The 144,179-nt window shown below is 44.0% G+C and overlaps 3 protein-coding genes and 1 pseudogene across 9 annotated transcripts; all 4 read left to right on the top strand.

The window, feature by feature from the left end:
* Positions 1 to 4,162: 4,162 nt before the first annotated feature.
* Positions 4,163 to 28,516, top strand: ikbke (inhibitor of nuclear factor kappa B kinase subunit epsilon). Of its 2 annotated transcripts, none has more exons than XM_014133126.2 (21): positions 4,163 to 4,385; positions 5,594 to 5,723; positions 10,661 to 10,798; positions 10,960 to 11,089; positions 11,197 to 11,378; positions 11,666 to 11,826; positions 12,027 to 12,137; positions 12,753 to 12,932; positions 13,052 to 13,248; positions 22,514 to 22,572; positions 22,739 to 22,830; positions 22,917 to 23,018; positions 23,361 to 23,418; positions 23,547 to 23,659; positions 23,797 to 23,873; positions 24,025 to 24,064; positions 24,140 to 24,241; positions 24,683 to 24,779; positions 25,047 to 25,141; positions 25,261 to 25,332; positions 28,235 to 28,516. In XM_014133126.2, exons 2-21 carry the CDS (start codon positions 5,622 to 5,624, stop codon positions 28,296 to 28,298), a joined length of 2,172 nt encoding a protein of 723 aa, XP_013988601.1. In that variant the 5' UTR covers positions 4,163 to 4,385; positions 5,594 to 5,621; the 3' UTR covers positions 28,299 to 28,516. The 2 variants fall into 2 exon arrangements, with proteins under 2 accessions (XP_013988601.1, XP_045547806.1); XM_045691850.1 differs by having other exon boundaries at positions 4,215 to 4,385; positions 5,597 to 5,723.
* Positions 28,517 to 32,225: 3,709 nt separating this feature from the next.
* On the top strand, positions 32,226 to 77,905 carry LOC106565716 (ras association domain-containing protein 5). Of its 6 annotated transcripts, none has more exons than XM_014133128.2 (6): positions 32,226 to 33,384; positions 56,114 to 56,238; positions 74,184 to 74,294; positions 74,413 to 74,752; positions 74,875 to 74,990; positions 75,144 to 77,905. In XM_014133128.2, exons 1-6 carry the CDS (start codon positions 32,424 to 32,426, stop codon positions 75,285 to 75,287), a joined length of 1,797 nt encoding a protein of 598 aa, XP_013988603.2. In that variant the 5' UTR covers positions 32,226 to 32,423; the 3' UTR covers positions 75,288 to 77,905. The 6 variants fall into 6 exon arrangements, with proteins under 6 accessions (XP_013988603.2, XP_013988602.2, XP_045547804.1 ...); XM_014133127.2 differs by having other exon boundaries at positions 32,227 to 33,384; positions 74,181 to 74,294; XM_045691848.1 differs by lacking the exon at positions 32,226 to 33,384 and adding an exon at positions 42,945 to 44,132.
* Positions 77,906 to 79,512: 1,607 nt separating this feature from the next.
* Positions 79,513 to 86,061, top strand: LOC106565717 (serine/arginine-rich splicing factor 6-like; annotated as a pseudogene).
* Positions 86,062 to 96,199: 10,138 nt separating this feature from the next.
* On the top strand, positions 96,200 to 110,541 carry LOC106565719 (nucleoside diphosphate kinase B). Its single transcript, XM_014133132.2, has 5 exons — positions 96,200 to 96,523; positions 108,104 to 108,234; positions 108,458 to 108,559; positions 109,647 to 109,759; positions 110,021 to 110,541. Exons 1-5 carry the CDS (start codon positions 96,373 to 96,375, stop codon positions 110,139 to 110,141), a joined length of 618 nt encoding a protein of 205 aa, XP_013988607.1. The 5' UTR covers positions 96,200 to 96,372; the 3' UTR covers positions 110,142 to 110,541.
* Positions 110,542 to 144,179: the final 33,638 nt, after the last annotated feature.

Raw genomic sequence — 144,179 nt, 5'->3', positions numbered from 1 at the left:
TGCCTGTGTGAGCATGCCTGTGTGTGTGAGCGTGCCTGTGTGAGGTGAGTGTGTCTGTGTGCCTGTGTGAGGTGTGTGTGTGCGTGTCTGTGTGAGGTGTGTGTGTGCGTGTCTGTGTGAGGTGTGTGTGAGAGTGTCTATGTGAGGTGTGTGTGAGAGTGTGCCTGTGTCAGCGTGTCTGTGTGAGGTGCGTGTGTGTGTGTGGTGTGTGTGTGTGTGTGTGTGTGTGTGTGTGTGTGTGTGTGTGTGTGTGTGTGTGTGTGTGTGTGTGTGTGTGTGTGTGTGTGTGTGTGAGGTGTGTGTGTGTGAGCGTGCCTGTGTGTGTGAGCGTGCCTGTGTGAGCATGCCTGTGTGTGTGAGCGTGCCTGTGTGAGGTGAGTGTGTCTGTGTGCCTGTGTGAGGTGTGTGTGTGCGTGTCTGTGTGAGGTGTGTGTGAGAGTGTGCCTGTGTCAGCGTGTCTGTGTGAGGTGCGTGTGTGTGTGAGGTGTGTGTGTGTGAGCGTGCCTGTGTGAGGTGTGTGTGTGTGTGTGTGTGTGTGTGTGTGTGTGTGTGTGTGTGTGTGTGTGTGTGTGTGTGTGTGTGTGTGTGTGTGTGTGTGTGTGTGTGTGTGAGCGCCTGTGTGTGTGTGTGTGTGTGTGTGTGAGCATGCCTGTGTAAGAAATGTGTGTGTGGGAGCATGCCTGTGTAAGATGTGTGTGTGTGTGTGAGCATGCCTGTGTGAGATGTGTGTGTGTGTGAGCATGCCTGTGTGAGATGTGTGTGTGTGTGAGCATGCCTGTGTGAGATGTGTGTGTGTGTGAGCATGCCTGTGTGAGATGTGTGCCACATACCTTATACTTGAGAGCACTGTTTGATTTTGAATAGATGGAACATTTAAGGACATTTCCCAGGCAGTCTCTCCTTTTATCCCCAATGAACCCTGAGAAGACAGGAGTTGACAGGAGGACTGGTTCACCTGGATGGCTGTGTGAGTGTGTGACTCCTGGATCCACACTCTCCGAGAACACACAGACAGACTGTGGAACACAGAACACTATATAACTCAGAAGAAACTCAGTATCCACTTTCTCTGGCTACATGTTCCCTCGCTGCTTCAACACTGGAGCAACACTGGATCAGCCAACCTGGACAGAAAGTGACAGAGATGGACAGAGATGGATGGATGGATGGATGGATGGATGGATGGATGGATGGATGGATGGAGAGAGCAGTGGATTGCCTCTTTCTACGTGAAGAGAAGAGGGCTAGGCTATGTCTCTGATCCTCCTGTGTGTAGGCAAGCTGAGTGTTGTGGTGACTCGTTCTAACAACAATGCTCACCAGTAAAGCTGCTATACACCACGCTCTTTTCTACTGTATTCTACTAGACTCTACTATACTCTTCATCAGGGCTATTCAATTAGCACCCCTCAGGGGCCAAAGGAATGCTGGTTTACTTTTCTAAGTGGAAGTTGTAATGTAATTGATTGGCCAGAGAGCCTAATCACCAATGTCCCAGGTGTGTATTGATGGGGCCTTGCAGGACAATAGTTAAAAGTCCTTTTCTACATTCTGTATTTACCCACATAATGCAACGCTTGTCTAGCTTTCCAACAGCACCTCCTGCTGGTGTTTAAGTGCACGACATGGCTGTTCTCAATAACCAACCTTTCTTTAGCAATAAGAGTCTGACAGACTCATCAGCTTAGCAGCATGCCAGGCCTGCTGCTTCTCTCTCCCTTAGATTCCCAGCATTAATATACGCTCTGTTACAGAAGTGGAATAGACACACCCATACACATGTGTGTGTGTGTTCTGTGGCAGCTAAATGCCTTTCAGGTTCTCCTCGCATGCTGGGGCCACAACAGTCGCAGTGCTGACTGACTGCATCTATTTTCAATACTACCAAACGCGCCTCTTACACCAGCTTCCCACAAATGATTACTCCAGACCAAATCAGCAAAAAGGGTATTTTTACATGTATAGTTTATTAACCATGGTGATAACTGGACATGTGCAGATGAGGAATCTCAGTGAGGTGGAAGAGTTTGTTTAGATACAAGCACAAACAAACCTCGCCAAGCGCATTCATAAACATTACTTTATGCTTATTTTCCTCCACTTGTTAGTTTATCCTCAGAATATGTAATAGTAAACTGTGTAGTCGTCTACGTGTGTGTTGGGTGTGTGTGTGTGGAGTGTGTGTGTGTGTGTGCACGTCAGTGACCCTTCACAGCTCTCAGAAGTCAGCGTTAACCACTCATCATTAAGGGAACCGACTAATGCCTGCTCTTTAGAGACATGGGGACCAACAGGATGGAACACAAAGACAGCAGAACCTGTGTCGCCAGAACCACTGCTACCAGTATCACTGATCACTAGGCTTAATGTTCGTGTGACTGACTAGTTCTCAGTCCCAGCCGCTAAAGACAGAAGACAACAGGAAGTGTCACACTGTCTCCTCTGTCGCTCCTCTACCAATAGCATTGATGTGTGTCATGGCGGACCCGCATCCAATAATTGATTGGATTTATATAATCCAATGAAATGAGTTACAGGAACAGCCCCGAGGTCTGATCTTTGTGCTCGTCTTTAAGAGAACCTCTGCTGTGACTCCCTAACTGTCGCATCATGTGATCAGTCTCAAACCGGTCCTGTCCTGTCTTTCACTGTGGTAGCATTTTCTGAAGTCTGAACTGTGATTGGTCAAGGGGAGGAGACAGAATGTTTTGATTGGTCAAGGTTAGTGGGAGGCGGTAGGATGCTTTAGTTATTGACAGCTTTAACATTGTCTGAGACGAGGATATTTCATGTCAGGGCTTAGAGATCCCTGAGGCTAGAAACGCAGCAGACATCTCTCCCTATCACCCTGCTCTCTCTGTACCTTTCTCCTCCTAGCATTCTGCCTCTTCCCTCTGTCTGGGTCCTTCCTTATTCCAGGTATTTACTTGTATTATTGCATTCCCAAATGATCTGTAACAGGTGATTTCATTCTAATTGTAATGTTTTATCTCTGTGTGTGTATTTTAAGATGTATTTTACATTGTGTTGCTCCCCTTGACTCATCTTGGCAACTGGAGGGATTGTGTGTGTGCGTGTGCGTGTGTGTGTGTGTGTCTGGGGTGGGGTGAATAGGCATTAACACACACGTCATACAAACATACACTCATGGGAGATGCTTTGTGGTTGGTGTCTGTGTTATCCTGGCTTCGTTGTATAGGAGCTAGGATCCTCAGTATCCTCACCATACTTAGAATGACATGGTGTGCTCCAGGACTGACTGAGTGAGGAGGATTTTATTATGATTAACTATTGTTAAATATGCATTTCTTGTCCATTTGAAAACACAAGATCTAAAAAACGACTGTAATGTCAAATATATGTATAGTTGCCTCTGTATTACTGGAGAATCCTGTGTTAAGATGTACTTTGTATATACAATGTTGTACATTACAGAGGTACACTGTTTTTCTGGTACAATATTGTACAGTAATAGCAATAGTAGTTTAATCAAATAGAAGTTATATAATTCTATGTCTAGTTCTTGTAGGAGACTTGTTAATAAACATTGCTTGCTATAAAGGTGTCTGCGTTGTTATGGAGATTATGATGACAGTGATGATGATGGATGGGATGAAGATGATGGTAATGATGGTAACAGGGAACTTGATGATAGGGTTGATGATGATAGTGATAATGGTGATGATGGCAGTGATGATGATGATGATGAGGATGATGGATTGCATGCATCTGGTTCACTGACTCACTCACTCACTCTCTCTCTCTCTCTCTCACACACACACACACACACACATGGATGAGACTCTTGTCCATTGACCACACTTGTGTCTTCAGAAGATCTGCTTCCACAGGGCTTTACTGACAGAGGCTTCTTTCTTGTCTCCTCCTCGATTCTTCTACAACAATCAGGATGTGGTTAGAGACGTCCTACTGGAGACAAGGTTTGTTCTATTTGCCTAGAATTGAATAGGAAACCTCGAGGAACACCCCTCACAGTTATGTTTAATAGTCCAGCCCTGGAATTCATCAACAATGTGAATATTATGATCTGTGCTTCTCCAACCAAGATGATCAAACTGGAAGTATCCAATACATGAAATTACATTGAGCGCTATGGGTGTAGTACACAATATAAGCCACTAGATATCACCAGAGCTTATCTGTAAAGTAAACTGGTGTACAACTCGGAAGTTACAGCACTGAACCGAAACTTGCATAGAATGCACAGACTAGTTGCATTTCCGCCGAAATCTTCCAAGATTACCCGGTTTAGTGACGGAGGATAGGTGAGGTTGCCATCTGTTTTGTCTGGAAACTTCAGCGAAATGTCGCAGATTGTGGATGCAAAGAGTTCAAATTTGTCCCTGTGACGAAAAACGAGACAGGTAGGCTACCTTTTATTCAAGACATCGAACCTTGAACTTCAGTTTTGGCAAGTTTGTCAATGTCCCCCTATCCGTTTTTAAACACACACATTGTCTTTAGTATTGTGTAGAAAATCGTATTTTTTTTTATGACTAAGCCCTGTCACAACGCCCAGGGAGTGTACCTCAACACCTAACTGGTCTCAGCTGTTCAGGACATTACGGTGTATAGCTTCGTTTTCAACAGATGTGTATCAACATTGACTACCGGATGATTAGGGACAGTGGAATGTATCTACAGGTAGTCTGTAATCTATTCACTTCACATTTTGGGAACTTGAACTTCTTTTTTCTCTCATGTTTTTAATGGGTGGATCAGCTTTAGTATTGCAGATAGATTATTGCTTCCTTCAATGTAATTGTCTGCATTTCCAATCCCCCATATATTTTTGGGTTAAATCTATCTATCTATATACATACCGATATATATATATATATATCTATCTATCTCTTGGATTAGCTAACACAACGTGCCATTGGAACACAGGACTGATGGTTGCTGATAATGGGCCTATGTAGATGTGTGTGTGTGTGTGTGTGTGTGTGTATATATATATATATATACACTTTTATTTATATATATATATATATATATATATACACTTTTATATATATACACTTTTATATATATATATATATATATATACACTTTTTTATATATATATATATATGTAAACTTCCGACTTCAACTGTATACACATACACACTTTTTTTAGAATATACCTTCCTTTATTATTCCCCGCAAACCCTACCACCCCTCCCCTAATTTGACTAAACTAATAAACAATAACACTTATGCGTCTGCTTCCAGCTTATACATACTGTACACATTTTACAGACACAAGCTATTTTACAATAGTTGTATTTTGTTTGTTTTTAAGTCCTGGCCTTCCTCGATTTCTGATGTCCATCCAGTTTGATTTCTATTTGCCATGTATTTGTATCTGTGCTATTTCACAAAAGTTCTGAATCTATATTTGAGCTATAACTTGAACTTCTTCCCCCTTGTTGTTTACCTTTCTAACCAGAGAGAAGTCCACATTACCTCTGACTTTATATGAACCCCACCCCTTGACTCTCCATTCCACACCAACATCCTGTGAATAGTTTTCATTCTGAATAGGTGTGTTTCAGTTCTTGACTCATAGCCTTCTGTATATTCCCTACAGCAGCCAATCAGACTTCTCCAGGCTGTAGATGACAGAGAAGATGACTGCGAGCACAGCCAACTACCTGTGGTCTTTGGGAGATGTGCTTGGTCAGGGGGCGACAGCCAGCGTCTACAAGGCCCGCAACAAGGTAGGACTCTAAACTCACCTTTACAACAAAAAGATTGTCGTGTGCTCGGTGCAGTGGCAACGCTTCATTCAGGACAGTTGGGGCCAAGCTGTTTAGCATTCAATAATCATAATTGGGTTAATAAAGCCGCATACAATACATTTTTTGCTTTCTTGAGTAAGGCGACTCCAAAATGCAGGTGTTTCAGCGTAGCTCAGTGTTTTCTGTGGTGGTGGGGCAGCCAGTGGAAAATACGACGTGTAGGGGTTGGTAATGTTCACTAGTTGTGCCATGATTGGCTCAGTGTTCTGTCACTCATGGGAACACTACGTCACCGGAAAATATATGGGTAGAGCTTGAAAATTCAAGCCCCATGGGTGCTGCCATAGACTTACATTAAAAGTGCCCATCCAGGGCCTCCCGAGAGGCTCAGTGGTCTAAGGCACTGCATCACAGTGTTACCGTAATTTCCGGACTATTAAGCGCACCTGAATATAAGCCGCACCCACTGAATTTAAAAAAAATAATTGTATTTTGAACATAAATAAGCCGCACATGTCTATAAGCCGCAGGTGCCTACCGGTACATTGAAACACATGAACTTTACACAGGCTTTAACGAAACACGGCTTGTAACAAAAATAAATAGGCTTTAACGAAACACGGCTTGTAACAAAAATAAATAGGCTTTAACGAAACACGGCTTGTAACAAAAATAAATAGGCTTTAACGAAACACGGCTTGTAACAAAAATAAATAGGCTTTAACGAAACACGGCTTGTAACAAAAAATAAATAATTAGCAGTAAGCTTTAGTTGTCTTTTTGCACTGAGTCAATTCCTCACGCTGCTGTTTCCAACGTCTTATCATCGACTCATTAAGACCAAGCTCCCGTGCAGCAGCTCTATTTCCTTTTCCAACAGCCAGATCAATCGCCTTCAACTTGAAAGCTGCATCATATGCATTTCTCCATGTCTTTGCCATGATGAGGGTGACAAAATGACTACCGTAATCAGAATGATGGGAAGTTTGAGAGCGCTCGATTTAATCTAAACAGTAAACAAAAAAGTTGTTTGACCTTAACCCGTTCGGCAATTTCATTGGTCTAATGAAAGCTTCATGCCACCAAAAAACTGAGCACGTCACAGAATGTGTTTTTGTGGGAAAAAAAATTGAAAGTGGGAAAAATCCATATATTAGCCGCGTCATTGTTTAAGCCGCGAGGTTCAAAGCCTGGGAAAAAAGTTGTGGCTTATAGTCCGGAATTTACGGTAAATCACATTTTATTTGTCACATACACATGGTTAGCAGATGTTAATGCGAGTGTAGCGAAATGCTTGTGCTTCTAGTTCCGACCATGCAGTAAAATCTAACAAGTAATCTAACAATTTCACAACAACAACACACACACACTACTTATACACACAAATGTAAAGGGATGAATAAGAATACGTACATAAATTTTAATGAATGAGCGATGGCCGAACGGCATAGGCAAGATGCAGTAGATGGTATAGAGTACAGTATATACATATGAGATGAGTAATGTAAACATTATATAAAGTGGCATTGTTTAAAGTGGCTAGTGATACATATATTACATCAATTTTTCATTATTAAAGTGGCTAGAGATGAGTAAGTTTGTTGGCAGCAGCCACTCAAAGTTAGTGATGGCTGTTTAACAATCTGATGGCCTTGAGATAGAAGCTGTTTTTCAGTCCCTCCGTCCCAGCTTTGATGCACTCTAGTAGCTGTGCGACTAGAGATTCTGGGTTCGAGTCCAGGCTCTGTCGCAGCCGACCGCGACCGGGAGATCCATGGGGCGGTGCACAATTGACCCAGCGTCGTCTGGGTTAGGGGAGGATTTGGCCGGCAGGGATGTCCTTGTTCCATCACACACTAGCGACTCCTGTGGCGGGCCGGGCGCTGTGCACGCTGACACGCCAGGTGTACGCTGTTTCCTCCGACACATTGGTGCGGCTGGCTTCCGGGTTATGTGGGCATTGTGTCAAGGAGCAGTGCGGCTTGGTTGGGTTGTGTTTCGGAGGACGCACGGCTCTCAACCTTCGCCTCTCCCGAGTTCGTACGGGAGTTGCAGCGATGAGAGAAGACTGTAACTACCAATTGAATACCTCAAAATTGGGGAGAAAAAGGGGTAAATCAATAAAAGAAGTGCCCATCCAAGAAGGCTCAAGATCATTGGCTACAGATAAAATGATGTTATATATACGGTAGCTTTGACTGGACTGATCATGTCAACACCATACTTTCACAATCTTAGCTAGCAGTCATCAGGAATTAAGTCGGCAATCTACTGGTAAATCCTTTTCAATCCTTGTCATATGAAGAGAAATTATAGATAAAACGTATCTGTGCTCATCGGCCATTGGACATAAACATTACATAAGTTGGAAATCGCAAATTCAACAATGAGGCGCCGCTGCAGGCCCGGGTTCGATCCCAGGCTGTGTCACAGCCGGCAGTGGCCAGGAGAACCATAAGGTGGTGCACAATTGTCCCAGCGTCGTCCAGGTTAGGGGAGGGTTTGGCCGGAATGTCCTTGTTTCATCATGCTCTTGCGACTCCTTGTGGCGCCTGCAAGCTGACTTTGGTCATTAGTTCGATAGTGTTTCTTCCGAGACATTAGTGTGGCTGGCTTCTGGGTTAAGCGAGCAGTGTGTCAAGAAGCAGTGTGGCTTGGCTCTCAACCTTCGCCGAGTCCGTAGCGGAATTGCAGCGATGAGACAAGATTGTAACTACCAATTGGATATCATGAAAAAGGGGGTAATGCAATAGGCCAGAACATTTTTAATACATTGGCCATGCTGTTAATCCGCATTCAAAACAAATGGAAACTCGGAACTGGGATATCTCAGACTTCGGTGAGTTCAAGACTACTGGGAACTCGGATAAAACTAGCTCCGACTGGGAAAATACGGAAAATAATTTTGAAAGGTCATCCAACTTGGAATTCTTTCTAGAGCCCACAAGAAGGACCGCCACACCACCTTCCTGTTCAAGTGAGCACAGCACAAAAAAGTGAGTCAAAAAATGTATTGTATGCTGCTGCATAAATTATGTAATATGCCAGGGAGATATGTATACTGTAGCCAAGAAAGTGTATGTTGTGTAGTAAGCTGTTAGTAGCCCATGTGCCTCAACCTAAAAATGTGGTCACTTTCCTCCCTCGTAATTAGCCTATTGTTCTGACTTGATGGTGCACATATAGCCTGTTTTAGAGAAATGTCATTGAATATTGTAAGAGCTTTCATTGTCTACGTATATGCCCCTTTATTTATCCTACAGTTCTGACTTAGTGTACAGGGATAATACTGTAAGAACGGCCCATGTTCTGAATTCTGTCGCTGTACATTTCAGAAGTGCTGAACAAATAGTTATATTGACTAAGTCCGTCCTAACTCGCTCATTCATGTCTTAATCTAAATTATGGATTGCCTCTTATCCGCTCGTCGTCCCCTTATGCCATAGTTTGTAAATCTCAATTGTCAGTAGAAACCACATTTGTTTAAGCAAGTCAGCCATATCAGCTATGTTTTTAAACCTGAATGAGCCTGAATGAACTGTTTCTCTGACAGACAAGGCTCTGCTGATAGCCAGGTGTAGCAGTGGTAAAGATTCACTCCATGTTGCTGAAAGTAAAGCTCTGCTGTCAGGACAGCTTTATGTAGGCCATCACAGTTTGTCGCAATTATAGTGCAATTCATGTATTGTTTAGTGTTGTGTTGTGTAGTGGCTTTGCTGGCATGCATATAAAACCTCCCCCCCCCCACCAAGACTTACATGCTAAAATCGCCACTGGCTAAGTGCCGAAGTGATGCTCAGAGCCACATCGGGCACAGACAGTTGGTTCCCAGGGTCAACATTGAGAATCACTGAACCTGATATACGCTGTTGGGGTTCGTTCCTTGTCAATCATTGGCTCATTGGTGAAATTAGCATTCAGACAATATCTTTAAGTAAATCAATCATTCATTTATTAATGCAATTGCAGACAGAAGTTGACAACAGGAACATAGCACGCATGTTTCCGAGTAAATTCTGCAAAATATGAAAGGATCCCAGTTGTTTTATTATGCTTGCAGTCAATCTATAGTGATGCCAATGTCATTACCTTCTACTCATGAGACCAAGCCCATGCCTGCACAGCTATACAAACAAGAGTTTCAGTGTTATCTAAAGGCTCAGCAGTAAATGTCCACTCCCCTAATTGATTTATAGTGGAATGCCTGACTAGTCTTTTATCTCTTTCACTCCCCTGCAGAGTTCTGTGTCTCTGCATCTCTTTTATCTTTGACACATCTCCTAGACCGTTTTTATAAGAAGCAGAGACTAGAAAAGTACTGTGGAACAATATTAAACTTTATAATATATATATATATATATATAGTTAACCTGTAGTCTAGGACCCTATAAATGTAAGGGGGGAGTGGTCTTATAACCCTTCCCCTTCTATTAATACAACATAAGCATAATCAATTATTCTAATACATCAAACATTCGGTACAGCCCCTATCATGACCCCAGGGGTGAACCCAACAACACCATATACCATTATACGCGTCAGCACCTCCCCACAGACTACATTGTTACGTACATCAGCATACGCCCACACACACCATTTCAGTACATCAAAGAAAAATCTAACTGAGATGTCATCCGCATCTAAACTTTGAAGTGTAGGCTACTTCTTACACCCACTGAGGGACGGAACATATCTTCACTGTGATAACCTAGCATGTCTATCATGGAGCCCAATGGTAACACTGTACACTTATGACAACTACATAACAATGTCATATGACAAAAAATATGATAACTATAACTTTTTATAACTGACTGTGTGTGTGTGTGTGTGTGTGTGTGTGTGTGTGTGCGTGTGTGCGTGTGTGTGTGTGTGTGTGTGTGTGTGTGTGTGTGTGCGTGCGTGCGTGCGTGCAGAGGACAGGGCAGCAGGTTGCGGTGAAGGTGTTTAACCATTTGAGCTACAGCCGTCCCAAAGAGGTTCAGATGAGAGAGTTTGAAATGCTCAGGAGACTCAACCACAACAACATCATCACACTCTTCTCTGTGGAGGAGGTGAGGAGGGGACGAGTTAAGGACGGGAGAGGGGAGAGTTGGGACGGGAAGGGGGGGAGATAATGAGTGAGGAGAGGACTTATATTAGTCTGTATTAGTCTGCCGTTTCAACTCTCCCTGATATTTATATATTAACTCTCTCTGTCTCTCTTTCTCTCTAGCTGAGCAATAAACAAAAGGTGTTGGTGATGGAGTATTGTTCAGGAGGCAGTTTGCTCAGTCTGCTGGAAGAGCCAGAGAACGCCTTCGGTCTGCCTGAGACAGAGTTTCTCATAGTACTACAGTGTGTGGGTGTGTGAGGAGGGGTAGAGAGGTTAGGGGCCTGGGGATGAGGGGAGAAGTTAGTCATTGTCCCCCCCCAATTAATGGAATGAACACATTCCTCCTATTTTTTCTAGCGCACGGGATGAACCATCTGCGTGAGAATGGGGTGGTGCACCGAGACATTAAGCCTGGGAACATCATGCGTCAGGTGGGAGAGGACGGGAGGTCCGTCTATAAGCTAACAGACTTCGGAGCGGCCAGAGAACTAGAGGATGATGAGAAGTTTGTCTCCATCTACGGAACAGAGGAATACCTGGTGAGAGAGAGGAGAGGAGTAGAGAGGAAAGGTAGTGGAGGAGAGAAGACAAGGAGGGTATGGAGAGAAGAGGGGAGGGGAGATTGAATGTTTTCTGGGATGTATGAGCCTGCAGTTTTCATGTGCCTCAGCAGATAACATAAGTTAGGGCAGGCTATGGTGCGTGTTATTGAGCTTGTGTGTGTGTGTGTGTGTGTGTGTGTGTGTGTGTGTGTGTGTGTGTGTGTGTGTGTGTGTGTGTGTGTGTGTGTGTGTGTGTGTGTGTGTGTGTGTGTGTGTGTGTGTAGCACCCAGACATGTATGAGCGTGCAGTACTGCGTAAGCCCCAGCACAAGACCTATGGTGTGAGTGTTGACCTGTGGAGTATTGGAGTGACGTTTTACCACGCTGCCACTGGTTCTTTACCCTTCACACCCTACGGAGGACCCCGCAAGAACAAACCCACCATGTAAGTCTCTGTGTGGTGTGTTTCATAGATTCAACAGTGAGTGTGCATGTAATTACTATGTTGAAATTGCCTAATAATTGCTATTTTATTTCTTTGGGATTAGTCTAAACAAAGACAACAACAGCTGAAATAGGAGTGTAAAATAAAGAGCTAGCGTCTCCTCTCTCTGCTCCCCATCTTCCCCTGTCTGTGACGTGCAGGTATAAGATCACCAAAGAGAAGCCAGTAGGGGCCATTTCTGGAGGTCAGAAGGTCAACGACGGACCTATAGAGTGGAGCTACCACCTACCAAACAGCTGCCTGCTCTCAAAGTCAGTACCTTTGATTGATAATGTCCAAAGCCGCACTAAAGTCTAACAAAACAGCCCCCATCAATTTCTCTCAGCCAATCATCAGTCATTTGTGTAAGTGCTGTGCTTGTTAAATGTCCTTCCCTTTAAGTGTGCTGAAAGTCTGTTGTCAGTTTGTTTACTGTAAAATAGCATGTGCATCTATCAGTTACACATACATGTCAGACCTACCTACACACAACAAGTAGGTCACATGGGGGAGAGGCGTTGTGCTGTGAGGTGTTGCTTTATTTGTTTTTTGAAACCAGGTTTGCTGTTCACTTGCACTATATAAAATGGAAGGGAGTTCCATGTACTCATGACTCTGTATAATACTGTACGTTTCCTTGAACTTGTCCTGGACCTGGGGACTGTCAATAGACCCCTGGTGGCATGTCTGGTGGGGTAAGTGTGTATGTCAGTACTGTGTGTAAGTTGACTATGCAAACAATTTGGAATTTCCAACACATTGTTTCTTATAAAACAAGAAGTCAGTCTTTCCTCAACTCTCAGCCAAGAGAGACTTGTCATAGTGCCTTTAATGAGTGTATCTGAAGTTGCAGTTTAACTCTCTCTCTTTCACTCTCTTTTGTTTAGGGGTCTGAGGGGTCAGCTAGTCCCAGTGTTAGCTGGGATACTGGAGCCAGACCAGGAGAAGTGTTGGACATTTGACCAGTTATTTTCTGCCACTACAGAGATACTACAGAGAGTCTCAGTCTATCTGTTCTCCCTGCAACAGGCCACAGCTCACCGCTTATACATTCACCACTACAACACGTGAGTCAAACACACACATACACACACAAACTTGCCAGTCTATACTCACACACACACACCTGTGTTGACCTACATCCACCCTGCCCCCTCCCCCCCACCTCTCCCGTCTCGCTCACCAGGGCGGCCATCTTCTGTGAGGAAGTGGCGTCTCAGACGGGGGTGGGGCTGGAGCAACAGCACTTCCTGTTCCTGGGTCATGACCTTTCCCTGGAGGGCTCTATGAAGGTGGTCAACTTCCCCTCCACCTCGCCCTCCCAGCCGCTACTTCTGCTTAGCCGCACTCCAGAGACACACGCTGGCCTCCCCTTCAAAGAACGTAAGACACACACACACATAAACAATAAGAACACCTGCTCTTTCCATGACATAGACTGACCAGGTGAATCCAGGTGAAAGCTATGATCCCTCATTGATGCCACTTGTTAAATCCACTTCAATCAGTGTAGATGAAGAGGAGCAGACAGGTAAAAAAATTATTTTTAAGCCTTGAGACAATTGAGACATGGATTGTGTGTGTGTGCCATTCAGAGAGTGAATGGTCAAGACAAAATATTTAAGTACCTTTGAAATCAAATCAAATTGTATTTGTCACATACACATGTTTAGCAGATGTTATTGCGAGTGTAGTGAAATGCTTGTGTTGGTAGTTCCGACAGTGCAGTAATATCTAACAAGTAATATCTAACGATTGCACAACAAATACCTAATACACACACATGTAAAGTAAAGGTATGGAATTAATAATATAGAAATATTTGGGCGAGCAATGTCAGAGCGGCACAGACTAAGATACAGTAGAATAGAATACAGTATATACATATGAGATGAGTAACGCAAAATATGTAAACATTATTAAAGTGACTAGTGTTCCATTTATTAAAGTGGCCAATGATTTCAAGTCAATATGTAGACAGCAGCCTCGCTGTGCTAGTGATGGATGTTTAACAGTCTGATGGCCTTGAGATAGAAGCTGTTTTTCAGTCTCTCGGTCCCAGCTTTGATGCACCTGTACTGACCTCGCCTTCTGGATGATAGTGAGGTGAACAGGCAGTGGCTCGGGTGGTTGTTGTCCTTGATTATCTTTTTATCTACAGGAGGGGGCTGAGCACGCACCCTTGTGGGGCCTCAGTGTTGAGGATCAGCGAAGTGGAGGTGTTGTTTCCTACCTTCACCACCTGGGGGACGGCCCGTCAGGAAGTTCAGGACTCAATTGCACAGGGTGGGGTTCAGACCCAGGGTCTCAAGCTTAATGATGAGCTTGGAGGGTACTATGGTGTTGAATGCGGAGCTATAGTCAATGAACAACATTCGTACATAGGTATTCCTCTTGTCCAGATGGGATAGAGCAGTGTGCAGTGTGATGGTGGTTGCATCGTCTGTGGACCTATTGGGGCGGTAAGCAAACTGCAGTGGGTCTAGGGTATCAGGTAGGGTGGAGGTGATATGATCCTTGACTAGTCTCTCAAAGCACTTCATGATGACAGAAGTGGTGGCTACGGGGCGATAGTCGTTTATTTCAGTTATCTTAGCTTTCTTTTTTCAATTTAAAGTTTTATTAAGTTTTCTTGTTTTTCAATCAACCAACAAAACACATTCCACACTCACAGATGTGACAGACTTAAAAAACGAATAATAATTTTAAAAATCTAAAATAAACTAATAATAAAAAAATATATATATAAAGCAGTATGTATAGATTGCCAAAATCTGGAAATCTCTCTACAGCTCCAAAATACATGCATATAGGTTCCACTTTCAGAGGTACATCTTTTACAGTTATTCTTACATTTTTACATTAGTTGAGGAGCAGTATACCCTGTCGCAAACCTCCGCCCATAACTCATCACTGGTAGTCAGACCAAGGTCCTTTTCCCAGATTATTTTCAAAGGAGTAAAGGAGGAGCCTCCTTTCTCAGAAGGAGTCTATAGATATAAGATATTTTGCTTTAATGGATTGTGCTGTGACAAGAAGGGTTTAAACTTCATTCAACTGAGCTCTAAACCTCCTCTTGGAAGTAAATGAGTGTATGACATGTCTAATTGGAAGGTATAAAAAAAGGGGATCTTTGCACATTGAATTCACTGCAGAGCTCTTGAAAGGATTTCAGTGTAGTGGTTTTCTGATGAAATAGGTCTGAAAAGGTCCTGATTCCTAGAGTATGCCAAAGATTAAAGTTGGCATCCCTCAGGGCTTTTGGCAAGTCTGGGTTGCCTACTATAGGCGAGTGAGAACATATTTGGGAGGAAATGCCCAGGTATTTCTTACAGTCCCTCCACGCTAGTAGGGTGCTGTAAATCACAAAGGTTTTAGCTATGTTGCCCACTTCACTAAAGTTATTAATGAATATAATTGAGCTTAGGGGCAATGAACTTTAGGATTGGGTTTCTATCTGAATCCACGTTGACTCTTGTCTGTTTGTGATCCATGTTAGCATGTTGCGGATTTGGGCAGACCAGTAGTACAATTGAAGGGAGGGAAGGGCAAGACCACCTTTAGATTCAGGTTTCGATAGAGCGGAGAACTTGATCCTAGGTTTTTTATTGCCCCATATAAATTTGGTGAAGCTTTGGTTAGTTGTTTTGAAAAAGGAAACTGGGAGATAGCATGGGAGCATCTGAAATAAATAGTTCAGTCTAGGGAGGATGTTCATACGGATGACATTAATTCTTCCTACTAAGCTAATTGGGAGGGAGATCCAGGTTTGGAGATCGTTCTTGATTCGATCCAGGAGTGGAAGATAATTTTCCTTGAAAAGGCTATTCAGATCTGGTGTTATGAAGATCCCAAGGTATTGAAACCCCTGTGTCTTCCATTGAAATGGACATAGTGTCTTCATAGAGCTGGTGAGTGTAAGATTGAGAGGGCAGACAGTGGATTTGTTCAAATGTATCTTATATCCTGAAAACTTGCCATACTGAGCAATTGTGTCTAAAATGGGAGGGAGGGATTTCTCAGGGTTGAATATGTAGAGCAAGACATCATCCGTGTAAAGCGAAATCCTGTGCTGCAGGCCGCCTGCAGAATCACCCATAATACTTGGATTGCTCCTTATCAACTCTACCAGAGGCTCCGCCCACAACAAGTAGAGCAGGGGGGACAGCGAGCACCCTTGTCTTGTGCCACGTCCCAAAGGGAATCTGTCAGAGTTCAGTCCGTTAGTAGTCACCATGGCATTTGGATGAGATTATAGGGACTTAATCCATTTAATAAAGTTTGGGCCCATATTGAACTTTTCTAAGACTGAGAACAGAAAGCTCCACTCCATCCTGTCTAACACCTTCTCAGCATCCAGTGAAGCCAGCAGGACAGGGGTCTTCTGTGCGTTTACTTGATCAATAATATAAAAAAGATGGCGAATGTTATCAGAAGAGTATCTGTCTCTAATAAATCCAGTTTGGTCCCCTTTTATTATTTTGGGAAGAAGAGTGTTTAGTCTTTTGGCGAGCAATTTGGTAATTATTTTGTAGTCTTAATCCAACAAGCTTATGGGCCGGAAGGACGAGCAGGATAGAGGGTCCTTGTCTTTTTTGAGCAACACTGTAATGCGAGCTGTGTGCATTGAGTCTGGGAGAACTCCGTTTTTTGCAAAAATCATCCAGCATTGGCATGAAAATAGGGCTAAGCTGGGGCCAAAAAGCTTTGTAGAACTCTCTGGGGAACCCATCTGGGCCTGGGGACTTATTAGGTGGCATGGAGGTAATTTCCTCCAGGATCTCCTCAGGAGTGAAGGGGGAGATGAGATCTTCTCGGTCGGTCTCTGATAGTTTAGGTAGCGAGAGTCCCTCTAGGAAGGAGTGGAGTTCTGCCTCCGTATGTTTTCTCTCAGAGGTATATAGTTTGCAGTAAAAATCATGAAAAGTTAAATGTATCTTTTTTGGGTCATATGTGACCTCGTCCTCTGCTGTTTGGATAGCCATGATTGTACACTCTGACTGCTCTTTTTTTAATTGGTAAGCAAGCGATCTACTCGGCCTATTGCTATACTCATGGTATTTCTGTTTAGTAAAGAAAACTTTGTTTTTTTTATCTCCCGAGTATAGTCCAAATTCAGTTTGGCTTTGGCTGCTTTAAGTTGACTCCAGTAGGTGCTGTCTGGGGATTGTTTATGTACTTTTTCACAGCGTTCCAGCTCCCTCTCAAGATCTAGCCTGTGTGCTTCCATTGCTTTTTTCTTAGAGGAAGCATATGCAATTAGATGACCTCTTAGTGTGGCTTTAGCAGCGTCCCACATTGTGGCCGGAGAAACAGGAGAATCTTTCTTGTCTTGTGTGTAGTTGTCTGTCCATGTAGTTACCAATGTATGGAACGCTTCGTTTGATAACATGGAGGTGTTGAATTTCCAGCTATTTGACCTCGGAATATTTTTGCAGAGGTCAAAGCGGAGGTGGACAAAGGCGTGATCTGAAAGTGCTATGGGTCCGATTGTACATGTGGCTGAATTTATGAAACTCTTTGGGATAAAAATGTAATCTATACGGGAGTAGGTGTTATGGACATTAGAGTAGTATGTATAGTCCATAGATGAGCTATTAGTCTCTCTCCAGATATCTATCAGTCCCATCTCTTTAGTAAGAGAGTTCAACATCTTTGCAGATCTAGGGTTTGTGGTGGGGACTTGAGATGATTTGTCTAGGGTTGGTTTAAGGGTACAATTAAGATCTCCGGCCAGCCCTCCAAAGGAAACTCAATGCTCATTGAATAGGGTTATCATTTTGACATGAAAGCAGGAGTATCTGTGTTAGGGGCGTATATGTTTAAGATAGTAATTGGTTGCCCATACAGTGATCATTTATCAAAATAAATCTCCCCTCCGGATCAGATATGTTTTTGTCAATTATGAATGGAACATGCTTATGGCTAAGTATGGCTGTACCTCTACTGTTTGATTTGAAAGATGAAAAATACACCTGTCCCAGCCAAGCTCTGCGGAGTTTAGCATGTTGGGCATCACAGAGGTGTGTCTCTTGTAATAGCGCAATGTCTGCTTTTTCCTTTTTTAGAGCACATAGTATCTTTTTCCGTTTTATTGCATGACCTAGACCATGGCAGTTCCATGTCAGTAGATTTAAGGTACTAGTCATCGTCATCGAACAGTAATCGAACTTTAGTGCAAGTCATCTCTGGGTAAAGGTGGATAATAGTTACAGCTGCGTTCACATAAAAGGAAAATAAATGGTGTACATAAAAGAACAATCTCTGAACACCCCAGCCTGGTTCCCAAACAACTGGACATATCCCGTTGGATCTATTACACCCCCGCTCAGTCTCAATTCTGTGTTCCGAAAAAAACTGTTAGCAATGCACAACGTCTCCCCCTCCCCACCAAAGAAATGCCTCATCCTCTCCTCTCCGCCCCGCATTGAGTAAATGACAACGTAGCCCCCGTCCAGACCACATTAAAAGAGGGAGAAAATAAAATCAATAGCTCAGCCTACATATACCTCCCCCAAGGACATGGGGAACCACAAGTAATAATATCACAAAAGAGGGAAAAAGAAGTAGGCTGAAACGTTAGTAGGTCTAGGTTAGGCTATAGAACCTATACTTCTCAGCTAAAGGAAAATAAATCTAGATTAGACGGCTATAATGACATTTAGCGGGGCGGGTGAGTCTTTGGATGTCGGCTATACAGTGAGGGGAAAAAAGTATTTGATCCCATGCTGATTTTGTACGTTTGCCCACTTACAAAGAAATGATCAGTCTATAATTGTAATAGTAGGTTTATTTGAACAGTGAGACACAAAAAAATCTAGAAAAACGCATGTCAAAAATGTTATAAAATGATTTGCATTTTAATGAGGGAAATAAGTATTTGACCCCTCTGCAAAACATGACTTAGTACTTGGTGGCAAAACCCTTGTTGGCAATCACAGAGGTCAGACGTTTCTTGTAGTTGGCCACCAGGTTTCCGCACATCTCAGGAGGGATTTTGTCCCACTCCTCTTTGCAGATCTTCTCCACGTCATTAAGGTTTCGAGGCTGATGTTTGGCAACTCGAACCTTCAGCTCCCTCCACAGATTTTCTATGGGATTAAGGTCTGGAGACTGGCTAGGCCACTCCAGGACCTTAATGTGCTTCTTCTTGAGCCACTCCTTTGTTGCCTTGGCCGTGTGTTTTGGGTCATTGTCATGCTGGAATACACATCCATGACCCATTTTCAATGCCCTGGCTGAGAGAAGGAGGTTCTCACCCAAGATTTGACGGTACATGGCCCCGTCCATCGTCCCTTTGATGCGGTGAAGTTGTCCTGTCCCCTTAGCAGAAAAACACCCCCAAAGCATAATGTTTCCCCCTCCATGTTTGACGGTGGAGATGGTGTTCTTGGGGTCATAGGCAGCATTCCTCCTCCTCCAAACACGGCGAGTTGAGTTGATGTCAAAGAGCTCCATTTTGGTCTCATCTGACAACAACACTTTCACCAGTTGTCCTCTGAATCATTCAGATGTTCATTGGCAAACTTCAGACGGGCATGTATATGTATTCTTGAGCAGGGGGATCTTGCGGGCGCTGCAGGATTTCTGTCCTTCACGGCGTAGTGTGTTACCAATTGTTTTCTTGGTGACTATGGTCCCAGCTGCCTTGAGATCATTGACAAGATCCTCCCATGTAGTTCTGGGTTGATTCCTCACCGTTCTCATGATCATTGCAACTCCACGAGGTGAGATCTTGCATGGAGCCCCAGGCCGAGGGATATTGACAGTTCTTTTGTGTTTCTTCCATTTGCGAATAATCGCACCAACTGTTGTCACCTTCTCACCAAGCTGCTTGGCGATGGTCTTGTAGCCCATTCCAGCCTTGTGTAGGTCTACAATCTTGTCCCTGACATCCTTGGAGAGCTCTTTGGTCTTGGCCATGGTGGAGAGTTTGGAATCTGATTGATTGCTTCTGTGGACAGGTGTCTTTTTTACAGGTAACAAGCTGCGGTTAGGAGCACTCCCTTTAAGAGTGTGCTCCTAATCTCAGCTCGTTACCTGTATAAAAGACACCTGGGAGCCAGAAATCTTTCTGATTGAGAGGGGGTCAAATACTTATTTCCCTCATTAAAATGCAAATCAATTTATAACATTTCTGACATGCGTTTTTCTGGATATTTTTGTTGTTATTCTGTCTCTCACTGTTGAAATAAACTTACCATTAAAATTATAGACTGATCCTTTCTTTGTCAGTGGGCAAACGTACAAAATCAGCAGGGGAACAAATACTTTTTTCCCCCACTGTATGTTGTCTTACCTCCTTTAGTAATAACAGTAATCGCATTTAGTCATTGGTCCATTTCTCATTGACCCGGATTGTCTTTCAAAAAACGTTTTGCCTCTTCGGGAGTTTTGAAGTGTCGCAGGGCTTCTTGGTGAAGAATCCTGAGCTCGTTTGGGTATTTGAATCCCCAAAAGATGCCTCGGTCAATGGAGTATTTCTTCACCTCGTCAAACTCTCGGCGCTTTCGGCGTATTCCAGCTGACAGGTCCATGTGTAAAGTGAGTTTGGCGTTTCCCATTGTAATGGTGTTGATTTTCACCGCCTGTAGGACTCGTTCCTTGTTGGTGAATCTCAGGAAGCGTATGGTGATTGGACACGGTGGTTGTCTGGCTGCTGGTGGGGGCCTCAGTGCTCGGTGAGCTCTCTCGAGTTCTATGGGCCTGTCGGTGGACAGGTGGAGCCACTCGGGAAGTTTGTCTTGCAGGTAGCGGATCAGTGGCATGTTTCCCTCTTCTTTTTCTCCCAGATTTAATAGAACACAATTATTCCTTCGCCCCTGTTTTCCAGGTCCTCTGTTTTCTCTTCCAGATGCTCTATTTTCTTTTTAGCATATGCTATTGTTTCCATAGCGTCTGTCAGTAAGTTTTCCATGGATAGGATTCGCCCCTCTGCCTCATCCAGGCGCCCAGCGTTGATGGTTATCTTGTTGTTGATGTCAGGCAAAGCATTTTCCAGGGTTGTCACCTTGCCCCCTATCACACTGAGCTGAGAGTTAATGGCATCTAATTTAATGTTGAGTTCTGTACGTGGGGATCTCGGCTCAGAAAGGATGTCTTCGACTGAGTGTGAGGTTGGCATTTCTTGGGCCTCGGGGGGGGGGAGGAACGGGTCCTCTTGCTCCTGGCTAATGGCGCTAGCTTTTTCTGAAGCTAGTGGTCAAGTCCGGGTAAAAATGTCACCTGTAATGTCGCCTTTTGTAGCCGCCATGACTTTTGGACTAAAGCTAGAGGAGTTTAAACTTGAAGTGGAGGTAAGATTAGGAATTGGAAACTACTTGTGTGGAGCTCTTAGTTCATGCGGCCATCTCGTTCCAGGGTCACGTGATCCCTGGTGGCCATATTTAAGCATGTGGGGACAGCAGACTGGGATAGGGAGAGATTGAATATGTCCGTAAACACACCATGTGAGGGTTAACACGTTTAAATGTCTTACTCACATCGGCCACGGAGAAGGAGAGCCCACAGTCCTTGGTAGCGGGCCGCGTCGGTGGCACTGTGTTATTCTCAAAGCGGGCAAAGAACGTGTTAAGCTTGTCTGGGAGCAAGGTGTCGGTGTCCGCGACGTGTCTGGTTTTCCTTTTGTAGTCCATGGTTGTCTGTAGACCCTGCCACATACCACTCGTGTCTGAGCCGTTGAATTGCGACTCCACTTTGTCTCTATACTGACGTTTTGCCTGTTTATTGCCTTACGGAGAGAATGACCGCTCTGTTTGTATTCTGCCATATTCCCAGTCACCTTGCCATGGTTAAATGCGGTGGTTCGCACTTTCAGTTTAGCGCGAATGCTGCTATCTAGCCATGGTTTCTGGTAGGGTTAGGTTTTAATAGTCACAGTGGGTACAACATCTCCTATACACTTCCTGATAAACTCAGTCACCGTCTCGTTGTACACGTCAATATTGTTCTCCGAAGCTACCCGAACATATCCCAGTCCGTGTGATCAAAACAATCTTGAAGCGTGGATTCCGATTGGTCAGACCAGCGTTGAATAGTCCTTAGCACGGGTACTTCCTGTTTGAGTTTCTGCCTATAGGAAGGGGGGAAAATTGGAGTTGTTGTCAGATTTGCAGAAAGGAGGACGGGAGAGGGCCTTGTATGCATCCCGGAAGTTGGAGTAGTAATGGTCGAGTGTTTTTCTTGCGGGAGTGCTACAGTCGCTATGCTGATAGGATTTAGGAAGCCTTTTCCTCAAATTTGTTTTGTTGAAATTCCCAGCTACAAAAAATGTGGCCTCAGGATATGTGTTTTCCAGTTTGCATAAAGTCCAGTGAAGTTCCTTGAGGGCTGTCGTGGTATTGGCTTGAGGGGGGACATACATGGCTGTGACAATAACCAAAGATAATTATCTTGGGGGATAATACAGTCGGCATTTGATTGTGAGGTATTCTAGTTCGGGTGAACAAAAGAACTTCAGTTCCTGTATGTTGTTACAATTACATGGGGTATGGTATCATCCCTGTGGAACGCTTTTGGCACCTTGTAGACTATTCCCCAACGAATTGAGGCTGTTCTGAAGCTGTCCTTAATATTTTGTACACTCAGTGTCAATGGGTATTGTTATTGGTTAATAAACTATAAATGATGTGTGTTTTGTCCTCTGTAGCTGAGATGCCCAACATCCCATCCCGGTTTGACGTTGTGGCAGACTACTCTTTCTCCAAGGTAAGTGAGTCATGACATGGGATCCAGCACTGTGTGACCAACTGGAAGAGACAGTTAAAACTCTCAGCTGAATGGTGTGTTGATGGTTGTGTTTTTCTATTTAGTGAATCAGTCTCTTTACTCACCCCCCTCTTTTCTCCCCTCTCTCCCATTCTCCTCTGTCTAGCTGATAGTAGGAGTAGTCTATCAGTACCTGAGGATAGTGCGTTCTTTACACACACACAGAGAACTACTCCTACATGGATACTACAGCTACATGTGAGACCCACACACACCGTGAAAACAAACCAGTAACATCCCATGGATCTGCCATGACCCATGCTCTCCCCTCTCTGTCTACCCAGGGAGAAGGTGGGTAGGGAGTGTGGTGACTCGCTGCTCAGTATCAGCATGGTCAACATGAGACTGAACTCCTGCCTCAGTTCTGAGCACAGACTACACACACTGTGAGTGACGGACAAGACCATATATACACACACTCACATACATATACACACACTCACACACTCCCTCCTGTCTTCCTCACCTCTCACCCTCCCTCCCTCCTGTCTTCCTCACCTCTCACCCTCCCTCCCTCCTGTCTTCCTCACCTCTCACCCTCCCTCCCTCCTGTCTTCCTCACCTCTCACCCTCCCTCCCTCCTGTCTTCCTCACCTCTCACCCTCCCTCCTCTCATCATCCCCTCCCTCCCTCATGTCATCCTCTCAACCTCCCTCCCTCCTTCCTGTCCTCCTCATCCTCACCTCTCACCCTCTCTCCTGTCCGCCTCTCATCCTCTCGTCTTGCAGAAGACAGCTCCCCCTGCAAGTCCCAGACTCCACTGACGACAGCAAGAATCTGCGACTGGTGAGAGACATGCCGTTGAAACTGATTGGGGAAGGGTGTTGGGTGGGAGGGAGGATCCTTGACACTGTCTGTGGCTGTCTCTCTTGAGGTTTGGGCTGGTGTTGTTTGTCCTTGTTCACTCCATGTAGATCAGGGAGAACCTGCCAGTGTATGCCGGAGGGATCCGGGAATTCCAGACCCGTCTAGAAGACCTGCACATAGAACTGGCCAGACACTCTGAGAATCTGGCTCAGGACAACAGGTGAGACTTTCTTCATCATGTTTATGCCTGTTCCGTCCTTATTCACATCTCTACAAGGGCTCGGGGCCAAGGGGTTGCAGTGTGCAGTTGGGGTTAAAATGGCATCTGGTGTGAACTCTGACCCCTCACCTCTACAGCATCCAGAAGATGGAGGTCCTCCTGGAGAAGATCATGGCCATCCACCAACAGTACCGCAAGGACCGACTGACTGGAAGTGTGTGTGTGTGTGTGTGTGTGTGTGTGTGTGTGTGTGTGTGTGTGTGTGTGTGTGTGTGTGTGTGTGTGTGTGTGTGTGTGTAACATGTGTAACTGGTGCCTCCTGTGTTTGGAGTGTTTATTAAATGTCTCCCTTGTGATTGTTCTAGAGCTTGCCTACAATGATGAGCAGATACACAAGTTTGAGAAGTGAGTATGTCAGCATTGTTTCTGAGGAAAGTGTGGTGTGTGTGTGTGTGTATCATATCCCTCTCTCTCTGCTAGGATCCACCTGGCGTCCCATATAAAGAGTGTGAAGGTTCTGTTTAGAGAGGAATGTCTACAGAATTATGGAGACCTGCTGGCCTCAGCATCGACCTGGAGCAGGTTAGACACACACACCTTTTAGTGATATCAACTCGCTCCTCACGCTGTTGTTGTCAGTCTTCTTTATGTGTGTGTTGTCAGTCTTCTTTATGTGTGTGTTGTCAGTCTTCTTTATGTGTGTGTTGTCAGTCTTCTTTATGTGTGTGTTGTCAGTCTTCTTTATGTGTGTGTTGTCAGTCTTCTTTATGTGTGTGTTGTCAGTCTTCTTTATGTGTGTGTTGTCAGTCTTCTTTATGTGTGTGTTGTCAGTCTTCTTTATGTGTGTGTTGTCAGTCTTCTTTATGTGTGTGTTGTCAGTCTTCTTTATGTGTGTGTTGTCAGTCTTCTTTATGTGTGTGTTGTCAGTCTTCTTTATGTGTGTGTTGTCAGTCTTCTTTATGTGTGTGTTGTCAGTCTTCTTTATGTGTGTGTTGTCACTGTTTTTTATTTGTGTGTTGTCAGTCTTCTCCATGAGATGCAGTGCAGGCTGTCAGACTTTGGCAATTTCACCCGAGGGCTGATGGGGGACCTGGAGATGTGTGAGGAGCGCCAGAATAAGGTTTTCTCTGAACTATAACAATTGTTTAATAGTAAATAAATACAAATATTAAAACAATATATTGATATAGAGAAATATAATAACTATATAATAATGAATAACTGACTATAATAATTGTTTAACAATAAATGTTTTTTTTTATTAATACAAGATATTGATTGAGAGAAAAAATGGTTAACCTTTGACCTCTAATCTCCAGCATCATCCCTACACCGATAAGCAGCTTTAAAGATAACACTGACCATTTTCCTGCTGTGCTCTCCTCAGTTCCTGGACAGAGTCCTGCTCAGAGTCCAGCCAGGACAGACTGGCCTAGGGGGTCAGGAGGCCACACCCAGGGACAAGGACCACATGGTCCTCAGGTGTGTGGGTGTGAGAGGTGTGTGTGAGAGTTGTGTGTGTGAGAGAGAGATGTGTGTGTGAGAGATGTGCCTGGCTGCATGTGTGTGTAAACCCCTGTGTTTAATCGGTGTGTGTCCAGGATGCAACAGCTAAAGGAGGAGATGGAGATAGTGGTGAGAGAGTTGCAATCCAACAACAGCATCATTGAGAGGTCAGTGGCCTTAACCACCTAACCTTAGCCCATAACCCTAACCTCTTAACCTTAACCACCTAACCTTAGCCCATAACCCTAACCTCTTAACCTTAACCACCTAACCTTAGCCCATAACCTCTAACCTCCTAACCTTAGCCCATAACCCTAACCTCTTAACCTTAACCACCTAACCTTAGCCCATAACCCTAACCTCTTAACCTTAACCACCTAACCTTAGCCCATAACCTCTAACCTCCTAACCTTAGCCCATAACCCTAACCTCTTAACCTTAACCACCTAACCTTAGCCCATAACCCTAACCTCTTAACCTTAACCACCTAACCTTAGCCCATAACCCTAACCTCTTAACCTTAACCACCTAACCTTAGCCCATAACCCTAACCTCTTAACCTTAACCACCTAACCTTAGCCCATAACCTTCTAACCTTAGCCCATAACCCTAACCTCTTAACCTTAACCACCTAACCTTAGCCCATAACCTTCTAACCTTAGCCCATAACCCTAACCTCTTAACCTTAACCCCTAACCTTAGCCCATAACCCTAACCTCTTAACCTTAACCCCTAACCTTAGCCCATAACCCTAACCTCTTAACCTTAACCACCTAACCTTAGCCCATAACCCTAACCTCTTAACCTTAACCACCTAACCTTAGCCCATAACCCTAACCTCTTAACCTTAACCACCTAACCTTAGCCCATAACCCTAACCTCTTAACCTTAACCACCTAACCTTAGCCCATAACCCTAACCTCTTAACCTTAACCACCTAACCTTAGCCCATAACCCTAACCTCTTAACCTTAACCACCTAACCTTAGCCCATAACCCTAACCTCTTAACCTTAACCACCTAACCTTAGCCCATAACCCTAACCTCTTAACCTTAACCACCTAACCTTAGCCCATAACCCTAACCTCTTAACCTTAACCACCTAACCTTAGCCCATAACCCTAACCTCTTAACCTTAACCACCTAACCTTAGCCCATAACCCTAACCTCTTAACCTTAACCACCTAACCTTAGCCCATAACCCTAACCTCTTAACCTTAACCACCTAACCTTAGCCCATAACCCTAACCTCTTAACCTTAACCACCTAACCTTAGCCCATAACCCTAACCTCTTAACCTTAACCACCTAACCTTAGCCCATAACCCTAACCTCTTAACCTTAACCACCTAACCTTAGCCCATAACCCTAACCTCTTAACCTTAACCACCTAACCTTAGCCCATAACCCTAACCTCTTAACCTTAACCACCTAACCTTAGCCCATAACCCTAACCTCTTAACCTTAACCCCTAACCTTAGCCCATAACCCTAACCTCTTAACCTTAACCCCTAACCTTAGCCCATAACCCTAACCTCTTAACCTTAACCACCTAACCTTAGCCCATAACCCTAACCTCTTAACCTTAACCACCTAACCTTAGCCCATAACCTTCTAACCTTAGCCCATAACCCTAACCTCTTAACCTTAACCCCTAACCTTAGCCCATAACCCTAACCTCTTAACCTTAACCACCTAACCTTAGCCCATAACCTTCTAACCTTAGCCCATAACCCTAACCTCTTAACCTTAACCCCTAACCTTAGCCCATAACCCTAACCTCTTAACCTTAACCACCTAACCATAGCCCATAACCTTCTAACCTTAGCCCATAACCCTAACCTCCTAACCTTAGCCCATAACCCTAACCTCTTAACCTTAACCACCTAACCTTAGCCCATAACCCTAACCTCTTAACCTTAACCCCTAACCTTAGCCCATAACCCTAACCTCTTAACCTTAACCACCTAACCTTAGCCCATAACCTTCTAACCTTAGCCCATAACCCTAACCTCTTAACCTTAACCCCTAACCTTAGCCCATAACCTTCTAACCTTAGCCCATAACCCTAACCTCTTAACCTTAACCCCTAACCTTAGCCCATAACCTTCTAACCTTAGCCCATAACCCTAACCTCCTAACCTTAACCACCTAACCTTAGCCCATAACCCTAACCTCTTAACCTTAACCCCTAACCTTAGCCCATAACCTTCTAACCTTAGCCCATAACCCTAACCTCCTAACCTTAGCCCTTACCCTCTAACCTCCTAACCTTAGTCCCTAACCTTAACCTCTAACCTCCTAACCTTAGCCCTTAACCTCTAACCTCCTAACCTTAGTCCCTAACCTCTAACCTCCTAACCTTAGCTCCTAACCCTAACGTTAACTTCTAACCTCCTAACCTTAGCCCTTAACCTCCTAACCTTAACCTCTAACCTCCTAACTTTAGCCCCAAACCTTAAGCTCTAACCTCCTAACTTTAGCCCCTAACCTCTAACCTCCTAACCTTAACCTTTAACCTCCTAACCTTTGCCCCTAACCTCCTAACCTTAACGTCCTAACCTTAACCTCCTAACCTTAATCTCTAACCTCCTAACCTTAGCCCCTAACCTCCTAACCTTAACCTCCTAACCTTAGCCCCTAACCTTAACCTTAACCTCCTAACCTCTAGTCTCCTAACCTTAACCTCTAACCTGTAACCTTACTTTCCTAATCTCCAACCTCCTAACCTTAACCTCTAACCTCCTAACCTTAACCTCTGACCTTCTAGCTCTAACCTCCTAACCTTAACCTCCTAACCTCTAATCTCCTAACCTTAACCTCTAACCCTTAATTCTGACTCTAATGCTAACCTCCTATCCGTGCCAAATCACACATAGTTGGCCCCTCAAGTGTTTCATCTGAAGGACAAACTGTAGCATTGACTATGTCCCAAAATATGTCTCAAATGGCAACCTATTCCCTATATAGTGCACTACTTTTGACCAGGGCCCAACATGGTGAACTATAAAGGGAATAGGGTGCCCTTATGGGACACGCTTTATTAAGACCTGAATCTTTCTCTTCTGCAGTCTGGGAGCTGTTACCTCTGCAACCATGCTGGAGCCTGATCTACCCAGACCCATCGGACTGTGACCAGACAACCACACACACACTCTCAGACAGACAGACAGACAGATGAACGGACAGACAGACAGATGAACGGACAGACAGACAGATGAACGGACAGACAGATGGACGGACGGACGGACGGACGGACAGACAGATGGACAGACAGACGGACGGACGGACGGACGGACGAACAGACAGACAGACAGACAGACAGACAGACAGACAGACAGACAGACAGACAGACAGACAGACAGACAGACAGACAGACAGACGAACAGACAGACAGACAGACAGACAGACAGACAGATGAACAGATGAACGGACAGACAGATGAACGGACAGACAGACAGACAGATGAACGGACAGACAGACAGACAGATGAACGGTCAGACAGACAGACAGATGAACGGTCAGACAGACAGACAGATGAACGGACAGAGAGACAGACAGATGAACGGACAGAGAGACAGACAGATGAACGGACAGACAGACAGACAGACAGACAGATGGACAGACAGACAGATGAACGGACAGACAGACAGACAGACAGATGAACGGACAGACAGACAGATGAACGGACGGACAGACAGACAGACAGACAGACAGACAGACAGACAGACAGACAGACAGACAGACAGACGAACGGCCAGACAGACAGACAGATGAACAGACAGATGGACGGACGGACGGACAGATGAACAGACAGATGGACGGACGGACGGACAGATGAACAGACAGATGGACGGACGGACGGACAGATGAACGTACAGATGGACGGACGGACGGACAGATGGACGGACAGATGGACGGACGGACGGACGGACAGATGAACAGACAGATGGACGGACGGACGGACAGATGAACGGACAGATGGACGGACGGACAGATGAACGGACAGATGGACGGACGGACGGACAGATGGACGGACGGACGGACGGACGGACAGATGAACAGACAGATGGACAGACGAACAGACAGACGGACGGATGGACAGATGAACAGACAGAAGAGAGAGGGGTAGATAGATTCCCTCATCAACCCAGTGCTCCTGCTGAAATGGGTCAAACGGAAGCTCAGGACCAAAGCCAATATGGTGTCATTAGTATGTGTGTACCATGATTAAACCCATAAATGAACCACTGGACGTGTGAAATCATAATGCGATTTAAACATTTGTTTATGTTGGTATGATTGCCCGGCTACAAAGTCACAAGGGAGAACATACAATGGGTGACATCAGCTGCTTTCAGACATGAAACATGAGGGAATGACATATAGAGAAAACACTCGCAGAGCACACACATATGATAGCCAATTGATTAGCTATTTAGCAGTCTTGTATAGAAGTCTTATGGCTTGGGGGTAGAAGTTGCCGCCTCCCATGCGGTAGAGAGAGGCTGGAGTCTGGGGCCTTCCTCTGACACGGCCTGGTATAGAGGTCCTGGGTGGCAGGGAGCTCAGCCCCAGTGATGTACTGGCCATACGTACATATACCCTACCAAGCGGTATTGCAGCCAGTCAAGATGCTCTCGATAACTTTTGGAGGATTTGAAGGCCCATGACAAATCATTTCAGCCTCCTGACTTCACCGTGTAATTACTGAATATCTACAACCTCTCAATTTGACTCAGTGCCAACTGGTTTGAGAATGACCCATGAAGAGTAGGCTGACGAACATGAGGTTTTCCTGAGTAAACAAGAAACAACTAAACTCAGCACAATGTAAACTAAATACACTTTCATAATGTGAAAGTGAAAGGTATTTGTGTATGAGCCTTATGTGTGCGTGGTTGGGTGTTTGTGAGAGGGGTGTTCTGCAAACCGTTGGGGGAATTTCTGTCTCATGGGGAACAAGCTTGCTGCGTCATGTGGTTTCTTCTAAAACAGATGATGTATTGTGACATGGAAATGTTATACTTTTCCTAGTCGTAACACAGCAAACTAAATGGTTTGCATTTGTACTTCTTCATAAGCTATGTACGTGGATGGATTCACTGATGTCTATCCCCATGTTTATAGGTTCAATGTACTGTAGACTAATGGTAACAGAACAAGTTCAGAAGTTGATGGATTTTTGTCTTTGGGCTCAGTCACCAACAAATGATTCCATAATAATGATTGGAAAGAATGGTGAAAAACAACATATGTCTACATCATCATCTGTAGCAGTAGTAATATAGTAGCAGTAGTAATATAGTAGCAGTAGTAATATAGTAGCAGTAGTAATATAGTAGCAGTAGTTATATAGTAGCAGTAGTTATATAGTAGCAGTAGTTATATAGTAGCAGTAGTAATATAGAAGTAGTAGTAATATAGAAGTAGTAGTAATATAGTAGTAGCAGTAGTAATATAGAAGTAGTAGTAATATAGTAGTAGCAGTAGTAATATAGAAGTAGCAGTAGTAATATAGAAGTAGCAGTAGTAATATAGAAGTAGCAGTAGTTATATAGAAGTAGCAGTAGTTATATAGTAGCAGTAGTTATATAGTAGCAGTAGTAATGAAGTAGCAGTAGTAATGTAATGTAGCAGTAGCAGTAGTAATGTAGCAGTAGTAATATAGTGCAGTAGCAGTAGTAATATAGAAGTAGCAGTAGTAATGTAGCAGTAGTAATATAGAAGTAGTAGTAGTAATATAGAAGTAGCAGTAGTTTTATAGTAGCAGTAGTTATATAGTAGCAGTAGTAATATAGAAGTAGCAGTAGAAATATAGTAGCAGTAGTAATATAGTAGTAATAATATAGAAGTAGCAGTAGTAATGTAGCAGAAGTAATATAGTGCAGTAGTAATATAATAGCAGTGCAGTAGTAATATAGTGCAGTAGTAGTAGCCTATAGTAGGCCCATATCAAATTGTATTTAGTGTAAACCTTACTGTTAAATGCTTACGTACAAGCCCTTAACCATCAATACAGTTCAAGAAATAGAGTTAAGAAAATATTTACTATATAAACTAAAGTAAAAAGTAACAAGAAAATGACATAACGAGGCTATATCCAGGGGCTACCGTACCACATTTGCAGGGGGTACAGGTTAGTCAAGGTAATTTGTAAAGTGACTATGCATAGATAATAAACAGCGAGTAGCAGCAGAGTAAAAACAAAGGGGGGGGTCAATGTAATAGTCCGGTGACCATTTGATTCATTGTTCAGCAGTCTTATTGCTTTGGGGTAGAAGCTGTTAAGCATCCTTTTGATCCTAGATTTAGCGCTGGATCTGGGGACCCATGCCAAATCTTTTTCAGTCTCCTGAAGGGGAAAAGGTGTTGTCGTGCTCTCTTCACACCTGTCTTGGTGTGTTTGGACCATGATAGTTTATTGGTGATGTGGACACCAAGGAACTTGAAACTCTCGACCCGCTCCACTTCAGCCCCTGTAGTCCATGATCATCTCCTTTGTCACATTGAGGGAGAGGTTGTTGTCCTGGCACCACACGGCCAGGTCTCTGACCTCCTCCCTATAGGCTCTCATCGTTGTCGGTGATCAGGCTGTTATGTCATCAGAAAACTTAATGATGTTGTTGGAGTCGTGGGTGAAAAGAGAGTACAGGGGGGGGACTAAGCATGCACACCTGAGGGGCCCCTGTGTTGAGGATCAGCGTGGCGGATGTGTTGTTGCCTACCCTTACCACCTGGGGGCGGCCCGTCAGGAAGTCCAAGATCCAGTTGCAGAGGGAGGTGTTTAGTCCCAGGGTCCTTAGTTTATTGGTGAGCTTTGAGGGCACTATGGTGTTGAACACTGAGCTGTAATCAAAGCATTCTCACATAGGTGTTCCTTTTGTCCAGGTGGGAAAGGGCAGTGTGGAGTGCGATTGAGATTGTGTCATCTGTGGATCTGTTGGGGCGGTATGCGAATTGGAGTGGGTCTAGGGTTTCCAGCATGATGATGTTGATGTGAGCCATGACCAGCCTTTCAAAGCACTTCATGGCTATAAATAGTGTTGTAGTAGGCTACTGTAATAGTAGTACAAATAATAATAGTACTGTAGTATTAGTAGAAGTAACCTACTAGTAGTTTAATCCCTGGTTAGTCTACACTGTCATGTAAAATCACAGAATAATCCCTGGATTAAGCACACTGCCGCTTTAAGAGTGCTCGTTCCCCTGTGGCATTTAAACGCTTTCAGAATCGTCGTTGCAGATGTGTCACACTTCATGCCTGGCTCGCGCTTCAATTTAGTTGACATTCACCGCACACACACCGATACACACACATTATTAGGGCATTGTATTAGTAGCAGGGCAATGGCTTCAGTGGTTGTGGTAGGACCAAGACAGCATCGTCCAGCTCCAGACCAGGAGTTTTTCTTTAAGGAAATAACGGCCACCGGGAAGAAGAAAATAACGTTACCGAGGAAATACTCCCTGGGAAATATGGTGACCAGGAAGATATCGGTGAAGCGGGAGTGCGGTTCGGTGTCGGTCTTATCAGCAGTCACAGCAACCCCGCTAAACCCGTCCCTGACCCCGGAAAACCAAAGAGCAGCAGCCGAGGTAGGAGGGGGGAATCCCGGGGTGAGAAGTGGGTCTCAGCCGGGGCTGGTGCCACGTAGCTTGGACATAGAAAGCGACAGCAGCAGGCCTGATTGTGGGCACACCGAGAGAGACACGACAGCGGGGAGGGAGGACACTGGTCAAAGCGGACGGAGGGCAAGCGGCAATGACTATGCCGATGACGGAGGGAGTTCACTGAAGACCGTCACAAGTGTTCGGTCAAGCACATCGGCCAACGAACAGATAGCAGATGCCAAGTGTGACAGATCAAGCGCGCCCACAAACGGACACACTGACGCACACTCACATCGAGACCGGCCAGTCAGGATGCGCGCATCCCACAGCCTCCCTGGTGAGACCACCGGGCCGGGTACCAAAGGGGACACCGGGGGGCCACCGATGGAGCGGTTGACACAGGGAAGGACAGGGGTCGTTAAACTCGCGCGCACAGAACCACACCGGAAGGAGGCCTGGTCAATATTTGCCTCCCAGGACCAGGAGGACCCGCGCGTGCGGGCGCAGACAGGAGAGGGCCACCTGTTCTGGACCAGAACAGTTACTCAGGACTGGTGCGACGTTTGTAACCAGCCAATCAACGCCCAGCAGGCGCTCAAGTGTAAAAGTAAGTAGTAGGCTAAACCATGACAGTAGAGGACAAATCCGTTTCCAGTTCTTCAGGAGGAAGGTGTAACTGTTGCTTTACTACAATATAATAGAGATGGTTTGTGCTTGATTGCTTTTCTTTCACCTGGTGTGATATGGGATGATAGTGCAGAATTGCTTTGAGGGATGTGCTGTGACATCATAGTTTGGAGATGAGGCTTGGCTGTTGCGTCTGGCTTAAATGTGAAGCACACTATCAGGCCAGGACTAGACTAGCAATATACTCTTCAGAGAGAGCCAGAGAGCGTGACTTTGCCAAGCATTCAGCGCTGCAGCCAGCAACCTCCTATGGAAACCTCATTATCTTGTCCTCCCAGACTCGTCTCTCTGTCCCCCTCTGCTCCTCCTCCCTCCCCCGCCTTCCTCCCAATGTCTCAGTGTCACAGGTGATTTGCAAGCACAGTTTCAGGCATTAGCCTACGCAGAGAGACAGGAATGAGGGAGTGAGAGAGAGAGAGAGGAGAGAGGACAAAGTTAGTTTAGGAAGTCTAGAGTTATACTTTTGTTCATGGAATATTAAGCTAGTGCATGTGTCAGTACTATCGTAGGTCATCTGCCATTGTCATATCTGTATGGGGGTATTTTGGTCCCAGTTATCTTCTCATGTGTGACTGCTCTGGAGGGTAAGGGGGTGGCATGTTTGTGTCTGTATGTGTTTTAACATGGCTCAGGTATCATCTAGCCCACATTCAATCCTACTGGTTCTCTGTCACCACGGTTCTCTGTCACCACAGTTCTCTGTCACCACGGTCCTCTGTCACCACGGTCCTCTGTCACCACGGTCCTCTGTCACCACGGTTCTCTGTCACCACGGTTCTCTGTCACCACGGTTCTCTGTCACCGCTGTCCTCTGTCACCGCTGTTCTCTCTCACACACATCACACTACTTTCTTCGGTACACACAGCATCTTTCTGCTCTACTTCCAGTGTTAACAACGCAACAACAGTGAATCAGGCTTTCATGGACTCCTCCACTCTGTCTGTCCTATGTAGGCTCTATGTCAGGGTGCTCAGATGACATAATGGTGGTGTCCTGCCAGATGCATAGAGAAGAGAGCAGGTCATAGATTAGAATGATTTAACACACACCTCACTGCTCTGGGCTGAAGAGGGTTAGACCAAGCAAGCATGTTTGATGTGTGTGTGTGTGTGTGTGTGTGTGTGTGTGTGTGTGTGTGTGTGTGTGTGTGTGTGTGTGTGTGTGTGTGAGTGTGAGTGATCTGGCAGTGTGTCAGCAGTCATGGGGAGGCTGTGAGTGACTACAGAGGACTCAGAGAGAACTAAAGTGTGGAGGGGAAGAAGAGGGAGCAAGAAAATTGAAGAGAATGGTAGTGTAAGAGAGAGTGGAAAGAGGAATAAAGGAGGAGAAGAGTTGGCGATGAGGAGAAAGGAAACAAAGGGGAGAGAGAGGCCACGGGGAGAGGCCACGGGGAGAGGGCGCAGGGAGAGGGCACGGGGAGAGGCCGCAGGGAGAGGGCACGGGGAGAGGCCGCAGGGAGGGCGCAGGTAGAGGGCAGAGAGATGATAGGTAAAGAGAGTCGAGGACAAAAAGGGAAGGATGGAAGACAGGAAAGAGAGAAGAGGAAGGAGAGAGAAAGGGATGAGAGACTAATAGAAAGAGAGGGACAGTAGATGAGATGACCACCCGAGCCACGGCCTGTTCACACCACTACCATCTAGAAGGCGAAGACAGTACGGGTGCATCAAAGCTGGGACCGAGAGAGTGAAAAACAGCTTCTATTTCCAGGCCATCCGACTGTTATAGTCACCACTAGCCAGCCTCCGCTTAGTACCCTGCCCTGAACTTAGTCACTCTTACTATCTGGCTACCACCCGGTACTCCACCCTGCACCTTAGAATGGCGCCGGAGGGGATGGCTGACGTTTTACGTGCTCCCAACCAAATGTGCTATTTTGTTAGTTTTTTCGAGTTGTTTGTAACTTGTTTTTTTTACTTATTTAGTACATAATCTTGCTGCTACCGTCTCTTATGACCGAAAATTACTTCTGGACATCAGAACAGCGATTACTCACCTAAAACTGGAAGAATATTTTTTCTTTAACGAGTCCGACGCGATGGATATACTGCTTTCTCGGGAACAGGCCCATATCCCCAATCACCTACAAGAATTTGAGTTTACCAGATTAGCTAAATGACTTCGCTTCGACGCAAGCAACACTGAAACATGCATGAGAGCACCAGCTGTTCCTGACGACTGTGTGATAACGCTCTCGGTAGCCGATGTGAGCAAGATCTTTAAACAGGTCAACATTCACAAAGCCGCAGGGCAGACGGATCACCAGGACGTTGACTCAAAGAATGCATGGACCAACTGTCAAGTGTCTTCACTGACATTTTCAACCTCTCCCTGACCGAGTCTGTAATACCTACATGTTTCAAGCAGACCACCATAGTCCCTGTGCCCAAGGAAGCGAAGGTAACCTGCCTAAATGATTACCGCCCCGTAGCACTCACGTCGGTAGCCATGAAGTGCTTTGAAAGGCTGGTCATGGCTCACATCAACAGCATCCTCCCAGATACCCTAGACCCAATTTGTATACCGCCCCAACAGATCCACAGAGGACGCAATCTCAATCGCACTCCACACTACCCTTTCCCACCTGGACAAAAGGAACACCTATGTGAGAATGCTTTGATTACAGCTCAGTGTTCAACACCATAGTGCCCTCAAAGCTCATCAATAAACTAAGGACCCTGGGATTAAACACCTCCCTCTGCAACTGGATCCTGGACTTGCTGACGGGCCGCACCCAGGTGGTAAGGGTAGGCAACAACACGTCTGCTACGCTGATCCTCAACACTGGGGCCCCTCAGGGGTGTGTGCTTAGTCCCCTCCTGTACTCCCTGTTCACCCACGACTGCAGGGCCAATCACGACTCCAAATTCATCATTAAGTTTGCTAACGACACAACAGTGGTAGGCCTGAACACCGACAATGAGACAGCCAGAGAACAAAGAACTGGCAGTGTGGTGCCGGGACAACAACCTCTCCCAAAATGTGAGCAAGACAAAGGAGCTGCACAGGCCCCTGTTAACATCGACAGGGCTGTAGTGGAGCGGGTTGAGAGTTTCAAGTTCCTTGGTATCCACATCACCAACGAACTGTCATGGTCCAAACACACCAAGACATTCGTGCGGAGGGCATGACAGCACCTTTTCCCCCTCAGGAGAAAAATATTTGGCATGGGTCCCCAGATCGTCAAAGTTCTACAGCGGCACCATCGAGAGCATCCTGTCCTGTTGCATCACCGCCTGGTATGGTAACTGCTCAGCATCTGACTGTAAGGCACTATAGAGGGTAGTGCTTACGGCACAGTACATCACTGGGGCCAAGCTTCCTGCCACCCAGGACCTATATACAAGGCGGTGTCAGAGGAAAGCCCCAAAAACTGTCAAAGACTCCAGTCACCCAAGTCATGGACTGTTTTCTCTGCAACCGCATGGCAAGCAGTACCGGTGTGCCAAGTCTAGGACCAAGGCTCCTTAACAGCTTCTATCCCCAAGCCATAAGACTGCTGAACAATTAATGAACTAAAATTATTTACATTTCTTATTTTTTTCTTTAAATGTTTTGGATTTGTGTGTGTTGTTTTCTATTGTTCGGTATACTACGCTGTTGGAACTAGAAGCATAAGCATTTCGCTGCACCTGCGATAACATTTGCAAAATATGTGTATGAGAACAATAAAATCTGACTTGAGAGAGAAGTAGAGCGATGGAGGAAGAAGACAGGAGCTCAGTGCTGCAGGGAGAGTGGGAGCTCAGTGCTGCAGGGAGAGTGGGAGCTCAGTGCTGCGGGGAGAGTGGGAGCTCAGTGCTGCGGGGAGAGAGGGAGCTCAGTGCTGCGGGGAGAGTGGGAGCTCAGTGCTGCGGGGAGAGTGGGAGCTCAGTGCTGCGGGGAGAGTGGGAGCTCAGTGCTGCGGGGAGAGTGGGAGCTCAGTGCTGCGGGGAGAGTGGGAGCTCAGTGCTGCGGGGCTGTCTGATTTAGTGTGCTATCAGCAGAGGATCACTGGACCGAGACGAGACACACTATAGCGCCGAACTGACACTAGCCAACACTGTGTGTGTGTGTGCGTGTGCGTGTGCGTGTGCGTGTGCGTGTGCGTGTGCGTGTGTGTGTGTGTGTGTGTGTGTGTGTGTGTGTGTGTGTGTGGAGTTGTGGGATCCATATAGTGCATTCGGAAAGTATTCAGACCCCTTGACGTTTTCCACATTTTGTTACGTTACATCCTTATTCAAAAATGTATGAAATAGTTTTTTTTCCCTCATCAATCTACACACAATACCCCTTAATGACAAAGAAAAACAGTTTTTTTAAATGTTGCAGATTTATTAAAAATAAAAAACGGAAATATTACATTTACAGTGCCTTGCAAAAGTATTCGGCCCCCTTGAACTTTTCGACCTTTTGCCACATTTCAGGCTTCAAACATAAAGATATAAAACTGTCATTTTTTGTGAAGAATCAACAACAAGTGGGACACAATCATGAAGTGGAACGAAATTTATTGGATATTTCAAACTTTTTTAACAAATAAAAAACTGAAAAATTGGGCGTGCAAAATTATTCAGCCCCCTTAAGTTAATACTTTGTAGCGCCACATTTTGCTGCGATTACAGCTGTAAGTCGCTTGGGGTATGTCTCTATCAGTTTTGCAGATCGAGAGACTGAAATTTTTGCCCATTCCTCCTTGCAAAACAGCTCGAGCTCAGTGAGGTTGGATGGAGAGCGTTTGTGAACAGCAGTTTTCAGTTCTTTCCACAGATTCTCGATTGGATTCAGGTCTGGACTTTGACTTGGCCATTCTAACACCTGGATATGTTTATTTGTGAACCATTCTATTGTAGATTTTGCTTTATGTTTTGGATCATTGTCTTGTTGGAAGACAAATCTCCGTCCCAGTCTCAGGTCTTTTCCAGACTCCATCAGGTTTTCTTCCTGAATGGTCCTGTATTTGGCTCCATCCATCTTCCCATCAATTTTAACCATCTTCCCTGCCCCTGCTGAAGAAAAGCAGGCCCAAACCATGATGCTGCCACCACCATGTTTGACAGTGGGGATGGTGGGTTCAGGGTGATGAGCTGTGTTGCTTTTACGCCAAACATAACGTTTTGCATTGTTGCCAAAAAGTTCGATTTTGGTTTCATCTGACCAGAGCACCTTCTTCCACATGTTTGGTGTGTCTCCCAGGTGGCTAGTGGCAAACTTTAAACGACACTTTTTATGGATATCTTTAAGAAATGGCTTTCTTCTTGCCACTCTTCCATAAAGGCCAGATTTGTGCAGTATGCGACTGATTGTTGTCCTATGGACAGAGTCTCCCACCTCAGCTGTAGATCTCTGCAGTTCATCCAGTGTGATCATGGGCCTCTTGGCTGCATCTCTGATCAGTCTTCTCCTTGTATGAGCTGAAAGTTTAGAGGGACGGCCGGGTCTTCGTAGATTTGCAGTGGTCTGATACTCCTTCCATTTCAATATTATTGCTTGCACAGTGCTCCTTGGGATGTTTAAAGCTTGGGAAATCTTTTTGTATCCAAATCCGGCTTTAAACTTCTCCACAACAGTATCTCGGACCTGCCTGGTGTGTTCCTTGTTCTTCATGATGCTCTCTGCGCTTTAAACGGACCTCTGAGACTATCACAGAGCAGGTGCATTTATACGGAGACTTGATTACACACAGGTGGATTATATTTATCATCATTAGTCATTTAGGTCAACAATGGATCATTCAGAGATCCTCACTGAACTTCTTGAGAGAGTTTGCTGCACTGAAAGTAAAGGGGCTGAATAATTTTGCACGGCCAATTTTTCAGTTTTTTATTTGTTAAAAAAGTTTGAAATATCCAATGAATTTCGTTCCACTTCATGATTGTGTCCCACTTGTTGTTGATTCTTCACAAAAAAATACAGTTTTATATCTTTATGTTTGAAGCCTGAAATGTGGCAAAAGGTCAAAGTTCAAGGGGGCCGAATACTTTCGCAAGGCACTGTACATAAGTATTCAGACCCTTTACTCAGTACTTTGTTGAAGCACCTTTGGCAGCGATTACAGCCTTGAGTCTTCTTGGGTATGACGCTACAAGCTTGGCACATCTGTATTTGGGGAGTTTCTCCTATTCTCTGCAGATCCTCTCAAGGTCTGTCAGGTTGTATGGGGAGCGTTGTTGCACAACTATTTTCAGGTCTCTCCAGAGATGTTAGATCAGGTTCAAGTCCGGGCTCTGGCTGGGCCACTCAGGGACATTCAGAGGTCCTGGGCAATCTGGAGCAGGTTTTCATTAAGGATCTCTCTGCACTTTGCCCCGTTCATCTTTGCCTCGATCCTGACGCTGCCACCGCCATGCTTCACCGTAGTGATGGTGCGAGGTTTCCTCCAGATGTGACACTGTTCATCAAGGCAAAGGGTGGCTATTTGAAGAATCTCAAATTTAAAATATATTTTGATTTGTTTAGCAATTTTCTGGTTACTAGATGATTCCATATGTGTTATTTCATAGTTTTGATGTCTTCACTATTATTCTACCATTCTACCAGAAAAACCCTTGAATGAGTAGGTGTTCTTAAATGTTTAACCGGTAGTGTAAATGATCCATTCTAGATCCACATAGTACATATATACACTACAGTTAGAAATGTCCTTGTTTTTGCCCATTAAAATAACATCTAATTGATCAGAAATGCAGTGTAGACATTGTTAATGTTGCAAATGACTATTGTAGCTGGAAACGGCTGATTTTTAATGGAATATCTACATAAGTGTACAGAGGCCCATTATCAGCAACCATCACTACTGTGTTCCAATGGCACGTTGTGTTAGCTAATCCAAGTTTATAATTTTCAAAGGCTAATTGATCATTAGAAAATGCATTTCTAAGTGACCCCAAACTTTTGAACGGTAGTGTACATATATAGGATCCATTCTAGAGCCATATAGTACATATTGTCTTAATAAAATGCAGGTTATAATCTCATAGAGCCGTTTGGACTAGAAGCACTAATCCCTCTATATGTATTAATATTGTGTGTGTGCGTGTGTGTTCCACATAGAGCTTCCACTCACACACTCCATCCACCACCACCACTTCCTAATGAACCTGATCGTGAGTGTTGCATTACAACCATTTTGTGCCTGAGGGAAGCCCAATACTGTACAGTTTCTTACTTTACTCCTCCTTGGTCTAAAACTGCAACCTCACAAAATGATAGAGTTATCTTTTAATTAAAGGTCTCTAAAGTTGCTGTCGTAGAAAGTCACACATAGATATACACACACACACACACTCTCTCTCTCTCTCTCTCTCTCTCTCTCTCTCTCACTCCTGTTCTTTCTCTCTCCTGTTCTCTCTCACTCCTGTTCTTTCTCTCTCTCCTGTTCTCTCTCACTCCTGTTCTCTCTCGCTTCTGTTCTCTCTCTCTCCAGGCGTTGAGTCAGTCTTTGGTCACTGCTTCCATGGGAAACATGGGGAGTGACACTGCCACTGATGACACGCTAGGCAGGCAGACAGACTGGGGAAATTTTAGCAGAAACTGAAAGGAAAGGATAAAGGGAGATACCTAGTCAGTTGTCCAACTGAAAGCCTTCAACTGAAATGTGTCTTCTGCATTTAACCCAACCCCTCTGAATCAGAGAGGTGTGGGGGACTGCCTTAATCAACATCCACGTCTTCGGTGCCCGGGGAACAGTGGGTTAACTGCCTTGCTCAGGGGCAGAACGACAGATTTGTACCTTTTCAGCTCTGGGATTCAATCCAGCAACGTTTTGGTTACTGGCCCAATGCTCTAACCACTAGGCTACCATAGCAGAGAAAATAGGAGATCAACCCTCCTCTTGCAGTGAGCCTGTTTATTTTGGCTGGTTGTGATGTCACTGTTGCCTTAGGCCTAACGAAGCTCTCTTCATTGGTAGCTAGTATACTGGAAGCTTATGGAGATACTCTCCCTATGCCCTCCCTAAAGTATAACCTGTCCCCTCCCTGTGCCCTCCCTGTATCCTAAACCCTATGCCCTGTCCCATCCCCTACACAGTGCTGGCCTTGTCTTCAGCAGCAGCATTAGCAGTCTGACTGTGTGTTACTCTCAAAGCTCCTTTTGACTCCAGCAGAGGAAGCAGAGGGTGTTAATGGCTCTTAGCTTCCTGTACACACATACCACTGCTACACATGTTTAATAAACCACCAGCATATCATATCTACAACTGTCTAACATAACCCCTTCTCACCACGCTAGTCTCGTCTGAGCAGAGAGTTCAACATTGGGCCAGGCATGCAGAAATGTTCAAAGTTTGTGCGGGATGTTGTCAGTCATAGAGAGACATTAGAAACTTTACAACTCAATGTCATGATGCTTCCTCCGAGCTTTCTATTCACCCCTTCATCATGACTTTATGGCATGGTTAGGGTTAGGGTTATGGCTAGGGTTAGGGTTGAGCCAGGGTGTGGACATGGAGCTAGGGTTAGGTTTAAAGATTTTTTTTAAAGAATAAGGAAATGTGGTTAAAGATTTCAAATATTAGTTGAACTGTTATGGCTGCCATGGGATGAATACCAACGAGTGATGTTGTCTTCACATAAGAGACTATCTCGTGTGTGTGTGTGTGTGTGTGTGTGTGTGTGTGAGAGAGAGAGAGCTGATGCAGTTCTCCTATATGTGTGACAGATCTGTGGGGAGTTTTACTCAGGCTATATTTAGGGTGCCCTTGGCAGGTCCTGGGACTGCTCAAAGGTGGCTTGTGGAGACTGCAGTGTGTGTGTAACTGCCTCGTCTTAAAGGGTGTTAGAGAAAGGAGGAGTGGGCAGACAACAGGTGCTACACACACACACACACACAAAGAAGAAGACCGTAGTGTAAAACAGAATGTATTAAGTGGCTGCTAGTTCAGCAGTGCATGGAGAGATGGTGCTATTGATGATATAACTGGTGTCATAATCATATCTATATTACTTATGCTGTTGCAGATGATTATGTAATATAGGTGTGTGTGTGTGTGTGTGTGTGTGTGTGTGTGTGTGTGTGTGTGTGTGTGTGATTTGATGAAGGCTGGTACATCCTGTGCCTCCAAACTCATCAGGCTCAGAAGTAGGGCAGGAAAAGTCCCAGCAGCCCTCTCAATGTCTTCTCCAGGGCATATTAATAGCCAATGGAGTGTGTATCATATATATACCAAGATATGCACATACACACATACAAAAACACACAGACAGACACACAAACACACTCACACATACAGAGAGCTGGTGCGATGCATGTCATACAGTAAAAAGATTTACCACCATTTCTGGGATGTTTTGTGGTGAATCATTTCACTTACCAGACTGTGATATTCACACAGGAGAGAGAGAGAGAATGGCGCGATTGGAGAAGAGCGAGGGAGAGAGAGAGATGGAGCAATTGGAGGAGAGCAAAGGAGAGAGGGCGCGATTGGAAGAGGGAGAGAGAGATAGATGGAGCAATTGGAGGAGAGTGAGCGAGGGAGAGGGAGAGATGGCGCAATTGGAGGAGAGCGAGGGAGAGACAGAGGGAAAGGAGGCGGTGGAAGTTGAGACAGCATTTGGGAGACAGTATCCAGCACTGCGGTGCTCTGCTCTAGCATGTTTACTGTGTTATTGGCGTGTGACCAGGAAGATGTCCAGTGACCCTGGAGATGGACAAATATTTTGATAGACAAGGAGGACTAGAGAGGGGAAGCCAGTGATAGAGAGAGCGAGAGATGGGGGGAGCGAGCAATGATGAGTTTGAGTGTGTAGTGTTGGGGCTCTGTCTCTTTAAGCTGTCTGCTGCTGCAGAGTGTGTGGGTGCTGCAGCAGAGTCACAGAGAGCTGAGAGATAGAGAAAGAACAAGAGAACACGGAGTCCATCAGCTACAAAACAAGTGAATGAGTTGGAGCGATGCCAGCGGAGGGGTGAGGATAGGTTGAGGGTAGGGGTATGTGTGAGCAGTGAGGAAACGCTTCACAGAGGATGAGGGAGAGAAGGAGGGAGGGGAGAGAGGCAAGCTGAGGTGTGAGGACTGTCAGGGTTAGAGGTGTGTGTGTGTGCTGACTATCGGAGGGGTAAGGGAAGAAGAGGAGGCGGTGTGTCTGAGTGTGTGTGTGTGTGTGAGGTAAGAGCTAGGTGTGTGTGAGGTCTGTGTGTGTACGGGGTGGCAAAGCGAGAGGTGGACGGGGTGCTGGTTTGGAGCGTGGCACAGCTGGGTGAGTGGTGGCGCTGGGATGGCGGGCACTGGGGAGGCTGGCGAGCTGGCAGCCCTCGGACCGACAGGGAGCCCCTCAGCCGCAGGCAGGAGAGGGGCAGAGGGCATTCGCCGGAGGGAGCTGGCGGCCTGGGGTACAGGACGGTGCCAGCGAGGTGGTGCCATGCTCCCAGCCGGACACAGGTAGCACCGTTGATGGTGGGGTGGGGGGTAGAGGAGGGTGAGAGAGCGGTGGAGACGGGGGAGAGAGGTGAGGGTGTAAGCCAGTTAAGAGGTTCTCAATCCTTGTCTCTGCATCTGACGGCTGAGGTGGGGGGTGAGGGCGAGGGTGAGTTGGGGGGTGAGGATGGAGATATGGGCAGTGCGTGTTTTGGTCAGGTGTCCAGGCGTTTGGGAAGGCTGTTACGGCGCTTGCCAAAGTCTCGTTCCTGGAGTGACGGACTACGGATGCTCCGCAGAACCAGTTCCCACGGATCACTCATCACCTCTTCCTCAGGTATGGAGGGAGAGAGAGAGATGGAGCTCCTCCAATGGTTCTCTCAATGAATGCATCCATTTCTCAGGTCTGGAGAAGGAGGGAGATGGGAGGAAAGAAGAGAGAGAGAGGAAGAAAGAAAGAGAAGGTGGAGGGTTGAGAGGAGTGTCAGAGAGTAAGATGGCAAGATATGGTAGATAGAGAACAGATAGCAGAAGATAAAAAGAAAGAGAGGAGAGAGGAAGATAAAGATAGAGGTGCTGAGTAGGAGTATTGTTACATTATGTCAAGAAAAGGACATCTCTACAATGACCCTTTTAACTACTGTATACTGTTACTCAGAATCTCTCTATCTCTCTGGATTTACCCTATCTCCCCCATATTTCTCCCGATAGATGACTCTGAACATCAAAATCATCCGATGATAAATGTGTTCTTATAAACCTTATTTGTAATCTGAGGGGACGATCCTATAAAACCAGATTCTAGCCGTCTGCCTGTGGTCTGTACTGGGAATATCATATAGAACTGACTGCTTAGGGGCCTGGAATGGAGTTTAGCATCGATCCTAGCGTTTTTGTTCACAGAGTGGGAAAGACTGACGCAGTTGTGTCCAGTGATAAATACAGAGTGGGGACAGAGCGTAATACAAGGAGAACATGCTGTCTGCACAATGGTAGAAGAAAGACGAGGCTCCGGAGACAGATTTATAGATGAACATACTGAAATAAGAAATTGGACTGAAGTGTTTGTCTGCGTGCGTACATGCATCCGTGAGTGTGTGTACCATTTAACTCAATGGTGTGTGTGTATTGTGTGTGTGTCTTCTAGAGCTGTCTGTGAAGGGCTGTTAAGGTCCTGACCAAACATCAATCAGTTTATCAAAGGGACCAGAACATGTCACTACACCTGCATGATGTCACAGCCCTCCCTCCACCAATCAGCAGTGGACCAGCTAATCCCTCTAGAGCAGGCATGGGCAACTTTGATGGGGGTCACAAAATATCTGAACACATCATGAGGGGCTGCAGTGGCTCGTGGGTCTGTGTACACACATCCACACATGCAGTCAACTGTGCAGTTAATCCGTTTGTACAGTTAAACTACTTAACTCTCTTAACTACAATAAAACACAGTAAATATATATATATACAGTTCTGGAAAAAATGAAGAGACCACTGCAAAAGGATCCGTTTCTCTGGTTTTACTATTTATAGGTCTGTGTTTGGGTAAAATGAACATTTTTGTTTTATTCTATAAACTACTGACAACATTTCTCCCAAATTCCAAATAAAAATATTGTCATTTAGAGCATTTATTTGCAGAAAATGACAACTGGTCAAAATAACAAAAAAGATGCAGTGTTGTCAGACCTCGAATAATGTAAAGAAAATAAGTACATACATACAGTACCAGTCAAAAGTTTGGACACACCTACTCAATGAAGGGTTTTTCTTTATTTGTACTATTTTCTACATTGTAGAATAATAGTGAAGACATCAAAACTATGAAATAACACATATGGAATCATGTAGTAACCAAAAAGGTGTTAAACAAATCAAAATATATTTTCTATTTGAGATTCTTCAAAGTAGCCTCCCTTTGCCTTGATGACAGCTCTGGACACTCTTGGCACAGTTTTGGTTCAGCTGATGGGGTTTGTTGGCTTTGGCTGGTGTAGGCTGGGTCAGTGGTCCATCCCTCCTCTAGAGAGTCATATCTATCAGGGCTAGTGGAGCAGTTGAAATATTTCATATATGGCCTTGTACTGTTATAATCTCCACCCGGCACAGCCAGAAGAGGACTGGCCACCCCTCAGAGCCTGGTTCCTCTCTAGGTTTCTTCCTAGGTTCCTTCCCTTTCTAGGGAGTTTTTCCTAGCCACTGTGCTTCTACATCTGCATTGCTTGCTGTTTGCTGTTTGGGGTTTTAGGCTGGGTTTCTGTATAACACTTTGTGACATCAGCTGATGTAAAACGGGCTTTATGAATACATTTGATTGATAGAACTTCACTTTAATGTAAATAAGCTCTTTATGCTCTAGGTCTCATTTTCTTCTTCATGTTAGATCATTGTATCAAAACATTTCATTGCCTACCTAAAATGACTCTTTCCTACTGGCTGACTTCTCTCCTCCTAATTGTCATGATTTTGTATACTACGGCTTCTGTGATGAACTAACTAACTGACCAAGATGGCGGATGGAATCCCATCCTCTTCCAGCCCCAAAGTTCCCAATACCTCCTCCGCTGTCCACCACTCTGCCTTACCAGTAGAAATATGTTGATTCTCTGTTTCTGTTGTTGTCTCTACTGTCCTCCTGTCGAGGACCAGGAGTTTTATTATTTCAGCAAAACCTCATGACCTCCTATCTCTGAGTGTGTTGGTGTATTTCTCTCCTTGGACTGCTACTTCCTCTGCCCGTCCACGCTGGTTATAACTGGTGTGTGTGGGTGGCACAGGCCTGACAGAGCGATTGTATGTGTGTTTGTGTGCGCGCGCCGTGTCATACCATGAATTCTGTCTGAAATAGGTTGTAGAGAGGCATGTGATTGTCACCTTCAGAAATGCGCCCTAGCAAAATCACCTATCATCCATTCTTTCAGACCTCTCACAGCATCTCTCTTTCGTTGGCTAGCTCTAGTTCACTCAGAATCTCCCCACTCTGTGATTGACTAGCTTAGTGTTCAGGGTGTCACTCTGCTGTGTGGTGTCAGCTGTAGATATACACACAGATGCGTGTGACTATGTGATATGTGTGTTCTGTTAGATCATGTCCCAGCCTTCTCTCCTCTGTTTCCTGGGAGGCAGGGACAGTTCTGTGTTTTGATTTGGCCTTGTCTCTTCTGTTGCCTAGGAGACAGGGTAAGTTATCTGTTTTGGTTTGGCCTTGTCCGTTCTGTTTCCTGAGAGACAGGGACAGTCCTGTGTTTTGGTTCAGCCTTGTCTCTTCTGTTGCCTGAGAGACAGGGACAGTCCTGTGTTTTGGTTCAGCCTTGTCTCTTCTGTTGCCTGAGAGACAGGGACAGTCCTGTGTTTTGGTTCAGCCTTGTCTCTTCTGTTGCCTGAGAGACAGGGACAGTCCTGTGTTTTGGTTCAGCCTTGTCTCTTCTGTTGCCTGAGAGACAGGGACAGTCCTGTGTTTTGGTTCAGCCTTGTCTCTTCTGTTGCCTGAGAGACAGGGACAGTCCTGTGTTTTGGTTCAGCCTTGTCTCTTCTGTTGCCTGAGAGACAGGGACAGTCCTGTGTTTTGGTTCAGCCTTGTCTCTTCTGTTGCCTGAGAGACAGGGACAGTCCTGTGTTTTGGTTCAGCCTTGTCTCTTCTGTTGCCTGAGAGACAGGGACAGCCCTGTGTTTTGGTTCAGCCTTGTCTCTTCTGTTGCCTGAGAGACAGGGACAGCCCTGTGTTTTGGTTCAGCCTTGTCTCTTCTGTTGCCTGAGAGACAGGGACAGCCCTGTGTTTTGGTTCAGCCTTGTCTCTTCTGTTGCCTGAGAGACAGGGACAGCCCTGTGTTTTGGTTCAGCCTTGTCTCTTCTGTTGCCTGAGAGACAGGGACAGCCCTGTGTTTTGGTTCAGCCTTGTCTCTTCTGTTGCCTGAGAGACAGGGACAGCCCTGTGTTTTGGTTCAGCCTTGTCTCTTCTGTTGCCTGAGAGACAGGGACAGCCCTGTGTTTTGGTTCAGCCTTGTCTCTTCTGTTGCCTGAGAGACAGGGACAGCCCTGTGTTTTGGTTCAGCATTGTCTCTTCTGTTGCCTGAGAGACAGGGACAGCCCTGTGTTTTGGTTCAGCCTTGTCTCTTCTGTTGCCTGAGAGACAGGGACAGCCCTGTGTTTTGGTTCAGCCTTGTCTCTTCTGTTGCCTGAGAGACAGGGACAGCCCTGTGTTTTGGTTCAGCCTTGTCTCTTCTGTTGCCTGAGAGACAGGGACAGTCCTGTGTTTTGGTTCAGCCTTGTCTCTTCTGTTGCCTGAGAGACAGGGACAGTCCTGTGTTTTGGTTCAGCCTTGTCTCTTCTGTTGCCTGAGAGACAGGGACAGTCCTGTGTTTTGGTTCAGCCTTGTCTCTTCTGTTGCCTGAGAGACAGGGACAGTCCTGTGTTTTGGTTCAGCCTTGTCTCTTCTGTTGCCTGAGAGACAGGGACAGTCCTGTGTTTTGGTTCAGCCTTGTCTCTTCTGTTGCCTGAGAGACAGGGACAGTCCTGTGTTTTGGTTCAGCCTTGTCTCTTCTGTTGCCTGAGAGACAGGGACAGTCCTGTGTTTTGGTTCAGCCTTGTCTCTTCTGTTGCCTGAGAGACAGGGACAGTCCTGTGTTTTGGTTCAGCCTTGTCTCTTCTGTTGCCTGAGAGACAGGGACAGTCCTGTGTTTTGGTTCAGCCTTGTCTCTTCTGTTGCCTGAGAGACAGGGACAGTCCTGTGTTTTGGTTCAGCCTTGTCTCTTCTGTTGCCTGAGAGACAGGGACAGTCCTGTGTTTTGGTTCAGCCTTGTCTCTTCTGTTGCCTGAGAGACAGGGACAGTTCTGTGTTTTGGTTCAGCCTTGTCTCTACTGTGTGAGCTGTAGCCTGTAAGAAATGTGGAAGGAAGGAGGGAGGGATAGGATGAGGAGAGGAAGGTAGATTCAGATTGGTGTCACTGGATCCAGTACACACACACACACACACACACACACACACACACACACACACACACACACACACACACACACACACACACACACACACACACACACACACACACACACACAGGAGCTTCAAATGGGGATCGCAGCCAGTTTTGGTTCAGCTAATGGGTTAGGGTTTGTTGGCTTTGGCTGGTATAGGCTGGGTCAGAGCACAAGCTGTTTATTCAGGCTGTATCTAGGCTGGGTGAGCGGCTGATGGCCACAGGATGTATGTGAGGGAGAGAGAGGAATGGTGAAGTGTCTGTGATGCAAGAGAGGTGTGGTGGAAGAGGTGTGCGTGTACGTACAGTGTGAGCTGGGTCAGAGGCTGAAACAGTTTGTTTGTGTGTGTGACTGCAGCAGTGCTACACAGAGGGACATGGCCGGTCTCAAGGTTATAAAGGTTACAGCCTCCGGCACCAGCTGCTCTAGAAAGCAGCAGAAAAGGCTGCCGACGCAGCTGATTCTGACAGAAAGGAGGGAGGGGAGAAAGAAAGGGGTGTCAGCATAAAATGTCCTGGCGATTGTCAGGGGAGAGGAGAGGAGAGGAGAGGAGAGGAGAGGAGAGGAGAGGAGAGGAGAGGAGAGGAGAGGAGAGTGAGTGAGTATCTTTGACAGAGCCATCAGTATTTCCCCTCATTTCTAAAATCCCCCCTGAGTTCCCGGTACTGCAGGGGATTCTACAGCTCTGACCACAGCATGGCTCAAGGAAGTAACACACTGCACCATAGTGGTGTGTCTTTGTAGGGGAAGGGATTGTTCAGAACCCTAGAGAAAGGAGAGAGAGAGAGAGAGGTTATATGAGTTGTGCTGTGAGAAGTCCAGTGTTCCAATCATGTGACTGTAGGAGAAGTGAGGTTCAGTACAGTAATGTTAGTGTGGTGAGGCTGTAAGGGAAGTGACTGCTTGTTTGACAAGGAGGAGATTCCCTCTGATGGCTGGGGGATTTAAGAGCTCAGAGCCTCAGGGGGGACTGACTGTGTGGAGTGTGGGAGCTCTCAGGAATTCTCACTGCGTGTGCAACGCTCTTTAGGAAGGTTGACAGACAGACAGACAGACAGACAGACAGACAGACAGACAGACAGACAGACAGACAGACAGACAGACAGACAGACAGACAGACAGACAGACAGACAGGTTCCTCTGTGTGGACCTCCAGTGCACATGAACAGACAGTGATCTGTGCCAATATGAACACAAGAAACATGAGCTGTGTTTGAATACTCATACTAACCGCACTAACCATACTATTTGTGACATAAATTGAGTATATAGTTTGCTTATTGGTCATAGTATGGATATAGTTAGTATTCCAAAAGTTCACGGATATCGCACTAAATTTGCCAAAATACTAAGCATACAAGCAGTGGACACTATTTCAGTGCTTTTAGGCCCCATAATGCAATTCTTCAGAAAATAGCCGTGGCTTCACAACGTTTTTAACATTTGAAGAAAATGGCGTGAAATATGCAGATGAAGTCCGACGAGAACGGATACAAATGTATTGCTTTAACTAATTATGACAAATGTTAAGAAAATCTTGAGCAATGTAATAAAATAAAGACTTTTCAAATAAGTTCCGTTACACGTTATGTTGGCAGAAAATGTGTTAGCTACGCTATCCTTACGAACCACATAGCATATCATTACAACAGTATGTACCGGTATGTTAGCTGGCTACCTAATGTTAGTTGGCTACTAATACATCGAACTTGCCAGTATATTAACTATATGCTAACTAACTAACTACCCAACGTTTATTGACTTGATTATTCATGTCATTCTTAGCTTAGCTAAGTGGTACCTTCTTTGTGCGTTCTCAATGGACATTGTTAATTCGGGTGCGTTCGTAAATTCGCTCTGGCTATCTACTCTGATTTCAGAGCACTGTGTGCGTGCCTCTTTGGTCCCTTTGGTGTCTGTTGTCCCAACAGCTCTTAATACCAGTCATTTTCTGTCATGGAATGATTACCCTTCCATAGAAAACAAAAAGGGGTGCTGACACCCTCTCTCTCTCTCTCTCTCTCTCTTTCTCTCTCTTTCTCTCTTTCTATGTCCCTCTTTCTCTTTCTCCCTCTTTCTCTTTCTATTTCCCTCTCTCTCGCTTTCTCTCTCTTTCTCTCTTTCTATGTCCCTCTTTCTCCCTCTCTCTCTTTCTCTCTCTTTCTCTTTCTATTTCCCTCTCTTTCTATTTCCCTCTCTCTCGCTTTCTCTCTCTCTCTCACACTTTCCCTCTCTCTATCTCTCTCTCTCTTTCCCTCTCTCTTTCTTTTCATCCTCTGTCATTCCAGTTTCCCTTATTTATTTTTCCTGAGGGGATTTCCAACTGCCCCTGTCCCTACTGAAGAGAGGGTTTGGAAATTGCAGCTCTGTCTGTTAGATATGGTCTTTTCCAGGTAAATCCTGTGAGAAACATTAAGGCCCTGTGTTACCAGGGCCTCAGGCTCCATCCTCACTGCAGATAGAGGATGACTACATCATCAGCTCTCTGCACCCGCTGCTGTCTCTCTCCCTCGTCCTCATCTCCCCCACGCCTCTTTCCCTCCCTTCCTCTCTCTCCTCTACCATGGGTTTGTCTCTATGTCCAGTCTAGTGAGACAATGCTCAAGGAGCCAGACAAACCCCTCTGCGTCTGTAACCCGAGACGCCCTGTGTGTGTGAGACCAGTGTTGGACCAGGCCATACGGAGGGGATGAGGGGGTAGGAAGGCATGGGCGTGTTTGTGATGACCAAAGGAGGGTACAGTGTGATTTCTGATTTTTATTCGGATCCCCATTGACTGCTGAAGAGAGAGCAGCTGTTCTTCCTGGGGTCCACTCAAAACGCAGAACATGACTAAATGCAGAACATGACTAAATGCAGAACATGACTAAATGCAGAACATGACTAAATGCAGAACATGACTAAATGCAGAGCATGACTAAATGCAGAACGCTAATGGACAACAACAGCAACACACATTTAAACTAAGAACACCACAACCAAATAACAACACTACTACTTCAAAAAATACTGAGTAGAAGAAAACAAAGAAAAACAAACATTTAAAATACTAAGAATAATGTGTGGTTGTGTGGAGTGTGTGTCTCTCTCTCTCTATCTGTAATTCTGCATTCTGTGCAGATTAGCAAAGTCAGGAATGCAGACAGACAGACGGACGGACGGACTGACAGACAGATGGACGGACGGACTGACAGATGGACGGACGGACTGACAGACAGATGGACGGACGGTCTGACAGACAGATGGACTGACAGACAGATGGACAGACTGACTGACAGACAGATGGACTGACAGACAGATGGACTGACAGACAGACAGATGGACTGACGGACAGACAGATGGACAGACGGACTGACAGACAGATGGACAGACTGACTGACAGACAGATGGACAGACGGACTGACAGACAGATGGACTGACAGACAGATGGACTGACAGACAGATGGACTGACAGACAGACAGATGGACTGACAGACTGACAGACAGACAGATGGACTGACAGACAGACAGATGGACAGACGGACTGACAGACAGACGGACTGACAGACAGATGGACTGACTGACAGACAGATGGACTCACAGACTGACAGACAGATGGACTGACAGACAGATGGACTGACTGACAGACAGATGGACTGACAGACTGACAGACAGATGGACTGACAGACTGACAGACGGACGGACGGACGGAGGGACTGACAGACAGATGGACGGACGGACTGACAGACAGATGGACAGACTGACTGACAGACAGATGGACAGACTGACTGACGGACGAACGGACGGAGGGACTGACAGACAGATGGACAGACTGACTGACAGACAGATGGACAGACTGACAGATGGACAGACAGACAGACAGATGGACAGACGGACTGACAGACAGATGGACAGACGGACTGACAGACAGATGGACATACTGAGTGACAGACAGATGGACAGACTGACAGATGGACAGACTGACTGACAGACGGACGGACTGACGGACGGACTGACGGACTGACTGACTGACTGACTGACTGACTGACTGACTGACTGACTGATGCTGGGCGATGGAGGGGGAACATACTATGTTTACTGTTAAACTCTGTGTAGGGAAGGGAAAGGGGAGATACCTAGTCAGTTGTCCAACTGAAAGCCTTCAACTGAAATGTGTCTTCTGCATTTAAACCAACCCCTCTGAATCAGAGAGGTGTGGGGGACTGCCTTAATCAACATCCACGTCTTCGGTGCCCGGGGAACAGTGGGTTAACTGCCTTGCTCAGGGGCAGAACGACAGATTTTTATCTTGTCAGCTCGGGGATTTGATCCAGCAACCTTTCGGTTACTAGTCCAACGCTCTAACCACTAGGTGGTAGAGGTGGGAGGTATTGGGGGACGGGGAAGAGAAAATGAACAAAGGTTATAGGGAGGCGTAGAGGGGATGGGAAGTGCTAGGGGTCAGGGGTAGGTGGGTAGAGGTGTACAGTGCAGGCAGTAGTAGGGGGTCGACAGCAGAGGGGTTTAGATGATAATGACCCTAATGAATAGGGGGTCGAGGGTTTAACAGGACCTCATGGGGGTCTCCGGGGGGCTTTGAGTCCTCTATTTCTCTGTTTGGGGCATTTAACTGTGTCCCCCTCTGCGCTGCAGAGACACACAGGCTGACACTCATAGCTGCGTTCAGGCTGCGTTCAGGCTGCGTTCAGGCTGCGTTCAGGCTGCGTTCAGGCTGCGTTCAGGCTGTGTTCAGCTGCTTAGCTGAAGTTAGGAGTGTGTCTTTATTCTCTTCTTACTTTGGCTTTGTCTGTATTCCCAGCGGGTCACTTCAGGATGCAGCAGTTTATCAACAACAAGGTGTGAGTGTGTGAGTGTGTGTTTGTGTGTGTACAGTATGTCTGTACAGTATATGTACAGTGTGTGGGAATAAGGCGAACCCCAAGGTTGAACCTCAGGCCTGGTGTCTGTCTGTCCTCCCCTGTTGACAGCAGTGAATCACAAAATCTAATCAAAACAAATGTATTAGTCACATGCTTCATAAACAACAGGTGTAGACTAACGGTGAAATGCTTACTGATGGGCCCTTCCCAACCATGCAGAGTTAAAAATAAAGATACATTTTTGTATAAAAAACAGAAATAGTGACACGTCTTTCTACACCTGTTACTTAAACAGGCTTGAACTGATCCTTATTATAGGAAGATTAACCAACAGAGCAGCACCTAGCTCAGACCTACCCTGGTGAATGGTGGACTGACGGAAGATTAACCTATCAGAGCAGCACCTAGCTCAGACCTACCCTGGTGAATGGTGGACTGACGGAAGATTAACCTATCAGAGCAGCACCTAGCTCAGACCTACCCTGGTGAATGGTGGACTGACGGAAGATTAACCTATCAGAGCAGCACCTAGCTCAGACCTACCCTGGTGAATGGGGGACTGAGGTCCTGTCTGCCTGATTTGAATGGAACTGGCTGATAGGATGTTACTAAACGTGAGGGGTGAGATGTGAAAAGGAGGACAGGATGGGAGAGTCTCTCCTCCCAAAACGCATTTCCCTTCTCTGAGTGTTTGGATTGGCCTGCTCTCTCTCTCTCTCTCTCTCTTTCAATTCAGTTCAAGGGGCTTTATTGGCATGGGAAACATATGTTAACATTGCCAAAGCAAGTGAACTAAATTTCTCTCTCTATATATATATTTCAATCAACACTGAGTCTCTCTCTCTTCCCCAGACACCTCCCTCCTATCAGCAAGGCATCCGTCCCTCACACTCACTCATCGATCAGGCTGTTACAGAGAGGATTCGTTACCTTAGTTACCTTGCTGCCCTGTAGCCTTCACATTGTGTGTAGCCTCTGATTGTATGAGCTGGTGGGAGAACAGTGTCCCAATAGTGTTACACTGCCTCTTCTCCTCCCTTCATGACCTCAGATCTGAAAACACTCTGTAGTGGTAGTCTTTTCTGTGTGTAGGCTGTGTTGCTCTGTAGTGGTAGTCTTTTCTATGTGTAGGCTGTGTTGCTCTGTAGTGGTAGTCTTTTCTGTGTAGGCTGTGTTGCTCTGTAGTGGTAGTCTTTTCTATGTGTAGGCTGTGTTGCTCTGTAGTGGTAGTCTTTTCTGTGTAGGCTGTGTTGCTCTGTAGTGGTAGTCTTTTCTATGTGTAGGCTGTGTTGCTCTGTAGTGGTAGTCTTTTCTATGTGTAGGCTGTGTTGCTCTGTAGTGGTAGTCTTCTCTGTGTAGGCTGTGTTGCTCTGTAGTGGTAGTCTTTTCTATGTGTAGGCTGTGTTGCTCTGTAGTGGTAGTCTTTTCTATGTGTAGGCTGTGTTGCTCTGTAGTGGTAGTCTTTTCTATGTGTAGGCTGTGTTGCTCTGTAGTGGTAGTCTTCTCTGTGTAGGCTGTGTTGCTCTGTAGTGGTAGTCTTTTCTATGTGTAGGCTGTGTTGCTCTGTAGTGGTAGTCTTTTCTGTGTAGGCTGTGTTGCTCTGTAGTGGTAGTCTTTTCTATGTGTAGGCTGTGTTGCTCTGTAGTGGTAGTCTTTTCTATGTGTAGGCTGTGTTGCTCTGTAGTGGTAGTCTTTTCTATGTGTAGGCTGTGTTGCTCTGTAGTGGTAGTCTTTTCTATGTGTAGGCTGTGTTGCTCTGTAGTGGTAGTCTTTTCTGTGTAGGCTGTGTTGCTCTGTAGTGGTAGTATTTTCTATGTGTAGGCTGTGTTGCTCTGTAGTGGTAGTCTTTTCTGTGTAGGCTGTGTTGCTGTACTCTGCCCTCGCTACCTGTGCGATATTAGCTCTTTACCACCCTCTAGTGACATCTGTGCATTAATACAACAGAGAGCATTCACTTCAGTGAGGAGAAACCTGGAAATCAACCACTACGGTTATGTAGAGAGCAGCCTCTAGGTGGAGCCACATGAACACAGAGCTCTCAGGCAGATCTCTCAATGAAATGTCAAGTCCACAACAGCAGATTAGATTCTATCAGCCTGAAATATTGTGAAAATGCATATTGAAACTGTTGGGGGGTACCTGAATTATTTCATCTTAGTTTGGATTGGTGTGAGATTTGTCATTGTTAGATTGATATCGTGTGTGTCTGTGTGTGTGTTGTTGAAGATCTTCTTGACCCTGACTCACTCTACTGCCTGCTGGCTACATGATTAGTATGTGACTCCTCAATAGACTCGCATTACCCATTACCCCAGAACAGTGTGCTCTCAGACTCTGTCACCATTACAGCCCGCCACACCAGGACAAGGGTGATACTAACGGCCAAACACTGAGTTCCAAGGAAAATGCTTTATCATTGCTGCTCTCTAATCGGTGCCCTGTGTGTTGATCCAGTCATTGATTGGTCTGTTTGTGTGTCTGTCAGACTGCAGCTACACCTGTCACCTGGAGTGTGAGGGGCGGGTCCAGCTGGACTGCAACCAGAGAGACAGCAACCCACAGGAAACTCCATCTCCCAGAAGACACTGCTCCACGCCTCCTCAGAACAAGGTGAGACAGATCTAGAGCTAAGTGAATCAGGTGTCATCAGGTGTACTGTGTAGTGGGGGTTGTTGTAGGTCACAAGCTGTTTGACAGGATGCTGCTGGTCATGTTGGCTGTGAAGCACTTGAGCTGCAGACACACAGAAAGTCAATGCAGCAGAGTAGGACACGCACGGACACACACACACACACACACACACAGAAAGTCAATGCAGCAGAGTAGGACACGCACGGATACACACACACACACACACACACACACACACGAGACAAAGACGAGACAAAGACGAGACAAAGACATAACATCCACTCAATCACTATAGATTTTCCACTATTGATCCACTATTCTTGTGAGTGTAAAGCAATGCTCTGCAGGGTCAGGAGATGACCCTCTGTTCCTTTAGCCTTTATCATCCCTGCTGTCGTTCTGGCTGTCGTTCTGGCTGTCGTTCTGGCTGTTCCTCTCTCAGTGATGGTGTGTGTGTTGGTATTTGGGATGTGATTTTCAGTGGATTCATTTTGTTGAGTCCGAGGTTGTTATTTAACTAATAGGGATCCTCCTGAGGCAATGTTTTCCTTTTCACACTTTCAGAACCCCACTCTGTCTCTCTCTCTCTCTCTCTCTCACACATTTGGAGTCAAAATGTTCTCTGAGCACATATCTCATGCCCCTCACATCTGTAACTCATAGTGCCCATCCTCTCCACCTCTGCTGTCTACTCCTCCCCCCTACCCTTTCTCTCCTCTCCCCCCACTACCCTTTCATTCCCCTCTCCCCTCTCTCTCCTCTCCCCACTACCCTTTCTCTCCTCTCCTCACTACCCTTTCTCTCCTCTCCCCTCTCCCCACTACCCTTTCTCTCCTCTCATGGGGGCATATGCTCAGTCATTAGCCTAGCCGTAGCCTTACCCCAGCCTTCCTGGCTGCGCTGTTTCTGTGAGAAGAGTAGAGCATGGGGAGGGTGGGGGAGACAGCCCTGCAGAGAGCTAAACTCCTCCTCACCCCCCAGAGCTACTCCAAACATTCCCCGGCCTTCTGTCTGACCTGTCACAGAAATCATCTGCTGTGTGTGTGCATGTTGCTGTGCCCTCTGTGTCAGTCTCTCAGGGTGTGTATGCTCTTTGTGTTTATATAACCTCTCTTTTGAGGACGAACACTGTACTTTAGCAAGCAAGTTGCTTTAGCTAACTATGTGTGTGTTAGTGGCCCTACAGGGTTGTGAGTACAGGAAGCCTTGTTGGTTACATGAGGGCCATACTCTTGGTAAAGTTGTTGGTCTCTGTGAGCACAGATATATTAGCTGCCTGTCTGCGTTCACTGACTTCCTCTACCTGTAGTATAGTCTACTACACATACGCACCCGAACACAGAAACCAGCTCTCACTTCCTGCTTTCGTGTTAGCACACTCAAATCTTGTTGATTATGTTTTGAGGTCATAAATATTTGCAGGTGTTCACACATATGCACACACACGCATAGTCACACTCATATTCTGTATAAAGTAGAACTGTGTCTCCCTCTCAAGTGAATATCTAGCCAACTCTGAGTTGAATGTTTGTGTGAGCATGTGAAGAGTTTAATTTACATTTGAAATGTTAGTCATTTAGCAGCTGCTCTTATCCAGAGCGACTTACAATAAGTGCATTTATCTTAAGATAGCTAGGTGAAACAACAAGCTAGCTAGGTGAGACAACATATCAGTCAAATTTATATATATGTATATATGTATATAGTGTTTTGTAAATAACCATATTTTACACATCTTTAACATCTGTGAATAAAAAAAATCGGAGAACAGTAGTATTTTACACACACGAAGCAATCATTTCTGATGAAAAAAACACATGGGAAATATTGGTGGATGTAATGTTTTTGAAATAGTCTTCATGTGTAAATCTGTGTCTGTGTTTCTGTTGTGATTCACTCTATGTTCTCAAAACACACTGACACTGCATAGAGTGGGCCGGATAACACACACACATCTCCCTCATTGTTTTTAGCGAGTGAGAACCCAGCACACCTCCAGTAAGGAGCTGGAAACTGTAGCCATGCCAAATACCACACAGTGATACATGCCTGTGTCATTCTTCGTCTTCTGATGAGGAGTAAGAAATATCAGACCAATACGCAGCGTGGTAAGTGTCCATACTTATTTTTATTTACTAAAGAAACCGAACGACAGTCCTGTAAGGCTACCAGCTATACAAAGAAACCACACACAAACACAAGAGAAAATAAACCCATATAAATATGGCCTCCAATTAGAAGCAACGACAACCAGCTGCTTCTAATTGGAGGTCGTTCCCAAAACGAACATAGAAATAGAACAACTAGAAATACGAACATAGAAATACAAAACATAGAACAATACCCAAAAACCCCTGACAACACAAAACAAACACACACTTGCCACGTCCTGACCAAACTACAATAACAAATAACCTCTTTTACTGGTCAGGACGTGACAGCCTGTGTGTTAGCTTAGGCCTGCAGTGGAGAGACAGTTGATTATCTCTGTAGCCTGGAGTCATATTAAACTCTTGTCTGGTGTGTGCAGGCTGCCCAGTGTTTTGACCTCCATCCAGACCAGTGGCTGGAATGGGCATCAGAGCTGGAGGAGTACACTATTATTGTACCATAGAGATGATTAGAGATGACAGCTTCTTCCTCTTCTACTCCCTACTCTCTCTCTTCTCTATCTCTCTTCTCCTCTGTCTCTCTCTTCCCCCTCTCTCTGTCTTCTTCTCTTTCTCTTTCTTTCTCTCTTTCTTTGGTGCTTACACAAGCAGAGATCAATCCCCTTTTTGCCAATACCTCCACAGAGTCAATGCGTCTCATTGAGTGAGACTGGAGCCTAATTGACTGGGCTTTATCGACTCTGGCGTGGCAGGGGGGCTGAAATAGAATGGTGAGGGCCTGGTCTGTCAATGAGCTCCTCTTATTTCCCCCTACCACCCACTGTCCCCTCTGTCCCCCTCCACAGTGATGATGGTAATGGTGTTGAATCTGCCATCAGCTGATACTGACCTGACAGGAAGACAGTTCTCTGTCTGTCTGTGGTTACCACTGGAGAGAGACAGACAGCTCTCTCAACAATCTATCAGAATGTAATCAACCTCTGACAGGGGAGATGGACAGGTTCCATCTCTTTAATGGAGGATCTTTCTCCTCTCACAGGGGAGATGGACAGGTTCCATCTCTTTAATGGAGGATCTTTCTCCTCTCACAGGGGAGATGGACAGGTTCCATCTCTTTAATGGAGGATCTTTCTCCTCTGACAGGGGAGATGGACAGGTTCCATCTCTTTAATGGAGGATCTTTCTCCTCTCACAGGGGAGATGGACAGGTTCCATCTCTTTAATGGAGGATCTTTCTCCTCTGACAGGGGAGATGGACAGGTTCCATCTCTTTAATGGAGGATCTTTCTCCTCTCACAGGGGAGATGGACAGGTTCCATCTCTTTAATGGAGGATCTTTCTCCTCTCACAGGGGAGATGGACAGGTTCCATCTCTTTAATGGAGGATCTTTCTCCTCTCACAGGGGAGATGGACAGGTTCCATCTCTTTAATGGAGGATCTTTCTCCTCTGACAGGGGAGATGGACAGGTTCCATCTCTTTAATGGAGGATCTTTCTCCTCTGACAGGGGAAATGGACAGGTTCCATCTCTTTAATGGAGGATCTTTCTCCTCTCACAGGGGAGATGGACAGGTTCCATCTCTTTAATGGAGGATCTTTCTCCTCTGACAGGGGAGATGGACAGGTTCCATCTCTTTAATGGAGGATCTTTCTCCTCTCACAGGGGAGATGGACAGGTTCCATCTCTTTAATGGAGGATCTTTCTCCTCTCACAGGGGAGATGGACAGGTTCCATCTCTTTAATGGAGGATCTTTCTCCTCTCACAGGGGAGATGGACAGGTTCCATCTCTTTAATGGAGGATCTTTCTCCTCTCACAGGGGAGATGGACAGGTTCCATCTCTTTAATGGAGGATCTTTCTCCTCTGACAGGGGAGATGGACAGGTTCCATCTCTTTAATGGAGGATCTTTCTCCTCTGACAGGGGAAATGGACAGGTTCCATCTCTTTAATGGAGGATCTTTCTCCTCTGACAGGGGAGATGGACAGGTTCCATCTCTTTAATGGAGGATCTTTCTCCTCTGACAGGGGAGATGGACAGGTTCCATCTCTTTAATGGAGGATCTTTCTCCTCTCACAGGGGAGATGGACAGGTTCCATCTCTTTAATGGAGGATCTTTCTCCTCTCACAGGGGAGATGGACAGGTTCCATCTCTTTAATGGAGGATCTTTCTCCTCTCACAGGGGAGATGGACAGGTTCCATCTCTTTAATGGAGGATCTTTCTCCTCTCACAGGGGAGATGGACAGGTTCCATCTCTTTAATGGAGGATCTTTCTCCTCTCACAGGGGAGATGGACAGGTTCCATCACTTTAATGGAGGATCTTTCTCCTCTCACAGGGGAGATGGACAGGTTCCATCTCTTTAATGGAGGATCTTTCTCCTCTCACAGGGGAGATGGACAGGTTCCATCTCTTTAATGGAGGATCTTTCTCCTCTGACAGGGGAGATGGACAGGTTCCATCTCTTTAATGGAGGATCTTTCTCCTCTCACAGGGGAGATGGACAGGTTCCATCTCTTTAATGGAGGATCTTTCTCCTCTCACAGGGGAGATGGACAGGTTCCATCTCTTTAATGGAGGATCTTTCTCCTCTGACAGAACAGCTTCCTTCTCTCTGAAAGACTGACAGAGTCCACCTGATCAACCGTCTGTCAATCTAATTTCTTAACGATAACATTTTTTTAAAGGCTTTCTGACACGCACGCCCACGCACATGCACACACACATGTTTAGTTCTTCTATACTCATGGGGACCTAAAATTCATTTCCATTCAAAATCCTATTTTACCTAACCCTAACTTTGACCATTTAACCCTAATTCTAACCCTAACCCTAAATGAATTAATAAATGCTTACAATTCCTCTTTATGGAAGTAGACCTAAAATGAATTTATCTGAGATTAATTTCTTCATCATTACTGTGTGTGTGCTTGCGTGCAGTGCATGCATCTGTCTGTGTGTTTTTTAGCATGCTTATAAGAGTGAATAATGGCGTTCTAATGCAGTAGTAAACAGAAGGGTTATTATACATGTGGAGGTTTATCTCATACAGCTGCAGCACTAAGGCAGAGCACAGCACACATATTACTGTGGCTTCCTGCTCATGCATATCAAGTGATATGAGCTATGAGACCACATCTCTCTCTCTCCCTCTCACTCTCTCCCTGTCTCTCTCACTCTCTCATTTCAATTTATGGTGCTTTATTGGCATAGGAAACATATGTTTACATTGCCAAAGCAAGTGAAATAGATATTCAACAAAAGTGAAATAAACAATACAAAAATAACAGTAAACATTACACTTACAAAAGTTCCAGAAGAATAAAGAAATGTCATTATGTCTATATATACAGTGTTGACATGTTGTGCAAATAGTTAAGTACAAAAGGGAAAATAAATAAACATAAATATAGGTGGAATTTACAATGGTGTGTGTCTCTCTCTCTCTCTCTCTCTCGCTCGCTCGCTCGCTCGCTCGCTCTCCATTAGAGGAAGTGGCTGGGCTGAGCAGGGTGCCATTGCTTGCAGGATGAGAAAGAATAGAGGAGGGGATGAGAGGAGAGTGTGTTTGTGTAGCTCTGCAGAGAGGAGAGAGAGAGAGAGAGAGAGAACTACAGCTTTTCTGCCTGTCTCTGTGAAATGGTTCACAAGCTTATCTGTGTGTGGCTGCAGATGAACTTGCAAACGTCAGAAGCCTGCAGCAGCTGAGGTTTCTTCCCAAGAACCAGGGACTGCACAGGGACACTGCAGCACAGGGACACTGCAGCACAGGGACACTGCAGCACAGGGACACTGCAGCCTGTCAGAGTAATTGATGTGTGAGAGAGAGCCTGTCAGAGTAATTGATGTGTGAGAGAGAGCCTGTCAGAGTAATTGATGTGTGAGAGAGAGCCTGTCAGAGTAATTGATGTGTGAGAGAGAGCCTATCAGAGTAATTGATGTGTGAGAGAGAGCCTGTCAGAGTAATTGATGTGTGAGAGAGAGCCTGTCAGAGTAATTGATGTGTGAGTGTGTGCCTGTCATAGTAATTGATGTGTGAGAGAGAGCCTGTATGGGTAAGCGGCAGTAGCCTGCTAGAGTAATTTGTGTGTGTGTGTGCACCCATTCACGGCTCTTATCAGCTGATCAGTACACACAGCGGTAGGGTAGGAGGGGGTTGAGGGGGCAGTGTGTGTGCGTGTGTATGCATGTGTATGTATGTGTGTCTGTGAGGCATTCTCAGGTGAGCAGTGCTGTAATTGGAGGCTAAGCTTTGATACTCTGACTCTGTGACACCGGCATGTGTGTGTGATACCGGTGTCAGAGCACACATGACAGGAGGAAGTGACACATCTCTACTTGCGCTCTCCGATTTCCTGAAGCCTCTCTGGTGGAACGAGGAACGCTGTACGGACCCAAATCTAAGCCGACCTCACCTCACCTCTCTCTTCACCCCTGATCCTGTAATCCAAGTCTATCCTGATACCTACAGACACAGGACTGTGAACCACCGGCAGTGGATGCTTGTATTGAGAGAACTGAGCGATACTTGGACTGTGAGCTTTAGTGGTGTGTGTCCATATACTGAGATACCAAGGGACTGGCTGTGGATGCAGAGGGGATGTGAAGAGCTCTAGGACTGAGCATTGTGAACAGTGTGTTGCTGAATGCCTCTACAGACAGAGAATCCCCCCCTTGGGAATAATCAGATTTCCTCCTGCGGCTCTGCTGGGTGTCTATAGGCAGCCGAGGGCTCGTATTTAACTCCTAAATGACTGGCAGCAACAGCATGAGCAGCGGCTACTGCAGTCTGGATGAGGAGGGCGAAGACTTCACCTTCTTCACCGCAAAGACCACCTTCTTCCGCCAGCCCAAAAAGCTGGATAAGGTACGACACAGATAAAGAGATGGAGGGAGGGGTTGTGTCAGTTTTGATGTCAACAATATTCAGCTGAAAAAGGAGAAGTGCTGAGTTAAGAGGAAGTAGGCACTAGAGGTCTTCACAGGTCCAAAAAGTTGCATAAATATTTTGGGGAAATATAGAGACCCGTTCTGAACGGACCTGAGGACAACTAGCAAGGTTATTTATCATCAAATATGATTACGCAGTACCCGTCTTGACTACATCAAATGTTAGCTAGCTAGGCTGAGGTTGCAGTGCCTTCTGATTCTACAGTTACAAATCACAACAACTCCATTCAGAATATGTTAGCAGCCTACCTGTTAGCTCTTGGTTGTTGTAGCCTATCCTTCTCCTTTAACTTTAATTCCATCTTCCATTGATTAGATATGTCCTATCTTTTGCCACACAAGGAACAAGGCAATATGGCTGTAGCCTATTGCCGCTTTGATGATTGGCCAACAACAAGCTCCACTCTCGTGAAAAGCAAGAGCAGCAGTATAAATTATAAACTGTCTACTGCAGCAGTCATGTTCGGATCTGTACGGTCCCTTCCGTACAGATCCACAGCCCTTGCAGAGCAAGGGAAACAACTACTTTAAGGACTCAGAGCGAGTGACGCCACCGATTTGAAACGCTATTAGCGCGTACCCCGCTAACTAGCTAGCCATTTCACACCGGTTACATGTGTGACAGAGATCCTTCTGCCTGTGTTCCTTCTGTCATATAATCAATCAGCTATCCATGCAGCCTTGTAGGAGCGAAACCCTCTAGGACAGTTTTTCATGGCTTAGATCTGAAAAGGGCTGTATAGGAGCAATATGTTAATGGTTCCATCAGCTGTTGTCTGTCGTTGTTTCCTTAGTAACAGGATAGTTAGTTACATAGTCACACACCTGTCCTTGATTGTGAGATTTTCTTCAAGGCGCGCTCACTCTCTCCCTCCCCTTTCTTTTCCCTTTGAATAGTTCACCTGGACAAGGTAACCGTAGCAACAGCGGATCTCACTGATTCTGCTTTGAGTTAGAACTCCGCACGACACACATATACACACTTTCAGTTTTACACAGCGGTGGTGCCATCTTCCGCCAGAGAGGGGAATGTTTGGGGCTTGTTTGTTTGTTCATATGAATAGTAATCAGTTGTATAACCGTCACAGGCGTCGTAAGGAGTGGACCAAAACGCAGCGGGTAAAGTGCTCATCTTAATTTTATTAAAGCAAAAACACTTATACAAAACAAACGACGAATACAATCCAGTAAGGTGCACAGACCATACCGGAAACAACCACCCACAAAACACAAGAGAAAACTAACCCAACTAAATATGGCCTCCAATTAGAGGCAACGACAACCAGCTGGCTCTAATTGGAGGTCCTACCAAAACCCCAACATAGAAAAACTAGATAAACACAAAAATAGATCATGTAGAACATAAACCAAAAAACCCGAACCACACAAAACAAACACCCCCTGCCACGCCCTGACCAAACTACAATAACAAATAATCCCTTTTACTGGTCAGGACGTGACAGTACCCCCCCAAAGGTGCAGACCCCGAATACACCTCAAAACAAAAACCACACAAAAAATAACCCCAAACTTGAAGGGAGGGAAGGGAGGGTGGCCACCGTCAACGACTGCTTCCGTGCTACACCCCCCCCAATCCTCCAACTACGGAGGTGGGTCTGGCTCCGGCCTTAGTCCCCATTCTAACCTGCCCACCCCCGCTGAAGGCTCAGGACTGTAGAACACTGCTGAAGGACCTCGGGCTGAGGTGCGTCGCTGGAGGCTCCGGACTGTGGGACTGTCGCCGGAGGCTCCGGACTGTGGGACTGTCGCCGGAAGCTCTGGACGGGGGACTGTCGCCGGAAGCTCTGGACGGGGGACTGTCGCCGGAAGCTCTGGACGGGGGACTGTCGCCGGAAGCTCTGGACGGGGCAGGCGCACTGAAGGCCTGATGCGTGGGGCTGGCTTAGGAGGCTCCAGACTATTGACACGCACCTCAGGGCTAGTGCGAGGAGCAGGAGCAGGACGTACTGGACTGGGCAGGCGCACTAAAGGCCTGATGCGTGGGGCTGGCTTTGGAGGCGCCAGACTAGTAACACGCACCTCAGGGCTAGTGTGGAGAGCAGGAACAGGACGTACTGGACTGGGCAGGTGCACTAGAGGAAGAGTACAAGGAGCAGGAACAGGATACACTGGGCCATGAACCCTCACCGGCAGTCTGATGCTTGCAACTTGCATCACCGGTCCTGGCTCGATGCTGGCTCTAGCATGACACCAGTGAGGAGCTTTCATTAAGCGCACCGGGCTGTAGCTGCGCACTGGCGATACCGTGCGTATCTCCGCATAACATGGTGCTTGCTTAATCCGTCGCTCCCAATAATAAGCACAGGTGCTCCTTCGTGCCCTTTCCGCCAGTACCTCTCTCTGGAATCTCGCGTCAAGCTCCTTGCTTGATTCCTTGACTGGCTCCTTTATGCTCCACGGCTCTCTCCTGTACGCCTGGGAAGTTAGGTCAGGGCTCCCCCTGACTTAGCTAAACTCCCCGTATGCGGGGGGCTGCCTCCTCTCCTCCTGAAATGGAGGATATAATACCTCATACGTCCGTCGTTCCCTTTTAGCTTCCTCCAACTCCTCCTTCGGGCGCTTGTACTCCCCAGCCTGGTGCCATGGTCCTTTACCATCCAGGATCTCCTCCCATGTCCATGACTCCAAGTAGCTCTCCTGCTGCTCCCTCCTCCGCTGCTTGGTCCTTAGTTGGTGGGTGGTTCTGTAACGTGCGTCGTAAGGAGTGGACCAAAATGCAGCGGGTATATTTATCTTCTTCTTTTTTATTGAAGGAAAACATTTTTTTAACAAAACAAACGACGAAAACAGTCCAGTAAGGTGCACAGACTATACTGGAAACAACCACCCACAAAACACAAGAGAAAACTAACCCAACTAGAAATGGCCTCCAATTAGAGTCAACGACAACCAGCTGCCTCTAATTGGAGGTCCTACCAAAACCCCAACATAGAAATAGAAAAACTAGATAAACACATAGAAATAGAAAATGTAGAACATAAACCAAAAAACCCGAACCACACAAAACAAACACCCCCTGCCACGCCCTGACCAAACTACAATAACAAATAACCCCTTTTACTGGTCAGGACGTGACGATAACATAGAACTGTAACTGTGTAGCTGCAGATTTACAGAATAGTAGGTACTACCAGAGCCATGGATTTAAATAAATGGCACTGGGTTCAACATGTTTTTGCAGAAAAAGCCTCCACACTCTACTCTCACACACCCACTGGGAGACTGTTCTCAAGGCTTTTAATGGACTGCATTACCTTCTCTCTCACATACTGTACACACTCGTACATGCACACACACCCACACATACACACAAACACCTACACACACATATTGCAGCGTATGGAGGAAACTGTTGCTGATTAGAACAGAGGGCATAGAGATTCTGTTGTTTTAGAATCAATCATACACAGACACTTACACAGACACTTACACAGACACTTACACAGAGGCCTTTGTCAGTGTTATCTAAATACCTGCGGTGCCTCTGCTCTCTGGTTTGGAAAGATCACAGTCACAAAATAATTCAGACCAGGCCCGTGTTTGTCTGTTTGTGTAGTTTGGGTTGCCAGGGTGGAGACTCTTGTGACCCAAAAACAAAGGACCCAGTCTTAAGCCATGACTGAAAGGTACCAATTCCCCATATACTGCAAGAATGATTGCTGTGCTCTAGTACTTCTGTAGAAGCAGTCTCCCTGTACAGGAAAACCACCCTGTCGCCCACTAGCGATTGAATATGAAAAACAGACACGCAAATATATACGAAAACCACAGTCTTCCTGTACTCTCTGACATAATCCACTAATGTTTGTGTTGCAGGGGCGGACTGGGACTGAAAATCGTCCCTGGCATTTTTAACACACCAGGCCCCCGTTATTAGCCAGCTAAGGATAATTTTGTACTAAAATCCCAGGTAGACAGGCCCACTGGGCTAAAAATTGACCTTCCTGTCTGACATTTGCCCGAAATGCCAGATGGCCAGTCCTCCCCTGTGTGTGTCACTTTACTCATCCTGTTGTCTACAATGGCGCCAGACACATATCTGGAATCAGCTATCCAAACCCAAACCTTGACCATAATGTGGGAAACCCTACGTCAGGATTTAGGGGCATTTTCCTCCTACTCCCCAGTCCTACTATTATTCCTCAGCCATTATATTATTTTTAAATATATATACACTACCGTTCAAAAGTTTAGGGTCACTTAGAAATGTCCTTGTTTTTTGAAAGAAAATCTTCTTTTTTTTGTCCATTAAATAACATCTAATTGATCAGAAATACAGTGTAGACATTGTTAATGTTGTAAATGACTATTGTAGCTGGAAACGGCTGATTTTTAATGGAATATCTACATAGGCGTTCAGAGGCCCATTATCAGCAACCATCACTACTGTGTTCCAATGGCAAGTTGTGTTAGCTAATCCAAGTTGATCATTTTAAAAGGCTAATTGATCATTAGAAAACCCTTTTGCAATTATATTAGCACAGCTGAAAACTGTTGTTCTGATTAAAGAAGCAATAAAACTAGCCTTCTTTAGACTAGTTGAGTATCTGGAGCATCAGCATTTGTGGGTTCGATTACAGGCTCAAAATGGCCAGAAAAACACCAGTCTCAACGTCAACAGTGAAGAGGCGACTCCGGGATGCTGGCCTTCTAGGCAGAGTTCCTCTGTCCAGTGTCTGTGTAATTTTGCCCATCCTAATCTTTTATTTTTATTGGCCAGTCTGGGATATGGCTTTTTCTTTACAACTCTGCCTAGAAGGCCAGCATCCCGGAGTCGCCTCTTCACTGTTGACGTTGAAACTGGTGTTTTGCGGGTACTATTTAATTAAGCTGCCAGTTGAGGACTTGTGAGGCGTCTGTTTGGGTGTAAAGCAAGGAGAGACACAGAGAGAGAGACTGTGTGTGTGTGTATATTTGTGCCTGGCGCTTTCTGATCACAGGAGAAGAGAGTGGGATGAGGGTGGACTGGAGGTTGGAATGGAGGGAGGGGCAGATATAACACTGAATGAAAGTATGAAACCAGAAGCATGCACCACGAAACACACACACACACACACCACGTTCTACGGTATCTGCCTTCTGGAAAAGAGGAAATGAGGCATGGGTTATAGCTTCCACACGGAGTTGTGCCTGTCTCTTCACACCACTCTCATCTCCCAATCTTTCTCCATCCATCCCTCTCTAATGTAATCTCCACTGCTCATTGTTGTATCAGCTGTGACAGCTCATCTACAGTAGTTCATGTGGCTATCAGAGAGATGGGGAGCTAAGTGTCTCCTCTCCTGTGTGCTTCCTCTACCGCAGCAGTCTGCTCGGGGATCAATGGTTTGGTAGACCGCCATCATACCGCAAGAGGAATTTGGTGTTGCTACGGTAAAGATGTCGTGTGGAACTGACGTTCTGAGACAGTCTGAGAAGAGGGTGCAGCTCAGGTTAGAGTTAGGTAGTCAAGTATCATGACACGCTCACAGACACTTAAAGGTCTGTCTATTTCAGAATGTTCTCTTTTCTGATGCCCTTCTATGACACTGAAGTGCTGGAACTTTCTGTATCACTTCACTTCCATTATTACGGTTGTGTGGAAAGTTGAGTAAATGTTGAATGTGTGTGGTGCATAGCCTACAGTAAAAGCGTTGAGTAAATGTTGAATGTGTGTGGTGCATAGCCTACAGTAAAAGCGTTGAGTAAATGTTGAATGTGTGTGGTGCATAGCCTACAGTAAAAGCGTTGAGTAAATGTTGAATGTGTGTGGTGCATAGCCTACAGTAAAAGCGTTGAGTAAATGTTGAATGTGTGTGGTGCATAGCCTACAGTAAAAGCGTTGAGTAAATGTTGAATGTGTGTGGTGCATAGCCTACAGTAAAAGCGTTGAGTAAATGTTGAATGTGTGTGGTGCATAGCCTACAGTAAAAGCGTTGAGTAAATGTTGAATGTGTGTGGTGCATAGCCTACAGTAAAAGCGTTGAGTAAATGTTGAATGTGTGTGGTGCATAGCCTACAGTAAAAGCGTTGAGTAAATGTTGAATGTGTGTGGTGCATAGCCTACAGTAAAAGCGTTGAGTAAATGTTGAATGTGTGTGGTGCATAGCCTACAGTAAAAGCGTTGAGTAAATGTTGAATGTGTGTGGTGCATAGCCTACAGTAAAAGCGTTGAGTAAATGTTGAATGTGTGTGGTGCATAGCCTACAGTAAAAGCGTTGAGTAAATGTTGAATGTGTGTGGTGCATAGCCTACAGTAAAAGCGTTGAGTAAATGTTGAATGTGTGTGGTGCATAGCCTACAGTAAAAGCGTTGAGTAAATGTTGAATGTGTGTGGTGCATAGCCTACAGTAAAAGCGTTGAGTAAATGTTGAATGTGTGTGGTGCATAGCCTACAGTAAAAGCGTTGAGTAAATGTTGAATGTGTGTGGTGCATAGCCTACAGTAAAAGCGTTGAGTAAATGTTGAATGTGTGTGGTGCATAGCCTACAGTAAAAGCGTTGAGTAAATGTTGAATGTGTGTGGTGCATAGCCTACAGTAAAAGCGTTGAGTAAATGTTGAATGTGTGTGGTGCATAGCCTACAGTAAAAGCGTTGAGTAAATGTTGAATGTGTGTGGTGCATAGCCTACAGTAAAAGCGTTGAGTAAATGTTGAATGTGTGTGGTGCATAGCCTACAGTAAAAGCGTTGAGTAAATGTTGAATGTGTGTGGTGCATAGCCTACAGTAAAAGCGTTGAGTAAATGTTGAATGTGTGTGGTGCATAGCCTACAGTAAAAGCGTTGAGTAAATGTTGAATGTGTGTGGTGCATAGCCTACAGTAAAAGCGTTGAGTAAATGTTGAATGTGTGTGGTGCATAGCCTACAGTAAAAGCGTTGAGTAAATGTTGAATGTGTGTGGTGCATAGCCTACAGTAAAAGCGTTGAGTAAATGTTGAATGTGTGTGGTGCATAGCCTACAGTAAAAGCGTTGAGTAAATGTTGAATGTGTGTGGTGCATAGCCTACAGTAAAAGCGTTGAGTAAATGTTGAATGTGTGTGGTGCATAGCCTACAGTAAAAGCGTTGAGTAAATGTTGAATGTGTGTGGTGCATAGCCTACAGTAAAAGCGTTGAGTAAATGTTGAATGTGTGTGGTGCATAGCCTACAGTAAAAGCGTTGAGTAAATGTTGAATGTGTGTGGTGCATAGCCTACAGTAAAAGCGTTGAGTAAATGTTGAATGTGTGTGGTGCATAGCCTACAGTAAAAGCGTTGAGTAAATGTTGAATGTGTGTGGTGCATAGCCTACAGTAAAAGCGTTGAGTAAATGTTGAATGTGTGTGGTGCATAGCCTACAGTAAAAGCGTTGAGTAAATGTTGAATGTGTGTGGTGCATAGCCTACAGTAAAAGCGTTGAGTAAATGTTGAATGTGTGTGGTGCATAGCCTACAGTAAAAGCGTTGAGTAAATGTTGAATGTGTGTGGTGCATAGCCTACAGTAAAAGCGTTGAGTAAATGTTGAATGTGTGTGGTGCATAGCCTACAGTAAAAGCGTTGAGTAAATGTTGAATGTGTGTGGTGCATAGCCTACAGTAAAAGCGTTGAGTAAATGTTGAATGTGTGTGGTGCATAGCCTACAGTAAAAGCGTTGAGTAAATGTTGAATGTGTGTGGTGCATAGCCTACAGTAAAAGCGTTGAGTAAATGTTGAATGTGTGTGGTGCATAGCCTACAGTAAAAGCGTTGAGTAAATGTTGAATGTGTGTGGTGCATAGCCTACAGTAAAAGCGTTGAGTAAATGTTGAATGTGTGTGGTGCATAGCCTACAGTAAAAGCGTTGAGTAAATGTTGAATGTGTGTGGTGCATAGCCTACAGTAAAAGCGTTGAGTAAATGTTGAATGTGTGTGGTGCATAGCCTACAGTAAAAGCGTTGAGTAAATGTTGAATGTGTGTGGTGCATAGCCTACAGTAAAAGCGTTGAGTAAATGTTGAATGTGTGTGGTGCATAGCCTACAGTAAAAGGCCTGAATCTATTCCTGCTGTTTCTGGGAGACACTGTGTTTTCCCATTGAGGGGTTCTAGAATGTTCCCTAGCTGTGTAAAGTGTAATCTGCTGGTCTGTGCTGTGTCTGGAAGTCTGTGTTTAGAGGTCTCCTCTGTGCCTCTTGTAAAGCTAACCATCATGCCACTCAGACAGTTAAGGTCAGACAGTTGTCCAGTCAAAACAGGGCAGGCCATGGATTGCGTGTGTGTGTGTGTGTGTGTGTGTGTGTGTGTGTGTGTGTGTGTGTGTGTGTGTGTGTGTGTGTGTGTGTGTGTGTGTGTGTGTGTGTGTGTGTGTGTGTGTGTGTGTGTGTCAAAGGCTGAGAGCATCTGCTCCTCCGCCCGCTGTGACATCCCCCTGAGTGATCACATGACCTTCCCTGTCTGATCCTGTCAACGTGAGAACAACAGCAACAGCTCATGTGTGAGCCATGTCATGTGCACTTTCCCTGACTGTGGCTGTTCCTGGGAGCCCTGTGGCTCTGGGTCTGGTTGTGGGTCTTCTCTCCTGGTTCACTTTCTCTGTCCCTGAGCTCTGTGTGGGTGTGGTGGGCCGTGGACCGGCAAGGGTGAAGGGTCAGTATTGTCCTACTACTCCATTGTCACTCTCTCTTCTATAGGAATACACAAAGGGGAGGGAGGGCACTATATTTAGCAGCTAGCAAACATTAAGACACAAACACAGGAATTCCTGAGAGATTTGATTGTTTTCAAGATGACCCGTTGTGACCCTTGAATCCACCACACACATTCCTCCAAGCACATCTGTATTCAGACAGATGTAGGCCTATGTGTGAGGCAGGTGTGCGTCTTCAAAGTGCTTCTCTATGCCAAATAGCAAGCTATAGGAATATGCACACTATCTGCAGACATTGTGTTGCACATAATACAGTAATAATGCTGTGCCAATCCTCTAGCTTCTGTGTCATAGGGATTGTCATGCTGTTTCAAGGTATTTGGGGGCACCAGGTAGCCTAGTGGTTTAAGAACATTGGACTAGTAATTGAAGGGTTGCTGGTTTGAGTCCCCGACCTGAATAGGTGAAAGATCTGTTGACATGTCACTGTGGGTAACAGCGTCTGCTAAATGACTAAACTGTAAACTGTCTTTGTGTTAAAGTGGTGTTTAGTCTCGGTGACCTTTAGAAATGGTCAGTTTTTGACATTTAGACCAGTTTGCCCAAACTCCCTCTGCATTCTCACTTCATTAACTCTAACTCTTATGTCAAGATAAACACACACACACACACACACACATTAAACTCTGCCATGGAAAGGTGCCGCACACACACTGAACACACAACAAACATAACTCTCCACCCAAGAAGATGTTGATATTCATGGAGGAGGAGAGGATCAGAGTGAAGAAATGAGAGACAACATCCTGTTCTGACTGATCCTGCTCCCTGTCTCTGCTTATGCAAGCCAAGTTATGCTGCACACACACAATGGACAAGGCGACTGTACTGAATGAAGCAGACACACTCCCCTCACGCCCTGAGGACTCCCATACATAAATGATTCTCAATCCATCTCTTTTTCTCTCTCGGTCTCTCTCGGTCTCTCTCGGTCTCTCTCGGTCTCTCTCGCTCTCTCTCTCTCTCTCTCTCTCTCTCTCTCTCTCTCAAAGTCCCAGAAGAAGAGAGTGAAAAGGAGGAGAAGAAGCAAAACAGCATCAGAGGATGCATCTAGAAATAACCCAGTCAAACTCATGCCTCCTCATCTCTCCTTCTCTCCCTCATTCTCCCTTCTCTCCCCCAACCTCATGAGGAGCGAGTCTCAAGATGAGTCCGACAGTCACACTGCATGGGGGAGGTGGAGTTTTGTGCTTTTCCATGGTCTAGCAGTGGGAGAGATTGGAGCTATCACATTGACTGTGTCTGAGAGTGGGAAGGGAGAGGGAGAGAAAAAGAGTGACAGAGGTAGAGAGTCATGCTGGGTTTAGGAGGGAGGTGAGGAGGAGGAGAGGATGGGTGGAGGGAGGAGGAGGAGAGAGGATGGGTGGAGGAGGAGGAGGAGGAGAGGAGAGGATGGGTGGATGGAAGGGAGGAGGAGGATGGGGAAGGGAGAACAAATGGAGGAGAAGGGGGAGGGGAGGGAGGGAGGACAGGTGGGGAGGACAGGTAGAGGGTAGGGAGAATAGGGGAAGGGGGAGGGAGGATGGATGGATGGATGGATGGATGGATGGATGGATGGATGGATGGATGGATGATAGGTGGAGGAGAATAGGGGGAGGAGGAGGAGGAGGGAGGGAGGATAGGTGGAGGGAGAGGAGGAGGGTGGGAGGACAGGTTGAGGGGAGGGAGAATAGGGGGAGGGAGGATGGGTTGGGGAGGAGGAGGAGGAGGGAGGAGTGCAGGGAGATTGAAGGGAGGTAGGGGAGGAGGATATGGGGAAAGAGGAGTAGGGCAAGTAGGAGAATGGGAGGAAGGAGGGGAGAGGGAGACAAAAATGAAGAGTCACGCAACATTCTATAAATGTTATAGCCCAATAGGCAATGTCCAGAAGCCAGTTGTGTGTGTGTGTGTGTGTGTGTGTGTGTGTGTGTGTGTGTGTGTGTGTGTGTGTGTGTGTGTGTGTGTGTGTGTGTGTGTGTGTGTGTGTGTGTGTGTGTGTGTGTCAGTGTGTGTGTGTCAGTGTGTTTCTGAAAGTTAGCACCCTCTGCTGTTTAGAGTGATAGCAGCCAAATGTTGGGAAACGTCATGAAACCATCCAAGAGGAAGTCAAGGTGTCCTCGGGTCTAAGTCAAAATGACTGCTCTCTTTCTCAACTTCCCCCTGTACTGTAGTTCCTGTTTCTCACACAGCCTGTTGTCTGTCTCTCTCTGTGTGTTTCAGCAGAATGAGGTCAAAGAGGAACAGGAGGGAGGGCCCAAGGCTCTGTCAGAGAAAGAGGTGCGGGCCAGGATAGAGGACTACAACTCTAACGTCTCAGAGAATGGCATGAAACTGGTGAGTGCTACAGCACGTTACATATACACATAGGTACTAGTGTGAAGTATTGAATCTGAATTGACCAAAATTGACACACAGGCATCTTACTCTCTCTCACTCTCTCTCTCGCACTCAGGCTGCTGATGGTTTGTACACTGGCTTCATTAAGGTCCACCTCAGGCTGAGTCGGCCAGTCACGGTGCTTGCTGTGGAGGGTGCGGGATTAGAGGAACAGTCAGGCAAGGCAGACAGACGCGGTCGGCCAATGACGGTGTCAGAGGGCCAGGTTGGGGAGGGAGCGGGGTTGAGTGACAAGCGGACGTCGTTCTACCTTCCCAGAGACTGTGTGAAGCAACTCCACATTAGTAGTACTACAACGGTCAGGGAGGTCATACAGGGCCTGCTGAAGAAGTTTATGGTGCTGGATAACCCACGCAAGTTTGCCCTGTACAGACAGACACACCGCGATGGACAGGGTGAGTTATATACACATATACATTCTGGTCCTACTGAGTGTTGGTCTGAAGAGATCTGATAATATGCTAATAGCCTGGATGTGGAACCTGATGTGCCTTTCCTTTGATGTGTGTCTGAGTAGATCTGTTCCAGAAACTTCCTTTGGTGGAGTGTCCTCTCTCTCTGAGACTGGTGGCAGGGCCAGACCCTGAGCTGCTCAGCTTTGTCCTCAAGGAGAACGAGACCGGAGAGGTGGAGGTAAGACAAACACACACACACATACACATACACATACACACACACACATACACGCAGACACACAAACACATACTGTGTGTCCTAAAACCATTCTCTTTAATATCACTAATCTCTCTCTCTCTCTCTCTCTTTCTCTCTCTCTCTTCCTCTCAGTGGCATGCATTTTCAGTTCCTGAGCTGCAGAACTTCCTGGTGATTCTGGAGAAGGAGGAGACTGAGCGTGTGCGATTGGTGGAGCAGAGATTCACAGTTTACCGACAGAGATTACAGAAGGCACTATGCGAGCATCAACCCTGACCCCTCACCCTTGATCCCTCATCCCTAATCTCTCACCCTGACCCCTCAACCCTTACCCGTCTGTTGACCCAGGGAGAGACAGGAGACCACTGAAGCTCACAGACTACTATTCTCCCCTCATTACACAGTCAGCCCCCCTCCATCCCTCCCTCCTCATCCCCCCTTTGAGAAGAGAGGAGGGGTTGAGAAAGCATGGAAAGGGAAAAGGGGACTGATTTAAAGGGCGAGTGGGCAGGATTCTAGAACATAATCAGTGTTTCCCTTGGAGGTGAAAGACACGCTGAACTGACAGACCCTCTGAGTTCTTTGGGCTCAGAGATCTCATTTTGGTCTGACAATGTGACCTGATGGGTCTTCTAATGTTACATTGAATCTTAGTTTGGTCTGATTATGTTTTTAAGATTATACTGCTGCTGCTGCTACTGCAAGTGTTACTTATTTACTTACTTATGTATTTACTAAGGTATGAGTCTCGCCCTGCTCTATCTGCCCCAGTGCCCCTGCATAAAGATTCAGATAGACTAGAACAGACATTACCATTCAAAACAACGCTCCATGGTGGATGGACCATTTGGAATGTTCTATTACTTGATGTTTACGATATCAACTCTCAGGTTGTCCCTGCATGCCTTCTGTCCAGGGTCGAGGGTAGGTTAGGAGGGTAGGAGACGGGTGGGTATGCTTGGGTTGGGAAGTAGGGTTGGGATGCTGGGGTAAAGCTATGTTGGGTTAGGGTGGGGTGGGGCAAAGGAATGCCAGAATCCGTCTTCATCTTCAGACTCCTCTCATATCAGTCCCAGGGATGTACACCAGTGTTGCTCATAGAACTGCTCTGCTGAGCTAAAGAAGCAGAAGAAGACCTGAGCTCTCTATCCTAATTTATTTATCCAGCGCTGAAATAACCCCTCTATCTCAGGCGGCTAACTTTCACTTAATACTGCATCTCCATCTACCTGGGTAACCATGCTAGTGTGGGAGGTGTTGTGCAGATAGACGTATATACAATAGATAATCTCCATCTACCTGGGTAACCATGCTAGTGTGGGAGGTGTTGTGCAGATAGACGTATAGACAATAGATCATCTCCATCTACCTGGGTAACCATGCTAGTGTGGGAGGTGTTGTGCAGATAGACATGTATATCATAAATAGATGCTATTCCCATAGACACTAGTCTCTTCAGATAGCCATTGAGTACCCTGGCTGCATTCACATAAACAGAGACATAGGCCTTCTGTACCCGTTATTCATTCACCCATCCTACAGAAGCAATGTCTTCTGTACCCGTTATACATTCACCCATCCTACAGAAGCTGTCTTCTGTACCCGTTATTCATTCACCCATCCTACAGAACCATACCGTATGTAAACAATCAGTAGATTCCTTCATTGCATGAATCGTCTGCTGGTGTTTAAAGCATTTACAAACAGTTGATGTTTTGACTCTTCATATACTTTTCACCCTTCCCTCATCAATAACCCCTGACCTTTATCTCCTGACCCCTAACCTGGAAATGTACATTTCTCCTGATGGGAGACTGCTTTGCTGCTGTTCCCAGTGTCTGTGGAGAGGGTATGCAGCTGTAGCTACTGTTGTTAGAGGCCTGTTAGAGCCAGCCACTCTGTGCTGCTGTGACAGGCCCCTGAAGCCCTGCTACTGAGCCGACTGTTACAGGACCGAGTGGATGAGGAACTGATGCTCAAACACTGATTTAAGGCCAAAAGGTCCTACTGCCAGGAGTTATTCCTGGTCAGTTCATGTAGTTAGGAAAAACTCCTGTTCCTATAGTTCATTGAGCTAAAAAAAAAACATTCTGGTGATCACACCAAAGTTAAGAGGGACAGGGGCAGTGGGATATGCCTGACTGAAAAGATGACGTATTGTAGGAAAAAACTTTTTTGCACACTGATTCTGGCCACAGATTGGTCTGCCAGTCTGTATAGTATCCTATAGAAGGAGCATGAAATTAGTGATTTTTTAATTTATTTTTTAAGGGAATTTGATCATACAATTAATGTTTATCTGAGTGTGATGCATATGTATATATGTAAACGTTGGAGGAAAAATTATTATTATTGATTATAACTATTGTTAGTTGAGTTGGTGTGTGTGTCTGGGCTGAAGATAATAGTATAAATGTTATATGATAGTTCATATCTATGTATTCCAGTCAGTCTCTGTCCTCGTCCAAAAGCACATGCCTTCCTGATGCCGAGGGTCCCTTCATCAAACCTGTTTTATTCCTGCCCTCACAGGGCTTAAAGAAGCCACATAAACAGATCTGAGACCAGACTACATGTCAACGATGGAACCCATAAGATTGTGTGTGTGCGTGTGTGTGTGTGTGTGTGTGTGTGTGTGTGTGTGTGTGTGTGTGTGTGTGTGTGTGTGTGTGTGTGTGTGTGTGTCTTTGTGTGCTTGCATGTGTCTGTTACATCTGCATGTGTTATTTATTTTTTGGTTCACCCCCTTCGGCATGGTGTAAGTGTCAGAGGATGTGGGAAATCAATGCTTTCCAGTAATCTCTTAGTTTGGTTTATCTGAAGAATCAGATGTGTATATAGATATCTGTAAAGCTGTAAAGAAAATGAAGAATGAAATAAATGTCATCCTTTAATGAGTCTCCCTCGTCTCCTTTATGAGATCATTCACACTCTGTTTTCTGGTCCGGAAAGTCCCCTGGGTACACTTATATCATATCTCATGTGTGCTGTTGCCTTATGTCCCTGTTTATGTAGTCGCCAGGCCAGCTTGTTCCTGTCGGTGGTGGTTCTGCAACTCCCCAGAGTTCAACCAGCTGCTTCTAAAAGCCCTCTTTTTAGATTCCCTTCCATTAATTAAGAGTCCCAAATGGTTTTCTGTGTGCTCCAGAGGTGTGCTCATTCAAAAGCAGAGTTGGAGAGAAACTTAACTGAATCATTTATACTATAGATAAGTATATATTTTTGTGTGTTTGCGGAACAGAAATGCGCTTTGCGCCTCAAATATTTGTTAATGGAATGTTTTGTGTATGGATTTTCGAAGCAGGGCACCTGTCAAAGGGCTTATCTCTTGGGTTGCCATGAAGTGGATGCAGATGATATACCTGAAGAAGGAGGTGAAGTGATTGGTGCACGTCGACTGACCTGTATGGTGGATGGAGTAAGGAAACCCACTTCGTCCATAGTATTGTTTTTTTTTGATGAGTCAGGCTTTATGAGATAACCTGTAAGAGCTTTTTGCACAAGCTCATCCAGTGTGATGAATGCAAAAGATTTGAGCATGTACCAAGTGTATGCAAAACGGGAGAATATCGTATGCCAGTTGAGGTTATATGCTGCAACTGTGGTGGCGAGCATGCGCCTGAGTCCCTGGATTGCCTTGTTAGTGTGAAGGAGACAGGTAGTTTGGAGGTGGTGAGAAGAGTGGAAGAAGCGAGTGGCGCTGAAGACGCAATGGTAATTGAGACTGCACCAGTGATTGTTTTTTTTTCTCAGCAATTTGAGGATCCTGATATATTTAATGACTTTATTTATGAATAGACAAAGACATCAATCACGTGACACCATTCATTCCTATGTGAAAACTCAATAGCACATTGAAGCCAAATTAAGTCAGTTAAGATGTCTCATGGAGCCATAACATGTGCAGTTTGAGCTACTCCAGGAAGTGATGTTCCAGGCTAGCTCTGTGCTGCCCCCTCTCATTGAGTAATGTTGCTTTCAAGACAACTGGGAACATGGCATACATAACAAGTTGAAGGCCGTCCGGGGTGATGCAGGCTGCCATTAGCAACTAAAGTATCCTTATAACTTTTTCTGTGTGCAATTCTAAAATAATCGGTTCAAGGACATACATCAGGTGTATTACTGGTACCACGAGTGTCCTCTAAACATTTTGCTTACACGAAGATTGCCATTTTTCCATTCACTATTTTGGGCGATCCTGTTTTCTGCTAACAATGCATGCAGTACCACGGTTGGCCTTGAACTTCCGTGACTTCAATGAGAGTCGTTCTCCCCTGGATATATTTCATGTGAAAAGGGTAGACTTTGTAGCATTTATTGCAATGCTCATAAACTGCACAGCACAAATGAAGATTTTTTTTTAATGTCTCTATTTTTGTATTTTGGATGATGTCGTTTTTTCGCCCCTTTCATACAATGGGTATGCTTTCTATAGTTTACCACCCGTACAGTAGGTGGCAGCATGCACCTTTAACGCTTATTTCCAGACCTCATAATACCATAGAAGAAGAAGAATTTAATGCACACTTTAAAATTAGCTTGAAAAACTCGGGGCTATTATTACAAATATTGCCGCGTATGTACGTCGGCAGATTGAGTTATCATGTTCGTGAGGAAGACATCCATAGGTTTTTTTTAGTGGTTACTGGAGGTTGATCTGAAGAATGGGTAAGTTAAGATGTTATCTAGCTAGCATGGGCGAAATGGCGACTGCTGACTGTAGTAGCTGGATTGTCAGTTGTTGTTGACATTTAGCCAACACAGTAGACCTCCTGACCCGTCGTCAGCATTGCTCCGTCTTCTCACTCATGCACGATCTAATGTTGCAGGTACGGCTTTGCGGAGTTCGATGTGACGCCGACGACGCAGTTTATTTGCTGAACGGCAAAGACCTTTGCGGAGAACGAGTCATCATTGAGCACGCTCGTGGTCCACGCACGGACCGTGATGGATATGGTGGTGGTGGGGGTTGTAGTGCCGGAGGTGGACGTAGTAAGTGTACTCTGTACATTTGTATAAATGCATCACATTAGACTTTTTTCTCAGGTATGATGACGGGGAGTTCCAGCAGGGGGCAGTAAAGTCATGAACACAACACTTCGATAGCTCTTCCAATGATACTAGATTATTCTCTGTGGCTGTTCCTTGCAATTTGGAGGCCCACTGAAATAATACCTCTGTAGCTGTATAAATTCAATTTGAATCAAGCACAACATTGTTTCAAGTTGTATTAGTCGTATGTACGGGTACGCATGGTATCCATCCATCCAACAAAATGCTTACTTGCAGCTTCATTAAATATTAGAACGTTTTTGTATGTATGCAGTGTCTCGTTTGCTGAAATGTCCTCTCAAGCCATTGCTGATCTTTTATCCCGTGAAAAACATAATTTGATGCTGCTGTTGAACACGTAGGGTTTGGGTTGGGGGTGTTCGATGTGGTGTTTACATTTCAGCTGTGTTGCTTGCTTTATGGCAGTGGAACACACTCATTAGTCTTTTTGTATGTGTGTGTGTAAACATCCCAGCTGTGATGTAAACTAAAGGATATATGAAGATGCAATATGTTCATTATATCATTTGACTTCAACATTAACAAAGTACTAGATGTTTCAATTTGAAAGAGGCCACTGTGGGCTGAGTTCATGTCCTTTCAGGCTAAGATGACTGCCTGTCCCGTTTTGCCTTGGCTTTCACCTTAATGTGTGTGTGACCTTTGACGTAGGACCTCTTGGCTGACCTTACCGGAAGCCATGATGACGGCAGCCTTTTGCCAATAGACAAAGGTGATGGTGAGGAATCCCATTCTTTTTTTCTGTTTAAAAAAGAAATATCGCAAAGGTTAAAGCCAAAAAAACATGTTGCCGTATGTTAGCCAACTGTTAACCTCTCTAGGGTAGGGGGCAGTATTTTCACATCCGGATAAAAAACGTACCCGATTTAATCTGGTTATTACTACTGCCCAGAAACTAGAAGATTTGATTTGATTTATTACTACTGCCCAGAAACTAGAATATGCATATAATTGTTTGATTTGGATAGAAAACACCCTAAAGTTTCTAAAACTGTTTGAATGGTGTCTGTGAGTATAACAGAACTCATATGGCAGGCCAAAACCTGAGAAGATTCCAAACAGGAAGTGCCCTCTCTGACCATTTCTTGGCCTTCTTTAGCCTCTTTATTGAAAACAGAGGATCTCTGCTGTAACGTGACACTTTTTAAGGCTCCCATAGGCTCTCAGAAGGCGCCAGAACGTTGAATGATGACTCTGCAGTCCCTGGCTGAAAAACAGTAGCGCATATGGATAGTGGTCGATCTGAGAACAATGAGACGGGCGCACGCGTGCACGTGAAGAGTCCATTTTACATTTTCAGTCTTTGAATGAAAACGACGTCTCCCGGTCGGAATATTATCGCTATTTTACGAGAAAAATCGCATAAAAATTGATTTTAAACAGCGTTTGACATGCTTCGAAGTACGGTAATGGAATATTTAGAATTTTTTTGTCACGACATGCGTCCACGCGTCACCGTTCGGATAGTGTCTTGAACGCAAGAACAAAACAGAGGATATTTGAACATAACTATGGATTATTTTGAACCAAAACAACATTTGTGGATGAAGTAGAAGTCCTGGGAGTGCATTCTGACGAAGAACGGCAAAGGTAATCCAATTTTTCTAATAGTAATTCTGAGTTTAGTGAACGCCAAACTTGGCGGGTGTCAAATTAGCTAGCCCGTGATGGCGAGCTATCTACTCAGAATATTGCAAAATGTGCTTTTGCCGAAAAGCTATTTTAAAATCTGACACCGCGATTGCATAAAGGAGTTCTGTATCTATAATTCTTAAAATAATTGTTATGTTTTTTGTGAACGTTTATCGTGAGTAATTTAGTAAATTCACCGGAAGTTTTCGGTATGTTTGCTAGTTCTGAACGTCACATGCTAATGTAAAAAGCTGTTTTTTGATATAAATATGAACTTGATTGAACAAAACATGCATGTATTGTATAACATAATGTCCTAGGAGTGTCATCTGATGAAGATCATCAAAGGTTAGTGCTGCATTTAGCTGTGGTTTTGGTTTTTGTGACATATGCTAGCTTGAAAAATGGGTGTCTGATTATTTCTGGCTGGGTACTCTCCTGACATAATCTAATGTTTTGCTTTCATTGTAAAGCCTTTTTGAAATCGGACAATGTGGTTAGATTAACGAGAGTCTTGTCTTTAAAATGGTGTAAAATAGTCATATGTTTGAGAAATTGAAGTAATAGCATTTCTAAGGTATTTGAATATTGCGCCACTCGATTCCACTGGCTGTTGACTAGGTGGGACGATTTCGTCCCACATACCCTAGAGAGGTTAAACAAGAGAGCAGTTTGCATCCATTGTAAGTCATAGGATATATGTACAGTGGTAGATTTCTGTCAGTTTCTATGGTATCAGTTGGTAGTCGTAGATACCCCCCTTTTTTAGTATTGTTGATGTGATGTTTACTTTTTTGTATTTTATACAGCAAAATAAATGTTAAATTGAGGTTGAATCAAGGAAATAGGCATTTCTCTTCTTGAGCTTGTATGCAAAGAGCAAAAATGCTGTCTATTCCCTGTGACTGCTTTGATGCTCAGATGGACATCCACACTTATTCTATTTCCACTTATTCCACACTCATTCACACTTATTCTACACTTATCAAATAAATAATGAAACATGTTCAATTTGGTTTAAATTATGCAAAAACAAAGTGTTGGAGAAGAAAGTAAAAGTGCAATATGTGCCATGTAAAAAAGCTAATGTTTAAGTTCCATGCTCAGAACATGAGAACATATGAAAGCTGGTGGTTCCTTTTAATATTAGTCTTCAATATTCTAGTTTTCACCCCCGCTGTGCCATACTGACTGACGGTCTTGTCCGTGTTATTTTAAAGACGGTAGTGGTTACAGCAGCCGAAGCCCCACTGGCCGGGATAAGTATGGGCCACCTGTACGCACAGAGTACCGTCTTATTGTGGACAACCTCCAGTCGCTGCAGCTGGCAGGACCTAAAGGTGAGGACTGTATGTCAAGTCTCCATCTTTCTCTGAAAACGGGTCAGAACAAGTTATTTGTTTTAAGCACAAAAAAGCACCAAAAAAATGTGCCTGTTTATTAATTTATACAATATATTTTTGGTTGACAGGACTTCATGCGCCAGGCCGGTTGAGGTGACATATGCCGACGCTCATAAGGAGCGGCCCAACGAGGGGGTGATTGAGTTCTGCTCCCGCTCGGATAGTCCTGGGCCTACCAGGATGCAGCCGTTGGGTCCTTATGGCCCTCCTGTAGAAGGGGTGATATGTTTAGTTTGCTGTCATTCTAGTACCAAAGCTGATTAGTTACCCAGGCTTACAATGTGTTTGATCTCCCAGGTCTCGTAGCAGACGTCACTCTCGCAGCTGGAGCAGAAGTTTTGGCAGCCACTCCAGTTCTCGCTTACGGTAAGAAAACTGCCCTGCCAAAGAACTCCACTTCACAAGGCTGGGGTAGTTGCATAGATGAATACTTAGTTTATCCCAGAGAGGAAATGTCATTGTAACACATAACTAGTTTTAATTTGTGTGTTTGTTCTCCACAGGTCACACTCTCGTAGTACATGCCGCTCTCGCTCCAGGTCCAACCAGAAATCCTGTTCTAGATCCGGGAAGAAGTCCCTCTCCAAGTCACTCAAATCCCGTTCCAAGTCCCGCTCACGTTCTCGCACCAGGAAGTCCTGTCCTCACTCCCACATTCATAAGTCTCGCAGCCGCTCAGTGAGCTCAAATCCAGCTCTCACTCCGACGCCCTCATGTCTCGCTCCAAGAGTCAGTCTAAAGTCAAGTCTGAGCAGGAATCCAGAAGCCACTCCAAAGAGAAGTCTGTCAGCAAGAAGTCCCAGAGTCGCTACCCAACCCCCACAGAGAATGGAAACAGAGCGGGCCAAGTCTGCCTCCAACTCTCCCTCCCCACAAGAAGACCATCACCAATCGAAGTACCCCGCCATGCACTCGACCTCTCGCTCTCCCTCATGCTCTAAATCCTTCTCCCGTTCGCGATCCAGGTTGACATCCAAAAATTAAATTGCACTTGTTTTAGTAGGAAGTATGGAAGATGGTTTAAAAATAATTTACAAATCGAATGCAGTGTTTCAATTTGTCCCACTCTGAGCATTTGGTTTTATTGAAGTTTGGATTGTAGTGCTTTTTAACATTGTTTTTAACTTTGCATGAGAACCAGGCTGAAAGATTGTAGATTGCTGTGGAACACATTGTAGAGGAATTGTTCTCAATTTCTTTATCTGTATGAGATTGCTTATGCTCCATGTTATAGTTACTGGTTGATGATGTTTGTTTCAAGAGGAAATGATTGATTCTTATTTGTAATCTCTGCTTTGAATCTCTGGTAGTCCGGCATTAAGTCATAATTCATGATTGGTTATAGCTAGATGGCAAGGCATTATGTTATGACTATCTTCACAAATCAAAAATAGAGGGAAATGAAGATCAACAATCAGATGTTTTTTCCTGTTTGTTTTTTTCCTTAATGTTTTGATTATTAATATGCAGATGTATTGGTTTCTTTGATGCTGTCTGTATAGAGTCTAGACAGTTGTGATTGAGTATTGACAAATCATACAGCTTTAGTTTAATTTATTACTACACTAATTGCAAAGAGAAGATGTATGGAAAATCATGTCACTGTTTGCCCTGAGAAATCAGATTATTTACCCTCTAAATCAATTACATTTGTTTAAGGAAATGTGTTAATCACTTGTTAGTTAAACAGTTTTGATATGTTCGGGTCCAAAGTTATTGACACCCTTCATTACAAAAAAATACCTGTATTGTATGCTCCAAATAAATGGGAAAGTTTTTACAAATAGAATATATTTATATGTATTTAAATGTAGCCTTTATTTAACTATACAATTGCTCAGAGAAAGATATTTTGTTGTTTAACAAGTAATCAATACTCCGGCGCCCTCCCCTTGCGAGGATTATGGCGCTGAACAATTTCACTAAAATGTTTTATGAGTTTGGAGAACACATTGGGAGGGATCTTTGACCATTCCTCCATACATTTTTTTTTCCAGATCCTTTATATCCTTTGGTCTGCGTTTATGGACTGCCCTCTTCCATTCAAACAATAGGTTTTCAATGTTGTTCAAGTCTGGAGACTGAGATGGCCAATGCAAAATGTTGATTTTTGTTGTCAGTTAACCATTTCTTTGTGGATTTTGAAGTGTGCTTGGAGTTGTCTTGCTCGAAGATCCACAAGTTTTAACTTCCTGGCAGAGGCAACCAGGTTTTTGGCTAAAATGTCTAGCAAAATAGCCCCATAATATCAAAGATCCACCACTGTATTTTAGAGTAGGTATGAGATTATCTTCTTTCGATGCCAAACCCACCACTGGTGTGAGGGGCCAAAGAGCTCTATTTTCATGTCATCTGACCATAGCACCGGTTCCAATCCAACTGCCAATGCATTTTGTGGTTGCTCTCCATTAATGTTTTTTTCCTCACCAACCCTTCTAAAGAGCCTATTGGCATGGAGGTAGCGTCTAATTGGAGGAGGCAACTAATTGTAGATTTGGAGACCCAAAGATGCAACCAAGTTCTGTAGTTATCCAACTTTGACGCTTTTATTTTTCTTTGCCTCCCAAACCATCTTCTTCACTGTGCGTGCGGACAAGATACACTTGCTTCCAATACCAGGCAAGGTCACAATACAGTTCCTTAAGCTGTGATTCACTTTAAAAAGTAGAATGTCAATGCAGATTTTATAAGAATCTCAGGGATGCCAATAATTTTGAAATCTTTTTGGGAAAGAAACTAAATCTCTGAGAAATTGTGTAATTTTGCAAAAAATGTTGAGTGTGCAATATAGCTCAGTATTTGAGTTATTTATTTTATACAGTCATTTTTGGTCATCTTTATCAAGCGTGCAAATAATTTTGGACCTGATTGTATGTTTGGCTTTGACTGTCCTATTATTTGAAGAGATCATTATTTCAATAAATGAATCTACATGCGTACATATGTGTCAAATAATATGTGCAGTTTGATTTAATGTTTCAAAAGGAAATATGTTGAGACAACTAGGATACATTATAAAATGACTGGGCCCTCTTGGTGAATGTACTCCTGAATTTGACAAGTAGTTTAAGCGTATCAATACTCTATACATGCCACCATGTGGGTGTGATTAATACCTGTATACAGTGATAATACCAGTTGCTTTTAAACGAGTTTGCGTCAGTTCCCTGGATGCCCAGCACCAGCATGAGTACATTTAATTAGCTTTACATATGCAAGAATCTTCTCTGTGAATTTACACTATTTTCTCTTCAATTTTGGACATACGACTTGACCAAATTTACTTATGCTACAGACCTATATCCATCCTACCCTGCCTTTCTAAGGTCTTCGAAAGCCAAGTCAACAAACAGATTACCGACCATTTCGAATCCCACCGCACCCTCTCCGCTATGCAATCTGGTTTCAGAGCTGGTCATGGGTGCACCTCAGCCACGCTCAAGGTCCTAAACGACATCGTAACCGCCATCGATAAGAAACAATACTGTGCTGCCGTATTCATTGACCTGGCCAAAGCTTTTGACTCTGTTAATCACCACATCCTCATCGGCAGACTCAGTAGCCTTGGTTTCTCAAACGATTGCGTCGCCTGGTTCACCAACTACTTCTCTGACAGAGTTCAGTGTGTCAAATCGGAGGGCCTACTGTCTGGACCTCTGGCAGTCTCTATGGGGGTACCACAGGGTTCAATTCTTGGGCCAACTCTTTTCTCTGTATACATAAATGATGTCGCTCTTGCTGCTGGTGAATCTCTGATCCACCTCTACGCAGACGACACCATTCTGTACACTTCTGGCCCTTCTTTGGACACTGTGTTAACAACCCTCCAGACGAGCTTCAATGCCATTCAACTCTCCTTCCGTGGTCTCCAACTGCTCCTAAACACAAGTAAAACTTAAATGCATGCTCTTCAACCGATCGCTGCCTGCACCTGCCCGCCTGTCCAGCATCACTTCTCTGGACGGTTCTAACTTAGAATTTGTGGACAACTACAAATACCTAGGTGTCTGGTTAGACTGTAAACTCTCCTTCCAGACTCACATCAATCATCTCCAATCCAAAGTGAAATCTCGAATTGGCTTCCTATTTCGCAACAAAGCATCCTTCACTCATGCTGCCAAACATACCCTCGTAAAACTGACCATCCTACCAATCCTCGACTTCGGCGATGTCATTTACAAAATAGCTTCCAATACCCTACTCAACAAGCTGGATGCAGTCTATCACAGTGCCATCCGTTTTGTCACCAAAGCCCCATATACTACCCACCACTGCGACCTGTACGCTCTCGTTGGCTGGCCTTCGCTTCATAATCGTCGCCAAACACATTGGCTCCAGGTCATCTACAAGACTCTGCTAGGTAAAGTCCCCCCTTATCTCCGCTCACTGGTCACCATAGCAGCACCCACCTGTAGCACGCGCTCCAGCAGGTATATCTCTCTGGTCACCCCTAAAGCCAACTCCTCCTTTGGTCGTCTCTCCTTCCAGTTCTCTGCTGCCAATGACTGGAACGAACTACAAAAATCTCTGAAACTGGAAACACTTATCTCCCTCACTAGCTTTAAGCACCAGCTGTCAGAGCAGCTCACAGATCACTGCACCTGTACATAGCCCATCTATAATTTAGCCCAAACTACTACCTCTTCCCCTACTGTATTTATTTATTTTATTTATTTTGCTCCTTTGCACCATATTATTTATATTTTATCTTTGAACTTTCTTCAAACTACAAATCTACCATTCCAGTGTTTTTCTTGCTATACTTTATTTACTTTGCCACCATGGCATTTTTTTGCCTTTACCTCCCTTATCTCACATCATTTGCTCACATTGTATATAGTCTTATTTTTTTTTCTTCTACTGCATCATTGATTGTATGTTGTTTTACTCCATGTGTAACTCTGTGTTTTTGTATGTTGTCGAACTGCTTTGCTTTATCTTGGCCAGGTCGCAATTGTAAATGAGAACTTGTTCTCAACTTGCCTACCTGGTTAAATAAAGGTGAAATAAATAAAATAAATAAAAATGAGTCTGAGACTTGAAAGCAAACTGTAGGTCACCGATTATCACAACAGAATATGCATAGCCTACCTGAGTAAGATCATTGCAAATGTAAAGCTTCTGTATTGCTTATTTCACGGTTAAATGGAGTCTTGTATTATACTACTAAGGCTGATATTGATTTCTAGCAGCGAGTGTCTGATTTCCAATTCAGTAGTATTTAAGATAACTGAAGTTATCTTGATGGTATAAATCAATAATTAATCAATTTCTGTTCAAAAGCTGTTGACTCTGCTACCCCCATAAACATGGAAAAGAGGAGAGACATGGATAGTTGTAGTCGGGTATATTTTAATATATATTTTCCAGTTACTTATAAATTAAGTGGTTTGTGATGGTTCATTATTGTATAGCTTAGTTAACTATTATTTGTCCCTTCCACAATCAATCTAATAATGAACATGACATGACGTAATTCAAACCATTTATCACAGTCATATTGTGTCCTCAAATTTTTTATCAGCTTTTATCAGCAGACTTCAGTGATGTCAAACTTGTTCCCTCACAGAATCATCAGAGCGTGACCAGGCTTTATGATGATATGCACCAAGCAAGGTGCGTACACACACTAGGATCGTTGTTGCTGTCCTCACTTCAGTTCATGGTTGTCTAATGTAAATACTGCACATGTGTAATGGCTAAGAGGTGAGCACTAGACATTCTACTAATACTAACTGAACACCACATATACAGTACCTTCAGAAAGTATTCATACCCCTGAACTTATTTCAGATTTTATTGTGTTACTGCCTGAATTCAAAATGGATTTTCTCCCCCATCTACACACAATACCCTATCATGACAAAGTGAAAACATGTATTTTTTTTTTGCAAATGTATTGAAAATGAAATATAGAAAACAAATCAAACTTTATTTGCCACATGCGCCAAAATACTGTATCTCATTTGCATAAGTATTCACACCCCTGAGTCAATACTTTGTAGAAGCACTTTTGGCAGAGATTACAGCTTTGACTGGACTTGGGTATGTCTGTATTATCTGCACATCTGGATTTGGGGATTTTCTCCCATTCTTCCTTGCAGATTTTCTAATGCTCTGTTAAGTTAGATGTGGAGTGGCAGGGAACAGCATTCTTCAAGTGTTTCCACAGATTTTCAATGGGATTCAAGTCTGGGCTTTGGCTGGGCTACTCAAGGACTTTCACATTCTTGTTCTGAAGCCATTCCAGCATTGCCAGTCTCCCAGTCCCTGCCGCTGAAAAGCCTCCCCATAGCATGATGCTGCCACCACTGTGCTTCACGGTGGGGATGTTGTTAGACAGGTGATGAGCTGTGTCTGGTTTTTCCTGACACAGTGCTTTGCATTCAGGCCAAAGACTTACATTTTTGTCTCATCAGACCGCAAAATCTTTTGCCTTATGATCTCAGAGTCTTTCTCGTACCTTTTTGCAAACTCCAGGCGTGCTGTCGTGCCTTTTTCTCATTAGTGGCTTCCATCTGGCTACTCTCCCATAAAGCCCAGATTGGTGAAGTGCTGTATAGACGGTTGTCCTTCTGGCAGGTTCTCGTATCTCAGTCAAGGAACTCTGTGGTTCTGTCAGAGTGGTAATTGTGTTCTTGGTCATCTCCCTAACCAAGATCTTCCTTGCCTATTTTTTCAATTTCCCAGTGATGGAGAGCACTGTGCTCTTGGAAACTTTCAACACTCTAGGAATAGTTTCCCAGATATATGCCTCATCATAATTCTATCTCGGAGCTCTACGGACAGTTCCTGAGACTTCATGTTATAGTTTCTGCTCTGACATGCATTGTCAACTGTAGGACCTTAAACAAATCAAATTTTATGTCACATGCGCAAAATACAACAGGTGAAATGCTTACTTACAAGCCCTTAACCAACAATGCAGTTTTAAGAAAATCCCTAAAAAAGTAAGAGAGGGAGAGGTTGTTGTCCTTGCACCACATGGTCAGGTCTCTGACCTCCCTATAGGCTGTCTCATTGTTGTTGGTGATCAGGCCTATTGTGTCATCGACAAACTTAATGATGGTGTTGGAGTCGTGCCTGGCCGTGCAGTCATGAGTGAACAGGGAGTACAGGAGGGGACTGAGCATGCACCCCTGAGGGGCCCCCGTGTTGAGGATCAGTGTGGCAGATGTGTTGTTACCTACCCTTACCACCTGGTGGTGGCCAGTCAAGAAGTCCAGGATCCAGTTGCAGAGGGAGGTGTTTAGTCCCAGGGTCCTTAGCTTAGTGATTAGCTTAGAGGGCACTATGGTGTTGAACGCTGCTGTAGTCAATGAATAGCATTCTCACATATGTGTTCCTTTTGTCCAGGTGGGAAAGGGCAGTGTGGAGTGCAATAGAGATTGCATCATCTGTGGATCTGTTGGGGCGGTATGCAAATTAGAGTGACTCTAGGGTTTCTGGGATAATGGTGTTGATGTGAGCCATGAACAGCCTTTCAAAGCACTTCATGGTTACAGACGTGAGTTGTACGGGTCGGTAGTCATTTAGGCAGGTTACCTTAGTGTTCTTGGGCACAGGGACTATGGTGGTCTGCTTGAAACATGTTGGTACTACAGATTCAGACATGGAGAGGTTGAAAATGCACTTATTGATGAAGCCAGTGACTAGTGTGGTGTACTCCTCAATGCCATCGGAGGAATCCCGGAACATATTCCAGTCTGTGCTAGCAAAACAGTCCTGTAGCTTAGCATCTGCTTCATCTGACCACTTTTTTTATTGATCTAGTCACTGATGCTTCCTGCTTTAATTTTTGCTTGTAAGCAGGAATCAGGAGGATAGAATTATGGTCAGAATTGCCAAATGGAGGGAGAGGGAGAGCTTTGTATGCGTCTATGTGTGTGGAGTAAAGGTGGTCCAGAGTTACTAGGCTACTAGGAGCGCCGCCTCTGGGTGAGCGGTTTCTTGTTTGCTTATGGCGGAATACAGCTCATTCAATGCTGTCTTAGTGCCAGCCTCTGACTGTGGTGGTATGTAAACAGCTACGAAAAATACAGATGAAAACTCTCTAGGTAGATAGTGTGGTCTACAGCTTATCATGAGATACCACACCTCAGGCGAGCAATAGCTCGAGACTTCCTTAGATATCGTGCACCAGCTGTTATTTACAAAAATACATAGTCCACTGGCCCTTGTCTTACCAGACACCGCTGTTCTATCCTGCCGGTGCAGCGTATATCCAGCCAGCTGTATGCTGATAGTGTCGTCGTTCAGCCACTACTCCGTGAAGCATAAGATATTACAGTTTTGAATGTCCCGTTGATAGTTTAATCTTCCGTGTAGGTCATCTATTTTATTGTCCAAAGATTGCACGTTTGCTAGCAGAATGGAAGTGGGGGTTTATTCGATCGCGTACGAATTCTCAAAAGGTTCGTAAGCTTTTTTCAGAGAACGTTCTAAAGTCTGAACAGTTTGAACAGCGTGCGCGCACACACACACACACACACACACACACACACACACAGTTTTATCACTTTTCTACCAGCCTTGGCAGTTTCTCGCCGTTCCCTCCTCTCCTCCCTAGATTAGAGAGGCCTTGGAAGGGCCCTCCTGCTGTCAGCTTTTTCAGAGTTATCATGTGTAGTCTACCAGCCTCTGTTTTCTCAATCATACATTTCTCCCTCTTACATCTAGATGTTCCGCTAGCGGAACACCGCTCCAATATCCAATGATAGGGCGTGGCGCGAATTACAAACTCCTCGTAAATCCGAAAACTTCAATTTCTCAAACATATGACTATTTTACACCATTTTAAAGACAAGACTCTCCTTTATCTAACCACACTGTCCGATTTCAAAAAGGCTTTACAACGAAAGCAAAACATTAGATTATGTCAGGAGAGTACCAAGCCAGAAATAATCAGACACCCATTTTTCAAGCTAGCATATAATGTCACAAAAACCAAAACCACAGCTAAATGCAGCACTAACCTTTGACGATCTTCATCAGATGACACTCCTAGGACATTATGTTATACAATACATGCATGTTTTGTTCAATCAAGTTCACATTTATATCAAAAAACAGCTTTTTACATTAGCATGTGACGTTCAGAACTAGCATTCCCACCGAACACTTCCGGTGAATTTACTAAATTACTCACGATAAACGTTCACAAAAAACATAACAATTATTTTAAGAATTATAGATACAGAACTCCTTTATGCAATCGCCGTGTCCGATTTTAAAATAGCTTTTCGGTGAAAGCACATTTTGCAATATTCTGAGTAGATAGCCCGGCCATCACAGGCTAGCTATTTTGACACCCACCAAGTTTGGTACTCACCAAACTCAGATTTACTATAAGAAAAATTGGATTACCTTTGCTGTTCTTCGTCAGAATGCACTCCCAGGACTGCTACTTCAATAACAAATGTTGGTTTGGTCCAAAATAATCCATCGTTATATCCAAATAGCGGCGTTTTGTTCGTGCGTTCCAGACACTATCCGAAATAGTAAAGAAGTGTCACGCGCATGGCGCAATTCGTGACAATAAAATTCTAAATATTCCATTACCGTACTTCGAAGCATGTCAACCGCTGTTTAAAATCAATTTTTACGACATTTTTCTCGTAGAAAAGCGATAATATTCCGACAGGGAATCTCCTTTTCGGCAAACAGAGGATAAAATCCCAAAGGCGGGGGCGGTCGGGTCACGCGCCTAAGCCCAGTGTCCCTTGATCGGCCACTTGAGAAAGGCGATAATGTGTTTCAGCCTGGGGCTGGAATGACGACATTCTGTTTTTTCCCGGGCTCTGAGCGCCTATGGACGACGTGGGAAGTGTCACGTTAGAGCAGAGATCCTTAGTAAATGATAGAGATGGAAAAGAAGTTCAAGAAATGGTCAGACAGGCCACTTCCTGTAAAGGAATCTCTCAGGTTTTGACCTGCCATTTGAGTTCTGTTATACTCACAGACACCATTCAAACAGTTTTAGAAAATTTAGGGTGTTTTCTATCCATATGTAATAAGTATATGCATATTCTAGTTACTGGGTAGGAGTGGTAACCAGATTAAATCGGGTATGTTTTTTATCCAGCCGTGTCAATACTGCCCCCTAGCCCTAACAGGTTAAAATCAATTTTTATGTGATTTTTCTCGTAAAATAGCGATAATATTCCGACCGGGAGACGTCGTTTTCGTTCAAAGACTGAAAATGTAAAATGGACTCTTCACGTGCACGCGTGCGCCCGTCTCATTGTTCTCAGATCGACCACTATCCATATGCGCTACTGTTTTTCAGCCAGGGACTGCAGAGTCATCATTCAACGTTCTGGCGCCTTCTGAGAGCCTATGGGAGCCTTAAAAAGTGTCACGTTACAGCAGAGATCCTCTGTTTTCAATAAAGAGGCTAAAGAAGGCCAAGAAATGGTCAGAGAGGGCACTTCCTGTTTGGAATCTTCTCAGGTTTTGGCCTGCCATATGAGTTCTGTTATACTCACAGACACCATTCAAACAGTTTTAGAAACTTTAGGGTGTTTTCTATCCAAATCAAACAATTATATGCATATTCTAGTTTCTGGGCAGGAGTAATAAACAGATTAAATCGGGTACGTTTTTTATCCGGCCGTGAAAATACTGCCCCCTATCCATAACAGGTTAACTTGTCCCACATTACTACATAGTAACACAATGGTCTAGTCACACATATTATGGAATTATGACTCTAAACACATTTCATACATTTATGATTTCAGGGTGGAATCCTTTAGTCATTACTTTAAACATATAAATTCCTTTATCAGCCTGTTCCCGAGAAAGCAGTATATTGTTCTCATCAGACTCGTTAAAGGAAAAAAGGGATTCTGCCAATCCATGGTGATTTATCGCAGTCCTTATGCCCAGAAGTTATTTTCAGTCATAAGAGACGGTAGTGGCAACATTATGTACAAAATAAGTAAAGTAATAAGTTACAAACAAAAAAACACAATCGGTTGGGGGCACTTAAAACGTCTGCCGCCTTCTCTGGCGCCATCTTATGTGTTATAGATGGATGGAGGTAGTTTAAAAAAGTTTTACTTTATTATTTAAAGCAAAGCAGTTACATATAGTCAAAGTTAAAGATGCATTATGCAGAAATCGCTCTGCCAGTTCCCGGTTGCTAAAATTCGAATAGTTCACTTAATTTCAGTTTGTGACAAAACAAGCAAAAAAAGAAACGTCCCTTTTTCAAGACCCTGTCTTTCAAAGATAATTCGTAAAAATCCAAATAACTTCACAGATCTTCATTGTAAAGGGTTTAAACACTGTTTCCCATGCTTGTTCAATGAACCATAAACAATTAATGAACATGCACCTGTGGAACAGTCGTTAAGACACTAAAAGCAAGAACTGGCAAACATGGTGCAGTCCATGAGGAGGAGATGCACTGCAATACTTAATGCAGCTGGTGGCAACACCAGATACTGACTGTTACTTTTGATTTTGACCAACCCTTTTTTCAGGGACACATTATTCTGTTTCTGTTAGTCACATATCTGTGGAACTTGTTCAGTTTATGTCTCAGTTGTTGAATCTTATATTCATACAAATATTTACACATGTTAAGTTTGCTGAAAATAAACGCAATTGAGAGTGAGAGGACATCTCTTTTTTTGCTGCGTTTACCATAAGCCGACGTCGTTTTAGAGAATTTGGCAGTAAGTCCAACCATCCTCACAACTGCAGACCATGGGTATGGCGTTGTGTGGGCGAGCGGTTTGCTGATGTCAGTGTTGTGAACAGAGTGCCACATGGTGGTGGTGGGGTTATGGTTTAGGCAGGCAGGCATAAACTACGGACAACAAACACAATTGCATTTTATCGATGGGCCAAAACGACATTTAAAAAAAAGAGGCCCTTTTTCTCCCCAATTGGTAGTTACAGTCTTGTCCCATCGCTGCAACTCCCCTACAGACTCAGGAGAGGCGAAGGTCGAGAGCCACGTGTCCTCCGAAACACGACCCTGCCAAGCCGCACTGCATCTTGACATACTGCTCGCTTAACCCGGAAGCCAGCCGCACCAATGTGTCAGAGGAAACACTGGCCAGCTGGCAACCGAGGTCAACTTTCATGCGCCCGGCCCGCCACAAGGAGTCACTAGAGGGCGATGGGACAAGGACATCCCGGCTGGCGCTGGGCCAATTGTGCGCCGCCTCATGGTTTTCCCGGTCACAGACGGCTGTGACAGCCTGGGATCGAACCTGGGTCTGTAGTGATGCCTCAAGCACTGCCCTTTATTGTTGGCAATTTGAATGCACAAAAATACCTGAGGCCAATCAGTCAACTGATATTGAAAGACCTTTTTCTTTAAAGGTATCTGTGACAAACAGATGCATATCTGTATTCCCAGTCATGTGAAATCAATAGATTAGGGCCTAATGAATTTATTTCAATTGACTGATTTTCTTCATGAACTGTAACTCAGTAAAATCTTTAAAATTGTCGTATGTTGCGTTTATATTTTTGTTCAGTATAGTTACTGTTGCTAAAAGTTTTGAAGAATTTGAAGTTGGGAAAGTGGTCACAGTAGCTGATTTGTGTCAAACGTTTGTTTACAAAAATTGTTTACAGTGAATATAATAAAAGGTTGGGAGTGATGTCACAAATCCCATGAAAGTGGATGGAGGTCAAGCCACACTAATAAGAAGCATGCCGAAGATTTACAGTGGGGACTCTTGCTTGGCAAGCACTAGTATTGAGTAACCCAGGAATGTCACGAGTTATTTGACACGAGAAAGCTCGAAAAAATTGCTCTACAGAGCACCAATAGGCACAATGAACGGCTAAATTACATCCGGACACGATGGGTCCGCAGTGCTCCCCTGATGCTCCTCCTCCTCATCACTCTATAGGAGCTAGTGACGACCGAGGTTGAGTGGGTCGTCAGTAGTTAGCACAGCCGCAAAGTCATAAACCGCACACATTTCTACAATTTATCTTATTAAAATCGAATTATACACCTAACCTTAAACACACTGTTAACCTTATGCTTAACCTTAAATGAAGACCCCAAAACATGATTTTTATTTTGACTTTGTGGCTGTGTTATCTAGTGGAGACGGGATGAGGGACCATCTCCATGCGGCCGCTTTGTCGGGGGTGGGACTAGTGATCGTTGTTGAGGAAGGCTGACTATCCTACTAACGTTACGATCTTACTGGTAGATAGATAGATACATGTTAAAGAATCTCACAGGTCGACAATAACTTTGGCTTGTTTAAATAATGGTTCAATTTCAAAGGTGTTGGCTGAAAAACCTTATCCTGCAGAGTCCGTACTGTCGGGGAGTTCTACCATCGAGAGAAAGTTATATCCCTGAGTTCGCATTTTGCCTCCTGTTTGGACATCGACGCGCTGGATACAGTACCACATCAGGTTAGTAGCCTACTATAGTCTAACATACTATAGTAGTGTACAAGTAGGCTATTCATGATTTTGTTGAACTTGTACAATGAAGTGATTTTGTCTGCAAAAGTTGTAACTGGAGATACATTCCACTGTCGCAACGTTTGCAGTTAGTTGCAATTAAAAAACGACATGGGGGCAGAGAGGAAAAGGAAATGCGAGAGGGCGTACTCCGCCCACGAAAATAAGACAACGAAGTGAGGAATTTTTGTATGGAGGTCATTGCAGCCTATCTTTGAGGACATGTATTTCCATTGTTAGAACGGTCACTTGACTATCTTGTCAATATAGATACTCTTTGATATAGGCTTTTTACGAGTATTCATGACTCCAATTACATTGCATTAAGCTGGCTGGCTAAATTGAGTTATTGGACGTCCCATTTAGCCTTGTGAGAGAAATGGCGCAACGCTGCCCAAATGCAAATACACATCGCACGCGATACCGTTTTGGAAACATTAAGAATTGAATTTTAATATTAGCTATAAGTAATTGTTCTAATAAAAAGATACACTTAACTGTAGGGATTCAAGTTCTGTCACTGCGACTGATTTCCGTCATATGGATTCTGGAGAGGTCGTTTTTGAGATGTAGATCTGGGGGTGTTTGGAGATGAAAGCCTACTACAGACAGTCTGTTCAACTAAATATATTCCCAAATAAATGTTCTCTCAAATTGTATTTTCTTTGTTAAGCTGTGTGCACTCAACTGCCATGCATGATTGTAGCGGACACTTCAATGTTCAGACAAAGCTGGAATTAAATACAACTCGCACCACCGTGTTGCTCAGCTCAAACAGCAGTGTATAGGCAACTCAAAGCCTATACTTCATCACTCAGGAAGTAACTTTCCAGTGCTTCTATTTTTGACATTTAATGTTATTAAAACTACACCAGACAACCAGAATAGTTTACCTATTTACTTAGTCGTCTTCTATGCGAGAGTAATATTCCTCTCGAGGTGCATTCAAAATTGGGAGAGCCATAGGCGGTAAAGATGTATTCTGGCAAGCAGTCGATGCACAACAATTCTTGATGTAAGCGCAATTCCTGATGCACTCTTTGAAAGCAGTGTTGGCCTTTGTTAAAAAAAAATGGGGATCCTAGTTTTACACTGAACAAAAATATAAATGCAACAACAATAAACATCCAACATTTTCAAAGATTTTACTGAGTTACAGTTGATAAGGAAATCAGTCAACTGATATTGAAAGACCTTTTTCTTTAAAGGTATCTGTGACCAACAGATGCAAATCTGTGTTCCCAGTCATGTGAAATCCATAGATTTGGGCCTAATGATTTCACATGACTAAGAAAATGTAGGCACTCACTACTGTAAGTCGCTCTGGATAAGAGCATCTGCTAAATTACCAAAATATAAATGGAACACATATGCATCTGTTGGTTACAGATACCTTTAAAATAAAGGTAGGGGCGTGGATCAGAAAACCAGTCAGTATCTGGTGTGACCACCATTTGCCTCATGCAGCGTGACACATTTCATTCAATGTAGTTGATTATGCTGTTGATTGTGGAATGTTGTCCCACTCCTCTTCAATGGCTGGGGGAAGTTTCTGGATATTGGCGGGAACTAGAACATGCTGTCGTACACGTTGATCCAGAGGCTCCCAAACATGCTCAATGGGTGACATGTCTGGTGAGTATGCAGGCCATGGAAGGACTGGGACATTTTCAGCTTCCAGGAATTGTGTACATATCCTTGCGACATGGGGCCGTGCATTATCATGTGAAGCATGAGGTGATGGCAGTGGATGAATGGCATGACAATGGGTCTCAAGATCTCGTCACAGTATTTCTGTGCATTCAAATTGCCATCGATAAAATGCAATTGTGTTCATTGTCTGTAGCTTATGCCAGCCCATACCATAACCCCACTGCCACCATGGGGCCCATCTTCCTCTACCTCCTCAGCATAAGACACCTTCTGCACTACTCTGATCCTGGCAACTTCAACCTGCTTTTCTCTCACAGGACACCTGATCTCCAGCACCATGGGTAGCCCTACAGTTTACACACACCGATACTACACATTCCTTTGTCTCATGTCCTCCTGCACACTTCTCACATCTAGGAATATCCCACCTACACACTGCTGCCACATGACCATAAGCTTGACACCTAAAATACTGTAATGGGTTTGGGACAAAAGCTAACTGACACATCCTGACTTGACTTTGTCTGGTAAAGACTCTGCATCAAATGTCAGGATTACAGATCGTGTCTTCTCTGTTTCACCACGCTCTCCACCAGGTCTGCGTCACAACAAATGGCGGGCGTCACAGACACCGGGAATCTTCAACTTCAGTTGACCCTCAACACTTAGTCACTCCAGTTAACACTCCTTTCAACAGCGCCCTGCTCCAGAGAGGAAAGTAAGTCCTATTTCTTGTCCCCAGTTTCGTGGTGTGGAGCGCACGCTCCCTCTGGAAGGCAGAAGTGCAAAAAATCTACAAGATTCCACTTCCACAAAAAATCAACAATATTCCACTTCGAGTCACTTTCACCAACCCAACATTCTCCAACCTCTTTTCCACCCAACCCGACACCACATATGGAGTTGCCAGAAGGAAAAGATCCATTCTGTCAAAAAATCTCAGAATCATCTTTGACATCATCAGGACGAGGCTCAAACTCTGCGATCTTCACCACACCTGCCACCGTAATTAATTCATCCTCACTCTCATCATGTTCAATTTCCTTAGCTCTTCCAAAAGTTCTGTGTGATCCACCTCTGCATATTCACTCAAAACATGTTCCACTTTTCAATTTTTCTTCCTGTCTGCCATCTTCACCTTGATCAGATCTTCCGGAAGGCTTGTGCATTCATTCCCCCATTCCATATATGCTTATGTTCCACTTTCCTCCTTTTTTCCCTTTCCACCCATCTTACCCTCACCTCATGGCCACACCGGCAGCCACTGAAAAACTATTCTGACCTGTACCCCGTGCGGCATCACTTTACAAATGCAGTTTTACAACCAGAGTTTCAAGTATGCTTTAGGAGCAGTTGTGCAACAAAGCTCTTAAAGGAGCAATGGCATCTTAAACTGGCATTGACATACTTTGTAATATAAACCTACAAATACTTTTTTTTGAGTGAATAATTATTTGTATATTTATTATAAAATAGTAACAATCAGGATGTTGTGTCCAATGGGGTAAATGCAGATGGACAAACCCCAAGCTTCATCCTATGTACATTGTAATGCCACTATGCTGCATCAGTTAGGCTACAGGTGATAATGCTTATTGCTAATAGCACATCTAATAATGTGGGGACCTAAACAAGGGGACTGGAATTGGTCAAACTAGCAGTTTAATACATGAGTAAAATGATCTTCTTTCCCTAAAAGCATGATGGTCATGACTTTCTGACATTAAAGGGGAGGTTGGCTCCAGATAATCGATCTGAGATCGACTTAAGTTTCAGTCATGGGATTAATTTCTCGTTAACCCCTGAGACTGCTGTACAAAATGCGTTCCAGCTGGAAATGTGGACTGGAGTGGAGCAAATCCACCGTAAAAGCCAATTAATGGTCAATCCGAAATCTGCAGTGGCAGTACAGTATTTAAAATGATGCAGCCTACGGAGAAGTCGGAGCGTTCAGACTTCTTGCGCTTCGGGGAGCTGTTATACACATCCAATAACTTGTTGCGCACCACACGTAGTGACTCAGCGCTAATCTCTATAGCCATCCAGCTCATTACAAGCAACTGGCTAAACAAAAAGACAAGGCCTTACCTCTTCTGAGATGTTGGAGTTCGTTTCCCGGTACTGCACCGTTTTTCCACCTGCATCTCCATCCCAAATATTTTTGGGCCTGTTACAATACATCAATCATGATGGATTTGACAAATATCCACTTTGTTAGATACGATTTGTTGAATCTTCGCCACTCCATTGTCCGTCTATCTCCAATGGTCTGCATTCTATTGACCTCTTTACCACATCGATCCCCATTACCTCCCTGATCTCTTTCCAGGAGTTCAAACTTTAGTGTCTTTGAAATCCCTACAGGAGGTATCATAAAGATGTATCTTATTTGTGACCCTGTTCTGATAGCCTTTTGTCAAAGTTCCCCATGTTTATTGTCAAGGAAGTGAGTTTGTGTTTATATAGGATGTACCGCGCCACCTACCGTCAACCAATCATGTCAATGTAGAGGCGCACGGCATCGCTATACGGAGCTCGATATGGGCTATGCAAGCCTCTGGAGGCTCCGCAATCACGTCACACATTCCGTACGGAGCCTCCGGACCACATTGCCGGATCAAGACTCAGGTTTTTCACTTTAAATTGTCTAACAAAAAACAATGATTACAAAGTTTTTTTTTTTTAAACATACAACTCTATGCACAAGGGCTAGGCCACTTTGAACAATTTCCACTGAACATTTTTACAAAAACACATTTACAGTTGAGACAAAGTTTGGTAACAGAATGCCAGTTTGTTTGTGCTGTCATTCTGTTACCAAACCGCATCTGCATTGTTCTTCAAGTAAATGCGTTTTTGTAAAATTTTCTGTGGAAATTAAGTAGTTCTTGGAGGGTGAAGGGTTAATGTGTCCTACGCTGAGTCAGACCCCCTGCAGTAACTTCCTCATTGTGTTGTGTCCAGCCCTGCAGATGACTGCATTATGAGAGGGCTTATAGATCCCACTGGGCTCTGACTTCAGCAGTCTCAACACAGAGCACCATCATTACCCCTAATAGACAGGTCTAACTCTAATTACTGCACACACTACATACCTTTTGACCGGCTTGCCTTTGATTTAATGATTCGATTTTTTTTTAAAAGATGTTTTGTTGCCTTTTTTATATCGAGATGGTAGAGAACCAAATAGTTTCTTTGTGATCAAGGGTGAGATGGAGGTAGAAAGAGAGGGGGGTGTGTTTCTCTCTTTCTGTGAGAGGGGTGTGTGTTTCTCTTTCTGTGAGAGGGGGGGTGTATTTCTCTCTTTCTGTGAGAGGGGGGGGTGTATTTCTCTCTTTCTGTGAGAGGGGGGGTGTATTTCTCTTTCTGTGAGAGGGGGGGTGTATTTCTCTCTTTCTGTGAGAGGGGGGGGTGTATTTCTCTCTTTCTGTGAGAGGGGGGGTGTATTTCTCTCTTTCTGTGAGAGGGGGGTGTATTTCTCTCTTTCTGTGAGAGGGGGGGTGTATTTCTCTCTTTCTGTGAGAGGGGGGTGTATTTCTCTCTTTCTGTGAGAGGGGGGTGGGTTTCTCTCTTTCTTTGAGAGTGAGAGGCGTAGCAGCTTTAGCAGCAGGACTCTGGCAGATCAAACGTTCTTCCTCTGGATTAGAGAAAGGTAGAGGGGGAGAGCAGCTCTTTTGTTGTCTCTGATAAACCTCATTCTTAAAGACGGGCCATAACAACAAACATGAGTGCGCTGACCTTTACATTTTACATTTCTTACATTTTAGTCATTTAGCAGACGCTCTTATCCAGAGCGACTTACAGTAGTGAATGCATACATTTAATTTCATGCATTCTTTTTTTTTATATATATTTTTGTACTGGCCCCCCGTGGGAATCGAACCCACAACCCTGGCAATGCAAACACCATGCTTTACCAACTGAGCCACAGGGAACCACAGTGTGTGTGTGTGTGTGAGATGGCGAGGTGACCATCTTTGTGGGAAGGTGATGTGCTCTCCTCTCGCCCTTCAGCGCTGTGGCACCAACAATAATTCACCAGCGCATCACACAATTCAATGCTGCACAGCACCCTCTCTATACCCCCTCTCTATACCAGGGGTAGACAACTAGATTGAGCCGCAGGCCGATTTCTGTCGGAGTGAATGTTTGGTGGGCCGGAAAATAATTATCAATAATTTGCACTGCAAATTGACCACAGCTAAGCCCAAAAATGGATTATTTTCAAATACCATAATTTCATACCTTGATTACATTAAGACACAATCACATCTCTTTTTTTAAATTTGTGAGAATACTTGAACAGATCTTGGGGGGCCTACAAATATTCACTGGTGGATGCCTGTTTCTGACCACTGCTCTATACCGTCTCTCAACCCACACTTACTCTTTCTCTCTCTACCTCCCCACCTCTGTCTACAATCCCTTTATCTCATTCTCTACCCTTCCTTAAGGCGTCAGCATGCTTCAGTGTGGCTGGCACCTAGCCGAGAACCGAACGAGTGTGCTCGCATGCTCCCTTAAAAAACCTTCACTTGAAATACGAGCGATAGTACTGTTTGTCCATTTTGAGAAGCCGTAGCCAGTATACACTTCCTCAAAATAGTCCGAATTCATCTAAGATAACTCAACTCAAGAAATCTAACATTAATTTTGACGTTTTTTTCCCCAAGGAGATCTTAGTCGCGCAATTTTATATTAACTAAGACATGTCGTGCAGTATTTCTCAAAATTTCCTTTTGCATGAAAACGAGTCTGTCGTTGAATGACAACAAATACTTTATTGAAGAATCCCTACTGTTGACAAATCACCAACTTCAGCTTGCCTTAAGAAAAAATGTTGTGTGCCAAACAACGTCAGCACAAGAACTGTTCGTCAGGAGCTTCATTAAATGGGTTTCCATGGCCGAGCAGCTGCACACAAGGCTAAGATCACCATGCACAATGCCAAGTGTCGGCTGGAGTGGTGTAAAGCTCACCGCCATTGGACTCTGGAGCAGTGGAAACATGTTCTCTGGAGTGATGAATCTGGGTTTGGCGGATGTCAGGAGAATGCATAGTGCCAACTGTAAAGTTTTTGGTGGAGGAGGAATAATGATCTGGGTCTGCATGGTTAGTGCTAGGCCCCTTAGTTCCAGTGAAGGGAAATCTTAACTACAACATACAATGACATTCTAGATGATTCTGTGCTTCCAACTTTGTGGCCACAATTTGGGGAAGGCCCTTTGCTGTTTCAGCATAACAATGACCCCGTGCACAAAGCGAAGTTCATACAGAAATATTTTATGGAGATCGGTGTGGAAGAACTTGATTGGCCTGCACAGAGCCCTGACCTCAACCCCATCAAACACCTTTGGGATGAATTGGAACACCGACTGCGAGCCAGGCCTAATCGGCCAACATCAGTGCCCGACCTCACTAATGCTCTTGTGGCTGAATGTAAGCAATGTTCTGAGTGGAAAGCCTTCCCAGAAGATTTGAGGCTGTTATAGCAGCAAAGGGGGGGGGGGACAAACTCCATATTTATGCCTGTGATTTTGGAATGAGATTTTTGACAAGCAGGTGTCCACATACTTTTGGTCATGTGTATATCCTGATGCCTAGTCACCGTACCGATGCATATCTAACCCTACCACTCCAGTATCCATGCACATTGTAAATATGGTATTGGCACTGACCCTGTATATAGCGTACTTACTTTCTCGTGTTCTTATTTCTTGTGTTTTTGTTCTACTTTACTTTTTTAAATACATGTTTTATAGTACTACTGCATTGTTGGGATAGAGCAAGCAAGAAAGGCATTTCACTGTAGTAGTGCACGTGACAATTAAACTTAACTTGATCCAGCTATGGTCCAAACGTTCAATTGAGAACTCAAGGGCTGGGTATACCCACCTTGGCTTAAGGCTAAGTAGGCCTATACATTTTATTCATGACAACAGAATTCCACGGCAGTCAGAGTCAAGGCTATCCTGCTGGCTATAGTAATAGGGATATAATTCCTAATTTATATTAGCCTACCTCAGAAAGATATGAGAGGCGTCCATATCTGGGTCACAACACCGCAGGAAACCTATCTACTCTGCATTCTCAGAGAGTTCACTGAGTTCATGGAGATAGGACAGCAGCACAGGGCCGGTGGCAGAACTAATTAGTTGGACGTGCATTTGATTTCCATTTTTTTTTACGAGGCCTCCTATGAAAACGGCAACCAAACAATAGTCACTTTGTGAGTAGCTCATTTCATGGACAACACGTTTCAAATGAGAAATTTAAGGACTAATTTGGCCGCTGCACCGAGAGATCTACACAAATATTCAAGCACTTTTTTTTCTTTATTTTTTTTGTCCCCTGTCACTTTTCTCTTCAATGTCACATTCGATTCCCGATCACATTCACTGTCACCAAGCAAATTCTTTACTACATTTTATAAAGTCAATAATCGCTCTATAAAGCAGGTAGGCCTATCTGCTATATCTCATACTCCACTTCTCTTATCGTAATCCCTAACACTGTAGCTACTATGCTACTGGTGGGTAAGTGGCTAGGTCCTCAAACAAACTCTCCTCATAGGCTATTTTAAATATTTATGTAGTTGTTACTCGTTTTATAATTCAAGAAGCCAGGTACATTTTATTGCATTGTCTCTTTTAACAACCATTTTTTACTTTTTATATAAAAAAATATATATATGTGTCACAGCCCATGCTCCAAACAGCCTCTGAACAAAGAAAAAAACATCCTGATAAAGGCCATGGACAACCTGGGGAAAAAAGCTAACTCAGTCTCTGCAACCAACAACGGGAAATTATGTGGTGTAAACCAACCATATTATAAACCAAATTGGCCCACATAAAGAGAGGAGGGATGCTGGTGTTCACCAGAGACATTCCGTCCTTGAACAGTTCCTCCACCAACAATCTGAAATGCCCGACGGCACCAATCTGTCCAACTGTTGGGTAATCTTAAGCTTGTTCCATAAGTGAGGTGTGAAGAAACTAAAAGCCATTTTACCTAAATCTGTACTGACATAAGGAATTTCAAGAGTTAGCCATCCCTGTGAGCGGGTATGGTATCTCATGCTTTCATAGGTTAGTAAGGATGTTAGGCAATGTGGGAGTTTTTGCGTAAGCGCTTTGTAAATTAACAGAATGCGATGTTCCAACCTATAAAAAAACCAGTAAGGGCCAGCCGCTTTCTGAGAGCGAATGCAATGATGAGTGCAAAATTGATCACGGAGGGCGCAGTGTTAAATAGCTTCCAACGGGCTTCAATGAAGTGGGAGCTGCATTAAGTAAATAATGGTGTCATAGTCTAGGACCGGTAGGAATAACTGAATGATCTGCTTTCTACTATTAAGCGAGGGGCACAATCTATTTCTATAGAAATCCAGTTTTATTTTCAGCTTCTTAGTTAACTCACCGATGTTGTTTTAAAAGACAACTTATCAACGATCCAAATGCCCAGGTATCTACAGTGCATTCGTTAAGTATTCTTTTTCCACATTTTGTTACGTTATAGCCTTATTCCAAAATTGATTAAATAATTTTTTCCCTCATCAATCTACACACAATACCTTATAAGGACAAAGCGAAAACAGTTTTTTTGATTTTTTTTATAGCAATTTTATTCAAAACAAAAAACTGAAAGCTTATTTACATAAGTATTCAGACCCTTTGCTATGATATTTGAAATTGAGCTCAGGTGCATCCTGTTTCTATTGATCATCCTTGATGTTTCTACAACTTGATTGGAGTCCACCTATGGTAAATTCAAATTGATTGGACATGTCTATGTAAGGTCCCACAGTTGACAGTGCATCTCATAGCAAAAACCAAGCCATGAGGTCGAAGGTATTGTCTGTAGAGCTCAGAGACAGGATTGTGTCGAGGAACAGATCTGGGGAAGGGTACCAAAACATTTCTGCAGCATTGAAGGCCCCCAAGAACACAGTGGCCTCCCATTTAAGAATGATGAAGAAGTTTGGAACCACCAAGACTCTTCCTAGAGCTGGCCGCCTGGCATAACTGAGCAATCGGGGGAGAAGGGCCATGGTCAGGGAGGTGACCAAGAACCTGATGGTTACTCTGACAGAGCTCTAGAGTTCTCTGTGGCGATGGGAGAAACTTCCAGAAGGACAACCACCAATCAGGCCATTATGGTAGAGTGGCCAGACAGAAGCCACTTCTCAGTAAAAGGCACATGACAAGCCCACTTGGCGTTTTCAAAAAGGCACCTAAAGACACTGACCATGAGAAACAATATTCTCTGGTTTGATGAAACCAAAATTGAACTCTTTGGCCTGAATGTCAAGCATCACGTCTGGAGGAAACCTGGCATCATCCCTACGGTGAAGCATGGTGGTGGCAGCGCCATGCTGTGGGGATGTTTTTCAGCGGCAGGGACTGGGAGACTAGTCAGGATTGAAGGAAAGATGAATGGTGCAAAGTAGAGATCTTTGATGAAAACCTGCTCAGGACCTCAGACTGGGGGCGAAGATTCACCTTCCAACAGGACAACGACCCTAAGCACAAAGCAAAGAACGCAGGGGTGCCTCTAAATGTCCTTCAGTGGCCCAGCCAGAGCCCGGACTTGAACCCGATCGAACATCTCTGGAGAGACGCTCCCCATCCAACCTGACAGAGCGTGAGAGGCTCTGCAGAGAAGAATAGGACAAACTCCCCAAATACAGGTGTGCCAAGCTTGTAGCGTCATACCCAAGAAGACTTGATGCTGTAATCACTGCTAAAAGTGCTTCAACAAAGTACTGAGTAAAGGGTCTGAATACTTATGTAAATGTGATACTTCTGCTTTTTTTAGTGTGTAGATTGATGAGGGGGGAAAAACAGTTTAATCAATTTTAGAATGAGGCTGTAACCTAACAAAATGTGGGAAAAGTCAAGGGGTCTGAATACTTTCCGAATGCACTGTATAAGAAGGGACACGGTCAATTTGGGCTCCATTGACGGTGCAGATACTTCAATCTTGGAAGTCATTATAGTGGTCTCTAGAAAACATGTACTACAGATGCAAAGGACAAACATTATAGTCCATTGAGCCCATTTCAGCCATTACCGGAGTGTGTTTGATAGGTCACTGCAAACGTTTCTGCAGTCCTAACAATAACGTAGAAAAAGAAAGAGCACAAGCAAGAGTTGGAAAGAGTCGCAAGAATAAAATGAAAGCAATCAATCCAGTGAGATTTAAGTAACAAGTGGATTTTGCACCACTAAAACACAGGACATTTCTGGCTGAAATGGAGAACTCTACAGGTGGGCGGGGCATGCGCGTTTAAGGGTATTTATATGTTTAAGGTAATGACTAAAGAATTCCACCCTGAAACGTAATTATTAGATTATGTAACATGTATAAGGAATAATTAGTGATAAACTTAAGTCCAATAAGGTTTGGTCGAGACAAGTATGGGAGAGAAATGTGTGTGACTAAGAAAATACAGAGGACAATTAAACTATTCATGACCTGACCTGGTTGGAACTCTAAGAAACTTACGACAGGAAAGGGAGTCCTGTCAAGGTCCCTCTAATCTCGGGAGGATAGAACTGCCAGCCTGGTAGTGATAAATGAGGACTGTGGGGAAAGATACATCCCACCTACGTTTGTGTGGGGGTGAGAGTTATAAAATGACATGTCTTTGCATTTTGGACTTTAGAACGTTCTCATGAATAAAGAACCAACCTTTTGCAGAATCTGAGTCTTTGCCTAATTATTATTAAACCCAGGGTCTTACAAACCTCTGGGATTGGTCAAAGCTTAAATAATTGTTAGTTATCATCATTGGGATTGAAAATTCTCGTGACAGCGTTGCTAAAAGTTTAATAGAGCACGTGTGTGAGAGATTCTTCTATCTGTGTATAGGGATCCTTGGTGTGAGAGAACGTACTCTAGTTGCAGTCAAACCAGATGGGGTCCAGCGTCGCCTTGTGGGGCAGATCACGCAACGCTTTGAACAGAAAGGCTTCAAACTGGTGGGCCTGAAGATGCTACAGGTGAGAATGTCCAATTCCAAATGAACCCCAAAGCTCCTGCCTCCTAGGCATCTGAAAGGATTGGATAGGTATAAGTAGTATGATAATAAGCAATATGATAGTAGCCTCAACTTGTCCTCTGATACAATATTTGGAACTTGTCATGGATGTGGTTTATTCATAAATGACTATGTAAATACCAGACTTTAAAATAAAGGTTAACCCAATGTTGGCTTTCTTTCAGGCACCAGAGGAGCAGCTCTCTCAGCATTACCATGAGTTAAGGAGGAAGCCGTTTTACCCCAGTCTCCTGCACTACATGACCTCTGGTCCCATAGTTGTTATGGTGAGGGTTCCTGCCTCTGTCTAGCCTCATAATCTAAACTTCAATTGCTCCGTTTCACGGCTCGATTCAATCTGTAGCTCTGAAGTTCAGCGCGATTGAAAGGTAAAGGCTGGAAATGATGGCTCAATTGGAAATAATCTTTTACATTTCAAGCATGCTATAGCACTGAACTTCGGCGATATGGATTGAATCAGTCCACACTGTTTTCTCACTTCACTGATCAGTCTGGGTGTCCTCTAATAGATGGATGCCTGGACAGTTATTTCTATAAAATAACTGGTACAATCAGCTGTTAAGGCCCTTGCTCAATGGCACAACGGTAGTAGATGGTTGCCATGATCTGAGACCAGCAGCCCTCCTTTTGCCAGTTCAGTTTTTCATCACTCAGCCCTAGACTCTACCCACCTCCTCTGGGCTACCTACTGTACCATTATTCAATTAGTTTTGAGTAATGACCCTCCAAATCGGTTTTAGTGAAAAGATGGCCAGATGAAATGAGAAGCCACGTTTATACCTGGTTCTAACATTTGTCCTGACATTCTGATTCTGCCTACATTTAGACAGGTGTAGGCGATTTAAAAGAAGCATTGTGATCAGATCTTCCTGACCACTGCCTCCAGAGGCAGTCAGGGCTGTAGTCATGTGTCTGGTTGGGCCAGTAACCAAAAGGTTGCTGGTTTCGAATACCTGAGCCGACAAGGTGAACAATCTGTAGATGTGCACTTGAGCAAGGGACTTAACTCTAATTTGCTCCAAGTGCGCTGCACTACTATGGCTGACCCTATAAAACGACACATTTCACTGCACCTATCCGGACGCAAGTAATCACCCAGGATAAATGGGGCTAGATTGTGAAACAATAATTAAATAAAGCAATTCATTTTAGATTCCCAGACTACACTGCCTTAACTTATGTTAAATTCAAAACCACCTAACCACTTGTGTAGGGATTAGATAGTGGCAGTGTGTTCAAATATCGATTTAGTGCCAAATTGATTTGACTTTAAATTAACTTGCTGAATTGACTGATTTTGAAATGGGATTGCCCTAATCCTGATTGAGAACTAAATGAATTGTTGTTGTCTAGGTGTGGGAGGGTTATAATGTGGTCCGGACATCCCGGATCATGATAGGAGACACCAACCCAGTCGAGGCCCAAGCAGGCACCGTTCGAGGGGACTTCAGCATTCACATCAGCAGGTGAACCTTTTTCAACAAAGATTCAAATTGAAAGATGTTTCACGTTACAATAATTGGCACAATACCCTTTTCAACAAATATTTTAAGATAATTGGATGACAATATGAATTTTGAGGCAATAAAATGAAAGGATGTCTAAACATTGAACTTTATCATTGAGTGTGTTTTGAAAATGGGAGCATCATTTCAATGGCAAAATACTAAACTGGACTTCAAGCCATTAACAACGAACTAATGAATGTAGGTTTGTGTTTTTTATAGAAATGTGGTCCATGCCAGTGATTCGGTAGAGGGGGCTCAGAGGGAGATCCAGCTGTGGTTTCATCGAAAGGAACTGATGGATTGGGACTGCTGTGACCACAGCAGTACCTATCAGATATGAGAAAGAGATTGTAGGCAGAGATGGAGAGAGTTAAGCATTTCATTATACTGTTGTATCCTGTGCATGTGACAATGAAACTTGAAAGAGTGAACAAGGTAGAACGACCAATAGGAATAGTGGCTCCATAACCATACCTACCTCTTTATGTGTCTTGCTTGCAACACTCAGTGCCCCAACGTGCAATACTCAGCCCTCTCCATCGTGGTGGCTCCAATACCCCTGAGCCTCCTAACTACTCTTATAGTGTTCGGTCCTCGCCATATGTGCAGTGCGTTCGGAAAGTATTCAGAGCCCTTGACTTTCCACATTTTGTTACGTCACAGCCTTATTCTAAAATTAATTAAATATTTTTTTCCCCCTCATTCATCTACACACAGTACCCCAAAACGACTAAGCAATAACAGGTTTTTACAAATGTTTGCAAATGTATAAAATATAAAAAACTGAAATATTACATTTTACGTAAGTATTCAGACCCTTTACTCAGTACTTTGTTGAAGAACCTTTAGCAGCAATTACAGCCTAGAGTCTTCTTGGGTATGACGCTACAAGCTTGGCATACATGTATTTGGAGAGTTTCTCCCATTATTCTCTGCTGGGTCTCTCAAGCTCTGTCAAGTTGGATGGGGAGCGTCGCTGCACAGCTATTTTCAGGTCTTTCCAGAGATGTTCGATCGGGTTCAAGTCCGGGCTCTGGCTGGGCCACTCAAGAACATACAGAGACTTGTCCCAAAGCCACTCCTACGTTGTCTTGTATGGGTGCCTAGGGTTGTTGTCCTGTTGGAAGGTGAACCTTCGCCACAGTCTGAACCTGCTCCAGAGCACTCAGGACCTTTCATCAAGGATCTCTCTGTACTTTGCTCCGTTCATCTTTCCCTCGATCCTGACTAGTCTCCCAGTCCCTGCCGCTGAAAAACATCCCCACAGCTTGATGATACCACCACCATGCTTCACCGTAGGGATGGTGCCAGGTTTCCTCCAGATGTGACGCTTGGCTTTCAGGCCAGAGTGCAATCTTGGTTTCATCAGACTAGAGAATGCTGTTTCTCATGGTCTGAGAGTCCTTTAGGTGCTTTTTGGCAAACTCCAAGTGGGCGGTCATGTGGTTTTTACTGAGGAGAAGCTTCCGTCACTCTACCGTAAAGGCCTGATTAGTGGAGTGCTGCAGAGATGGGAGAACCTTCCAGAAGGACAACCATCTCCACAGAGGAGCTCTGTCAGTGACCATCAGGTTCTTGGTCACCTCCCTGACCAAGGCCCTCGTCCCCTGATTGCTCAGTTTGGCTGGGCGGCCAGCTCTAGGAAGAGTCTTGGTGGTTCCAAACTTCTTCCATTTAAGAATGACGGAGGCCACTGTGTTCTTGGGGACCTTCAATGCTGCAGATTTTTTTTTTTGGCACCCTTTACCAGATCTGTGCCTCGACACAATCTTGTCTCTGAGCTCTACGGACAATTCCTTCGACCTCATGGCTTGGTTTTTGCTCTGACATGCACTGTCAACAGTGGGTCCTTATATAGACAGGGGTGTGCCTTTCCAAATTATGTCCAGTCAATTGAATTTACCACAGGTGGACTCCAATCAAGTTGTAGAACCATCTCAAGGATGATCAATGGAAATAGGATGCCCCAGAGCTCAATTTCGAGTCTCATAGCAAAGGGTCTGAATACTTATGTAAATAAGGTATTTCAGTTTTTAATAAATGTGCAAACACTTCTAAAAACTTGTTTTCGCTGTCATTATGGGATATTGTGTGTAGATTGAGGGGAATAAAAATTTTTTAGAATAAGGTTGTAAAATAACAAACTGGAAAAAAGGAAGGGGTCTGAATATTTTCTGAATACACTGTATTTGGACAGTGGAATTAATTTTAATTTTGGCTCTACTCCAGCATTTTGGATTTGAGATCAAATGATCGATATTACAGAATGTTAGTTTATTTGAGGGTGTTTTCATGCTTATCTGTTTTACCATTTAGACATAACAGCACTTTATATGTTAAGTACCCCCATTTGAAGAAGTATTTGAGCAAATTCACTTATAGTGTCGTCTAAATGTTAGTATTTGGTCCCTTATCACTTGGATTCAATGACTTCATCAAGCTTGTAACTTTACAAACTCATTCGCTGCATTTGCAATTTGTTTTTGGTTTATTGTGGGACATGTCTTGCCCAATATTAACTGAATGGTGTCATTTTATTTCTAAATGAGCTGAGAAGATGTTTCTGAAAACTTCCAAATCCATGCTGATGCTGCCATGATTTCCGAAAATTCATTATCACAGTGTATCACCCACTACAATTATGCAGTACAGTGTAGTCAGCAAGAATTTTAGCATTTACACTGGTGGGCCCCGGTGGCAATAAATTCATAAAACCAAAAGCTTACCATGACTTGGAAGAGTTCCGGTGTTGGATAGCCAGCTAGCTAACATAGCATCCCTCTCTGTCTGAGTAGGCTAAACTAGCTAGCTGCATTCGCTAGGTAAGTGAAAAAATACAAAATATAGATATCTCTTTTGCTTCTCCTTCATTTTTGAAGAAATTAATTTGTTTAAAACTGTTCAACTATTGTCTTTCTCTCTTTGAGTCAACTACTGAACATTTTATGCACCGCAGTCTTAGCTAGCTGTAGCTTGTGCTTTCAGTACTAGATTAATTCTCTGATCCTTTGATTGGATGGGCAACATGTTAGTTCCTGCTCTGATAGAGGATGTCCTCCGCAAGTTGTCATAATTACTGTGTAAGTCTATGGAAGGGGGTGAGAACCACGAGCCTCCTAAGTTTTCTATTGAAGTTAATGTACCCAGAGGAGGATGGAAACTTGCTATCCTCTGGCTACACCATTATGCTACCCTACGGAGTGCTGCTGAAGACCTTCATTGCAAAACAGTATGTTTTAAACAATTATTTAGGATAGTTTTATCTAAAAAGTATAACTTTTTAAATGTTTCACTATTTACATTTTTCTGAAATTCACTGAGGAGGTGGTCCTCCACTTACACCAGTGGGGGCTCCTCAGAGGAATATCATCTTTGTGTCTCTAACTTTGTGATTATTCATGATTTTTTTATGATCCTGACAACATCCAAATTAATGTACGATTTTAAAACAAATCCTTATATTTTCACTTCCAAAAAGGTGACTCAAATGACACCTGACATCATTCACCATTCAGTTACTATTGGGCAAGACATGACCCAAAACAAACTGTAAATGCATCCAACAAGTTTGTAGTCACAAGCTTGATGTAGTCATTGAGTGTGGGGGACTAGATACATAAAATGCTTTTATGTCTCAATGGTAAAACAGACGTGTATGAAAATATCCTCATAGAAAACATTTGATCTCAAATCCAAAACACTGAGTACAGAGCCCCCCCCCCCCCCAAAAAAAGAAAATGTAGCTTCACTGCCCAAATATGTGGTGAGGACTGTATGTTGTTGAGTTGCAAACGCATATTCTCAAAGCCCGCCCTCATCACTATACATGTGGTAAAGACGTCAATAGAATGCGACCAAAACAATGAGAATGCCATGGACATGCCACGCACGTGTCCCCCCTGTGGGGATAGATCCAGAATCCCCTCATTGCCAGCCATCAAAATGATCCTACATTTAGTCTATCGTTTATATGTGTATTTAATAACTGTTGAGGTAAAAATCTGAGTATAATGATTGTATTGATGTCAGCCCCAATGTATGTTCATGTCATCGTCACCAATCAACTGCATTACACTTAAGCGGCTTCATATACCATCACTGAAAACTGTCGGATATAAAAAATATATATTTTAGTAAGCACATTGTTGGCCTGTTAGAACATATGAATCATGACATATTTGACGAGTATACACTTTGTTAGATAAGCTTTTTTGAATGGACGCCAATGATGGTTTCCTTCTATTACCTACGGTCTGATTTTCATCAATCTCTTTACCGCATGTATAAAGTGACTGTCGCAATTGCCACAGATACTCTATCCCAGGGGTGTCAAACTCATTCCATGCAGGGCCGAGTGTCTGCTGGTTTTTGTTATTTTCTTTCAACTTGTGTAAGACCTAGACCAGGTGAGGGGAGTTCCCATTACTAGTTGTAATGGCAACCTTGGGGGTTGGAAAGGGGGACTTAGGGGACAGGTGGTGGGGGTAGGGAAACCCCCAACTGCTCTTTTTATTACTACTAACTCCTCTAATGGGATCAATGGGATCATGCATTTCTTACTTTTGAGTGGCAGCCCACCGGTACAATAGGAATATGGAGAATATTGAAGGGATAGTATGAACTGAATATATGAATTGATATGAATATTGTACCTGTAAATTCCCCCCCCCCAACAAATAAAAACTTGATAAAACATTTTTGTGGGGCTGCCAGTGTAAATGTTTTTTGTGCGTGAAAGAGAATGTTTTGAGGAAACACCTCCTGAAATCAGTGTCATAGCCAAATGATTTGTTGGCATCTTAAACTGAACAAAAACATAAAACGCCAAGATTTTACTGAATTATAGTTCATATAAGGAAATCAGTCAATTCATTAGACCCTAATTTATGGATTTCACATGACTGGGAATACAGACACTGTATGCATCTGTTGCTCACAGATTCCTTAAAAAAAGTTGGGGCGTGGTTTAGAAAACCAGTCAGTATCTGGTGTGACCACTATTTCCCTCATGCAGTGCGTAGAGGCAAATAGTGGTCACACCAGATACTGACTGGTTTTCTAAACAACGCCCCTACCTTTTTTTTTTTTTGAGTTTGGGCTGTGGAATGTTGTCACACTCCTTAAATGGCTGTGCGAAGTTGCTGGATATTGGAGGGAACTGGAACACACTGGCGTACACGTCGATCCAGAGCATCCCAAACATGCTCAATGGGTGACATGTCTGAGAATGCAGGCCATGAAAAAACGAACATTTTCAGCTTCCAGGAATTGTGTACAGATCCTTGCGACATGGGGCCATGCATTGTCATGCTGGAACATGAGGTGATGGCGGTGGATGAATGGCACGACAATGGGCCTCAGGATCTCATCATGGTATCTCTGTATTCAAATTGACATCGATAAAATGCAATTTTGTTTGCTGTCTGTAGCTTATGCCTGCCCATACCATAACCCCACCATGGGGCACTCTGTTCACAACATACACGTGGTCTGCAGTTGTGAGGCCGGTTGGACATACTGCCAAATTCTCTAAAACAATGTTGGAGGTGGCTTATGGTAGAGAAATTAACATTGAATAATCTGGCAACAGCTCTGGTGGACATTCCTGCGATCAGCATGCTAATTGCACGCTCCCCTCAACTTGAGACATCTGTGGCATTTTAGAATGGCCTTTTGTTGTCCCCAGCACAAGGTGCACCTGTGTAATGATCATGCTGTTTAATCAGATTCTTGACATGGCACACCTATCAGGTGGATGGATTATCTTGCAAAGTACAAATGCTCACTAACAGGACATAAACAAATGTGCACAACATTTTAGAGAAATTAGCTTTTTGTGCGTATGGACAATTTCTGGGATCTTTTATTTCAGCTCATGAAACATGTTTTGTTTAGATTTTTGTTCAGTGTAGAATGAACTACTGATTTGGCTCGTTCACACTCAAGTAGTACAACGGAAAGTTTTTACAAACAGAAATGATTACACAAGCTTCGTGTTGTGTATCACAACCATTGTGTCAAGACTTTGGCCTGTGGGTAAGGTTTATAACCCCCCATAAATACCTTTCTCCCTTTCATCTCTTGACTCTACTGAAGGACTCTTGAAAAGCCTTTGTTAAACATAGAGTCGGGGAACATCAAAAGGTGGGGGAAAGGAACCATATTTCGGTAATCCAACCAGTTGAAAATATGCGTTGGTACTTAATGAATATGATGTCAGTTTAGTTGTCATCTGAGACATTCTTATTAATGACAGGATGACATAAACGGTATCTGGGAAAGTCTACACATTCTAGTTATCAGATTCACATGGAATTGTTGTGCAATTTAAATGTTTAAATATGAAACTATTTGTGAAAAGATTAAATGTAATCTTAGCTTCCAAATGAGAGAATTGGGTTTTCATAAGGTTCGAGCTCTGCTCAATCAGTGGCCCGCCCCTGTGAAGAGACATTGGTTATAAACTATGAAACACACCCATCTCTCCCCCCACTATATAAGCCCTTTACGAAAATATAACTTTCTGTTCCGAGTACGCGAGGCCTGCAGCCTCACATTAAAAGGACTCAGATAATAAGCTGTTCCGGGTACATTAGGGCGACGGTCCGATGTCAGAAGGATTCAGATAATAAGCTGTTCCGAGGACGTGAGGACGACGGTTCCACGTTAAAAGGACTAACATGTCAACTACAGAACTAAGCCAACCTCAGCGTGAGCTTTGGTTGCGAATGCTATGAACTTTGAACTCTTATTCACTACAGAAGTGATACCTCCTAGCCGTTGAGTTAGCAGCGGCTGTTCCGCAAATGTGGGCTAGGAAAGGACGGACGACGGATCCAGTCTAACACACAACGATGATACTACAACGTATCCAGTTTACCACCAGAGACATTCTTCCGAGGACAGGAAGATCTGTCGGGCGACATGGCCTTCCATCTACAACCAACCTATTGAGGCGCAGTTAAGAGTAAATATTTATTGCATCCTTTTCGAAATGGGCTGTCATTTAGAATGCATAAGATACTGTATTTACGATAGCATAGCTTCTCCCTTTGTTCCTTAGTCTTCCCGCTCTTTCACTCAAACCTAACCCCCTTTGTGTAACCAGCCGCTCGGCTCCGTCCACCAGGGACGTTTTCTGTATGACATCATTTGCATTCTGTGTATATGTAATTCTGTGATTAGTTAGGTATTTAGTAAATAAATAATTAAACCAAATTTTGTATTTCTGATTCAACTTGTTAGCCAGGGTTCGTGAAGATAACCAAGAATTCTACGATGTTCAGATGAGACTGAAATAAAGTGACGATTAATATTGACTGCTATTGATGTAAAATATTACTAGGTCTTTAAGAGTTTATTCGGAAGATAACAGCTCTATAAACATTCTTCGTGGTGCCCCGACTTTCTAGTTAATTATCTACCTGATTAGCTTAATCAGGTAATATTAATTACAGAGAAATTATTTTATAGAATAGCATGTCATATCACTTAATCCGGCATAGCCAAAGACATGACAATTGTGTCAAATGATTTGTACATTGTTTGCACAACCTTAGTGTGAATGGGGCCTGAAGAGTTTGCTGTGAGCTGTAAGACAAAAGATCTCTTCTAGGACATACAGTCAGTACAATCATGAACACAGTTTACATATTGCTGTGTCACTCTTTTCCTGACTAAACATACTGCAGTCAATTACATGAGGAATAGTTATTTTTAAACCATCGCCTTAAAGGAAAATATTACTCAAACTATCTTTTGGTGTTTGTTTCATTAGTCCACTGTTGTAGTGATACGCGGGTTGACTCATAATCCGCCGTCCCTGTGGTTATATCCACGGGGCGTGCGGGCTTAAGGTCATGAAATATTGTGTGGGTGAAGGGCGGGTGGGTGGCGGGTAGGTGGGTTGAATACAGACAAAACAATGCATTAAAAATCTATAAATGTATCATTCTTGTGCAATTCATATCTATAGGCTACATTTATTTTCATGATTTGTTTCTGACGTTATTGCTTATCCTAAGCCTATTGTTTAGGGGGTAACTGTAGTGCGCCAAATACACAGCAATTGACAAATGCTTTTGGGGAAAAAAGTTAACGTCGATCCACTGAGGAAAAAAGGACAATGGCTAGGGTTCCATCCAATTAGTCACAGATTTATATGCAAATATTATAAAATCAGCATATAAACAATATGCGCATTTTCCAATCAGAGATGTGTTTCCATCAAATTGACTTGTTGCAGATAAAAGGCTGTGCATGATGCACATAAAAGTACCCTTTGCGTTTAAATTCCCATGTACCGAATAAAGAAATACAAGTTAAATGGGTTTCCATCGCATTTTCAACTCTATTGATGGTTTTCTCACAAATAAATATGCATTATAGAGTGCGTTCACTCCGGTATTGGCAGGTGGGCTCACTCCAGTATGGTACATGTTGGCTAGAGTGCATGTATATCGCCTACATTATGAGATTATTATGGACAATTATTTTATTTTTTTTGTCAAACGGCAGCCAGAATAATCCTGTCACCAGAATAAGACCCTCAATATTTATTGGAAAGGAGCATCAAGCTCATCACATTGCACTTTCACCACCTCATGAAGTTCATAACTTATTGCATCTGTTGCCTAATAAACTGCATGCTTTCCCAAGTCGTAGTGGGAGGACCATACAACTTTTCTTGCTTGTTTACCCAACCGTGGGACAGACTGTTTGTTCCCACACTCGGGAATCTGACTCTCTATTGGTTACACAGTCTCTTGGCCTCCCATCCTATTCCAACCACCTCTTGCCAAATTTGTATTCACGTTACCTGATGAAATTGCTGTACAATATGATCTTCTTGCCATCTGATAAACATTCAAATGTCTTAAATCAACACTGCAGAGTTCACTGTCCTCTGCCATGCCCTGATTGTATTACTGCTGATGATATCTGGAAAAATGCATGTACACCATGGCCCATCGACTGTTGCTAACCCCAATTTTGACTTGTGCTCTGATATCAGTTTCACTGATTTCTGCTCTCGTAAAATCCTGGGTTTTCTGCACATTAACACAAGAAGCTTGTTACCTAAAATCGATCAATTGAAAGTGTGGGTTCACAGAACCAATCCAGATGTGTTGGTCATTACTGAGACGTGGTTAAGAAAGAGTGTTTTGAACATTGATGTTAACCTTTCTGATTATAACCCTTTTCAGCAAGACAGATCTTCCAAAGGTGGTGGTGGCAATCTTTACCAAGGAACACCTTCCATGCTCAGTTGTCTCCTCCAAGTCTGTCCCCAAACAATTTGATTTGGTGGTTTTACGCATTACCCTACCTGCCCTAAGCTCTCTCCTGGCCCTTTACACCTAAGTCAATTTGTCCTGCTAGGTGACCTAAAATGGGACATGCTTAAACCACCTGACCAAGTCCTAAAGCAATGGGACTCCCTAAATCTTTCTCAGATTATTACCAACCACCCAGAAAAGGCTACTCTCCTTGATGTTATCCCACAAATAATCCTGATGGGTATCATTCTGGTGTTTTCTGTAATGACCTTAATAATCACTGTTTTACAGCCTGTGTTCGTAATGACTGCTCAGTGAAACAACCTGTCCTGATTTGTCATAGACTCTTGCTAAAAAACTTTAACGAGCAAGCCTTCCTTCATGACATGGCCTCTGTAAATTGATATAGAATCCGCGTCGAAGACGCTTGGACCTTCTTTTTGATATTTTCAGTGGTATTGTTCACAAACATAAAGTGGTGATTTTAGCATGTACATCTTGGTGGAGCAAAACAAATAAATAGTGGAATGTGTGCCAGCAGAGCCACAACACTAAACAATACATTAATTGCAATATAACGGTGACAAACGGTACCCACAAACTGTTAGGGCCTACATAAAGCTGTCCCAACATCTTACCACTGCTACACCTGGCTATCAGAAGAGCCTTGTCCGACAGCTAAACAGTTCATTAAACAAATTTGGTTTCTAATGTCAATTGAGATGTACAAACTACGGCATAAGGGGACGACAAGCGGATAAGAGGCAATCCGTAATTTTGGTTAGTCAATATAACTATTTGTTTAGCACTTTTGAAATGTACAGCGACAGAATTCAGAACATGGGCCGTTCTTACACCAAATTAGAACCGTGGGATAAATAAATGGGGCATATAAGCAGACAATGAAACCTCTTACAATATTTGATTATTACATTTCTCAAAAACAGGTTATAGGCTACAGTAGAACAGTCAGAACATTAGGCGAAATTAAATGGGGTAAATAGACCAAATTACTAGGCTGAGGCACATGCTACACAACATACAATTAGTATTACTTTCTTAGCTACAGTATACATAACAGTATACATATCTCCCTGGCATATTAGATCATTTATGAAGCAGCATACAATACATTTTTGGACCCACATTGTGCTCGGCTCACTTGAACAGGAAGGTGGCGTGGCGGTCCTCTGAGTTAACAGTTGTTTTGAGCGCAGCACAAATCATGCTTCATTGACAGCATGGCCAATGTTGAATGTTTATCATTTTAAACTTGGAAAAGAGGTCCTTAATCCCAGATTTTGGATGACACAGCCACTGTCACTGATTCCTTCCAAACCACTCGTTGAATTTGCGATTTCCAAATTGTTGTGTAATGTTTATGTCCAACGGCCGATGAGCACCAATACGTTTTATCTATAATTTCTCAATTATTTCTCTTCATATGACAAGGATAAAAAGGATTTGCCAGTAGATTGTCGACTTGATTCCTGAAGATGACTGCTAGCTAAGATTGTGAAAGTATGATGTTGACATGATCAGTCCAATCAGAGCTACTGTACATATAATGTGATTTGACGTCATTTTATCTGTGGCCAATGACCTTGAGCCTTCTTGGATGGGCACAGCCGAAGGGCCAGAATTTTCAATTCAATGTCTCCTCTTACACTTGGCAGTGACTTAACTTCCCCATGAGTGACAGAACACTGAGCCAATCACGGCATATATTTATGTATTTTTTGCTAAAAATGTGGGGCTCAAAACAGGTGGGACTTTGCCCCACCTGCCCTGAATGCTGGGTCGCCACTGCAAACACGGCCCCATAAAGAAAATGATCATTAAAAACCGGTTCAGCCCCTAGTTCGACCATGATCTGGCAGAGTTACTCAACCTCAAGAATTACATTTGGCGAAAGGCTCCACACACGCATACTCAGGCTGACTGGCTCTCATTCAGGCAAGTCAGAGATAAGTGCACTCAGGCTATCCGAGAGGCCAAAGTTAGTTACTTTAAGGAGCAGTTCTCTCTTTGTGTGTCCAACCCCTCCTCACAGCTGCCCATGTCCCTTAATGTTGATGATGTGGTTGTTATTGACAAGAAGCACATGGCTGAGCTCTTTAATCACCGCTTCATTAAGTCAGGATTCCTATTTGACTCTGCCATGCCTCATTGCCCGTCCAACATTTCCTCATCTCCCACGCCTTCTAATGTGATTAGCCCCGATGCTCCTCCCTCTTTTGCCCCTGCAGGCAGTCACTGAGTCTGAGGTGCTAAAGGGGCTCCTTAAACTTGACCCCCAAAAAACATCTGGATCTGTGCTCCAAACCAAATGTGTTATTTTGTTCGTTTTTTTTGCGTTGTTTGTAACTTTTATTTTGTTATTTTTTTTAAACTTATTTTGTACATAATGTTGATGCTACCATCTCTTATGACAGAAAATAACTTCTGGACAACAGAACAGCAATTACTCACCACGAACTGGTAGAAGCTTTTTCCTTTAATGAGTCTGAAGTGAAGGATATACTGCTTTCCAGGGAACAGGCCCAAATCCCCGTCATTCTGAGAATTCGTAAGCGAGCGAGTAAAACCCCACTGCCATCCGTTCTATTGGCAATCATTGGAAAATAAAACCGATGACCTACGAGCAAGATTAAACTACCAACGGAACATTAAAAATGAATATCTTATGTTTCACCGAGTTGTGGCTGAACGACGACATGAACAGGTTTTACACTGTATCGGCAGGATAGAACAGTAGCCTCTGGTAAGACAAGGGGTGGCAGTCTATGTATATTTGTAAACAACAGTTGGTGCACGATGTCTAAGAAAGTCTCGAGGTTTGCTCGCCTGAGGTAGAGTATCTCATGATAAGCTGATATCTACCAAGACAGTTTTCATCTGTATTTTTCGTAGCTGTCTACATACCACCACAGACCGATGCTGACACCAAGACAACACTCAATGAGCTGTATACCGCCATAAGCAAACAGGAAAACAATCATCTAGAGGCAGCACTCCTAGTGGCCGGGGACTTTAGTGCAGGGAAACTTAAATCCGTTTCACTAAATTTCCACTAGCATGTTAAATGTGCAACCAGTGGGAGAACATCTCTAGACCACCTTTACTCCACACAAAGAGACACATACAAAGCTCTCCATTTGGCAAATCTGACCATAATTCTATCCTTCTGATTCCTGCTTACAAGCTAAAATTAAAGCAGGAAGCATCAATGACTCGGTCAATAAAAAAAGTGGTCAGATGAAGCAGATGATAAGCTACAGGACTGTTTTGCTAGCACAGACTGGAATATGTTCCAGTACACCACATCAGTCACTGGCTTCATCAATAAGTCCATCAATGACGTCGTCCCCACAGTAACTGTATGTACATACCCCAACCAGAAGCCATGGATTACAGGCAACATTCGCACTGAGTTAAAGGGTAGAGCTGCCGCTTTCAAGGAGTGGGACTCTAACCCAGAAGCTTATAAGAAATCCCGCTATGCTCTCTGACGAACCATCAAACAGGCAAAGACTCAATACAGGACTAAGATCGAATCGTACTAGACCAGTACCGATGCTCGTCGGATGTGGGAGGGCTTGCAAACTATTACAGACTACAAAGGGAAGCACAGATGAGAACTGCCCAGTGACACGAGCCTACCAGACGAGCTAAATTACTTCTATGCTCACTTCGAGGCAAGTAACACTGAAACATGCATGAGAGCATCAGCTGTTCTGGATGACTGTGTGATCACTCTCTCCACAGCCGATGTGAGTAAAACCTTTTAAACAGGTCAACATTCACAAGGCCACAGGGCCAACCGGATTACCAGGATGTGTACTCTGCATGTGCTGACCAACTGGCAATTGTCTTCACTGATATTTTAAACCTCTCCCAGTCTGAATCTGTAATACCAACATGTTTCAAGCAAACCACCATAGTCCCTGTGCCAAGAACACTAAGGTAACCTGCCTAAATGACTACTGACCCGTAGCACTCACGTCTGTAACCATGAAGTGCTTTGAAAGGCTGGTCATGTCTCACATCAACACCATTATCCCAGAAACCCTAGACCCACTCCAATTTGCATACCGCCCCAACAGATCTACAGATGATGCAATCTCTATTGCACTCCACACTGCCCTTTCACACCTGGATAAAAGGAACACTGGATCCTGGACTTCCTGACGTGCCATCTCCAGGTGATAAGGGTAAGTAACAACACATCCGCCACAGTGATCCTCAACACGGGGGCCCTTCAGGGGTGCGTGCTCAGTCCCCTCCTGTACTCCCTGTTCACTCATGACTGCACGGCCAGGCACGACTCCAACACCATCATTAAGTTTGCCAATGACACAACAGTGGTAGGCCTGATCACCGACAACAACGAGACAGCCTATAGGGAGGAGGTCAGAGACCTGGCCAGGACAACAACCTCTCCCTAAATGTGATCAAGACAAAGGAGATGATTGTGGACTACAGGAAAAGGAGGACTGAGTACTCCCCCATTCTCATCAACGGGACTGTAGTGGAGCAGGTTGAGAGCTTCAAGTTCCTTGGTGTCCACATCACCAACAAACTAATATATTCCAAGCACACCAAGACAGTTGTGAAGAGGGCACGACAAAACCTATCCCCCCTCAGGAGACTGAAAAGATTTGGCATGGGTCCTCAGATCCTCAAAAGGTTCTACAGCTGCACCATCGAGAGCATCCTGACTGGTTGCATCACTGCCTGGTATGGCAACTGCTCGGCCTCCGACCGAAAGGCACTACAGAGGGTAGTGCATACGGCCCAGTACATCACTGGGGCCAAGCTTCCTGCCATCCAGGACCTCTATACCAGGCGGTGTCAGAGGAAGGCCCTAAGAATTGTCAAAGACTCCAGCCACCCTAGTCATAGACTGTTCTCTCTGCTACTGCATGGCAAGCGGTACCAGAGCGCCAAGTCTAGGTCCAAGAGGCTTCTCAACTGCTTCTACCCCCAAGCCATAAGACTCCTGAACATCTAATCAAATGCCTACCCAGACTACAGTGGGGGAAAAATGTATTTGATTCCCTGCTGATTCCCTGCAAATCAATTTATAACATTTTTGACATGCGTTTTTCTGGATATTTTTGTTGTTATTCTGTCTCACTGTTCAAATAAACCTACCATTAAAATTATAGACTGATCCTTTCTTTGTCAGTGGGCAAACGTACAAAATCAGCAGGGGATCAAATACTTTTTTCCCCCACTGTATTTGCATTGCCCCCCACCCTCTTTAACACTGCTGCTACTATGTTATTATCTACGCATAGTCACTCTAATAACTCTACCTACATGTACATATTACCTCAATTACCATGACTAACCGGTGTCCCCGCACATTGACTCTGTACCGGTTCCCCCTGTATATCGCCTCGCTATTGTTATTTTGCTGCTGCTCTTTAATTATTTGTTACTTTTATTTCTTATTCTTATTTTTTTAAGGGATTTTTTTATTTTTTTATTCTTTGAACTGCATTGTTGGTTAGGGCTTGTAGGTAAGCATTTCACTGTAAGATCTACACCTGTTGTATTTGGTGCATGTGACAAAATTTGATTTGAAATGTCACCATTGCCCTTGATTCTAAGCAATGTTGTGCTGCTATTTTTATTGACTTGGCCAAAACTTTTGATACGGTAGACCATTCCATTCTAATGGGCCAGCTAAGGAGTATTGGTGTCTCTGAGGGGTCTTTGGCCTGGTTTGCTAAAAACCTCTCTCAAAGAGTGCAGTGTATAAAGTCAGAACATCTGCTGTCTCAGCCACTGCCTGCCACCAAGGGAGTACCCCAAGGCTCGATCTCATTTTACATCAACAACATAGCTCAGGCAGTAGGACTCTCTCTCACCCATTTATGTACAGATGATACAGTCTTATACTCAGCTAGCCCCTCCACAGATTTTGTATTAAACACTATAACAAAGCTTTCTTAGTGTCCAACAAGGTTTCTCTGCCCTTAACCTTGTTCTGAACACATCGAAAACAAAGGACATGTGGTTTGGTAAGAAGAATGCCCCTCTCCCCACTGGTGTGATTACTACCTCTGAGGGTTTAGAGCTTGAGGTAGCCACCTAGACGGTACACTGTCCTTCTCTCAGCACATATCAAAGCGGCAGGCTTAGGTTAAATCTAGACTTGGTTTCCTTTATCGTAATCGCTCCTCTTTCACCCCAGCTGCCAAACTAACCCTGATTCAGATGACCATCCTACCCATGCTAGATTACAGATACTTAATTTATAGATCGGCAGGTAAGGGTGCAATCGAGCGGCTAGATGTGCTTTACCATTCTGCCATCAGATTTGCCATCAATGCTCCTTATAGGAGACATTACTGCACTCTATACTCCTCTATAAACTGATCATCTCTGTATACCCGTCGCAAGACCCACTGGTTGATGCTTATTTATATAAACCTCTTATGCCTCACTCCCCCCATATTTGTTACTTTTCATCCTCCACATACAACACCCGTTCTGCCAGTCACATTCTGTTAAAGGTCCCCGAAGCACACACATCCCTGGGTTGCTCCTCTTTTCAGTTCGCTGCAGCTAGCGATTGGAACGAGCTACAAAAAACATCTCTTCATTCAAAGATTCAATCATGGACACTCTTTCTGACAGTTGTGGCTGCTAAGCGGGATGTATTGTTGTCTCTACCTTCTTGTCCTTTGTGCTGTTGTCTGTACCCAATAATGTTTGTACCATGTATGTTTTGTGCTGCTACCATGTTGTGCTGCTGCCATGCTGTGTTGCTACCATGTTGTTGTCATGTGGTGTTGCTACCATGCTATGTTGTTGTCTTAGGTCTCTCTTTATGTAGTGTTGTGGTGTCGTGATGTGTGTTTTGTCCTATATTTTAATTTTTAATCCCAGCCTCCGTCCCCGCAGGAGGCCTTTGACTTTTGGTAGGCCATCATTGTAAATAAGAATTTGTTCTTATCTGACTCCATGTTTACTTCGATATGATGGTTATTATATACTGCTCAAAAAAATAAAGAGAACACTTAAACAACACATGAAAGAAATCATCTTATTAAATACTTTTTTCTTTACATAGTTGAATGTGCTGACAACAAAATCACACGAAAATAATCTTCTGGAAATCCAATTTATCAACCCATAGAGGTCTGGATTTGGAGTCACACTCAAAATTAAAGTGGAAAACCACACTACAGGCTGATCCAACTTTGATGTAACGTCATTAAAACAAGTCAAAATGAGGCTCAGTAGTGTGTGTGGCCTCCACGTGCCTGTATGACCTCCCTACAACGCCTGGGCATGCTCCTGATGAGGTGGCGGATGGTCTCCTGAGGGATCTCCCAGACCTGGACTAAAGCATCCGCCAACTCCTGGACAGTCTGTGGTGCAACGTGGCGTTGGTGGATGGAGCGAGACATGATGTCCCAGATGTGCTCAATTGGATTCAGGTCTGGGGAACGGGCGGGCCAGTCCATAGCATCAATGCCTTCCTCTTGCAGGAACTGCTGACACTCCAGCCACATGAGGTCTAGCATTGTCTTGCATTAGGAGGAACCCAGGGCCAACCGCACCAGCATATGGTCTCAGAAGGGGTCTGAGGATCTCATCTCGGTACCTAATGGCAGTCAGGCTACCTCTGGCGAGCACATGGAGGGCTGTGCGGCCCCCCAAAGAAATGCCACCCCACACCATGACTGACCTACTGCCAAACCGGTCATGCTGGAGGATGTTGCAGGCAGCAGAACGGTCTCCACGGCGTCTCCAGACTCTGTCACGTCTGTCACATGTGCTCAGTGTGAACCTGCTTTCATCTGTGAAGAGCACAGGGCGCCAGTGGCGAATTTGCCAATCTTGGTGTTTTCTGGCAAATGCCAAACATCCTGCACGGTGTTGGGCTGTAAGCAAAACCCCCACCTGTGGACATTGGGCCCTCATGGAGTCTGTTTCTGACCGTTTGAGCAGACACATGCACATTTGTGGCCTGCTGGAGGTCATTTTACAGGGCTCTGGCAGTGCTTCTCCTCTGCTTCTCCTTGCACAAAGGCGGAGGTAGCGGTCCTGCTGCTGGGTTGTTGCCCTCCTACGGCCTCCTCCACCTCTCCTGATGTACTGGCCTGTCTCCTGGTAGCGCCTCCATGCTCTGGACACTACGCTGACAGACACAGCAAACCTTCTTGCCACAGCTCGCATTGATGTGCCATCCTGGATGAGCTGCACTACCTGAGCCACTTGTGTGGGTTGTAGACTCCGTCTCATGCTACCACTAGAGTGAAAGCACCGCCAGCATTCAAAAGTGACCAAAACATCAGCCAGGAAGCATAGGAACTGAGAAGTGGTCTGTGGTACCCACCTGCAGAACCACTCCTTTATTGGGGGTGTCTTGCTAATTGCCTATAATTTCCACCTGTTGTCTATTCCATTTGCACAACAGCATGTGAAATTTATTGTCAATCAGTGATGTTTCCTAAGTGGACAGTTTGATATCACAGAAGCGTGATTGGCTTAAAAAGTTACATTGTGTTGTTTAAGTGTTCCCTTTATTTTTTTGAGCAGTGTATAAATTGCACATAAAAGCATTTCCACCGACATTTCTTGCAAAATTAATTGTACTGACACAAATTTTTTTAATCTTGTCTGGCATATTTTGTTTTATCTGCATTTGGAAAGTTTACCGAAAAATGTTCTGCTTCCTGTCATTACATTTTTGATCCATTATGAGCTTTACTTGCGTAAAACGGTTGGCTGGAAACCTGGTTACAGTCCAAATCAAATACAATTTTATTGGTCACATACACAAGGTTAGCAGATGTTAATGTGAGTGTAGCGAAATGCTTGTGCTTCTAGTTCCGACAGTGCAGTAATATCTAACAAGTAAATTAACAATTCCCCAACAACTACGTAATACACACAAATCTAAAGGGGTGTATGAGAATATGTACATTTAAATATATGGATGAGTGATGGCTGAGCGGCATAGGCAAGGTGCAACAGATGGTATAAAATACAGTGTATACATGTGAGATGAGTAATGAAAGATATGTAACATGATCAAAGTGGCATTGTTTAAACTGACTAGTGATCCATTGATTAACCTGTCTGGGCTAGGGGGCAGTATTTTCATGGCCGGATGAAAAACGTACCCAATTTAAACAGGTTACTACTCTAGCTCAGAAACTAGAATATGCATATCATTAGTAGATTTGGATAGAAAACACTCTGAAGTTTCTAAAACTGTTTGAATGGTGTCTGTGAGTGTAACAGAACTCATATGGCAGGCAAAAACCTGAGAAAGAAATCCAACCAGGAAGTGGATTGTACTTTTTCAAGACTGGGTCTATTCAGTATACAGTGACTTAGGGTTCAATTTGCACTTCCTAAGGCTTCCACTAGATGTCAACAGTCTTTAGAATGCGTTTCAGGCTTTTGCAGTCAACAGAGAGCGAACCAGACCTCCTGGAGTCTGATGACCGAAAGAATGACAGGCCACAATTACGTGCATTCACGTGAGGAAGTAACTGTGTTCCATAACGTTTTTTAAGACATTGGAATCGTCCGGTTGGAATATTACTGAAGTTTTACGTTAAAAAGGCCCTAAAGATTGATGTTTTACAACGTTTGACGTGTTTCAACGAACGTAAATATAACTTTTTGTCGTGAAATTTTCGGCGCGCTTCCTACATTTGGAGTAGCTTACTGAACGCGCAAACAACAAGGAGTTATTTGGACATAAATTATGGACTTTATCGAACAAAACAACATTTATTGTGGATCTGGGATTCCTGGAAGTGCCTTCTGATGAAGATCATCAAGGTAAGTGAATATTTCTAATGCTATTTATGATTTTAGATGACTCCAAAATGGCGGGTATCTGTATTGCCTGGTGTATTTTTCTGAGCTCAGTACTCAGATTATTGCAAAGTGTGCTTTCCCTGTGAAGCTTTTTTGAAATCTGTCACAACGGTTGCATAAAGGAGATGTTCATCTATAATTCTTTGAAAAACAGTTTAATATTTTATCAACGTTTATGATGAGTATTTTTGTAAATTGTTGTGCTGATTCACCGGCAGGATTGGAGGCAAAATATTTTCTGAACGTCACACGCCAATGTAAAATGCTGTTTTTGGATATAAATATGAACTTTATCAAACAAAACATACATGTATTGTGTAACATAATGTCCTAGGAGTGTCATCTGATGAAGATCGTCAAAGGTTAGTGCTTCATTTCGCTGTGTTTTGGGTTTTATTGACACATGTCCTTGCTTGGAAAATGGCTGTGTGATTATTTTTGTCTATGTACTCTCCTAACATAATCTAATGTTTTGCTTTCGCTGTAAAGCCTTTTTGAAATCGGACAACGTGGTTACATCAAGGAGACGTGTATCTTTAAAATGGTGTAAAATTGTTGTATGTTTGAGAAAGTTGAATTATGACATTTTGTTGTTTTTGAATTTGCCGCCCTGATATTTCACTGGCTGTGTACCGCAGGTGGGACTCTGGCGTCCCACCTAGCCCATAGAAGTTAAAGTGGTCAGTGATTGGGTCTTGATGTAGGCAGCAGCCTTTCTGAGTTAGAGATTGCTGTTTAGCAGTCCGACGGCCTTGAGATAGAAGCTGTTTTTCAGTCTCTCGGTCCCAGCTTTGATACACCTGTACTGACCTCGCCTTCTGGATGGAAGCGGTGTGAACAGGGAGAGGCTCGGGGGATTCCTGTGACATCGGGTGCTGTAGGTGTCATGGAGGGCAGGTAGTTTGCCCCTGGTGATGCATGGTGCATACATATCCACCATCTGGAGAGCCTTGTGGTTGAGGGCAGTGTAGTTGCCGTACCAGGCTGTGATACAGCCCAACAGGATGCTCTTGATTGCGCATCTGTAAAAGTTTGTCAGGGTTTTGGGTGACAAGCCAAATTTCTTCAGCTTCCTGAGGTTGAAGAGGCACTGTTGCGCCTTCTTCACGACACTGTCTGTGTGAATGGACCATTTCAGTTTGTTCGTATTGCGTACGCCAAGAAACGTAAAACTTTCCACCTTCTCCACTGCTGTCCCTTTGATATGGATAGGGGGGTGCTCCCTTTGCTGTTTCCTGAAGTCCATGATCATCCTTTGTTTTGTTGATGTTGAGTGAGAGGTTGTTTTCCTGACACGACACTCGAATGCCCTCACCTCTTCCCTGTAGGCTGTCTCGGCGTTGTTGGTAATCAAGCCCACTACTGCTGTGTTGTCTGCAAACTTCATGATTGAGTTGGAGGCGTGCATGGCCACGCAGTCGTGGGTGAACAGGGAGTACAGGAGGTTACTGAGCACGCACCCTTCTGGGGCCCCAGTGTTGAGAGTCAGCGAAGTGGAGATGTTGTTTCCTACCTTCACCACCTGGGGGCGGCCTGTCAGAAAGTCCAGGACCTAATTGCACAGGGCGGGGTTGAGACCCAGGGCATCCAGCTTAATGATGAGCTTGGATGGAAACTATGGTGCTGAATCTTGAGCTGTAGTCAATAAACAGCCTTCTTACATAGGTATTCCTCTTGTCCAGATGGGATAGGGCAGCGTGCAGTGTGATGGCGATTGCATCATCTGTGGACCTGTTGGGGTGGTATGCAAACGGAAGTGGGTCTAAGGTGGCCGGTAAGGTGGAGGTGATATGATCCTTAACTAGTCTCTCAAAGCACTTCATGATGACAGAAGAGAGTGCTACCGGGCAGTAGTCATTTAGTTCAGTTATCTTTGCCTTCTTGGGTACAATTCAATCAATCAAATGTATTTATAAAGCCCTTCTTACATCAGCCGATGTTTCAAAGTGCTGTACAGAAACCCAGCCTAAATCCCCAAACAGCAAGCAATGCAGGTGTAGAAGCACAGTGGCTAGGAAAAACTCCCTAGGAAGGAACCAGGCTATGAGGGGTGGCCAGTCCTCTTCTGGCTGTGCCGGGTGGAGATTATAACAGAACATGGCCAAGATGTTCAAATGTTCATTGATGACCAGCAGGGTCAAATAATAATAATCACAGTGGTTGTCGAGGGTGCAACACGTCAGCACCTCAGGAGTAAATGACAGTTGGCTTTTCATAGCCGCTCATTCAGAGTATCTCTACCGCTCCTGCTGTCTCTAGAGAGTTGAAAACAGAAGGTCTGGGACAGGTAGCATGTCCGGTGAACAGGTCAGGGTTCCATAGCCGCAGGCAGAACAGTTGGAACTGGAGCAGCAGTACGACCAGGTGGACAGGGGACAGCAAGGAGTCATCAGGCCAGGTAGTCTTGAGGCATGGTCCTAGGGCTCAGGTCCTCTGAGAGAGTGAAAGAGAGAAAGAAAGATAGAAAAAGAGAGAGAATTAGAGAGAGCATACTTAAATTCAAACAGGACACCGGATAAGATAGGAGAAATACTCCAGATATAACAGACTGACCCTAGCCCCCGACACATAAACTACTGCAGCATAAATACTGGAGGCTGAGACAGGAGGGGTCGGGAGACACTGTGGCCCCGTCCGACTATACCCCTGGACAGGGCCAAACGGCAGGATATAATCCCACCCACTTTGCCAAAGCACAGCCCCCACACCACTAGAGGTATTTCTTCAACCACCAACTTACCATCCTGAGACAAGGCCGAGTATAGCCCACGAAGAAGGGCTTTACTCCCCCACAGCACAACCCAAGGGGGGCGCCAACCCGGACAGGAAGATCACGTCAGTGACTCAACCCACTCAAGTGACGCACCCCTCCGAGGGATGCATCAATTGACTTCTAATTTCCAACATGCAATCATAGGAAAATAAAATGGATGACCTACGATTACAATTACATTTCTAACGGGACATTAAGTACTGAAATATCCTATGTTTCACTGAGTCGTGGCTGAACAACGACACGGACAATATAGAGCTGGAGGGATTTTCAATGCAACGGCAGAACAGAGAAGCTATGTCTGGTAGACAAGGGGTGGGGTTGTGTGTCTTTTTGTCAACAGCTGGTGCGCCATGTCTAATATTAAAGAAGTCTCGAGGTATTGCTCACCTGAGGTTGAGTACCTTATAAGCTGTAGATCACACTATCTACCAAGAGAGTTAAAAGATACACCTTTAACGCCAGTTGAGATTTACAACTGCGACCTGGCCAAGATAAAGCAAAGCAGTGTGACAAAAACAACAACACAGAGTAAAGCAGTGCGACAAAAACAACACAGAGTTACACATGGGATAAACAAACGTACAGTCAATAACACAATAGAAAAATCTATGTACAGTGTGTGCAAATGTAGTATGATTAGGGAGGTAAGGCTATAAATAGGCCATAGAGGCAAAATAATTACAATTTAGCATTAACACTGGAGTGATAGATGTGCAAATAGAGATACTGGGGTGCAAAAGAGCAAAAAAACAAAACAATATGGGGATGAGGTAGTTGGATGTGCTATTTACAGATGGGCAATGTACAGGTACATTGATCGGTAAGCTGCTCTGACTGCTGATGCTTAAAGTTAGAGAGGGAGATATAAGTCTCCAGCTTCAGTGATTTTTGCAATTCGTTCCAGTCATTGGCAGTAGAGAACTGGAAGGAAAAGCCGACAAAGGAGGTGTTGGCTTTGGGAATGACCTGTGAAATATACCTGCTGGAATGCGTGCTACGGGTGTTGCTATGGTGACCAGTGAGCTGAGATAAGGCGGGGCTTTACTTAGCAAAGACTTATAGATGACCTGGAGCCAGTGGGTTTGGCGACAAATATGTAGCGAGGGCCAGCCAACGAGAGCATACAGGTCACAGTGGTGGGTAGTATATGGGGCTTTGGTGACTAAACGGATGGCACTGTGATAGACTACATCCAATTTGCTGAGTAGAACGTTGGAGGCTATTTTGTAAATGACATCGCCGAAATCAAGGATCGGTAGAATAGTCAGTTTTACGAGGGTATGTTTGGCAGCATGAGTGAAGGATGCTTTGTTGCGAAATAGGAAGCCAATTCTAGATTTTATTTTGGATTGGAGATGCTTAATGTGAGTCTGGAAGGAGAGTTTACAGTCTAAGCAGACACCTAGGTATTTGTAGTTGTCCACATATTCTAAGTCAGAACTGTCCAGAGTAGTGATGCCAGTCGGGCGGCTGGGTGCGGGGCAGCAATCGGTTGAAGAGCATGCATTTAGTTTTACTAGCATTTAAAAGCAGTTGGAGGCCACGGAAGGAGTGTTGTATGGCATTGAAGCTTGTTTGGAGGTTTGTTAACAGTGTCCAAAGAAGGGCCAGATGTATACAGAATGGTGTCGTCTGCGTAGAGGTGGATCAGAGAATCACCAGCAGCAAGAGCGACATCATTGATATATCCAGAGAAAAGAGTCGGCCCAAAAATTGAACCCTGTGGCACCCCCATAAAGACTGCCAGAGGTCCGGACAACAGGCCCTCCGATTTGACACACTGAACTCTATCTGAGAAGTAGTTGGTGAACCAGGCGAGGCAGTCATTTGAGAAATCAATCAATTGATCTGAAAAGGGCTGTGCACAGGAGATGTCCTTGCAATCTGACAGATTTGGAGCGCTCTTGCAAAGAAGAGTGGGCAAATATTGCCACATCAAGATGTGCCATGCTAATAGACTCCTACCCAAAAAGACAGTGCTGTAATAAAATCAAAAGGTGCTTCAACAAAGTATTAGTTTAAGGATGTGCACACTTATGCAACCAGGTTATTGTGAGTTTTTTATTTTTTATTTTTCCCCCCTCAAAGATTTGTTTGTTTTTCAATTGAATTGTTCACGTTATAGGTCACATTAAAGGTGAAAGAAGTTCTGACATGATTTATCTTTGTCTCATTATTTTACATCACAAAAACCTGGCATATTAACAGGGGTGTGTAGACTTTTTATATCCACTGTATGGTGTCCAGGGCACAGCTGGGGGCTGAGGGGGGTCTATAACAAGCGGCGACGGTGAGAGACTTATTTCTGGAAAGGTAGATTTTTTAAAGTAGAAGCTCAAACTTTTTGGGCACAGACCTGGATAGTATGACAATACTCTGCAGTAGATTGTAACTCCACCCCCTTTGGCAGTTCTATCTTGGTGGAAAATGTTGTAGTTGGGGATGGAAATGTCAGAATTCTTGGTGGCCTTCCTAAGCCAGGATTCAGACACGGCTAGGACATCAGGGTTGGTGGAGTGTGCTAAAGCAGTGAATAAAACAAACATAGGGAGGAGGCTTCTGATGTTAACATGCATGAAACCAAGGCTTTTATGGTTACAGAAGTCAACAAATGAGAGCACCTGGGGAATAGGTGTGGTACTGGGGGCTACAGGGCCGGGGTTAACCTCTACATCACCAGTGGAACAGAGGAGGAGTAGGATAAGGATACGGCTAAAGGCTATAAGAACTGGTCATCTAGTGCATTGGGAACAGAGAATGAAAGGAGCAGATTTCTGGGCGTGATAGAATAGATTCAGGGCATAATGTACAGACAAGGGTACGGTAGGATGTGAGTACAGTTACAGTGGAGGTAAACCTAGGCACTGAGTGACGATGAGAGCGGTTGTGTCTCTGGAGGCACCGGTTAAGCCAGGTGAGGACTCCACATGTGTGGGGGTGGGACAAAAGAGCTATCTAAGGCATGTTGGGCGGGCTGGGGGCACTACAGTGAAATAAAACAATAATAACTAACCTAAACAGCAGTAGACAAAGCATATTGACATTAGGGAGAGGCATGTGTAGCCGAGTGATCATAGAGTCCAATGAGCAGCAATAGGTGAGTCAGGGAGCCATTCGGTAGTCGCTACTACGCTAGGCGAGCTGGAGACACAGCGATTCAGAAAGCCAGCGGGCCGGGGCTAGCAGATGGGTCTTCGCCGACGTCGCAACGGAAAAGCCTGTTGAAACCAACTCGGACGATTACGTCGGCAGACCAGTCGTGATGGATCGGCGGGGCTCTGTGTTGGCAATAAAGGGTCCAGGCCAATTGGCAAAAGAGGTATTGTAGCCCAAGAATTAGCTGGTGGACCTCTTCGGGTAGCCGGGAGATGGGCCTAGCTTGAGGCTAGCTCAAGGCTAACAGGCGTTAGCCAGCAGTAGCCACTCGGTTGCAGCTAGCTAGCTGGGATGATCCGGTGTACTGGTCCAGAGCTTGCGGCAGGAATCCGGTGATGTGGTAGAGAAAAAGCAGTCCGATATGCTCTTGGTTGATATCGCGCTGTGCAGACTGGCAGGTATTGACTGAACTGAAGCTGGCTGGTGTTCGTGTTAATGGTGAAGACCGCTAGCAGTGGCTAACTGACTACTAGCTAGTAGCTAGTTAGCTGGCTAGCTTCTGATGGGGGTTCCGGTTCTAAAGTATAAAAATAGCAGATCCATACCACATTGGGTGAGGCGGGATGCAGGAAAGTATATTCAGTCCGTAGATGGAAAGTGAGATTAAAATATATGAAAAAAACGAGACGACTATTTACACGGGACAAGACAAACACATGTCCGACTGTTACGCCATCTTGGAAACGATCTAGATTGATTGATTGACCTTTAAGTATTTCTTGCAGTAAAGTCATTCACCAAATTTTGACTCGGGAACAGGAATGGAGAAATATGCGCGATTAGAGATCGTCTGTAAAGGTGCTATCAGAAACATGTTGGGTAGTTTTCACAGATTTTGATTTCCTTAAAACCGGTCAAACTGATTTCATTGATGACATTTTGCACAGAAAATATTTCAAATTATTTATTTTTTGGCTATTGCATTTTCTCTCCGGTCCCTAAAATGCTTTGCTGCATGAGAGATGCAGAGACGAAAGACAACTTTACTGATGTCAACTAGATTGAAGCATTCATTCTATCAATTTATGACATTCTGGTGAGCAGGGGTTTATTTAGTATTCTTGTGCAACAAGTAAAGGCAGAAGATAAGCTGCATGTAGTTGACTAACAGAAAGTGAGCTGCCTGTCCAACTTAATTTAGTCTACTCTATCCCCATGCTCCAAACTTTTGGGGTTCAATTCGCATTTATTTCAATTCACATTTATTATGTATTTACAGAGTATTCTACTACAAACCGATGCACCTGCTCGATGAAAAAAAATGCATCAATTTGTACATACATGTACATCAATCTGGCCAGTGTAAATATTTTTCTCAATATTAGAGCGATGACTAGTGACTGATATACATTTCGCGAGTCATATATTCAAAAGGGCTAGGTTGTATTAGTTATTGAGGTAAAGGAGCAGGGCTGTTTCTAGCTTTTTGGGCCCGTTAGCGAGATTTGTTTCCCCCCACGCGCATCGCAAGCAAAACATTTCAGTGGCACCCCTCTTGGCAGTGCAGAGAGAAATGTGCCGCTTTAAAGTTAATGTCCTGTAATTCTACACAATTTGCCATGGGTTGTAGAGTAAATGTTGCAGATTTTCTGAAATTCTACCAATTTTTCTATTGGGCAGAGAGAAGATTTTGATGTTTTATAACTCATTTCATGGACAAAAATATATACACAACATGCAACAATTTCAAAGATTTTACTGAGTTACAGTTCATATGAGGAAATCAGTCAATTGTAATTAATTCATTAGGCTTTAGTCTATGGATTTCACGTGACTGGGAATACAGATATGCATTTGTTGGTCACAGATACCTTAAACAAAATGGGCCTCAGGATCTCGTCACGGTAGTTCTGTGCATTCAAATTGCCAATGATAAAATGCAATTGTGGTCGTTGTCCATAGCTTATGCCTACCCATACCATAACCCCACCGCCACCAGGGGCACTCTGTTCACAACGTTGACATCAGCAAACCACTTGCCCAAACAACATAATACAGCGGTTGTGAGGCAGGTTCGATGTACTGCCAAATTCTCAAAAACAACGTTGGAGGCGGCTTATGGTAGAGAAAAGTACATTCAATTCCCTAGCAACAGCTCTGGTGGAAATTCCTGCAGCCAGCATGCCAATTGTATGCTCCCTCAAAACTTGAGAAATCTGTGGCATTGTGTTCTGTGACAAAAATGCACATTTTAGATTGGTTTTTTTATTGTCCCCAGCACTAGGGGCACCTGTGTAACGATCATGCTGTTTAATCAGATTTTTGATATGCCACACCTGTCAGGTGGATGGATTATCTTGGCAAAGGAGAAACGCTCAATAACAGGGATGTTAACAAAATTGTGCACAACATTTTAGAGAAATTAGCTTTTTGTGCATATGGACAATTTCTGGTATCTTTTATTTCAGCTCATGAAACATGGGACAAACACTTCACATGTTGCGTTTATATTTTTGTTCTGTGTAATTCTACTCATTTTGCCATTGGATTGTGAGAACTTTGCAGTTTTAAAGCAAACGTCATGCAATTCTACATATTTTGCCATGGCTTATGCCATGTTAGCAGTTAAGATGCAGATGTTGTTCACTCAGGAATGTGAGTGTTGATTTATGACCTAAAAGGTCAGGGAATAGGACATGTACATGCTGAAGTAGGTCAGGTGGTTTAGACACTGCCCAGATTTTGTTCACTTAAGAATATGAGTGTTGATTGATGATGTACATGTATGTACAAATTTATGAATTGATTAATCGAGCAGGGGCATGTTTGTAGTAGAATCGACTCTGTAAATATATGATAAATGCAGATCGAAATAAACTTTCACAGACCCACACCCAAGTCCCGGGGGGATAGAGTGGAAAGAAGTGCAGGGCCCAAAAGGGAAGTCCAGTGTTCGTGTATGGGGGATGATTCATGCCAGAATTAAGCCTCATGAAGCTACTGATACCTCTCACAAAGTCACCTAACCTCTTACTAGTGCCATATAATAACGCCATGAATTAACATGGACTGTCAATGGAGACAAGTTTGTTTCTAAGGCGTCAAACTGCCGACGCATTCACGTCACGTGACACGTACACGTCATGTAAATGTAGTGTTCACGTCGCATAACGTGTCACTGACACATCACGTGTCAGTTTGCGTCTAAGTTTATTATGAAGGATCTTCATAATAAACTTACATGTGTGTCAATTTTTTTGTACACTCACATGGCAATCAGACTGAAATACAGAATTCTGGTGTGTGGAATAGAGAGGAGGTGGGTCTTGTGTGGATGGGAAGTTCTGCCTGTCATATGTTTTTCAACAGGTAGTGGACTCAGAGGGAAACTGCAAAGTCCAGGCGTTGCTGCCCTCTTTATTCGGAGTGTTTTCAGTGCTCGTGTTTTTATCTAATCTGTGTAGCTCACATTATGTGCCCAGTATGATAGTTGTCCTGCCCTTTCTTAGCAGATAATGACAACTTGACAATAACAGTAGCTGATGTAATGAAAAGTTGGAGGCTGGTTCCATGTCTGAGTGTTAGGCAGAACTTCTAGGTCCTGGAGAACAGGAGCAGAGTAAAGGGAACAGGGTAGGAGACAGACGTAAACAAGCAAACACACAGGTTAAATGATTATCAGGTATGTAAAAATAGTTATTGAATTATTTAATTGAAATGTTTGATTAGACATGCAATAATGTTAATGGCAGACAAAAGAAAGGATACCCGTCTAATTTTGATTTCAGTGGGGTTGGAAGGAATGGTCTCTGGAAAAGATAGATGAGTTGTGAGAGAAACTCCAGAGTGGTGTCATGACGACTGGAGACATACACCTTAACAGTACCTACCTGGAAGTGGCGGTTACTTAACGTGACCCAGTGGTTAGCCTTGAGATTGACTATTTGGAGAAACCCCTGGGCCAGCATTGGTACTGCCGTCAGCATGGCGATGCCGCCCACCACGAGGCAGCAAATGCAAATAGTTATCTGAGATTTTTATATTCTTCTTAACAGATGTTGACCCCAGCTAGTAGCGAAAGAGCACCAAGCTTTCCCGGGTCTCGCCTTCCTTTCGTCCTTCTTCTACGCAAAGTCATTCACCCAGATGTCGAAGCACTTGGTCCCCTTGATTCTTCTCAGGTGGCTCTCCTTCTCATGCACCCTGCCCATGTTCAGTCTCACCTTGATTGATAATAGAAATAAATGCAATTATATTTCATATTATTACAAATACATCTTATATATCTCTTGGAAGGCCAGAAAATAAATTAACAGCGGACAATAATTTACACCTGGTCAAAAACATCCACATCCTTCTCAGTCCGTGTCTGAAGGTGATCTTCGAAGGCGTTCTGATCTGGTTCGACAACTTCCACATCACGTGGAGTTTCAGGGACCTGAAAGTACGTTACACAAAAACAGCAATAGAAAAACACTGCCAATCCAAAAAAGATATACTACAGTATATGCAATAAATGTTATACATAATTGCATTGTTTACATTAGTTAACTGCTGCGGCTCCCCTCCATATAGCAGGCGATAGAGTGAATACTCTGGAGGCCTGGACAATGCTGTGTTGTGTGAAAAGATAATTACCTTCAGATCGTCTTTCCACCATTCCTGGTACCCGTCAAGGGAATTGCCCATGGCAGTCCCATTGGTCCGTTCATTCCAACGTGGAGTCACCATACATCTACACATTATATATAAAACTCACTGTACTATCAGTATCAATTTCGAGAAGAAAAAAACCTCTAAATTACTGGACGCCTATGCGAAACAATGCTATTGTGACCTTCCTGGTCCCGCCCCTCAAGTCAGTGAGTTAACACAGGAAGGAGTTAGTTAATTTATTTCCAAAGCTGCAATCATGGGACACACACAGTATGGATGAATGATGAGTAGTCTACAGGAGATAAATAGCTCTCCCACAGCAATTCTCCATAGATCTGCTCTATAATATACTAACAAAAGAACAATTGAAAAGTCTATCAAAGCCATTGTGATCGTATAGTGTATTTAGCAATTACTAATAATTCCTCATTTACTATAATAAAAATCTATTGTTTCCATGTGTAATCTCATATTCACAACATCTGAATAAACTACTTCAAAATATATCAAATGAACCTGAAATTACTCAATGTCACACTCTTGTGGTGAAGAAATATAATACCTAGACTGTACCACATATTTTCCTAAGCTAACAAAACCAGGCTAATATGCTGTCAGCTGGTGCTCATAAATTTATAAAATATATACTTTATACATTTGTCATAAATTACCTGCAATCATGGGGGGGACACAGTATGGATGAATGAATGATGAGTAGTCGACAGGATATAAATAGCACTCCTAAAGAAGACGCATTTTCAAGTTAGCTACCAAATTCTGACAGAACTTCAGCTAGCATAAAATCCACATGGCAAACTGAGATTCGGCAAATAACATATAAAGAGTGGCTTATTTGATGGCAAACCAACAACACTAGTTACTAATAGCATAAATTGCTGATGTAAAAGGTGGATTTTATGATGTAATGTCAATTTATACATTTCTACTCCGGGACCATTAAATTTTCAACTCTCCGTAGCTCTGCTGTGGATTACCTAAAATCCCATACCTTTATCACTGACTGTATTAGACAATGTAAACATACTAATCCACCAGGAGGTGGCATAATACCCATTTTATGCAGGAATTTACCAACTTAATTACACCGTTACACTACAACCATTACATTAAACTGACATTGACTTAAACCAACTTGGCTAGAGCTAACAACTATAGTGCTTAGCCAAGCTAAATTTGGTTAGCATCAAGCTAGCGAACTGTAAACGCTATTTTCGTACAATTATTAACACTAACACATTTTATCATGATATCACATATTTACCTAAAGTAAACTGAGCCTTTGTTCATAGAAAAGAAGACAAATTGGATCTAAAATGTAAAAAAATAGTACAGACGCCATGTTATCCCTTCTCGTTCATGTAAATCATTAACGTTAGTGTAGCAATATTGATGTTACACAGGAAACGGAAACCAGTTGTTACTTACTTTATTAATGTGCTGGTTGACAACATGCCTAGTAAAGTTTGCTTAACTATATATATCTTTGTCTGTCGTGACCATAACACAAAGCATATTGAAACATGGTGGCAGCGGTACTCAAATGAACCTGGATCTCATCGATGTAAATGAAGAATACATCCCAGGCGGCAGTTTGAAAAAGTGCTGCGTTTACAGGCTAGTCATCGCGCTGAACGTCTACGTTAGCTGGCTATCGTGAGTGACTGCTAAAAGCTCACTGGCTATTGGATACAAGCAGATTCGTGAGTAGCAAACGTTCCATTCTACAACTAAATCGCCATGGAAAATGCACTGAAACCTCCAGGAAAAATATTGACTTTGATGATTGTAATTTATGCCTGACCTGGAAAAGATGGAAAGAGGAATTCAATTTGTACATGGCTCTTACAATGAGAGAATAACCTGATGACTACAAAGTGAAGCTACTGTATTATCTCATTGGGGAAAAAGGCAGAGAGATTTGTGAGACCCTATGTGTGGGCAGTACAAAAGACAATCTCTTTGTTGAGGAAGTAATTGCAGCACTGGATGCATTTTGTGATCAAGAAAAATGAAACAATCGAGAAATTTTTTTCATGCTAAGTCAGGGCCAAGATGAGAGTTTAGACAAATATCTCACTGAATTGAGGACCCTAGCGACCATCTGCAACTTTGGAGAATCACAGACTCTCTTATCAGGGACAGGATTGTGTGTGGCACGTGTGACCCACACTTAAGAGAATGCTTACTCAGAGAGACTGATCTCAGTTTAGAGAAATGCATACAGATTGGAAGAGCTGCAGAACTGTCCAGACAGAGAGCTAAAGTCATAAATGTGCAGGGCCCTGTAGTAGTGCATGCAGTAACACAGAAAGAGAGACCGAGAGGAGTCCCTACAGAGGGACAGATCATTATACAATGCAGATACTGTGGACGGACACATGAGAGAGAAAAAAGGAAAAATGCCCTGCATATGGACAAAAATGTAAATTCTGTGGAAAAAACAATCACTTCTCTACGGTTTGCAAAAGTGCAGGGACCAGCAAGAGAAACAGAGTCCTGGCAATGGAAAATACGTCAGCTGACTCAAAGAGCGGTGAGGATGTTCTGTGCATCACACTAGGGCCAAGGTCAGAGATCATCAACGTGGTGCAGGAGAAAACCACAGACCCCAATGCAACTCTCTTTGCAACCATGCTGGTCAACAAAAAGTCAGTCAGATTTCAGCTAGATTGTGGTGCTAGTTGTAATGTTATCCCTGCAAACCTCATAAAAGTCAGTCACCTAGAGCCCTGCAGTCAGGTATTGGTGATGTATAACAAGAGTACTTTGACACCACTGGGGAGTGCACACTTAAAGTGATCAATCCACGCAATAAGAAAACCTACCGAGTTCATCGTAGTCAACAAAAATGTGCACAGGCCCATTCTAGGCAGTAAGGCTATCCAGGCAATGGAGTTGATTACTGTGCAGCATCACAACGTCCTGGCCATCGAGAAAACAACAGGATCCTGGACTAAAGAGCAAATTAAACAGGAGTACTCTGATGCATTCCAGGGAGATGGATGCTTACCCGGCAAACTGAAGCTGGAAGTGGATGAGCGAGTGGAGCCTGCCCAGCTGCCAAAGAGAAGAGTACCAGTAGCACTTGTCATGACGTTGGCCTCTTTGAGTACAGGGAGGACAGTTGACCCCCTCCCCCCTTGCACCATCCCCAACCTACCTCCCCCCACCCAGGCCCTGTGTGAAAGGGTTGTAAAATTCCAGAGGAGAATCTTACAACCACATGGCCCAGTTGAGACACAGAGGGGTCCCATAGAGAGACACAGGAAATTCTTCCAACTCACAGAATTGGGGAACCGAATGACATTTGTGTTCTGGAGAAGGTATGGAAGATTGGTGAAGAATCCAGCTACGAACTGGTCCGCTTGGTACAATTTTGTGATACTCAGAAGAGACAATATATCCATATTACCATAAAACGGTTTATATAATAGCCTCAGCCTTGAGACTTGCATCCACATGGTTGTATAGAATGTATTAATAAGGATAAAGCTTTTGTAATACATTGAGATGCTATGTACTGATGTTAATGTGATAGAATTGTATTCCTGTACCAAGCTTAACTCAGTCATCGGCACGCCCCCAGGGACACAGACAGGACCAGGCGTCATGTGACATGTTCACTATAAAACCCACCCTGATTTACATTTCTAACAGACCCGGCCTCCACTCCATTGCGAGTTGGCCAATAGGTTTGACCATCCAAGTACTCTACTGAAAGTGAACTATACCACGTGGTTAACTTTTAGACTATCGATACCGACAGAATAAGAACAAGTCTTTGATATTAATTATTAGTCTGCAGCTAAGTAAATTATATCATTGAACGCGAAGACCAACGAAACATCCATTCTATGACGACATTAATGAATGTCGCTTTGAAAGATCCATTCTAACCGAGAGAGAGAGAGAGAGAGAGAGAGAGAGAGAGAGAGAGAGAGAGAGAGAGAGAGAGAGAGAGAAACTCTCCAACAGAACGACGCTCCAACAAGGATCCCGACGACACACTGAGCGTAAATATATATTGATTGCAATTGTTCTCAAATGAGTGAGCGTTCATGTGCAAAGGATTAGCATGTCAATTGTTAATATTAATGAACTTTGTGTGTCCTCAGCTAACATTTTATGACTCATTGTTCTACAAGACACCAGCCATGCCTGTTAGCCACTAGGGCACATTACTCTACCAATTCTTTGTGATGATAATTACTGTTTGTATACTTTCTGTGAATTACTTAGTTTAGTAAATAAATGATTTTAAGACAATTGATGTATGGATGATTTTAGTAAAGACTGGGTTCGTGCAGATACAACAATTTACGACGTTTGGAATGAGACTGGACGCGAGGTAAAATACACCATTTAAACCAGAAGATAATCGGCCTATACTATAATAGAATATAATGTTATAATATAGGAAAGTTATATTAGGAAAATTATAACTTTGTAATCTGAATATTTTCCTTGGTGCCCCGATCTCCTAGTTAATTACAATTAAACGATTAATCAGTTTAATCGCGTAATAATTACAGGGAGTTAATTGATAAACATGTCTTCAGTTTAATGGTACCCCAAAGACACGACACACTATATAAACCACTCAAAGAGGAGCACGGTGGTCTAGAGAAAAGAAGTTGAAAAAAGCACAGATTGGATTAGCAGCTTGATCGTAGTGAAGAAACCGTCTGGAAAA

This window comes from Salmo salar, chromosome ssa12 (genome assembly GCF_905237065.1).
Source record: "Salmo salar chromosome ssa12, Ssal_v3.1, whole genome shotgun sequence".
Lineage (NCBI taxonomy): Eukaryota > Metazoa > Chordata > Actinopteri > Salmoniformes > Salmonidae > Salmo > Salmo salar.
This window is presented reverse-complemented; position numbering and strand designations above follow the sequence as displayed.

Coding starts and splice junctions, on each gene's coding strand:
- LOC106565716 (XM_014133127.2), top strand. CDS start 32,424: ATGCCTGGCTCGCGCTTCAATTTAGTTGACATTCACCGCACACACACC. Junction 33,385..56,113: donor GCAGGCGCTCAAGTGTAAAA/GTAAGTAGTAGG, acceptor TGTGTCTGTCAG/ACTGCAGCTACACCTGTCAC. Junction 74,295..74,412: donor CAGAGAATGGCATGAAACTG/GTGAGTGCTACA, acceptor TCTCGCACTCAG/GCTGCTGATGGTTTGTACAC.
- ikbke (XM_014133126.2), top strand. CDS start 5,622: ATGACAGAGAAGATGACTGCGAGCACAGCCAACTACCTGTGGTCTTTG. Junction 12,933..13,051: donor TACATTCACCACTACAACAC/GTGAGTCAAACA, acceptor CTCGCTCACCAG/GGCGGCCATCTTCTGTGAGG. Junction 13,249..22,513: donor TGGCCTCCCCTTCAAAGAAC/GTAAGACACACA, acceptor TGTCCTCTGTAG/CTGAGATGCCCAACATCCCA.
- LOC106565719 (XM_014133132.2), top strand. CDS start 96,373: ATGGTTCAATTTCAAAGGTGTTGGCTGAAAAACCTTATCCTGCAGAGT. Junction 96,524..108,103: donor TGGATACAGTACCACATCAG/GTTAGTAGCCTA, acceptor ATCTGTGTATAG/GGATCCTTGGTGTGAGAGAA. Junction 109,760..110,020: donor TTCAGCATTCACATCAGCAG/GTGAACCTTTTT, acceptor TGTTTTTTATAG/AAATGTGGTCCATGCCAGTG.